The 139,581-nt window shown below is 34.2% G+C and overlaps 19 protein-coding genes across 26 annotated transcripts; 10 read left to right on the top strand and 9 right to left on the bottom strand.

Annotated features, from left to right (window-relative positions):
- Nucleotides 1–3,355: 3,355 nt before the first annotated feature.
- Nucleotides 3,356–6,088, top strand: LOC140807598 (uncharacterized). Its single transcript, XM_073164530.1, has 4 exons — nt 3,356–3,511; nt 4,395–4,548; nt 4,657–4,947; nt 5,272–6,088. Exons 2-4 carry the CDS (start codon nt 4,414–4,416, stop codon nt 5,890–5,892), a joined length of 1,047 nt encoding a protein of 348 aa, XP_073020631.1. The 5' UTR covers nt 3,356–3,511; nt 4,395–4,413; the 3' UTR covers nt 5,893–6,088.
- On the bottom strand, nt 5,919–9,222 carry LOC140807597 (serine carboxypeptidase-like 27). Its single transcript, XM_073164529.1, has 9 exons — nt 8,735–9,222; nt 8,509–8,604; nt 8,304–8,396; nt 8,122–8,207; nt 7,750–8,013; nt 7,333–7,463; nt 7,069–7,164; nt 6,788–6,893; nt 5,919–6,534 (listed from the first exon to the last, which is right to left on the bottom strand). Exons 1-9 carry the CDS (start codon nt 9,114–9,116, stop codon nt 6,346–6,348), a joined length of 1,443 nt encoding a protein of 480 aa, XP_073020630.1. The 5' UTR covers nt 9,117–9,222; the 3' UTR covers nt 5,919–6,345.
- A 5,286-nt stretch (nt 9,223–14,508) lies between these two features.
- LOC140807596 (serine carboxypeptidase-like 26) lies at nt 14,509–17,425 on the bottom strand. The gene is made up of 9 exons (XM_073164528.1): nt 16,984–17,425; nt 16,711–16,806; nt 16,530–16,622; nt 16,360–16,445; nt 16,014–16,274; nt 15,545–15,675; nt 15,254–15,349; nt 15,020–15,125; nt 14,509–14,885 (listed from the first exon to the last, which is right to left on the bottom strand). Exons 1-9 carry the CDS (start codon nt 17,363–17,365, stop codon nt 14,688–14,690), a joined length of 1,449 nt encoding a protein of 482 aa, XP_073020629.1. The 5' UTR covers nt 17,366–17,425; the 3' UTR covers nt 14,509–14,687.
- An 11,388-nt stretch (nt 17,426–28,813) lies between these two features.
- On the bottom strand, nt 28,814–37,408 carry LOC140807115 (uncharacterized). Its single transcript, XM_073163820.1, has 5 exons — nt 37,211–37,408; nt 36,802–37,079; nt 35,385–36,321; nt 33,049–34,164; nt 28,814–32,103 (listed from the first exon to the last, which is right to left on the bottom strand). The coding sequence occupies exons 3-5, from the start codon at nt 35,476–35,478 to the stop codon at nt 29,942–29,944; spliced, it is 3,372 nt and encodes a 1,123-aa protein (XP_073019921.1). The 5' UTR covers nt 35,479–36,321; nt 36,802–37,079; nt 37,211–37,408; the 3' UTR covers nt 28,814–29,941.
- Nucleotides 37,409–41,144: 3,736 nt separating this feature from the next.
- LOC140807352 (serine carboxypeptidase-like 28) lies at nt 41,145–44,088 on the top strand. The gene is made up of 9 exons (XM_073164164.1): nt 41,145–41,551; nt 41,631–41,723; nt 41,867–41,959; nt 42,244–42,329; nt 42,558–42,818; nt 43,004–43,131; nt 43,203–43,301; nt 43,389–43,494; nt 43,834–44,088. The coding sequence occupies exons 1-9, from the start codon at nt 41,401–41,403 to the stop codon at nt 43,981–43,983; spliced, it is 1,167 nt and encodes a 388-aa protein (XP_073020265.1). The 5' UTR covers nt 41,145–41,400; the 3' UTR covers nt 43,984–44,088.
- A 2,177-nt stretch (nt 44,089–46,265) lies between these two features.
- On the top strand, nt 46,266–47,846 carry LOC140807195 (tetraspanin-6-like). The gene is made up of 3 exons (XM_073163935.1): nt 46,266–46,927; nt 47,146–47,459; nt 47,668–47,846. The coding sequence occupies exons 1-3, from the start codon at nt 46,436–46,438 to the stop codon at nt 47,705–47,707; spliced, it is 846 nt and encodes a 281-aa protein (XP_073020036.1). The 5' UTR covers nt 46,266–46,435; the 3' UTR covers nt 47,708–47,846.
- A 7,040-nt stretch (nt 47,847–54,886) lies between these two features.
- LOC140808270 (chorismate synthase 2, chloroplastic) lies at nt 54,887–59,808 on the top strand. Its single transcript, XM_073165345.1, has 13 exons — nt 54,887–55,123; nt 56,083–56,233; nt 56,604–56,680; nt 56,803–56,861; nt 57,148–57,231; nt 57,384–57,476; nt 57,565–57,645; nt 57,800–57,931; nt 58,061–58,163; nt 58,311–58,405; nt 58,500–58,565; nt 59,190–59,274; nt 59,432–59,808. Exons 1-13 carry the CDS (start codon nt 54,979–54,981, stop codon nt 59,581–59,583), a joined length of 1,323 nt encoding a protein of 440 aa, XP_073021446.1. The 5' UTR covers nt 54,887–54,978; the 3' UTR covers nt 59,584–59,808.
- A 4,842-nt stretch (nt 59,809–64,650) lies between these two features.
- Nucleotides 64,651–69,229, bottom strand: LOC140808269 (patatin-like protein 6). Of its 2 annotated transcripts, none has more exons than XM_073165343.1 (3): nt 67,858–69,229; nt 65,909–66,216; nt 64,651–65,010 (listed from the first exon to the last, which is right to left on the bottom strand). In XM_073165343.1, exons 1-2 carry the CDS (start codon nt 68,995–68,997, stop codon nt 65,944–65,946), a joined length of 1,413 nt encoding a protein of 470 aa, XP_073021444.1. In that variant the 5' UTR covers nt 68,998–69,229; the 3' UTR covers nt 64,651–65,010; nt 65,909–65,943. The 2 variants fall into 2 exon arrangements, with proteins under 2 accessions (XP_073021444.1, XP_073021445.1); XM_073165344.1 differs by having other exon boundaries at nt 65,909–66,213; nt 67,858–69,226.
- Nucleotides 69,230–71,214: 1,985 nt separating this feature from the next.
- LOC140807527 (protein disulfide isomerase-like 1-3) lies at nt 71,215–75,350 on the bottom strand. Its single transcript, XM_073164418.1, has 12 exons — nt 74,737–75,350; nt 74,417–74,546; nt 74,020–74,185; nt 73,828–73,946; nt 73,654–73,734; nt 73,009–73,095; nt 72,795–72,869; nt 72,641–72,709; nt 72,485–72,565; nt 72,162–72,296; nt 71,867–71,923; nt 71,215–71,766 (listed from the first exon to the last, which is right to left on the bottom strand). The coding sequence occupies exons 1-12, from the start codon at nt 75,273–75,275 to the stop codon at nt 71,596–71,598; spliced, it is 1,710 nt and encodes a 569-aa protein (XP_073020519.1). The 5' UTR covers nt 75,276–75,350; the 3' UTR covers nt 71,215–71,595.
- Nucleotides 75,351–81,100: 5,750 nt separating this feature from the next.
- LOC140807523 (caffeoylshikimate esterase-like) lies at nt 81,101–83,266 on the bottom strand. The gene is made up of 2 exons (XM_073164406.1): nt 82,522–83,266; nt 81,101–81,700 (listed from the first exon to the last, which is right to left on the bottom strand). Exons 1-2 carry the CDS (start codon nt 83,164–83,166, stop codon nt 81,362–81,364), a joined length of 984 nt encoding a protein of 327 aa, XP_073020507.1. The 5' UTR covers nt 83,167–83,266; the 3' UTR covers nt 81,101–81,361.
- Nucleotides 83,267–87,925: 4,659 nt separating this feature from the next.
- LOC140806986 (uncharacterized) lies at nt 87,926–97,248 on the top strand. The gene is made up of 18 exons (XM_073163589.1): nt 87,926–88,383; nt 89,158–89,227; nt 89,384–89,971; nt 90,048–90,221; nt 90,317–90,430; nt 91,180–91,238; nt 91,430–91,496; nt 91,587–91,638; nt 91,738–91,830; nt 92,026–92,109; nt 92,488–92,909; nt 93,386–93,447; nt 94,204–94,273; nt 95,021–95,101; nt 95,204–95,305; nt 95,573–95,697; nt 95,915–96,035; nt 96,809–97,248. The coding sequence occupies exons 1-18, from the start codon at nt 88,310–88,312 to the stop codon at nt 96,917–96,919; spliced, it is 2,469 nt and encodes an 822-aa protein (XP_073019690.1). The 5' UTR covers nt 87,926–88,309; the 3' UTR covers nt 96,920–97,248.
- Nucleotides 97,249–99,097: 1,849 nt separating this feature from the next.
- LOC140807897 (probable serine/threonine-protein kinase PBL7) lies at nt 99,098–102,245 on the bottom strand. The gene is made up of 6 exons (XM_073164854.1): nt 102,051–102,245; nt 101,812–101,941; nt 101,519–101,694; nt 100,879–101,059; nt 100,198–100,586; nt 99,098–99,481 (listed from the first exon to the last, which is right to left on the bottom strand). The coding sequence occupies exons 1-6, from the start codon at nt 102,243–102,245 to the stop codon at nt 99,290–99,292; spliced, it is 1,263 nt and encodes a 420-aa protein (XP_073020955.1). The 3' UTR covers nt 99,098–99,289.
- LOC140808464 (DEAD-box ATP-dependent RNA helicase 21) lies at nt 100,956–107,839 on the bottom strand. Of its 2 annotated transcripts, XR_012112896.1 has the most exons (2): nt 105,500–107,839; nt 100,956–101,059 (listed from the first exon to the last, which is right to left on the bottom strand). XR_012112896.1 is itself a non-coding variant. In XM_073165620.1 (1 exon), exon 1 carries the CDS (start codon nt 107,732–107,734, stop codon nt 105,617–105,619), a length of 2,118 nt encoding a protein of 705 aa, XP_073021721.1. In that variant the 5' UTR covers nt 107,735–107,839; the 3' UTR covers nt 105,179–105,616. The 2 variants fall into 2 exon arrangements, 1 of the variants encoding a protein (XP_073021721.1); XM_073165620.1 differs by lacking the exon at nt 100,956–101,059 and having other exon boundaries at nt 105,179–107,839.
- Nucleotides 107,840–112,696: 4,857 nt separating this feature from the next.
- On the top strand, nt 112,697–116,684 carry LOC140808157 (nuclear transcription factor Y subunit B-1-like). Of its 3 annotated transcripts, XM_073165200.1 has the most exons (7): nt 112,697–112,825; nt 113,049–113,289; nt 114,924–115,053; nt 115,311–115,316; nt 115,397–115,480; nt 115,674–115,736; nt 116,520–116,684. In XM_073165200.1, the coding sequence occupies exons 2-6, from the start codon at nt 113,063–113,065 to the stop codon at nt 115,734–115,736; spliced, it is 510 nt and encodes a 169-aa protein (XP_073021301.1). In that variant the 5' UTR covers nt 112,697–112,825; nt 113,049–113,062; the 3' UTR covers nt 116,520–116,684. The 3 variants fall into 3 exon arrangements, 1 of the variants encoding a protein (XP_073021301.1); XR_012112824.1 differs by having other exon boundaries at nt 114,924–115,316; XR_012112825.1 differs by having other exon boundaries at nt 112,697–112,863; nt 114,924–115,316.
- On the top strand, nt 115,989–116,684 carry LOC140808158 (low temperature-induced protein lt101.2-like). The gene is made up of 2 exons (XM_073165203.1): nt 115,989–116,374; nt 116,520–116,684. Exons 1-2 carry the CDS (start codon nt 116,294–116,296, stop codon nt 116,601–116,603), a joined length of 165 nt encoding a protein of 54 aa, XP_073021304.1. The 5' UTR covers nt 115,989–116,293; the 3' UTR covers nt 116,604–116,684.
- A 1,081-nt stretch (nt 116,685–117,765) lies between these two features.
- LOC140808081 (pentatricopeptide repeat-containing protein At3g24000, mitochondrial-like) lies at nt 117,766–121,741 on the top strand. The gene is given in 4 exon segments (XM_073165101.1): nt 117,766–118,414; nt 118,416–120,151; nt 120,917–121,139; nt 121,426–121,741. Coding segments are annotated over 2 exon segments (1,941 nt in total). The 5' UTR covers nt 117,766–118,012; the 3' UTR covers nt 119,955–120,151; nt 120,917–121,139; nt 121,426–121,741.
- Nucleotides 121,742–122,102: 361 nt separating this feature from the next.
- LOC140807137 (uncharacterized) lies at nt 122,103–125,550 on the top strand. Of its 3 annotated transcripts, none has more exons than XM_073163848.1 (2): nt 122,103–124,613; nt 125,067–125,550. In XM_073163848.1, the coding sequence occupies exons 1-2, from the start codon at nt 122,260–122,262 to the stop codon at nt 125,071–125,073; spliced, it is 2,361 nt and encodes a 786-aa protein (XP_073019949.1). In that variant the 5' UTR covers nt 122,103–122,259; the 3' UTR covers nt 125,074–125,550. The 3 variants fall into 3 exon arrangements, 1 of the variants encoding a protein (XP_073019949.1); XR_012112632.1 differs by having other exon boundaries at nt 122,104–124,769; nt 125,151–125,550; XR_012112631.1 differs by having other exon boundaries at nt 122,104–124,769.
- Nucleotides 125,551–128,155: 2,605 nt separating this feature from the next.
- On the top strand, nt 128,156–129,647 carry LOC140806549 (LOB domain-containing protein 1-like). The gene is made up of 2 exons (XM_073163098.1): nt 128,156–128,456; nt 129,202–129,647. The coding sequence occupies exons 1-2, from the start codon at nt 128,175–128,177 to the stop codon at nt 129,541–129,543; spliced, it is 624 nt and encodes a 207-aa protein (XP_073019199.1). The 5' UTR covers nt 128,156–128,174; the 3' UTR covers nt 129,544–129,647.
- Nucleotides 129,648–132,996: 3,349 nt separating this feature from the next.
- Nucleotides 132,997–137,712, bottom strand: LOC140806548 (uncharacterized). 2 transcript variants are annotated; one of them, XM_073163097.1, is made up of 7 exons: nt 136,147–137,712; nt 135,330–135,747; nt 134,952–135,093; nt 134,630–134,745; nt 134,466–134,544; nt 134,055–134,288; nt 132,997–133,511 (listed from the first exon to the last, which is right to left on the bottom strand). In XM_073163097.1, exons 1-7 carry the CDS (start codon nt 137,288–137,290, stop codon nt 133,200–133,202), a joined length of 2,445 nt encoding a protein of 814 aa, XP_073019198.1. In that variant the 5' UTR covers nt 137,291–137,712; the 3' UTR covers nt 132,997–133,199. The 2 variants fall into 2 exon arrangements, with proteins under 2 accessions (XP_073019198.1, XP_073019197.1); XM_073163096.1 differs by having other exon boundaries at nt 132,998–133,511; nt 134,952–135,096; nt 136,147–137,711.
- Between the last annotated feature and the right edge of the window lie 1,869 nt (nt 137,713–139,581).

The raw sequence follows: 139,581 nt of genomic DNA, 5'->3' as shown, positions 1-139,581 counted from the left end.
GCGATAAATAATGCCCTTTGGCTTACCATACTTTTGTCCATCACTTATTTAGCTTTTTGAAACAATCAGTATTCTTAAAAAAAGAAAAGATATTATTCTTATCTTTGGACGTGTTAGGCAATTTTAGTGGTAACCAATCTCTTGAAACTTTTTCATCGAGTCTATATTGTACAAAAAAAATAAATAAATAAATCCAATCAATACATATAATATAAATTAAAATATCAAATAACATATAATATTTAAAATAACAAAAAAACTTTTGTGAAACAATCTCACGAATCAATTTTATAAAAAAAAATTCCTATATGCCAAAAGTATGACTTGTTATTGTAAATATGAGCAGAGTTGACCCGTCTCATAGAAAAAGATATGTAAGACCGTCTTACATAGACCTGTGTTAGAATAACTATAATATAATCACCTAAATATTATACATATTTGTCCCTCTTATAAAAACAATTTGTAACAAAAAATCATATATTATGACACCAACGATAATAATAAATATCTGGGTCATGCAATGAATAACTAATGCAAACATTATCTTCTTGGGCCCCTAAATGCTGGGCCTGAGGCAGGGCCTCCCCATATATTTGCATGAAAGCTTTGACCGATTCAAAAATATATCTATACTATTTATTAAGGCCGAGCACCTTATAAAACTGTCAAAGAGGACACCATTTTTTTTTCCAGTTTTACCCTTATAGTTATAGTAATATTATACTTTTGTTTTTTTGTTTTTTTTTTTTCAACACACACTTTTATTTTTATTTCAATCATTCAAATATCAATTTAGTCCCTCCATAATTTGTCAATTTTCACTTTAGTCTATCGATAATGATAAAAAAGATTGTACTCACGCAACGCGTGTGCAGAGTAACTAGTTAAAAATAATTATATGTTCATAGTTTTAGAGGCGAGATTTCTACATATATTTCTTCATCATCTCCGCTAATGTTTTTTTTAATTACTCGTCCATTAAAGACATGAAGAGAGTGGATGATTCTATATTTAATTTAAGTTCGTATTATTTTAATAGACTTGAAAATTTTAATTATTAGTCGACCGAAATTGATTTGATTGTTTGATTATATTTGAACAAACACGTGAGTATTATTATTTTCCGAAGAAATAGAAAGAAAAGCTTTCAAGAGTTGTTGTTATCTCTCGGATTGTCAATAAACTATAATAGTTAGATAAATTGTATTTGACAAACTATGTGTAACCAAATCGCTCTAAGATAGGGATGTAAACAAACCAAACCGTTCGCGAGCTATTCGGAGCTCGGCTCCATAAAAAGCTTGTTTGAGTTCGTTTGTTAATCATATCAAACCAAGCTCAAGCTCGATTTTGAGCTCGACAACTTAATCAAACCAAGCTCAAGCCTAAGCGTATTCGGCTCGTGAGCTCGCAAACATGTTCGTTAATAGACTCGCGAGCTCGAACTCGGCTCGTTTAGGTGGCTCGTAAGCTCGAGCTTGACTCATTTGTTGAGTTGACAAATAAAAATATTAGTACTAATAAAAGTTAAACTTTTATGTCTAGTATAAAATTAGTTCATAGCTATATTTAATTTTAACAAGCTCGAATCAAGCTCAAATCCGAGCTCAATTGTATGTTTTACGAGCTCGAAAATGAGCCGAGCTCAAGTCAGGCTTGTTAAATATGATAAATAAGCTATTAATAAACCAAGCTCGAGCCCGGCTTGATTAACATGATAAACGTGTTTTTAACGAGTCGAACTAGAGCTTTTCACAAGCTTAGTAATTTCAAGACAAGTCGAATTCTAGACTGATGATAAAAGCTCGAATAAAGCTCGAGCTTGAGCTCGAGCTCTATCAATCTTAAACGAACCAAACTCAAGCCTGATACTGTTCGACTTGGTTTGGATCGTTTACATCCCTACTCCCAGAAAAAGTTAGTAGAGGAATCGAATAAATAACTTTTGATCTAACGTTCACATACTCTATTAATTCGAACATTCTCAAACTATCCATATGAGTTGAAAAAGATACAATTAAGATCATTTAGTTAGTCACTCGAACACTCAAACCATCAAACAATTTGAGGATAATATGTTTGATGTTGAACCTATTTGGATATTCCGGATCAACATATTTTGGCTTTTATTTATTACATTTTATTGAATAAAAAAATAATTACTTTTTATATTTTAAAAAAGCTTAAAATTCATAGTCTAAAGTGCATCAAAGTTAATCTTTTAAGTTCAATTGTTTTTTTAAGATCAATTTGTTTTTGAGTAAGTCTCTTGTGAGACGGTATCACGAATCTTTATCTGTGAGAAGGGTCAATCCTACTGATATTTACAATAAAAAGTAATACTTTTTCATGGATTATCCAAATAAAGTTCCGCATCACAAAATACGACCCATGAGACCGTCACACATATTTTTCCCATTGTTTTTTCAGTCAATGCGTGATTGGTTCAAAAGTTATTAAAGAGTTGTTGTAATTAGTCACGTTGTTGACACATTCTTCATTGACTTGAGTTGGCTTCGGATTTCATTCATGTTATAATATTAATCACGTAATAAATTAACACATATATAAATTTAAAAATCTGCAACTAATAATTGTAAAATTACTATTACACCCTTGCTTTCAACGGAGATTTAATTTGAATTACCATCACACCCCTTAGTTTCAAAGCGGTCCCTAATGGCGAATCGTGCACTCTCTTCTTCTTTCTAATACAATAGTGTATCATGCTGCATTTTCCATATATATAGACACACAACTTGAAATTGTAATAATTTTTTTATTTATTAAAATTTTTCAACTTATTTTTAAAATGGAGAAATAAAATCATCCTATGCTTATTCGACTTTCTCTTATATGGGTATAATTGTTGTATACTATAATATGTTAAAAACAATAATTTCAATTAGTTCGTTTTTTACGATAAGCTCGTAGTCACTATTTTTTAGATGTACATTTGATATTTAAAAGACTGCAAATAGACTCAAACAAATTTTTTTCAGATTTGAACTTGTAGTCTTGATCGAAATTTCATGCACTAAATCGATTAAAAGCTGGTTTTGTTTGTTTTAAAAATTAAGAAGGTGTATGTATTATTATTATTATTATGACATTAATGGATAAATAAATTAATTATATACAGGCATGCTTCACCACTTTGAAGTTGACTTCCAAAATGCAGCTGCGTAAATTTGACCAAATTCATATAATTCAACAAAAAATTGGGAGAAAGTTCCCTCATTTGTTTGGATCTTGAAAATGTCAAATAATTTTTTCCCGTGAATTGTTTTCATTTATTATGCATATTTGGCGTGTGGGTTAGGGGAGCCAATCACGACGTCGTTTGACTCTTCTTTCCAAATATACCCACTTTTGTACAGTTATTCTCCACAAACCTTCGTCTAACACACTCCAATTTTTTTTTTCCTATCCCTTCTCTCTCCGGAGATCCTTCTGCTCAAGTTCTGATCATTTCTTGTATGAGATTTGAGTCTTTTGAATCCTTAAGGTATTAATGATGTCTTTATCCTTGATCCTTTTATTTTCTTGTTTGTGATTATCATGGTCTAACTTTTGATTTTTAGGCTTTTTACATATTATGTGTTTGTGGGTTTTGCTTTTTCATTGTTTTTGAGGATTTTCCATTGGATGGTTTTAAGGTAATGGATACGGGTTTTGGATAACTTGTTTGTAAGGTCTGATGATTAATTTTATCCTCGTCTGCCATTTTCTATGAGTTGGTTTGGGTTTGATTCTTTGCTTTGGTTTGACGATATAGTTGAGCTTTTTGTGGTATGATTTAAGGTATAGATACTGTAGACGTGTCTTTTTTATATGGGTGAAATAGTTTGCTGGTTATCATTTATGAAATGAAACTTAAAAATAGGATAGAATTTAAAGGGTGGGAACCATGAATTTTCCGAGAATATATACTGTATATCATGTAAAAATAGTTATGGGTTTATAAAATTCAGTAAAGAATTGGTGATTCCGTGAAATTATTGATAGACCTCATATTCTCAAATTTGTGGCCTTCTCTGTTCCATACCCTTTTGTTTCGAAAAGATGCCGCCTTTGATCTGATGTTGCATACATGCTCTTTGCCATATGGTGCTGCCTTGCTTATTTTATGTAACCACTTCAGATAAAGGATCGCACAAGCTCAATTATCTTTCTTTAACCGGCCGTTAATTTCACTTTTCTCCTTTTAGATTTAGTTAACTATAAGTATTCTGACTTCAATTATAAGTTAGTAGTTACCAGCTATTTTATTTTAATATTTTTGTCCCTGTTCTCGGCTATGCTTCTTTTGATTAATATATTTTGTAATTTTCCTAATTCTGAATCATGGTTATGAATTGTTTTCTTCTTCCCTTTTCCCTCTTCTGCAGGTAATTTTACATTCATAGAATGGATTTTGTCTTCGGAAACTTGAATGGGGGATCCTCATCTTTCAACCAGGACATCAATAAGTGTCCATTTTTGCGAAATATTAATGAGCCAACAAATCTTTCCTTCTCAATGCCTATGGCTTTCCCTATGCCGGTAAGCCATCCATCTCTTTCTTCTATTTAGATAATCCTTATAATGTTTACTCATATATGAGCAAAATTAAGCTAACAAAGCCCCATCTTCTATACCTCGCACCTTCAGTTACGAGATGGAAAAGGTCCCATATTTGAGGATGGTCCCAACTTTGAGATGGCATTCAGGCTTTTTCATGGGCAGAATGGTGTTGTTCCTCTTTCTGAGAGGTCATTCATTCGTACTGAGAAGTGTCCATCCGAATCATCTCCTGTTCATTTCAATCCATTGGGAGCAAAAGCAGCCACCATTAGCCTCTCAGCCTTTGGTCCTGGAGGACCCTTCGGATTTGATGCATTTTCCAAGAAGTGGATGAAAAAAAGCAAGAAATCAAGTTCCTCAAAAAATGAGTCCTCAAAGGTAGTCGACTTCTTGGTTTCTATTTATATTTCTTTACTTGAGTCTTTGACACTTGCAGCCCTAAAGAAGCTTTGTATTGACATTTCAAAATATTTTCTTTTTTGTAACAAACACAGGTATAAGAATAAGTGAAGGGGCTCTTCTTCTTTTAACCCCGAACAGTGGCGAAAAACTAAGATTATGTGTCAGAAATCAGAATACTAACAATAAGCTTAATGGTTACTTGTCTGTCCTGTCGATAATATATCGTTGAAAAGTTGTATACTAGGGATCTTATTATATTTATGTTTCCAAGTTATCTTTGACAGTTCTGTTTTCTTGTAGGGAATGGAATCAGAACACGAAGCCATGGGCAACGAATGGTTACAGAATGGGAACTGCCCCATTGCGAAGTCGTATCGGGCTGTGAGCCATGTCCTTCCTCTTGTAGCAAAGGTCTTTAAACCCCCGCCTGGCATGAAGTATAAGTGTCCTCCAGCTGTGGTTGCTGCCAGGAGCGCCATAGCGAAAACAGCCTTTGCCAAAAACCTTCGACCTCAACCGCTTCCCACAAAAGTACTTGTTGTTGGCATTTTGGGCATGGCGGCAAATGTACCGTTGGGAATATGGAGAGAACACACCGAAAAATTTTCACCTTCTTGGTTTGCTGCTGTTCATGCTGCTGTACCGTTCATAGGTATTCTCCGGAAATCTATTTTGATGCCTAAAGCGGCAATGGCTTTTACCATTGCTGCTTCCATTTTAGGACAGGTGATTGGTTCGAGGGCAGAAAGGCTCCGTCTGAAATCGGTTGCTACCAGAAAGCTGGCTGTTGTTGAATCTTCTAGTAGTTTGCCTACTCAATTGGCTGTTGATGGAGTTAGGGGTGGATACTGTGGTGAAATTATTGATTGGAAACAGAATTCTATTGAAGCTCCCCGGTCATCAGCTGACGTTTTCTGTTGATGGGGTCGATGTGTTGGCTCTTTTCCTTCATGGTTTTCGGTCAGAGCCTTGTGTTTATGGAATCGTTTTATTTCTTTTGTACAAATAAATGAATATAACTTCGGGATGATGTGAAAGAAAGGAGATGAGACATCTTATATTTGTATTATGACATTGAGATTCTGTCTAATTTGTGAGGAAAATATTGTTTGGTTAATTTGTTTGTCTTGTTGGGGGTAAGGAGTCATCATTTACACTGTAACTGTACGATTTGGGCTACCTTACTTCGAGTAGCTATCTTCAATAACATATATGTGTTGATTATGGAAAGCTAAAAGTTGTTACAAATTATTAACTAGGAATGTTATTTCCAGCCAGAAAGCATAATGCTTGAATCGGTTGCGTCACATAAAGTTTAAAAATATTTATTCCGTTGGATCAGCTGTAAAGATCAGCTGGAATGCAGTCCACAGATCAAGAATCCTGGAAAACAGCTCCACCAGTTGGCTCGAGTGTTGGGCCTAGCTTAGGCATAGGATTGTTCTCTAAAAATGATTTTATAAGAACAAAAGCTTCATTGGGGCGATGCAGAGGCACCTTGTGCCCAGCTCCATTTACGATCACATAGGTCAATCCCTCGTATACTTGGCACCATCCACCTACCTGTATAATTATATGTCATTACAAGACAACAAAATGATAGAAAAACAATGAAAACTTCCTTCGCTCAACTTTAGACGATAATCGACCCCACTGCAAATGGGTCGTCTGATCTCAAGAACTTGTCACAGGTTATGATAGAGATACAATGTTTACCGCTCTAATTCAGAAACAATTTTTTGTGAAAATAATGATTATTGGTAATGAACGAGTACGAACCTTTGAATGTTAAATAATGTTGTTTCTTAGTACTCACCTTTTCGCTTATGTACCAAGGATGCCAGTTGGTTATGATCGGAAGGTTCAAAGCATTGAGTGCATAGCGAATTGATGGCACAGGAGCCACAGAATCGTCATTACCACTATAAGCAAAATGCAAATGAAAACTCATCATTTTCATAAACTCCTCCAACCTTTAGTGTCGGACAAGTGTGATGTGTGAGTAACTGTTCAAATGGAATCATATGTATATGTACCATGTTTGTGTCAAGAACTCAAATGACGTGAAAAAAAGAGAAAAACAACATTTTTTCTTACGAAAAAATCCAAATCCTGAGACCCGCAGCTATTAATTCTTGATATATTGGAAGTATGGATGGAGATGAGTCGGTCCAATTGTTAAAGAGGATGTCACTGCAAAGTACATATGAAAATTAAAATGTTTTTCCATGAGGCGCTGGATCCGGCCCTGCTTATACAGACAGCCACAGAAGGATAATAGTAGATTTGTTTTCGACTGATTAGATTTGCCCTGAGCGAAGAGAACGGGAAGCGACTGGGATTAATGGTTATAAAGCTCACCTGCATGCTACCCACGGGAAAGGAATTCCAGTTGTGTTGGCATGGAATGCCTTTTGAACTTCAGGAAGATTGAAGTAAGCTGTAAAATAGCTTTCTGTGCAAGGATCGTATGCTTTGGATGGCCATGGCCGCTTAAGAAACCAAAGAATGATCAGTTCAAGGAACAAAATTCATGAAAAGATTTGAACTTGTAAACAATTAGCTAAAACCCATATAAATTATGCAATGTTTGTGTAAATTTTTTATAAAAAATTACAGGATTCACCCCTCCAAAATCCATTTTCAATCTCACTTTGGGCCATGTCTCCAAAATAGGATGTTCGAAAAAGGGCCGAGGAGCGAAATTTAGATTCTTAGACCGAATCACACTATGTGCCCACCTTTATCTTAGGACACAGACAACAAAAGAACACTTACATGGCGACCACCGGGAAGGCGCCTGTTTGATGAAGATTTTTTGTTACACAGAGGCGTGAAAATGCTCTCTTGGTCGATGTTTCCTTCCTCTTGAATCGCAAGATCAAGAGCTTTTTGACAATCAGCTGAAGGATGAACGCGGGAGGATAAAGCGCACGTGTTCTTGAGTAGTTGAAAAGTCGAATCCGAAATCAAACCAGTAATCCACCAATGTTCTAGCATGCCCTTATAATCATAGTAATCATCCATGAGAATGTTCCCCAACTAGCAAAACATAAGAATCAAACATGGAAATATAAGATGATACTTCCGAAACATTAAACGAAAGTGACCCGATATATACGGTGCAAGAACTCGTGTTTGCTTTAGTACCAAGAATCCCTTGAGATTTATGACTGGGTTTTCGATTCCCTTGTTCTTTTCATGTATGATTTGAGCTAGTTGAGGCCCATAATGTCCTAAAAGAAATGATGATGTTGCCATTATCAGATTTTTCCCCCACCTATATATGTCACGTTTAAATATTTCCAAAAAAAGAAAAAGAAACTGCTTACCGGCATAACTTTCCCCAGTTATGTAGAAATCCCTGTATTTGTACTGAGGAAACCTTTCGAACCATTTGACAAGAAAGATGTACGAATCTTCAGCTAAAATTTCGCGAACCAGTTATAAGAAATAATCGGAACCAAGTGAAATAATGAACGAAACTTGTAGTCCAAACTTGAAGTATGGCTATAAATGAGTGAAGCTGCGGCATACCTGTTCTTTGATCACCTGCGGTATACAAGTCTGATGAAGTATTCGAGTACGCAAAACCAGCCCCACTCGGTGAATCCAAGAAAAGCAAGTTTGCCACTACAATAACATTTGAAGAATGACTTCATGTGTTTGTGACTTTCTTTCTTACAATATGAGTTTGATGGTTAAATAATAAAGCAATATAGACATGATCTAAAGACATGGCAAAAAAAAAAACAAGACACACAATGACTCCACGAATAGCGATTGAGGCTAAGTGATTTCCCATCAGGATTAACATTTAAAGGCCCGATTTCTTGAACAGCACCATAGCCTATAGAAGAGCAACCTGGGCCTCCGTTTAGCCATAAAAGCAGTGGCTTCAACTCCGGCCCTCTGCGTGTAGGCACTTCAGTTAACCAGTAAAAGAGTGCTCTTCCGGCGTCTTCATTCACTGTTACATAGCCTGAATATTGATCAAAATCAACTTTTGTAGGCTGTCCAGGTAAAGATGATATCTTATCATTTTCTTGCTCTGCATTGTAATAACAGAGACAAAGATTGCCCATAAAAATATGTGAAAAAAGAAGGTAAAAGATGCATGAAAATGGGTCTAGTTTGTACCCCATTGGATCAGGAAATTAACCAACTATACCGAAAGATTTCTCACTTGGGGTATCATCCAGAAAATATTTGCTGGTACTTGTAATTGTTGGGATCGGTTAGAATAATGGACAAAAAATTGTTAGAAAAACCCAAAATATTCCACGACTTTTTTTAGCTTTCAAATAATTAGTTTAGTTATAATATATATATATATATATATATATATATATATATATAATTCTCATATATTTTATTTAATTATGACTTTTATATCTAAAATAATTTATAAATAAATTGAAAAGTTTTCTATTCTATATATTATAGTTAGTTGAGAAAAACATGAAAAAAAATTGATAAAATCAAATGTACATATATCTATATAGTATAAGGGCATCTCCAACCGAGACAGCAAAATAACATTTCTGTCCTAGGCCCTCCAACCGGGGCGCTATTTTGGAATCCAAAATAGCGCGCAGCGCCTCCTGCGTCAAATCCGCACCCTGCGTCAAAATTTGACGCATGGTGTTCTTTTTTTTTATTATTATTTTTTTAGAATTTTTTATTTACTTTTTATTATTTTTAAATTATGATTAATTTAATAAATAATATATTTCATAATATATGAATTCTTTAATATATTTTAAATGATTTAAAAGCATTTAATTAATATATTAAATAAAAAAATATTTTGTTAGTATTAATAATTGAAATTTATTTGATTAACATATTAATCTATAAATTGAAAGGTTAATGTAAATCATTACTGTAAATAACATAATCGAATACATAAATTTATTGAATAATATTTAACACTCAAACACACGATTGATAATTTATGGGATGAATATGGTCATTCAAATATTTGAAATTGTATTTTTTAATTTAATGTCATGTATTTGTACTATGTTTTTTAATTCAATGTCATGCATTATTATATTTTATCAATTTAAATAATTTATGTTTCAATTCGTATAATATTAAACAATTATATAAATTTTTAATAATTATTAAACAATTTAAATAAATATTAAACAATAATTATTAAACAATTTAAATAATCATTAAACAATTTAAATAAATATTAAACGATTCTTATAATTATATTAATAAAATTAGAAATATATATTTAATAATTAATAAGAAATAATTTAAATATATTTTAAAAAAGAATATTCTAAAAATATTCTTTTTAGAGTAAGATTTGAAGTAGATGAGTTGGAGATGAATATAATATTTAGTGCAGGAGTAAGTCTCATGTGAGACCGTCTCACGGATATCAATCTGTGAGACGGGTCAACCCTACCCATATTCACCACAAAAAGTAGTACTCTTAGCATAAAAAACAATACTATTTCATGGATTACCCAAATAAAGATCCGTCTTACAAAATTTGATCCGTGAGACCGTCTCACACAAGTTTTTGCCTTAGTTGCAGAAATTGCACTATTTTCGAAAAAAAAATTATTGTCCCTCTAATATGCTCAATATTTTATATAGTATATATTTGGTAAGTCCAATGTGAAATTATGTACTATGACCATCTGTAATTTTAGTTTAATTTTTTTATATATTTAATTTGATTGTGCATATTGGTGGTGATCATGCACGTTGAATACATTTGTTGATCGAGCATATATCAAAACAACAATTTTAAATAAAGTCCGGTCATCGAAATACCAGAAAGTTATATTTTTTTGTCATATAAATTGTAAGTTTTTTTTATTTCTTGTCATGTTCTCGATCAATTCATAGTCTTAGTCCACTAATTTATATAGTTTTTCGATTTTAGTCATTTTCATAAGATGACATCGATAAATGAAAAACATACAAACCACAAGGCCGAAAATATAATTTCCTCGTGAAAATACCTTGATTTCACGGTTTAATTTATGATCAATATGCATTACCTAACCTATTATAAATAGTTCATCGATCCACCGAACAACGCACCAATAGTTGGTATATCAAATTATATATATTACTCTTAATAATGATAATGTATTGTAATGAATTTAATATTTAAAAACAATATCATATATCCTAAAGGAGAGTTGGTGAGGAATTGGATATGTATTATTTGGTATAAAAATATTTTTTTTTCTTTTTGTTTTTTGCTTCGTCTCCACATGTATATTTTTTTCGAGAACTTTTATAAAGTCTCACTGATAATTTTTTTTATTACACAGAAAATCTTATAAGATTATCTTACTATATAATTTTACGAAACGGATGTCAGATTCGATCCGATCTATGAAAAATATTATATTTAATATCAAAACTATTATTTTTAATGGTAAATATGTTACATATCAGGTCGACCCATCTCAGAAATATATATCCGTGAGTCCGTCTCATGAAAAAACTTCTATTTTCTTTTTATAAAATAACTTTTCATGTGTGTTTCGATACATAAGATAAAATTATTTTTAAAAGCAAATTACACAATGAGTTTATCATAATTTCCTATTTTTCTTATTTTATTTCATAATTATTCAGTTTTCTGCTATCGCCTTGTACCCCATTAAGAAGAAATGAGACATCTAGATTTGAGTAGGTTGCATACTTTTGCATAAAGATGTAAACGAACCAAACTGTTTGTGAGTTATTCGAAGCTCGATTTGATAAAAGCTCGTTTGAGCTCGTTTAATGAGGCTCGTTAAGATAAACAAATCAAACTCAAGCTTTACAGTATTCGTCTCGTTAAGTAGTGAACATGTTCGTTGGTAAGTTCATGAGTAATCTTTTAGATGAAAAAATAATAGTTTTGATATTTGATTTATTGATTTTGCATATTATTTATGAAATATATAGAAAAAATTATTAAATTTATTTATTATAATAAATTTACAAATTTTAATAAGAATAATATATTTTTCTTTAAATATATAATTTACTTTTTAATTAATTTAATGAAAATTTAAATGTATAATTAATATTTATTAAACTTATTTAGGCTCGATAAAGGCTTAAATAAGCTCGTGAACCATGCATATATTCGTTAAATAAAACTCGAGTTCGGCTTGATTGTAAACGAACCAAGCTCAAACATTTAAGAGTTCGGCTCGACTCGATTACTTCCCTTGAGTTTTGGTACCATCTATAAGTAAGTGCACAAATTCCTCAATCTAACCGACCTATAAAAAACTGCATGTGTTACGCAAGAAAAGATGATTATTCAATACGAGAGATGATTAAGAATGAAAAGTTTAATTTCATGAAGTTTCTGAACATGGATGAGAATGAGGAATAGATGTTTGATCAATACATGATAGCTTCCACTCAATGAATAACGACTTTACCACCAAAATTTAGTGAAAAAAAGTGAGAAGAAAACATAAAATGCAAGTTTAGTATGCTAATAAAATCACACACATGAATTTATAGACTTGTAAGTTTGTACACAATACAATCATGCATCACTCAATAATACAACTAACTTCTCATAAAGCAAAGAGGAGGAGGAATTAGTTTTTGTAGGAAAAACATCAATTCACCTTCTTTAAATTGAAAATATTGTAAATATGAAAGCATTTAGCATGAAAGAATGAAATTATAACATTTCATACTTGAAACATGTTATATGCATAAACGACATTGTGCTAGCACGATGAGTATTCATATTAGCTAAGAGGTAAAAACTTGTGTGAGACGGTCTCACGAGTTGTATTTTGTGAGACAGATCTCTTATTTGGATCATTCATGAAAAAATATTATTTTTTATGCTAAGAGTATTACTTTTTATTGTGAATATCGGTAGGATTGACCCATCTTACATATAAAGATTCGTGATACCGTCTCACAAGAGACCTACTCTACCTAATAACAACATCAAAAGTGAGATATTTCTTCAAGTATTGGTGTATAACCCCACTTCATCGGATCGCTTTCCGCCAACCTTAACAGGACTTGAGCATCAACAGGACTTGAGCAGCAAGAACATGTTTCTGCATCAACACATACTATCCAATAATCTCAAAGCATTTTATCTAATTAGATCATCTCAGGAAACTTGTGAGACGATATCGACGAGTAAACCATGGCAATATTTACAGTAAAGTAATATTTTTTCATTGGTGACCTAAATAGAATGTATGTCTAACAAAATTGACTAATGAGACCGTTAGTTTTTGTGATTATATTTTATTTGCAATTAGTAACATGACGCAAATCTTTTATGAAACTAATTTTTTAACATTTGTAATTAAGTATTTTATAGGTTCAAATTTATTTTTATTTTCTGTTTTTTAATTTAAAATATAATTAAAATAAAACACTATGATATTTTCCTTTTTTTAAAGAATATATTACTAACTAATATGATATTTTGGTCATTTCAATGCAATTCACAAAACTAATCCACTTTTTCAAAACTATACCAAAAACCATTTACTTTTATCACATTTTATTATTTTCTTTACGTTTCACTTTTTTTTTTTTTTTTTTTTATCATTCTTAGTATACTTTTTTTTTTAATCTCATCCCACCAATTAAGCGATTGGTAAATATTAGATGATGGGGAAGAGCATGAAGAAATCATTTTATTGGAGAATAATGGTTTACGTCATACAAATTTTATTACCCTTTCAATATTTTTCTTTATATTTGGGATTTCTGATTTTTTATTCCATAAGTAATTTAGTTAAGACTAAAACTGATTTTTAGTTGCATTATATATCCATTAAGCTATTTATATTTAAAATATAGCGATTTTTTTTTTATAAATTAATAATTTCTCTAAGATAATACTTTTTGTCGGTCTCTGATTTGGTCAAATGTGCAGAATTAATAATTTTTATAAATTAATAAAATAATAATTTTTCGTGACATATTCGTATAAAACTATGATCTTATTCTTGTCAACATAATAAATTAATAAACCAATTAAATCACGTTCATAACTATGACAATTTAATAGATATTATTGTGTTGTGTATTTTTTCCATGAAATATAATTAAATTGTTTTTTTTAATATGGTGGATTTTAATTTATTTTATTAATCAACACAATTAATATTATTTACTTATTTTTATAATTATATATGTATAATGAATTTTTTTATGTTTTGATAAGGAATATGATACAACCATCGATGAAACATAATAACTTTTTATGTAATTAAATTTATGTTTGTTGAATAAAAAATATTCCATAAATAATAAAGTATTAATTTATCAAGTAATTAATATATCTTTAAATTTTAAAAATTATAGTCCCAATATTATTAGTTTATAGGGGTTTTAACGTAATTGATGTATCAATTTGACATTTTATTAATATTTATATATCAAAACGAATTATTTTCTTTTTCATGTATTACACGATCATTCAATTTGCAAAGTATTTTATTTAACTTGGTTTTGAAATTATTTTCCTCGGTAGTATCACTTGTAATAATATAAAAACACATTTTCCGGTAATAAACAAGAGGATAATGTTATCTTATCCAAATGCAGGACAAACCACAAGAATTCCAGACAGAAAAAAACACAAAGGTTGAATCGGTTGCCTGTGAGGCACCGAACAACGTTTATTGCCCACAAAGTAGAAAATATTTATTCCAGTGGATCAACATTAAAAGAGCACTCGTGACAGATCAAGAATCCTGGAAAGCACCTCCGTTAGTAGTCTCGAGTGTTAAATATGGAGTAATACCAGGAGGCATCAGTTTGTTCTCTAAGAATGATTTTATGAGAATAAGCGCTTCATTGGGGCGATGCAGAGGCACCTGGTGCCCAGCTCCATTTACTATCACATAAGTCAATCCCTCGTATACTTGGCTCCATCCACCAACCTGTATGTATTTGCAGGGTTTGATGGAGATATGTTTCATATATGCTATAGTTCCAAAGCAACTTTCGTGAAGATAATGATTATTTTGAACGAATTAACAGTAAATATGTTGTAATGTTGTGTCTTAGTACTCACCTTTTTGCTTATATACCAAGGATACCATTGGTATCGGACTGTGAGGTTCAAAGCATTGAGTGCATAGCGAGTTGATGGCACAGGAACCACGGAATCGGCATTCCCACTATAAATGATCGGAATGCATGTAAAGAATAAATGATATAATCTGTATATGCATCATGTTTAAATGTGTCGAGAACGCGAAAGATGAAAAGGGTCGTGAAAAATATATTGAATGGTATGTTTTCTTACGTAAAAATCCAAATCCTGAGACCAGCAGCTATTAGTTCTCGATATATTGGAAGTATGGTTCGAGCTTCGTCAGTCCAATTGTTATAGAGGATGTCACTACAAGGTACATATAGAAATTCAAATGTTTTTCCAATATTGAGAGGCTGGATCATCTGGCCCTGCAGCTCATACGTACAGACGACAGAGACAGCCACAGAAAGATGGTAGTAGATTTGTTTTCGATTGATTAGCTATATTTGACCCTGTGTGAAGAGAACTGGGGCGACTGGGATTGATAGTAATAAAGCTCACCTGCATGCTACCCATGGGTAAGGAATTCCAGTAGTGTTGGCATGGAAAGCCTTTTGAACTTCAGGAAGATTGAAGTAGACTTGAGAATAGCTCTCTGTGCAAGGATCGTATGCTTTGAACAGGAATGGCCGCTTATGAAACAAAAGAATGAGTGAGTTCAAAGAAAAAAAATTCATTTAAAGATTTGGGCTTGTAAAATTAGCCTAAAATCGATGTAAAATATGTTACATGTTACGTATAATACGTTTCACCCTTTCAAAATCCATTAGTTGAATATTCAATTTAACTCCCTCTTCCAAATTTCTGGACCCGCCGTTATTGACATACTGTCACACATGGGCTCTTCAGACAATGATTCCTTTAGTAAATACATTTGAGACATGCCTCCAAAATGGGGAGTTCAAAAATGGCCCGAGTGGCGAATTTTAGATTCTTAGACACACTATGTGCCTAAAATAAGAGCACTTACATGGCCACCGCCGAGAAGGCGCTTCTGTGAAGAATTCTTGCTGCACGTAGGAGAGAAAATGCTCTCTTGGTCGATGTTTCCTTTCTCTGCATTCGCAAGATCAAGAGCTTTTTGACAATCAGCTGAAGGATGAACTGGGGTGGATGAAGCGCATGTGTAATTGAGCCGTTGGTAAGTCGAATCGGAAATCAAACCATTAATCCACCAATGGTCAAACATGCCCTTGTAATCATACTGATCTTCCATGAGAATGTTCCCCAACTAGCAAATGACAAGAATCAACAAGGAAATATAAGATGATACTTCCGAAACAAGACAGTGCAAGATCTCGTGTTTAGTTTAGTACCAAGAATCCCTTGAGATTTATGACTGGGTTTTCGACTCCCTTGTTCTTCTCGTTTATGATTTGAGCTAGTTGAGGCCCATAATGTCCTGAAAGAAGAGGTTGCCAAGATCATATATATTTCCCCCCCTGATATTTCACATTTAAAATTTCCAAAAAAATATACTACTCACCGGCATAACTTTCCCCAGAAATATAGAAATCTCTGTATTTGTACTGAGGAAACCTCTCGAACCACTTGAGAAGGAAGATGTATGATTCTTCAGCTAAAAGACGCGAAACCGTCATAAGAAATAATCAGAACCAAGTGATATGTTGCACGAAATAAATGAGTGAAGCAGCAACGTAACTTACCTGTTCTTTGATCACCTGAGGTGTACAAGTCTGATGAAGTATTCGAATACGCAAAACCAGTACCACTTGGTGAATCCAAGAAAAGCAAGTTTGCCACTGCAAAATCATCAAGAGAATTTCAGTAAAGCCTGATGCAGATCAGCCGCAGAATCAGAAAATTCAAGATTCTGAAAATCTACGATTAAATACTTATAGTTTGTCGAGTTAATGTGTTTGTGACTTTCTTTCTTACTTATAGTTTGTAGAGTTTAATGGTTAAATAACAAGACATACAATGGCTCCAAGTATAGCGATTGAGGCTAAGTGATTTCCCATCAGGATTAATATTAAAAGGTCCGATTTCTTGAACAGCACCGTAGCCTATAGAAGAGCAACCAGGGCCTCCGTTTAGCCACAAAAGCAGTGGCTTCGACTCCGGCTTTCTGCGAGTAGGTGCTTCAGTTAGCCAGTAAAACAGTGCCCTTCCAGCCTCTTCGTTCACTGTTACATAGCCTGAATATTGATCAAACTCAGCATTTGCAGGCTGTCCAGGTAAAGATGTTATCTTATCATTTTCTTGCTCTGCATTATAGTAACACTGACAAAGATTTCCCACAAAAACGTGGAAACAAAGAAGGTAAAATATGCATGAGATTGGGTCCAATTTCCACCCCATTGGATCAGGAAATCTACTATACCAAAATATTTGCTTGTTTTTTTATACTTGTTAGGATCAGTCGACTTATATATATATATATATATATATATATACTAGGAACGAACACGTGCGATGCACGTGGGTGACTAATAATGAAAAATATAATCTCGAGAATTAGATAATATTTAAAATCGTTTGAATAAAATTTTGTTTATGAGTATTTATTAATCTAAATACATCAAAAAACAATACATTATGACAATAAATCATATATATTCACTTATTTATATGACATTTTTCAATCCGCTGATTATAACATAATGACAGCTCTCTTAAATCAACAAAAATATTTTTCATCCAAATATCATTCAAAATGAAAAACAATAAAAATAAAATTAATAGAATAGTGAATTTTACCAAAATCAAAACCACAATGTACTTAAATAGAGTACAGACAAATGTCAAATAAAATTATCTTAATTTACTAAATTATCATAATAATGTTAAAATAAAACCGTTAAAACTTGTTACTAAGTTAAATATCACTTGTGCTTTTGTTAACTTTTAACCCCTTGTGGATTTTATTTAACTTTCTATGTTTTTTTTAAAATACATATTATAGATAATTAATTTTATATCAGAATCAATCATTTATAAATTAATATTGGTGATTAATAATTTCAGTGAAATAAAATTTTTTAACATAATATCACTCAAATAAATATGTGTAGTAAAACACATATATAAAATAATATGTAATATTCAGTTAAAAAATATCGTATGTAAAATTGTAATATATAACAAATGATAATAAATTATCAACATAATTCATATTTATTATAATGATTATTTTAATTAAAAAAATTAACAGGATTATATCATAAATTTAGTTCAAAATTAGAAAGTAATTTTCATTCTTTTTAATTTATCATTACTTTTTATTTATATGAATAAAGTTGTTGAATAGATCAAACTAATCAAATTATTCTGTAAATAAAATATAAATTTTTTTTTGCAAAAAATCATATAGAATCTACATGAACTCAATGTTCATTTTCATTGGAAAAGTATCATAAGATAAATGACATTTACTGACATGATTTTAATAAAACTTGTAGAAAAGTGTAAGCTTGAGATATATATTGAGATATTACTTAAATATCATAATTTAATAAAATAAAGTGTAATATTAAGATATTTTGTAATATTTGTCGTTAATTCAACCAAATAATGAAATAAGGTTATTATCATTTTCAATCACAATCCTTAAATATATTTTCTCAAATAATTTACAACACGTAATTAATTTAGTTAAATTATCGTAATATTAATCGAGTTATACCTGATCACAAATCAAATGATTTCATCCGAAAGCAAACCAATATACTATCTTAACCACACTTCACCTCAACTATTTCATCATGACAAATTTTGAGTGGAGGTGATAATGACAATCATTTACCCACACATATGCTCCGTTGAGTTGCAATAATAATAATAATAATATTATTATTATTATTATTATTATACTATTTATTAGTAATCATGACTTAGTTAATGTGGTGTGATACATGAATAATATTTAAACAACATGAACAATTTTGAAATTTAAAAATGAGGTTAAAAGTTCTTGATGTAACAAAACTAAAATAAATATAAACTAATATATAATTCGGAAAATGAGAACTTAAAATGACTATCAAAATAAATCATCGGAAATTAATATAATCTCATAATTTTGTGAAAGATGATAAATTTATTAAATATATTAACCGAACTGTAGAAAAGATGAAGGAAAAGAAATGGTAACAAAACACGAACCATCGATAAATTAAATTAATTAAATCAAAGAAACTAACATAACATCAAATAATTAAGTTAAAAACTAATAGGAGGAGGAAAATAGATAATCACTAAAAGATCCAATGCATTAAACAAATTAATGTAATAAAAGTAAAATAAATATACACTATATAGTTTGGATAGGGGAGCTCAAAATAACCATAAAAATATATCCTTAGAGACCAAGATATAATCTTCAAATTTTGTGAAAAGCGACGAGAAGTAACCGAACTCTGAAAAAGAATAATTCGGGAGAGGAGAACTTAAAATTACTATCAAAATAAATCATTGGGAACTAATATAATCTCATAATTTTGTGAAAGATGATAAATTTATTATATAGATTAACCGAACTGTAAAAAAGACGAAAGGAAAAAATGGTAACAAAACACGAACTGTCGATAAATTAAACTAATTAAATCAAATAAACTAACGTAACATCAAATAATTAAGTTAAAAAACTCATAGAGGGAGGAAAATAGATAATCACTAAATAAAATGAAACACTAAAAAATCCAATGCATTAAACAAATTAATGTAATAAAAGTAAAATAAATGTACACTATATAGATTGGATAGAAGAGCTCAAAATAACCATCAAAATAAATCCAGAGACCAAGATATAATCTTTAAATTTTCTGAAAAGTGACAAGAATTAACCGAACTCTGAAAAAAAAACAAGAAGAAGCCATGTAGAATTGCAAGACGGGAAAAAAAGGAATGAATTCAATGTTTCAATGAATATTACTGCTCATATATTAATAATAAATAATTATTTATAGTTATTTAAGACAAGCAAAGAAATTACAAGTTAACCTATATAAGAATACAACTTGCTAAGCTAGATAAAGAAGGACATATAGAGAAATTCACAATTGGAAGTGGTATATTTAAATTTAATTTATTAATAATAATAAAATAAAATAATAAGTAGATAGTTATAGTTATTTAAGACAAACAAGAAATTACAACTTAACCCATATAAGAATATAACTTGCTAAGCTAGATAAATAAGGACATATAGGGAAATTCACAATTGAAAGTGGTATATTTATATGTAAGTAGATATATATATATATATATATATATTGATACCTCAAGATCTGGCCCAAACTCCCGGCCCATATCTGAGGCCCACAGGTGAAGGGCCCATCAGAAGCCCAGGTATCCTCCTATAAATATCAGGTTTGAGCGTATGATTAGGGATTCAATATATTGTTCTCAGCAGCACCCTTAGCTGCTCCCCCCATATATCCTCAGTCACTGACTTGAGCGTCGGAGGGGCTACGCCAGGACACTCTCCTGGCCCCCTCTTAACGGTCTTTTTCTTGATTTCAGGCTCAGGGTCATCATAAAGCCCACGTCTGAACTAGTGACGTTCGTTGGGATCGGATCCTAGATTTCCCGTGAGTATCATATATATATATATATATATATATATATATATATATATATATATATATATATATATATATTGCACGAAGCCAATTAAATCACTAATCAGTGCTCGATTTCATTTGGTACGTCCGATTGAAATCATGCAACTATGACCATTTGTAGCTTTGTTATTTTAGTTTTAACTTTTTTTAGATATTTAGTTTGACGCGTGGATGATCATGATCACTTAAAGGAATTTCACCATTCAATGTGTATTTGAGTGTATATTTAATAATACATGGTAAGATTGAAACTTGGACCTAACTCATCCCAAAAGCTAGCTCAAAGAGGGAGGATTGTCCAAGAGCATATATACAGCTCCCATGTATTTTATCCAACCGATGTGAGACAACTAACACACCCCTTTACGCCCAGGAATGAACATCTGGAGCGTGAAGTTTACACAAATGACCCAACTATGGACAGAACGAGTGACCCAGCTATGGACAGTCCAACACATTACACAAATGACCCAACTATGGACAGAACGAGTGACCCAGCTATGGGCAGTCCAACACATAACGGTGGAACATGAGCTCTGATACCATATTAAGATTAGAACTTGGACATAACTCAACTCCAAAAGCTAGCTCAAGGGGAAGGATTGTCCAAAACCATATATACAACTCCCAAGTATTTTATCCAACCGATGTGGGACAACTAACACACCCTCTCACGCCTAAAAATGAACATCTGGAGCGTGAAGTTTACAAATGACCCAATTATGAGTAGAATGAGTGACCCAACTATGGGCAGTCCAACACACAACGGTGGAACCTAAGCTCTGATACCATGATAAGATTGGAACTTGGACCTAACTCATCTCCAAAAGCTAGCTCAAGGATTGTCTAAGATCATATATACAACTCTCAGGTATTTTATCCAATCGATATAAGACAACTAACAATACATGTTTTGTCGATTTATTTTTCAATAGACTCGACATGTATTGATATGTTCATTTTTAGATACACTTTGAGATAATGCTATAAGAGAAACATCTTATTACCCGAACTCGAGACGAATTTCATTTTTTGACTTAGCATATATCAAACTAACAATCATCCAATACATTTACCACAATTTTCTTTATTTTTTCCCCCTCGTATCTGTCAATTTTAAAAATTAATAACTTCGATGGAAAAAAACGACTTCATTTTTTAATAATTATTTTTTTACAGAACACTAATCGCATGTGTCACGAATAATTAATTTGAGCCATCAATGATTATGATTTATGACAAATCCTATCCTAATAAATTAATACATGCGTTAATTTAAATATTTTAATTTGGGCGGAACATAATTCAGAATTAAATTTATATTCTATATGTATCAACTAACCCATTATGATAATGATAAAAGCTTATGTGAGACGGTCTCACAAGTCGTATTTTATGAGACAGATCTCTTATTGGGTCATCCATAAAAAAATATTACTTTTTATGATAAGGGTTGTACTTTTTATTGTGAATATCAGTAAGATTGACTCGTCTAACAGATAAAGATTAGTGAGACCGTCTTACGAGATACCTACTTTAATATGTACATCATCCACCAATAATTCATATATCAAATTATTATTATTATTATTATTATTATTATTATTGAATATAATATTTTAAAACGTTATAGCATAAACCAAAACGTGAACATGCATGCTTGACGTTATTAAATATATCACACAAATTGACGAATTGGATATGTATTAGGTGCAATATGTACATCACTGATATAAATTTATCACGCGTATCCATTATTAAAAATGAAAAATAAAAAACCATAAAAAAAAAATCAAAAATAAAATTTTTTGTGAGACGGTTTTATATGTCAATTTTGTGAGATACAATTTTTTAATTTGGTCACCCATTAAAAAATATGCCAAAAGTATTATTTTTTATCGTAAATATAATCATGATTAACTCGTATCACATATAAAAATTCGTAAAATAATCCCATAAAAAAATACTCAGAATCAAAAAACCACGTGTTTCTTTGTTTGGTTAAAATTGAAACAGGGGAAAACACACGGCAACGAATGAATTTGATTAAAAGGGCCAAAATGAACAAATTGTCTGCCATAATTATACGGAGAATTTATGGCATTTGGATGGAACATACCGCAATGGTACTAAATCACGAGATATAATCGACAAATTGGACGTATGAGTGATATGACCATTTGGCTGACCGTTAAAAATTTGTGTGAGACGATCTTACGGATCTTATTTTATGAGATTTATGTCTTATTTGGGTTATTCATGAAAAAATATTACTTTTTATGCTAAGAATATTATTTTTTATTGTGAATATCAGTAAGATTGATCCATCTCACAAATAAAGATTCGTGAGACCGTCTCACAAAAGATCTATTCTGTCTAACCACTATTTTCACGTGTCTATATTGTACCGACAATACAAAAATTTTGCATGACACAGAATTTATGGGTGGTCTATTTAAGAATCTACTTGGTTTATATATGTTCTGAAGATTTTATTACATTTTTGTATTTTTCCTTTAGATTTTTGATTTTATCATCTTTTTTAATTTCCAGAATTTTGCTGTTTTTTTTAAAAAATGATTAATTGCAAATATTTTTTAGGCCAAGGAAAAACAATGTTAGACATAGGATAGAGCCAGTTCATGTATGCATGTTAGAACTGTCGAAGAAATTATGCAATAAAATAAAAATTGGGGATAATTTTTTTCTTAAAAATAATTATTTCTTATGTATTTCAATGTATAGGAAAGAGCTATTTTAAACAAATATATAAAATTTGGATCTTTCTGGGGATAATCAGTGAAAATAATAATTGATAACAAACGTGTAAAAAGGACTAGGGCAATTTTGGTTTTTGCTTTCTAGAAAAATTGTTTTTGTATTTTTGTTTTTATGGACCACAACATGATTGTAAAAATCAAAGAAAAATTATGATTATAAGAATTATCTAAATCACGTGTGATAATGCACGAAAACGAATTGTATTCGGATTTCAAATTTATTCAAATATATGTTGGATGTAATAATTGTTTATGCTTAGTAGAGCGATCGAACCGTGGTGCTTGAGCTGCTGTGTGGTTTAAAAGATTTGAGTTGCACCATTACCACAAGTTATAGCTTTTGGTAAAACAGTAAACATTCGGTCCTACAATATATTTTTGTTGTTTTAGAAAACTTAAATCATGAGATTCAATTACACATTACACATCTGACATATTTATGTAGTGTTTTATGTTAGTTATGGTAATAAGAATGGTTTATCTCTTGCGTATGCATGGTTTGCAAATTCAGTCGGTAAATGGCCTTGGAAACCACTAATCAGTCGATCGTTTATTGCTACCAAAACACAGATTCATATTATGGCTCTTGGCCCATGAAAACTTTTTGACAAGAGATCGGTCTACCGTTTCGTCACAGACAAGTCTGTATGCTGTGCAATGTGGATACTAATATCTAAGCATTTGTTCTTTCACCTGCAATTTCCGGGGACCGTGAACCAAGACGTGCTTATCTTGAGGAAAAAAGTACAACGAAAATAAATATATCTAAATAATAAGAAACTACAAGTTCGATTCTAAGACAACAATTTCAGAATTTTTGAGTAATACATTTAGGTGTCATATAAATATATCCAAAGCATATAATAAATACAAAATACAATTAACTTATATAATTTATATTTATATATATATTATAAAGTGTAGTTATTACTTTTATTAAGTTGAATGTTATTTACACCCGGTAATTGTGATATTACACTCCAGCTAAACTAATTAATTTATTAGTAGCATAGTATCTTCCCTTATATGCTAAAATCTTAATTTACTTTTAAGAAAACTCGAATACAATTTTTTTTTTTTTGTCGACACTCGACAACTAAAATTTTAATAATTTAAAAAGTTTTTCATAATAATTTATCATATATATAAAATAACAAAGAAAAATTATTTTGATATTAAAATATTTATCCCAAGTTTTATTATGAATAAAAAATATTGGATGATTTTTTTTCACGAGAATAAATAAAATAATTGAGGTTTTAAAATTTTTGATTTACCAAAATTTTATTTAAGTTTGATATAAATACAAAGTAAATTAAACTTTATAAAGATGTTATCTGTTGAGTACAATAATTGTCTATGAGGAGTATATCAATCGAAACGTGATGCTTGAGCTGATGTATGATTTAAAAGATTTGAGTTGTAATGTTATCACAAATTATATCTTTTGATAAAGCGAAATGCATTTGGTCGTACAATTGATATTAAAGCTAATGTCACGAATTCTGATTCTCATTGATTATTACGACGACAATTATTGTGAGAAAGATAGTTGAGTGGGATAATTTCCCTATCAACAGAACAATGGAAATGTGATGCTTAAGATGTTGTACGATTTAAAAATTTTGAGTTTCTCCATGGAGCTATAGTTTTTAGTGAAATGACAAAAGTTCGATGTTATATTATTATTATTATTATTAGTATAATTATATATAATCAATTGATTAACAACATAAGTTTTTATAAGATAAACTAAAGATATTAGTTGAACTCTACTTTTGTTAGGTAGATAATCACTAAATATTAATGGTTTATTTTTTTATTTTGAAAATGTAATACACAAATTTATCAACTCTAAACTTGATAAATAATTTGTATTTTAAAATAACAATTTTTAAGTACTGTTTTAGTATATATTATTGTCGTTTTAAAAAGGTATTTTTATATTTAATAGGGGTAGGAGAACATCTTATCTAACTCAACTACTACCCACACAATTGAACACAACTGGACATCACCCTTGCCACTAGGCTGATGGAAACTTTGCCAAGAAAAATTTATTTTTTAATATTTGTGTCATGTATATTTTTAAAATTTAATTTATCAACAAATTTAATTATAAATTTTTATATAATTATTAAAGAATTTACTAAAATTAAAACAAATCAATTAAAGGGCAACATTAGCAATTTTTAACATAAAAGTTAAAAATGAAATGTATTTAACAAAAATGAAATTTAAATATTACTCCTCTGATGAAAATTTTTAGAACATAAAAATTCTTGTTGGTAACATGTAAAAGCATTGCATTTTTGTTTTTAAAGTCAAATATTGTTCCATGTTAACCAAACCATCTGAGTAAATGCATGATTTGATAAGATAGATCAAACATTTTTGACAAAGGAAAATTAAGATAATGAGATGAGCTGACAATACCTAAAATTTGAAAAATAAATAAAGAGAAATTTGATATTTTTCCAAAAGAATCATCCATAAAATCTAAAAGAAACTATCATTTAACTTAAACTCAAGTGATAAATACACAGGAAAACTTCAAGAAAAAGGAAAAAAAAAAAGAAAAAGAAAAGGGAACAGAAGATTTGAACAACTGTGAAGTGCTTTACATGCTTTTAAGTACTCTTTGCTCACTCAATTGAACAGGTCTTTTGTGAGACAGTCTCACGAATATTTATCTGTGACACGAACCAACCCTACCGATAGTCACAATAAAAAGTAATACTCTTAGCCTAAAAAGTAATATTTTTTCATGGATGACCAAATAAGAGATCTGTCTCACAAAATACGATCCATGAGACCGTCTCACACAAATGTTTCCCTACTCCAATTCGCTTACAACCGATACAATAATGACAAAAGTTCAGACAGAAAAACATAACTCGTGTATCTTAATATCGTTACAGCTGTTTATATACATAATAATCAAGATCTAATTAAAGAATATTAAATCATAGAGAATATTTACTGTAATCTGAATCACACAAAATCTGAAAATACATTGCTAAATTACAAAAAAACAATCTTTGATTGGGAGGAGGTTTTCCAACACTCTACCTCAAGCTGGGGAATGAATGTCGTTCATTGCAAGCTTGTATATCAGTCTCTGGAAAATGGTCACAATCAATCTTTCGGTGAGTATGTCTGCAAGTTACTCCTTCGGAATGAAAGGAATGAAAATCAGTCCACTATCCAGCTTTTCTTTTGTGAAGTGTTTGTCCACTTCAACGTGCTTTGTATGGTCATGTTGTATCGGATTATGAGCGATATTAATATCTGATTTGTTGTCACATTAAAGTTTGATCGGGCATTTCCATGGAATTTTCAGGCTTTACTAACAATTTTCAGCCACAATATGAGAGTGAACATGGACAAAAGCAAAACAACCAAAAAAAATTGAAGCAAGATTGCAAGAAACATTAAATTCTGGAAAAAAACTTCAGCAAGATGTGCATGTGACTTAGAAAATCAAGAACTTTGGCAGCTGATTTGTTAATGATATGAGCTGCTGCTAAGACATCTCCCCAAATTGTTTAGGAACATTTTTTTGAAACAAGGCTTTGGTGACTGTCAGAATGTTTTCATTCTTAGGCTCAGCCACCCCATTTTGTCGGGGTGTATTAACGCAAGATGATTAATGTATTAAGCTTTTTCTTTGGAAAAATATGGTCTTAAACTTGATTAAAATAGTCACTATCATTGTCAGACGACAATCTTTTGATTTTCCTATTTAAAAGATGTGAAAAATGGTGATGACCACATATTTGTGTTTCGAAAGGAAAATCGAAGTTACACGTGTACAATAATCAACGAAGAAAATAAATCATCGAGCCCCAGATATGTTCGGAATAGTACAAGGTCCCCAAACATGATTATGGATGAGATTAAATGGAACAGTGGTTCTTTTATTTCTTGTCGGGAGTTGGGCACGTTTTTACTTTGATAATTCACAAACATCACATGTAAAATTATCAATATCCGAATCTTCGAACAGTAAATGTAACATAATCCCGAGGGCTCTACGATTGGTGACCAAGGCGAAGGTGTGGAGCCAAATCTGGTCTTTATTGAATTTAGAGGACTCTGAAACTAATGAGAATGGAGAGGGGTTCGTAACTCTATCTCAAACACTTGAATCTTCAAGATAGAAAAGACCGTTCTTTTTTCTAGCATGTCCAATCATCCTTCCCGTGCCTTGTTCCTGGAAAGCACAATGAGAACCATCGAAAACAGCACTGCAATTAGAATCAATGGGTGATCCTTGAGGGTTATTTTCTCCAACTTGTTGATCGCTGGAAGTTGTATATGTCTTTCTTTGTCTCTTTGAATGTCCACATTTGTCTGTCCAATTTTTATTTGATCTTGGTGGCCGGCCTTGGATTTTCCAGCATTTGTCCTCCCCCTCTTACAGTGAGTGAGGGCACCACATGGAATTTTTACTGCCCGATTTCAATGAAAAATCAGGAGGTTCAAAGTTCCTCTCTTTTGTGGTTGCAAGGCCTGAATTGGTTTCTATCATAATACCCCTTCTTCCTTCTTTTACTCGAACAAATGCAATTGTTTCATTTACTGTTGGTAGATCTGATTTTCCAAGAATCTGTACTCTTACAATATTTATTCCGACCAGAAAGTCATAAATTCGATCTTTTTCAAAAAACCTTTTAAGAAATATTGAGTCATCACTGCATTTTCATTTCTATGCACTGATAATGATACATCTTTTGCCACAAACTTTGTAGAAGATTGGAATATTATGCGATTGACCAACTTATTTGTTCATCAGTTGATGAAATATTTGTCTTGATTTCATATATTTTTTCATCATCTCGGACTTTGGAGTATGTTTGCTTCGGAGTCTCCCATATGTCATCTGCCGTGGTGAGGAACATGGATGTGACTGATTTCAGGCAGTATGGAGTTCCATAACCAGGGGCATCACCATCCAGTCTTCATCCCATGCTTGAAATCGAGGACCTCCCTCATTTAGGCAGTACCAAGTAGATGATTTAGTTTACCTCTTTTCCCTTCAAGAATGAGCCAACAAATATATAGACCACTTGAGGAAGTTCCCATTCGGCCTATATGTTGAGTGAATGTTATGTAGCTCACCGGTTGACGTCATATTGCTGCCCTTATTCTATGAGATCTCTTTGGTGGCCTTAGCGTTGTATTACCAGACACTTATGACATATTTGCTGGACAACTGGTTACTTGATTGAGAGAAATAGAGAGATCAGTGACGTGACGGTGTCAGAAAAAAAATCACGATTTTGAGCTAAAACTCTACGATGATCAAAGCGGATTACATACACAATAATGAAGGTCTATTTGGGAATATTAAATTTTAGAGAATATTTACTCTAATGTAACACAATCTGGAATACATCGACTAAATAAACACACAATATTCTTTGATTGGGAGGAGATTTTCCCACAAATAACACAGGTCGTTAGGAAGTCGACATAAATTACAACACCAAAGCACAAAAATCACAGTTTCTCCCCCAAACTTTTGACAGATTATTTCTGTATTCCCATCTAATACAACAAATATATGCTCTTTTCAAATTTTACATCTAGAGTTCTTCTAACCAAAACTATATAAGAAAAAATGGATTCTGCAACTGTTCACAAAAACTATAATACAGCGCGACAAAAAACATGTGATTTTGTCGCAGAGGGAGTTCGAGCTCTGCTACGACTACCTGCCTACATCCCCTTTACTTCTCCATGTATCATCGTCTTTGGTGATGTTTCCGGCTTGCAAATTGAACCGTTCAGTTTTGGCATAGTGCATTTTGATGGCGACCACGGGGTCTGAGATGGTGGAACACTGGCCGCCAACAATAACCCCTCTTCCAATGTTCATTTCAGCAAGCCCCCTTGACTGCTGCTGCATCCCAGGGATGATATGGAAAACATTCTGTCTTTGCATCTCAGGGAATAGTGTGGCTTGTGGGTTTTTCATATTTATTGTGAAAGGCTTCTGACCTTGATTCTTAAGATAATCTGCTATTCCATTGCTGCTACATAGGTCCTCAGCTGGATAAATAGAGACACCGTTCAAAGTGCGGTCGTTGCACGTAACAATTCCATGCAAGGGTGGATGCTCGGTTTTCACAGCAGGAATAGAATAATTACTAAACGCAGCTGGATACTTCGACAATAAAAGGGTAGAGTCGGGTATAGGAGGGAGCCCTGCCTTCATCCCGTTTCCATCCCAAAAGCTGAAATTTCTTGCCTGAATATTATCGGAACCTAGATAGTTATGACGATCAAACTTCGACACAGAGGAATCAAAGCTGACATTTTGTTCATTATTAAATTTCAGACCCGACAAGGGGGAACCTGATTTGTGGTTCTGGCCATTATTGTCATCAGTTTGTTGTCCGCAAGAATTTTGTTTCTGTTGGGAGGATACTAAAATCTTACCAAACAATTTCACATCACCATTCCCGGAAGGTTTTTCAAAGCTAGATGAGCAACTGGGCTGGGGTCTAGGCTGATCACAGGTCTGGTCATGAACTGGATGTGACCTCAACATTATGATGTCCTGAACTATCACACTTTTTAAGCAAGCGCTCTGCATGATGGCCAGTATGTAAATTTCCATCTGGCAGAGAGGCATCTTGAGGCAGGACTGTTTTTTGGCAACCCACGCACCCATTTACCTCCTCATTCATCGTTGGCACAGAAACTGGGTATCCTCTGAGAATCTGAGAGGATTCAACATGATCTGACAATGAGTGACCGGAGATATGCTGCCACTGGCAATCACAATGGTCATCGTCGGCGCCAATATTACCAACAGATGGCAATGCATTATGATAGGACAGCTTTTGATATTTAATCGGAACAGAAAACAAGGTTGACGACCTCAAGGATGCCAAGTGACCATCCTGCGGGACGGAGTGGATGTGAGATGTGTCTTCAGTAGTGCTTAGAAGATCAGCTTTCTTTTGGCACCCAGAAACATTATCAACTTGCATGGAAGAATGCACATCAACAGAAGAACGAGAGGCGCTCCCAGTGTGCTGTGACTCAGACTTCATCTTAGTCACTGACCAATCTGTGCCACTCACTTCGGCGGAATCAGCTTCTTTTTCTTCAACTTTCCGATAGGGTGATTTATCTTCAGCTAACAAAAGATCCGACCCTTCATTCTCTTTCCCTCGATGCGGGTCTGAAATCTGAGTCAAAGTCATTTTCTCAGTCCTAGTTGATCCATAAGGTAGATCATTGTCATCTGCCTCTTCAACTCCTGGCAATGATTCTGCAACAGAGGATACACCCATTATTCCAATTTCTTTCACAGGCACAGTAACATCAGTCGCACCATTCTGTCCATTGAAACCTGAAAAAGGTTTATCATCCAATTGAGGATTATCCAACAGCAAACTATTCACACCAAGTTCAGCATCCATGGGATCAGGGGAATTCAACCCATTTAATTCCTCGCACCTCTTGGAATCAGGCTTCAAACTCGGTGTCCCCGATTTAACATTAGATGCATGACTTGACTTCCAGCCGGGCGACCGGAGATTCTCTTCTGTCTTGCCCCCGGATCCCTCATTGTAAATAATGGAGCCAGTCTCCACAACACTAGCATCTTCAATGTCACTACCACCTTCGTTAACGTCACCAGAAACTGCATTATGAAATCCAGGCAGAATCATATCCAAACCAAGACACTTCCGGGACTTGCTAAAGAATAGCTTGCACTGGTCCCTGGATCTTGTTCTGACACAACGTGATATCATTCCAAAATCTTTGCCATAAGATGACACAGCCTGCATAAAGATTGATTTCTCCACATCAGTCCAATCAGAAGGATCCATCTCCCCACAGCTCTCATCCGAGCACTCATCATCAACAATCTGGGTAATCTCGGGATTCAAAGACCGCTTTACTGAAAAGCCAACTCTCTGACACCTTGAATCCTGATATCCATCCCCAGGGTCAAAAGAACTCGTGACGCAAGAACTCATAGCCTCAGATGATAAAGAACCACAAATACCAGCCAAAACATCAGCAGCAACCGCTTCTCTCTCATTCCCATAAAAATCCAGACTGTTTGATCTCTGTGCTTGATCATCGTAAGACCTAGGTGCTTTATAGGCACTAGATGCACCAAAAGAAAATCTAGATGTGCCTTTCTGGTTCTCAATGCCATCGGCATTAGCTGCAATTGCTGAAGCTTCACCAAGTATATCTAGGGAAGCTGCCACTGACTCACGATTCCATCTTTTCCGTGAAGCAACCAAGTATCTAGTGGATTGGGACTTGCATTGTTTCACAGCTTCAGGCTTCTTTCTAGCTTTCTCAAAGCTATCCGATTTGTGGTTCTTGTAGTAGAACTCAACACAATCGGCTATTGTCTTATGATCCAAAAAAGATGCAATCTTCCTGAAATCTTTCCCAAAGGTGGCAAGCTTGTCAATGAAGATCTCTCTCTCTGCAGGTGTCCACGTGTTGATCATAAACCTTTCTTTTTCAACAGCACAAGGATCTTCCACCAGACCATTACTTGTGATAAACCTTGACATCCGCATCTCCTTCTTGTCCAAAATCAAAGCAGGCATCTTCAAAGCATTTCTACAGGGTTTAAACGAGGATTCAGAAAGCAACCCACTAACAAAATCAACTACATCTTCTGCAGGAACAGTTCGAGAACTACCAGCTGCAAAAATAATCAAGGAGAACATTGGAATGTTAGGAAAAAATTGCCTAAGCATAATCAATTTTGAATCCCAATGTATCTGTAATTAGAGAAAATGAGAACAGAACATCTAAAGAATTAAACCCCAAGCTAGACACCATCTCACGCTCAACTCATCAAGAGAAATGTTTGAAGTGTCCAACCAAATTCTTCAGATAACACACACACACACACACACACACACATATATATAAAACTTAATTTTGACGATTAATTAAAATCTCGCCTAAAAGCAGCATAAAAGGTATAAAGAAACACAACCAAATCCCCCTAAAGTGCTAGATTTTTGGGACAAATCCCCCTCACACCACTTTTGGTCAAAGATTCTCAACAAATTTCAGTAAAGGAATAAAAATGAAAACAGAAATCTTTTAACATTCACATAAAGTCATACTCAGACAAACCAAATCACGCAACTATGACAAATATCATTCCAAATGTGGGATTGCAAGTGGATAAAAACTCCACCCTGCAACAGCCAACAGATTGACTCCTATAGTGAAGTGAAGTGAAGTGAAGTGAATTTTCATAAAATAAATTCCTGAATAATTGGGAAGAAGCTTCTAGACAACTTTTGACCAAAAAAATTGTTTTGTGTGTGTGTGTGTGTGTGTGTGTGTGTGTGTGTGTGTGTGGGTGGGGGGGTGGGTTGTCTCTTCCTCCACCACGCACGAGAAAGAAAACTTAGTTCAAAATTTCATTAAAGAGTAAAACTGAACATAATACAAAAAATCTTTCCAAGTTATAGAACTAAAAAAAATTGAAAATTCCAGGTACTATATAGCAGCAAGAGTGTGATAAGTGGAGAAACCAGCCAGCATATGAAAGATTGAAAATTAGATCATAACATGAGGAAAAGCACCGAAGAATAGAGAAAACAAAAGGCAAAAGGTAAAAAATAATTACCAGGAGAACAAATTCGAGAGCGACCACAACGATGCTTTTTATGCCCAAGCAAATCTACCTTCTTGTGAGACTTTGCTTGAAGTTTCCATACAGAAAGTAGTCGACCTTCAATCCAAAAATGCTGAAATAGCTTATACTTAATTGTAAGAACCTTCTCCTTGAATCTAAGAAATTGCTTCCTCATAAAATATTTCTTTTTAACTGATGAAGGAATGCTTGGTCGGCAAGAGACTTCGGATCCAGTCATACACTGTTTGGAGGGCAGCAACTTATTTAAGACTTCTGAAGCTCCATTTGCATTTACTCTATTTGATGCCAATATTGAATCATAAATATCGCATATATGATCATCCATAACTCTAGCAAGATCACTGCAACTATTAATGCAAGTAGATCCACAGTACTCCTCCGCACAATCAATGTTTTCCTCTTCACAGAGACCATTACCTACATATTTCTCATTCAAGTTACTAGGATTCTTGACATCCAAATTCACAAAACCCTGAGTAGTCTGAGAAGGGTAGACATCATCCCCAGACGGTGACGCCTCAACATATTTGGAGGTAGCACTGCATGGACTATCAAATATCTCAGATTTTAACCTCACATACTCATCTTCAACTGCACCAGGTGTATTTTCAACAATCATGTCTCCGGATGAAACAAGGCGCAAAGGAGTCGGCCTTTGAGAAAAATTGGAAGCTGTACCTTGCTCCTTGCAAGGTTTCAAGTAGAATTTTCGTGGCTGCAAGCTGGATGCATCTAGGTGAGGACAGCTAACTCCAGGACAGGGTATCAATGACTTCAGTTCAGTTTCAAGTAAATCTATCTCTGTTTCGGTGATCTCAAGTGCCTTTAATGCATCAACCTTCCATAACAACAACTTGTTCATCGAGTTAGCTCCAAGATAATTGGAAACCCTGGAACTTAAATCATTTGATTGTAACAAATCACAAATCAAAGAGCTGACACTAGCATAAGATGTAAGCTCTAACTTTTCTAGGTTAAAAATCGGTCCCTCGTCTGGAGTCTGGGACACAATACAAGGCGAACAGCTTAAATTAGCTGTGTCATGATCTACATTGACAGCCCTACAGGATTCTTTCTCCTCAACACCTGTAATATTGAAGAAAAAGAGTTACGTAGCCGAAAAAGAAGATAGTCATCACCAAATGAGATAATATATATCATTGATGATATAACCACAACCAAAAAAAATCCACACTATTCCGGTATTCCCCTGTCAAAAAATAACATGCTCAAAATAAAAGAAAATACTCTGCCTTTCACCCGCAATGCAAATTCTCTTGACAAGGAGATGAAACAAAATTACTGTTCGAATAGATAACATCAAAAATCAACTTCTCTCAAGAAAAAATCAAATAACGTTGAACGCACATGTTATCACAAATTCAGTAACCACACTTGTGGCCAATAGCATCATATAATGACAAGATAGGCACCACACCCAGAGAGAGTAAATCTCATCAGAATGACAGTCTGCACCATAAACTATAAATATTAGCAATTTAATCATTCTCCAGAGTCCAGCTACAAGAAGTTAATTTTCCTAAACTTAGCCAATAGAAATTCAGGCAAAACAGCATGAATCAACAAACGAAAAACATGTATAACAAAACATGAAGCACAAAGTAATAAGAAACAACAATGTTACGAACCTAGGAATTGGGCTTAGAAAGGCAAAATTGGACAGAAGCCCATTAACAGAAATGTTTACTTCAGAGGGTTTGAGCAAGGCCATGCAGAAAGAGAAATAAATCGTGAAGGATGGGAGAACAGTTAGACATCGGATTATTTTGTTTTCTTGAGTTGGAGTACTAGCATAGGCTAGGAAAAGAGAGTGAAATATCTTTGTACAGAGGATCTCCTCTGGGAAGGAACTATATTTCCAGTTTATGATATCAATTTGCAGCTTCATTTCTTATTTATTTTGTCGAATATGGTTGATTTATTGAAAGAAATGTATGGTTCTAACAAACAACACCGAGCAATAAAATTAACAATCACAGAGCAAGAAGTAATCGACATGGCCTCCAATCACAAGAAATTGATTTTTCAGCGCAATTTTCGGAGGAAAATTAAATATGTCCAATTCATGACAAAGAACAAATGACCATTGTGTTTTACTTCTTTGAACATACATGAACCATTCTTTGTCAATTTCTAATCCCATTACACGCCTCCTATTGATGCATACCCTTTATATTGTTTTTGCAGTAACAACTATAAAACAAAAGGGTGGACAGGGAAAAAAACCAAAAAATAGCAAACTAAAGAAGAAACAGCCACGTGCATAGCAATGAAAAACACATTACCTGTAGATGAGCTACAACCAACTGAAGATGGAGTGGCAGGTAAAGCAGAATCAAGGAAACCTGCAACCCTGGGACTCTTATCAAGCAAGTTCATGTCATGACACTGGACTGTTTCTTCTATGTTACTGAGACCAATAACCAGTCCATTTTTTGCTGCACTGTTTTCAGGGCTATCAACTTTTTTCTTCTCAAACTTAGCCAGTCCCTCGCCCCAGCCAAGCCGTGGTTTCTTCCTGGAAGTAGTCTCTTCCGATGAATCTGGATGCAGCGGTCGTTACACAAGCAACAGCCTCTGTGATAGGAGATTGAACAGGCACCATTTTCTTTTCATGTACCTCGGCCACAGTCTCAACAGAATCCACGGCCATACTCTTCGAGCTACTTGAGCAACTAAGACTAGATCCTCTCGAAGATAAGCTCCCAGACCTCGACCATTTCAGAGGTTTCCAATCAACTGAATCCAAGAAGTTTCCTTTCTCCAATTTCCATGTGCTTTCCAATCCATTAGAACACAATTCATCAGAATTGCCACCTTTCTTATCCTGCCGTTCTTTCTTTACAGGGAAAGATGGCTCCAATGGCTTTAGAGAATCGGAAGGCTGAGAGAGATTTTCACTCTTTGGGCAGTTGGTAACACTATTTCTCTCATGACTAGTTTTGTTGTTCTCCACAAGCCTCTGATCATTAGTCTCAGTGTTAAGTCTACCAGGAGTTGATGCAGTAAAAGGTTCCCAAGAGGCTGCTTTCCAGTCTTTCTTCCTGAAGGACATCCTATTTTCTCTACTATTTCTTGCATACCTTCCTGCATCACTGCAAGATCTGTAAGGCCGAAAATTCTCTTCTTCTAAGTTCCTGTCGATGAATCTAGACCCAAAAGGCAGAAACGCATGACTACCCTCGTCAGGATGCGTGCTCCAACCAGCTTGCCTACCATATGCTTCAGCAGAAAACATTCAAACCCACAAAAAGGACAAAAAAATATCAATACGAGAAAAATATGAACTTTAGCCATCAGAAAGAATGAATTTTTCTGCATAAAATATTCCTCAATAGAAAAGCGTGTTCATATCCATCCAACACATTAAACACCCAAATCATTTAAAATGTTTCTAGCCATATCAGATCTACTCCAAATAATCCACCTAAACCCACCCTCAGATTCTTGATGCCCATAAAACAGTCATCTCTTTTAAAAATTACTGACAAATATAACAACGTGAAAAGCCATTTTTCATCGAAATATCATCAATCACCAAAAAATCCCCAAACCCACTTCAACTAGCTAATTAGGATTTTTTTTAAACATAACTTCAACTTAATTAAAGAGAATACAAAAGACACCTGAGAGACATCTCTCTTAAAAAATTAAATAAAAAAAAAAAGAAAACCCTACTTGGTTGCAAAATCGATAACTCACCAGGTGGTAGAGAACGAGTCCGGAAATCAGAGTTCCAACGCTGCTGCTGCTGCTGATGGTGATGGTTTTGGTGGTATGACGGCGGGTGAGCAGGCGGCGCGTTGTGATGATATTGGTCTCGCCATCTGGGAGGCCCACCGCCTCCAAACCCGCCTCCAAAACGAGTGTCCGACGCGGATCTCTCGTGCTTACGGAAATCTCTCCGATCCCACTGATAAGGCTCCGGCGGCATCAAATTCTACTCTACTTCTGCAGCTCCACTTAATCTCATCCACGAACTTACACAACAAAAGGAAAATGGCAACTGGAGTCAATTGAAGGATAAAAAAGAAACTAGAAAAATGGCAAGGCAAGTTATCGTCAATTTCAGGGTCCAAAAGCAGATTTAAAAAAGAGCTCGCGAGCTCACCCAACAACGTTAATGCACAGATTTCCCCCCCTCAAATTCTGGACTTCACAGAAGATGAAATCTTGAGGCGATAAGATTATATACTAGGATAGAAAGGGGACAGAGGGGTGTTGAAGAGAAGAGAGGAATTTCTCTTAGTGTGTGTGGTTTCTTTCATTTTTTGCGAGAGAGGAAAGAAACGAGGGTGACCGGATGAGGAGAGGAAATGGAGGCCGTGCCATTAGGGTTACAATCATGTGTGCTGCTCCAGGCTTGTACGGTTGGCGCATAGTACAGACATTATCCTTGATTCATGTAATATGATATTACCTTAACCAACAGTTTTATCTAATATATTATCAAAAAATATTAATAATATATTTTATACATAAATTGAAAAAAAACAAACAAACAATAACCTGTTTGAAAATTTAATATTCATTATGTAAATACCAAATATTTATTTAGTTTATTTTATCTTATTCTAAATTAGGATGTTCGGCCTTTTTTAACATACTGAAATTTTAACCGAAAGAAAAAAAAAAAGAAGATCATTTCAGGTTATACAATATTCACGTTGTGTTTCTAAATTAATTTGGTTTGATTTGATTTCGAATGTCTACATAATTTGGTTTCTTTCAATATTAAAAACTTCATGAACTGATATAAAAATTTTAGTTTTTTATAAAATTAAAAGAAGCCAAATCGAATCTTAGTTAAAATTTTCTTTTCTTTTCGATGATAAATTTATTTTCAATCCTTGAAATTTTAAGACTACTTAAATATTTTAAATGTCCCAATATGAATAAAAGGTGAATAAGATAAGGACGGATTGTCTTTAACGGAATGAAACAAAGAAATAAGTTTGTTGCATAAAGAACTGGAAGTTATGTCTGAAAGAATTGCGAAGGAATTATTTAAAAAAGAAAAAGGGAAAATAGTAACGAATTTGAAGACAAGGGTTTGACTTGGAGATATTATCTTTTGTTTCGTTAGATTGGGGCCCAACGTACAATGCTCCATAGCGTGGCGCAATGTACTGTGTTGCAGAGGAGCGTAAGCCTCGTACGTGTGCGTGCTCGTGTGGGTTTTCGGATCTCAGCGTTATCTATCAATGTGGGATTTAATTTATTTTGAAGTCCACGATTTATTTTTTACGCCGGTTTTCCTCGTTTTTTAACTTTTACTTTTGCTTTCATTTTTCTTACTCTTAGTGGCCGGTCCGAGCGGACCTGGTGGGTTAGGGACTTAGGGTCGAGATTTGTAACCAGTCTGGATTCTGTACTCGACGGTTCAGGTTTGAGTTCGAGTTGACTCGAGCCTTAATTTTTTTAAAATATATTATTAATTTTATATTTAAATAATTAAAAAAATTATTGTTGAAGCTTGTACGTTTATTGAATAAAAATTAAGTAAAAAAATTTAGAAAAAAAAACTCGAAACGATAGCATTGGGTTCGAATCCGGACTCAAAGCATACGAGGGGCATTGCTTGGAAAATCCAGGCAGCATGGTTTGTGTTAGAGAGGAAAATTTTGGTACATGAGTTTTTTGTGAATATTTAATTTTTTTTTGTTGGACAATGATTATTATAACACTTTGAGCGAGGTTTTGAGAGCTAAGACAAGTTTGTATCTTCTCAGATTCTTTTATGGATGTTCAAACAGTAACACAACCAGATAAGGATCTTGATAATGTTGGAATTCTTATTATAGAAATCCCATCATTTTTGGAACGTCCACGCAGGGGCGGAGCCAGAAATATGGCTCCGCCCATGCTAGAATTTTATACTCTAGAATTTTTTAATATTTTATATTGATACATCCGGGCTAATATCATATTATTCTAAAATTTTACAAAATTTAACTATAATTTTTTCAAAAAAAATTGGGTCATCCGAGCTAAAGCCCGGGTATGAGCATACATAGCTCCGCCCCTGCGTCCACGGTCCATCATTTCTCAATATACATCATATGCGAAGATCGGCAATACAACGGCTCATTGTCTTGCCATTCATGTCATTAGTTTGGAGTCTAGCTTTGAGTGGTTTAACTCTCATTTTCCTACTATTATTGTAATTGAAGACTCTATTCATCGGTAGTGATCGAATCTTTGATTGTCAAAAAAATAAATTAAAATTGCCTTTTTTTGGTATGGTTTTCATTATGTCACTAATATCATCTATTTATCGGTTTTCAAGAGCATAAACCTTTCATCCAAGAAAACGAATCAAATCGATTATATAAATATAAAAATTGTATAATAGTCATTGTTAAAAACTAATTACTATGACTTTTTAAATGGTAGAAATACTTTGTTTTGTTTTGCGTAATATTGGATATGTTGCTCACAACACGTGTAGGTGTATTCTGAATGGTGGAGATCGAGTTCTGATATTTAAAACAATGAGAAAAATTTTCTGGATTTGGGCAGAATTTTGGCACTCGAAAATTGATAGAAATTTTGAGTGATTTATGTGTGTCAATTGATGTCCTTTTATAGAGAATTGGTAATACACCTAACTACTCTATGATCCAATATCTCAAGTCACTACTCCATGATCACATGTCTCAAACCACTACTCCATGATCATTCAACCATTAAACCATGTTTTTATGTCACTAGTCATGTTTAATTAACCACTAAGCCATGTGGATTTTCAGGATCTTTACATCCGGTATAACGAACGACAGAAACGACATCGGATCTCTCTCAAAATCACTTCTCCACAAAGTGACTGCTAAGTTGACAAAGTTTCAAAAAAATGTATAATTAATTTGTATATAAATAATTGCTCACGAAATTTCATGCAATGCTGCAGATCATGAAAACTTAATCAAGCATATACAGACATTGACTTTCTTTTATGGAATCTGGCGCGCAATTTTAATGTTCCCATGTGTTTGGATTTGAAAGATTTGTTTGATATAAAAGTAATAAATAGACTGAGATTGTGTGAATAAGACGTAAGTGTTGTGTGCAGTGTTGTAATATCTTAATCTAACATGCGGTGAAATAATGTAATTTATCACACGATTAAACTTTGATTAATAAAATATGACATAATTAATCATGCACAAGTGTACATACACTTGTGCATTGCATCGGGACAAATGATTCACTAGAAAAACTTGTCAGTTTACAAAAATAGTACTAATAAATAAAGAAAAAACTATCTCCCTTAACGAAGTGAGGGGATAAAGTGCATCTAAAATACTTATCAAACCGAATAACCAAACTTATATATACATGCAAAGTTTGTGAAGCCAAAATTATGTACGATGAACAACACATTAATCAACATTGGGATTATGTGTGTATATGTGTCTTCAACACTCCACAACTACACAACAATACACCTTAGCTTGATCTCTTCAAAGTAAATCATCAACTCACGTGTTTGCTCTCTTGAGTCGTCTATATTCATCTTTTAGTCTCGACAACTATTTTTGATTATTTATAATTTTATTTTGCTCTAAAGTTTATTCTTGAATATAATTTTATAAGATATGAAAACAAGAGTTTCATTAGGGAAAAAAACTATTTTAAATAAATATATTATATCTAGAGTTTATCAAAGATTTCAATAATCTAGATAGACAAAAACTCTTAATTTAATATGTACAATATTATAAAAGGAAAATATAATAATAATTAATTCAGAATTAATATGTCTATAAGTTACAAACAATAATATAAAATAAAAATTAAAAATTAAATATATTTATTAATTTTTACAGATTATAGAATCCCAATGTTTGGTCCGCCAAAATCATCATTAATTACTACTCACGTGCATCGAATTAATGAGGTAATGGTCTTCTTCCCATTTCGATTCAAATGTTTCTCGCAACTCACATGATGTGTTTCTTAAATTACGATCCACAAAAACCGGAGACCATGTCCTACAAAATTGGTTAGGCTACGTAATTAATCTAAAATTAATCGAGTCGAGCTCGAACTTGTTAAAATCATGAGAGGCGATGCTTACGACATCATACGTGTTCCGGGCTTTATGTCCTATACTGGCTACTATTTCTACATTCTGTAGCTACTTCGATTAGTTTCCCATATCATAAACAACAAGAGAGGGATAGGATCCTCAGACTTCCCGGTCAACCCCGAAATGTCGATTTCAGACAATATTCGGGATATGTCACAGTGGATCGGACAGCGAACAGGGCTTTGTTTTACTGGTTGATCGAGTCGAGCATGGAGCCCGATTCAAAGCCTCTTGTTCTGTGGCTTAATGGTGGTCCGGGATGCTCGTCCATCGCGTATGGGGCATCGGAGGAGATCGGGCCTTTTCGAGTGAGGCGCGATGGGCGGTCACTCTACTTGAGTCAACATGCATGGAACAAAGGTGGATGTTACTATAAGATCTTTCATTGTTTGAAAAGTTGAAACAAATTCTGTAACACGACTCAATTTGGTTCATGCAGAAGCCAACTTACTATTTCTAGATTCACCGGCGGGGGTTGGATTCTCCTATGCAAACGCTTCATTTGATCAAACAATTGGCGACCATAGAACAGGTAATTTAATTATTATTTTTTACATAACCTAATCATTTATAAATAATTTAATAATATTTTAGATGCACTCAAAAACCTAAATATCAGTATTTCAAAAAAAAAAAAATCATTTTGGGTTATAACTATAATTCCAATACTTTCAGTAAAAGATGCCTATACATTCCTTACAAGATGGTTTGGAAGGTTTCCACAGTTCAAGCGTAGACCATTTTACATAGCTGGCGAAAGTTACGCAGGTACACGGGTATTATAGTCAAGTAAATCAAGACAAAAACTAGTGTGAGACGGTCTTAAGGGTCGTATTTTGTGAGACATATATCTTATTTGGGTCATCCATACTTTTTATGCTTAGAGTATTACTTTTTATTGTGAATATTGGTAGGGTTAACTCGTCTCACAAATAAAGATTCGTGAGACCGTCTCACAAGAGACCTACTCGTAAATCAAACTTTAAATTTTCAAAATCACCCCTCATTTTCCACATAATCAAACGATTGCCACTCATCCTTTCTTTTTTTAGGCCATTACATACCTCAACTTTCTAAAGTCATTGTTGACAGCAACAAGGGAGTCAAGAATCCCATCATCAACTTTCAAGGTTTCTTGGTTAGTACTAGTATATCAATCGAGTTTTTACAAATAATAGACGATTCATTTGTTCAATCAATCGTAAGTAGTCGAAAAACGAACATTCCCTCGGGGGAGATTTGATCAAAAAATAAGTATTTTTAGCTAATGATACAAAATCGCATAATCCCAAATCATATCATAGTTATTTGCTAATTTTTTTCCTAATTTATGGTCACTCTAAATATGGATGCACATGCATGTTAGCTTGGAAATCCACTTATTGATGACTTCTACGACAACATTGGGGCATTTGAATTTTGGTGGAATCATGGGTTGATAGGAGACTCAACATATGAAGCATTGAACAAGTCTTGCCCAAACGACTCGTTTCTATTTCCAAAAGACGAATGCTCTCAAGCTCTATCTGCTGCATTTTTAGAGTTTGGACTTATCAATCCTTACGCCATTAACCAAAAACCATGTCCCGAGCTTGGGACCCTTCCCAAAAACTTGAAATTCCCCCGGGTAAGATTGATAAATCATACATTATAAATACTTGTAATCATGTATATATATATATATACATAGGTGGGATCTTACCCGGCCGCATCAATCGGTTTCGAGCTGAAATCCTGGTCGGGATTTTGGTAATATTGAAAATCAGAATCCCATATTTCTTATATATTAACCAGTTTATTTATTTATCTTAGCCTTGGATATATAGAGGAAACGATCAATGCATTGTCAAGTATACAAAATTGTATATGAATCGTCCGGAGGTGCAAAAGGCTTTTCATGCCAATATTCTTGAAATCTCTCATCCTTGGGTGACTTGCAGGTATCCAGATTTATTTAGTAAATATTAATGAAGGAAATATATATGTATGTTGTTCTTCTTCATACTTGCAGTGATATTATAAGAGAGAGCTGGACAGATTCACCCAAATCCATGCTACCAATTTTGAAAGAACTAATAGCTGCTGCTGGACTCAGGATATGGGTATTTAGGTAATTGCATTCGAGTATAATCTTCTTGATTTACTTATTCGAAAACTACAATGTCTATATATTATTTCCAATTTGTAAATTTGGCAGCGGGGACAGCGACGCCGTCCTGCCGCTAACTGGAACCCGTTATTCCCTCAAAGCTCTAAACCTAAAGACAAATATCAGCTGGTATGCTTGGTACGACAAGCAAAAGGTCGGTAGTTATTTGCATTCACATCTTCGATATCGGAAAAAACTTGTGTGACATGATCTCACGGATCATATTTTGTGAGACAGATCTCTTATTTGGATCATTCATGTAAAAGTATTACTTTTTATTGTGAATATCGGTATAGTTGATCTGTCTCACAAGAGATCTACTCCTCGATATTTAATGTATTTTATTTATACTAACACACTTTAGTCAAATTATTTTAAAAATTATTTATTATATATATGATTATGCACATTTTTTAGTTCGTTCCGATTATGTTATTAGATTAGATTAAATTAAATTAAATGCATTTTTTTAATTTATTCAATAAAAATATAGGTGGGTGGATGGAGCGAAGTGTATGAAGGACTGACGTATGTGACGGTGCGAGGGGCAGGCCACGAAGTTCCATTAACAAGTCCTAAGCTCGCTTTGACTATATTTAGGAATTTCTTGACCAATCAGATCATGCCAACATTTCCAAATTAAGATCAGTTTTTAAAATTAATTCCTTACTATTGATCAATTGTGGAAACATTATAATAACTTTTCTTCTAACTAAGAATTAAGTTTAGCATGTAGGAATTCATGTTGGTGTGTGTTCTGTGTCAAATTATTTTAAAATTTGTCGTACTAAGAATCTACATACTTTAGTCGAGTTAACCATACGAACAAGCTTTGTGTGAGAAGTTCTTCCGAGAATATGTTGATAAGGGTAATTGAAAACGCTCACCTATAACACTAATTCGAACATTTCAGGAATGTATATTTTATTTGTATGTGTGTGTTGCAATACTATTTTGGAATTGAAAATATATACTATATAAGTGAATTCTTGGAGTGCACTAAATGATGAATTGTTGGAATAAGTGAATAACTACTAATTAAGATAAAAATTTGTGTGAGATGGTCACATGAGTCGTATTTTGTGAGACGGATATCTTATTTTGGTTATTCATGAGAAAATATTACTTTTTTATATTAAAAATATTACTTTTTATTGTGAATATCGGTAGGATTGACTCGTCTCATAAATAAATATTCGCGAGACCGTCTTACAAGAGACCTACTCATTAATTAAATATCTCAATTTGTCAAATACCGTGTATTTTTATAGGAGTGAGTCTCATGTGGGACCGTCTCACAGGTCTTAATCTGTGAGACGGGTCAACTCCACCCATATTCACAATAAAAAATAATATTCTTAGAGTAAAAAGTAATATTTTTTCATAGATGACCCAAATAAGAGATTCGTCTCACAACTACGATCCGTTAGACCGTCTCACACAAGTTTTTATCTTTTCATAGTATGGTTCAGTTAAAAAAAGCTATAATATAATACACTGAACGAGTGAATATTTAAAATTAAATAATATTATCTTTATAAGATAAGAGTAAAGGCAATTAATGGAGAGCACCTGATTTATTTTAAAAAAAAAGAGTGGATGTCAAATTGATGGTTCCCGAAAGAAGCAAAATTGGGTTTAGATAAGGGGCAAAATGATATTTTATTATGATAAATTACTTTTATACATTAGAGCTAGGGTTGAGAACATGCTTAGAAAAGAAGCAAAATTGGGGTCCATTTTTCTTTTTTTGGACACAAATTGCTCTCTGTTCTTTGCTTGCCTTGCTACATCAACTGAGAATTTGATACGTTTATTCAACTAGCTAGCAACAAGAATATATCGTCTCCAATCAAGTGGTACTCAAAATTCTTTTGACGATATAATTGGAGTTAGGAGTGAGTCTTGATCGATCAAATAATCAAAACTAAATAATTTTTTTTCTTCTTCTTACCCAATATTTATATAAAAAAAATTAACATGTCGGACTAATATTATGTCTTTTTGGGATGAAAAAATTAAAATGGTTAAGAAAATTATTTGACAATTTTATAGTTGAAAAATTCCCAAGAAAGTTTCCTTAGTCTCCAATTAAGGGCAATTTTGTCATTATAATCAAATTGGTGGATATCGATGATCATCAATAGTGATGTTTTAGTGTACCTTATTCATATCAAAAGCAATCCACAAAGCACAAAAAGCATAAAGTAATAAGCTTAAGTTACATTATTTCAAGAACCCATGCAGAAAAATGATAAAGCAACCAAAAAAAAAAAAAATAAATAATTAAAAACACCATTCTCACTGACACCAATGCTATAAAAAGTAAATCAAAAAAGCTTGGTAGACCATTTAGTATTTCATTTGAATCTGTTCCTTGTTTGTATTAGAAAATATATAATTATTTTACATATGAAAAATTGCATTTCCGGCTCTATGTATGTACTCATATGTAATTTTAGTCATCTATTTTATCAAATTTTAGTGTTACTCCTATAAGTTTCAAGTTTTGACACATTTAGTCATTTTTCATTATGAACGTTGATGTAGTAGAACAAATGTGTTCTCATTCTGAATGTCTTATGTCAGAAAAATAATTAAAATTGTGGGAAAAAATAACGGAGTAAAAAAAATTTGTCGACACAAAATACCACAATCGAGAAGAGTGAAAATATAGACAAAATGCAATTTCCTCTTTTACTTAATATTATAATTAAAATATATATTATATATTTTTCAATACATTTATTCACAAGATTTTTTTAATTTGGTTATTTTACGTGAATAAAAAATGTTTTATTTTTTTATTAAAAAAAACAGTGAGAATAATTTTTGTTGATTGATCGATTTAAAAAAGGAGAAGCCGTGGTATGCAAATATGATTTTATGAACTCTATATATACAAACGGTTCTAACTCGCGTATAGGTAAAATATCGAAATTCTTTAATTTGCAAAAATATCAGCTCTACCCTTCGACTGCGATAAAGCCATGATCATTAAAGATAAAGCTAGCAAAGCAAACAAATCATACAAGAACCAGAACACCCCAAAACCACCCACTAAAATCCAGACAAATTAAACAAATACACAAGCCATGTACAGATTCAGCAACACAGTGATAGGATTTCTCAACCTCTTCACCCTCTTAGCCTCGATACCGATAATCGGGGCCGGGTTATGGATGGCAAGAAGCAGCACAACTTGTGAAAACTTCCTCCAAACGCCCCTTTTGGTGGTGGGATTCATAGTCCTGATAATATCATTAGCAGGATTCATAGGTGCATGCTTCCATGTTGCGTGGGCACTTTGGGTTTATTTAGTTATCATGCTGCTGATCATAGCAACTTTGATGGGATTAACAATCTTTGGATTCGTCGTTACAAGCCCCGGAGGCGGGATTGAAGTGCCTGGAAGGATATATAAGGAGTATCATCTGGATAAGTATTCGGGATGGTTAAGGAAAAGGATTGAGGATCCCAAGTATTGGATGACTGTTAGGAGCTGTATTTTGGGGTCCAAGACTTGTGGCCAGGTTGTTTCGTGGACTCCTTATGATTATTTGACTAAAGATATGTCTCCAGTTCAGGTAATAATTATTTTTTTCTGGTTAAAGATTTCCTGATCTGCGACTGCTTGGAAGCTAAATTTATTATTCCAGCACAAATCTATATTTTTAACTTTCTCCATAAACCATGTTTATAATTTGTATTCCTGATGAACATAAACTGTTTCCAGTAAAACCAAGGAATTTTACTGATTTATAGTTTTAGCATATGAACACAATCAATAAAAATATGGATGCAGTCTGGTTGTTGCAAACCCCCGACATCATGCGACTACACAACCACAACAACAGCGCAGGACGCAGACTGCTACCGATGGAACAACGCACCGAACGTGCTGTGCTACGAGTGTGACTCATGCAAGGCCGGTGTGCTCGAAAATGTTCGTAGGGATTGGCACAAACTCGCGGTGTTGAGCATCGTGATGCTTGTTTTCCTCATCGGTATCTACTCCATCGGATGTTGTGCCTTTCAGAACGCCAAGAGGGCGGAGACCGACTACCCTTACGGCCATAATCGCATGTCCAAAGTGCGACCTAGATGGGATTTCCATTGGTAAGTCTTGCACGTGGAAACATTTTTTACAATGGTACTTTTTAAAACTTAACATGCCAGCCAATTAGTGTCCCCATTGCTACCTCCTTTTACACTTCTCCCGGAATATATATGATTAATCCCCACAAAAAATTTACTCGAAATATATCCCATCAATTCGAATTTTGTTAAAAAAAAAAAAAAAGTGACATGTGGTTGCATTTTGTAGGTGGAGATGGTTGGATGACAGAAGGAACCAACTTTATTAGCCAACTAAATTATAATCTTTTTCCTGCTTTATTTTCTAGTATGCATCTTCACCACTGTACTAGAAAAACAAAGGCCAAATATTTCTATCTGTTGTCACAATCTTTGCTAGCTTTTATATGATAGATTGATAGATATCCACCTACTTTTTTTTCTAACTGCAGTAATATTTTATTTTATTTTGAATGGAAAAATTAACCAGTTCACTAACATTCGAATTAATAATTTATAATTGTACAAAGTTTTGGATATGGCAAGGAAATCAGCACCAAGAAAATTATTGCCACACACATGGATTTCATGCATGGTGATTTCTTCAATGAACTTATTTTTATTGAAGAAATAATTTATAGAAAATATTGACTTTCATGGCATATAAATTAGTTTAACGAATTAATTAAATGATGTTCGCAATTCGTTACTTGATTAGTGTTACGTACCTAGTTACTTTAATAATTCAGGAGGTAATGAAGAAAAGTATTATCGCTATGCTATTACAATATTCTTGAAATACGAAATAAAATTATGAAAACTAGAAATGAAGTACGGATTTAGATCATATGTTGTAGTTGAAATAGAGCATATGATGTCGTGTACTTTTTGTACGAGATGATCAGTTATGGACTGATCGTGTACTTTTTGTACGAGATGATCAGTTGATCATCTGATGGACCTCACACAATGTCAGATAAATTTAAAAACTTGTCAAACGAAACGAGATAATCAGCTGATTATCTCGTGTAAAAAGAGTACAATACCTTTTCAGTCAAAACAGAGGATCCAAATCCATGAAGGACATGTGTGCTAGTATACAATGAGGATGATTTTATGACTATATGCGGTTTTCTTTCACTTGTTAGTGGTGATTCAGGCCCCTGAAAATGAAAATTAAATGATTTAATGACTATATTCAACACCACGAATCCGGAATCACTTCTTGTATTAATTTCATTCTTCAAATCATTGTACAATAATACTAATAAAAAAACTAAACACTCATGCTATCGATCTTCCCTCGTATATATCATACCAAACGCTTTGAGAAAACCCGAAAAATACTTCACATTCTTCGCACGACCAATTTTCTTCACAAGATCTTCCGGTTCATTCGGCGGACACGCGAACTTCCCAACACAATCCTCGATCCCTCTGTCCGCAGCCGCCACGAAATCGGCCAGCTTCCGATAGTCTCCAGACTGGAAAAGCTGCTGTTCTTTCCTTTTTTTATTCTTTGTTCTTTATATAAACAGATTGTGGATTAAGACTTTATCCAAAAAGTTGGATTTAAGCTAAGAATCGAGTTGTTTAATTTTCACGTGATATGATTATTAACAGATTAGAAGAAATCTGTGAGTTGAGTGTTGTGAGTCTATATGATTTGGGGTTGATTTCATCCTACATGTAGGGGTACTACCCTCATCATAGAATCAAGGGTCCAAATTATTAGCCACACATACATGATGTCCACTAATTTTTTTAAAATCAAATATGTGTGTGAATTTTGTCCATCCAAACCATATGGGGTAGTGCCCCCACATGTAGCATCGACTTAACCATTTGAATTATAACTTTATTGATATCAAATAAATAATTTGAATATAATTAATATATACACTGTATGAGGATAATAAATTATGTATGATATTTGCTGAATGATTAATCAAAATACATAGATAATATAATGATTTTATCTATAATTTTTTTGTAGTAGTACAATAGCGGATAAATATGTTGATCATGATAACAATTATTCATGAATCATTACATATATTTAAATAGTCTAACCCCCAAATTTGACCATCATTTTGTGAAAGATTATGTTTTTTGTAAGACAATTTCATATATCTTTATTCGTGAAATGAGTTAACTATATTAATATTTACAATAAAAAAAATTAATACTTTTTGTATGAAAAGTAAGACTTTTTCACGGATGACCCAAATAAAATATATGTATCACAATATTGACTTATAAAAATGTCTCAAAAAAGTTTTATTTTTGTAAAATTATATTTTAATATGTCATAATCCTTTGAATTGAGGGTTCTAACATCTTATTAAATTTGGTTTAAAAAACATTTTATATAATGTTAGTATGCTACATGCATGATATTAATTACCTTATCATAGAACATCTGACGACCAAGAGAGTTTTCCCATCACATTTTGAATAGTATATTATATTACTTACCTTGAATCTTTAATTATATTTTTACGAACTTCGTAGAAAAATTTGGCTCGATAGATATTATTTATATGAGTAAACGATTCATCCAGTGAGACATGTGTCATCTACTGAGATGCATGTCATTATAAATCGACATAGTATATGATGCGCTCAAAAAATGCGCATCCATAAAAATACCTTGAATCGATGATCACGAACCAATTCTTTAATATATCGAATCAAACCACTCCAAAAATATAACTGTGTATCAAAGAAAAATGGTGAGATGACTCCGCCCAGAGGCGAAGCCACTCCGACGCTCCAGTCAGTATAGTATTTGAGAGAAAAATATAAGACCGAGGAAAATAATTGTACATGAAAGCGTCTCTTAATTAGGGTTAAGAGCCCTTTATTTATAGATGTGGAGTCTTAGATGGTATAGAATTTTGTAATATATGGCAACTAGATTTATGCATATCAATGCAATATCTTGTAATATCTCTAAAATATAATTAATGATATGATAGGATTTTTACCATATCATCACTAGTAACCCCCCGCAAAAAAGTGATGAAGAGTGAAATGATGGAGGAACGTTAAATGAATGAATTATATTTTAGAGTATGTAAGATAATATTCTCGTTGCATGTAATAGTGTCCTTTGAGCGTTTGTTGTGGATTGTGCTTTCTGAGATGAGCCAAATTAAGCGGCCAATGTAGTAGTCTGATATTGAATAGATAGTCAAATGATTTTTCCTTTCGAGTCGCTAGAGAGTCAAAAGACCCAAGAGTGGCTATATTCCTCAATAAGAAGTCAGGTCAAGATGTCGAGACCAGCATAAATACGAAGTTCGAGATATATCGATTGCTGAAAGTCGAGCTCAAATGAAGAGCCATAAAGAATATCCTGCTAATAATCGAGCTAAAATGATGAGTTATAAATAAGATCATGTTGAAAACCGAGCTCAAATGAAGAGCTATAGACAAGATCTTCCTGAAAATCGAGCTCAAATAAAAAGCTATAAAGCTATAGATCATAGTCTGCTGAAAACCGAGCTCAAATAAAGAGCTATAGATCAAGGTCTGTTAAAACCGAGCTCAAATAAAGAGCTATAGATAAGATCTTCTTGAAAACCGAGCTCAAATAAAGAGCTATAGATAATATCCTGCTTAATACCGAGCTCAAATAAAGAGCTATAGATAATAGTCTGCTCAAAACCGAGCTTAAATAAAGAGTTATAGATAAGATCATGCTGAAAATCGAGCTCAAATAAAGAGCTATAGATAATAGTCTGCTGAAAACCGAGCTCAAATAAAGAGCTATAGATAATAGTCTGCTGAAAATCGAGCTCAAATAAAAAGCAACATATTAAGAATCAAATTCAAGTTGTCGAGTGCGAGATCTAGCTTATATGTTTTCCGAGCCGAGTTTGACTTCTTGACTGACGAACACGAGGTTAGACTTGTATATTTGCCAAGCAGAGTTGGGCTTACTGAGGTGCCGAGCAAGGTCGGGCTTACCGAGGTGCCGAGCAAAGTCGGGCTTATGTAATTGCCAAGCAGAGTTGGACTTACTGAGGTGCCGAGCAAGGTCGGGCTTACTTACTGAGGTTGCCGAGTCAAAGGTCGAGCTTACTGAGGTGCCGAGTAAAATCGAGCTTACTGAGGTTGCCGAGTAAAATCGGGCTTACTGAGGTGCCGAGCACGGGCATTCTTACTGAGGTGCCGAGCAAGGTCGGGCTTCCTGAGGTGCCGAGTCAAGCGGCTTCCGAGGTGCCGAGCAAGGTTGGGCTTCGAGGTGCCGAGCAAGGCGGGCTTACTGAGTGCCGATAAATCGGGCTTACTGAGGTTCTGAGTAAAATCGGGCTTAACTAAAGGGTAGCGACAGGTCGGGCTTCCTGAGGTGCCGAGTAAAATCGGGCTTACTGAGGTGCCGAGCAAGGTCAGGCTTACTGGGGTGCCGAGTAAAATCGGGTTACTGAGGTGTCGAGCAAAGTCGGGTTTACTGAGGTGCCGAGTAAAATCGGGCTTACTGAGGTGCCGAGCAAAGTCGGGCTTACTGAGGTGCCGAGCAAGGTCGGGCTTCTGTATTTGCCAAGCAGAGTTGGACTTACTGAGGTTGCCTCAAAGTTAAAAGTTTATTCTTTCTGTTTACGATCCATGTCTCGTATCGTATATTTCTCGAGTCATCGAGTAAGACCTGGCTATGTTGTCGTAAGGTGCAACGCTCATGTGCCCACTAGTAAAAATGACATAAGTTGAGTCCGAGCCCGGTGTGTAGCAAAATATAATACGCTTGAATTCTGCACCAAAACATAAAACCAAGACACAAGGAATCCAAAATAATAATAATTTGAATGTATATCTTGGCATCTACTTGGCATCTACAATTTATCAAAAACTATCACGATTCGAGTAATGATCAAATCCCAAATAATTCGATTTAAATGTGGGCCATGAGTTTTGATTACCTAACATAGTAAGTCTTGAATTATGATAATCTAATGTACGTAGAACTGTGAACTCTCGTTCACACTAATCATGGGAGAAAATTCAACTACATGTCTGAATGATTCCTAATTCCTAAGACTGCATGGGTAGGTCGCTGGCGGGAGTATAAACAGCGTGAAATTATATATCTCAATAGTTATTAAAAAAAAAATAGGAATGCAACTCTTATATTCATCTTACTGACCTACATAAGGCATATTTTTGACGAGCCAAACCCATAATAATTTAATTAAAAATTAATTTGAGCAAAATAAAGATTTGTTGCCCAAGAGAGCAATTGGATGATCTAGGTGTATAAGAGCAAATGTCCTTACTAATTTTTATTAGAAATAAGATTTAATTGAAAAATATCTTTCGACCAACGTGAAGTTTATCGTGAATTTTAAACAGAACTTCAAGAATTTAGATCGAAATTCCCATAGGCACTAACAAATTCTCAAATCCCCCTCATGAAATGAATCATCGTAGAACAATTTATTACTATGGACCAATAGACTAGTTATTCCTTTGTCGACCATGCAGTCACTTGAGTCAAGTTAGTTCCCAAAGAAAGACCTGCTAAAGTATGAAGGAATAAGTATTCCAGGTGAGATTTAGGATAAATAACATATAAACACAAAGCCATTGAGCCGATCCTAAACATCCCCAATCATATTGATATTCAAAAAATTATGGATATATGAAAGCAACGAAAATTATCAAATTCATACTGTTGAGGGCAACAAATATTCAAAATTAAATTAAATGATTGTCCCATGAGTACGAGTGTGAAAGTGCTAATTGATTTTGTTTTTGTTTATTAGTTGAATTTTGTATGCTTAAGCAAATCCACTCAGCATATATAACATAAGGAGAAAATAACAGTCATAGTGTTGGATTATATCACCCTATGTGCGGCGACGATGCGTTGCTCGGTATATTAGCCATTGGTGAGGAGCATGTTCACTAGACGATCACCCGGAGAGTAGTGGTCTACGATTCTTGTTGCAGTATGGACTCTTTAGCTTTTCTAAAACTCGCTTTTGTTTTTAATGTATACAACGAGTATACATAGTATGATGTAGAATTAACTACATAATTCGTGAGTGGGTGTATCCGGTATCCCTATTTATCAAATGATACATGCCTCTCATTAGAAAATATATAATGAATGCCTCAGAGATGGATTTGTAGCCTAATCTTTGATAGAGCAATCTGACGAGGAACACAATTGTCGCATCGTGGGCTTCTTCGAGGTGGTTGAATGCGGATGGTCTAATAATCTCATACTTTATTTCAGAGAAGCACAACATGAGTGAGAAGGACGATGGCTGCACGCAGTGAGAAATTTTCTCGTTTTCCCTCCAGGCGATGACGATGGCTCCAATGAAAACCCAACATGAAATTTGTGAGGCTCGTGGTGCAGAGTACTTATGGTTGAAGGCTCGAACTGTGGTTGCGGTTCTCGGCAGTGAGTGTAATATCGAAGGTGGTGAACCATTAAGGAGCTGTGATGTGGGCTTTGTGGTGGGGAGACCTATGTAGTGCACGCGGCAGAATTCTATAAAAAAAAAACGGGGCATGGAGGTGGGTGTGAGCCGCTGGTCCCGCGAAGCAAATATGCTCGGATACATGTTTTTGGAGTTTGATCTTGTTTTGAGTGGTGAAGAGCGGATTTGCTAGTGGGGAGAGAATTTGTTTGATTATGTCGGTTGGTTAAAGAAACCACAAGTGGGTCTCCTGTGGTGGCCGCTTGGTGGGGGAATTGCAGCGTATTTTGTTCCATCCATCCGATAGGGTTCGGTGATGGATTTATTTGGGTGAAATTTTTCTTTCTAATTCCAATAGTAGAAAATAGATCGTGGGTATAAATTTCGTTCCCACAGACGGCGCCATTGATGCGCTCAAAAAATGCGCATCCATAAAAATACCTTGAATCGATGATCATGAACCAATTCTTTAATATACCGAATCAAACCGCTCCAAAAATATAACTGTGTATCAAAGAAAAATGGTGAGATGACTCCGCCCAGAGGCGAAGCCACTCCGACGCTCAAGTCAGTATAGTATTTGAGAGAAAAATATAAGACTGAGGAAAATAATTGTACATGAAAGCGTCTCTTAATTAGGGTTAAGAGCCCTTTATTTATAGATGTGGAGTCTTAGATGGTATAGAATTTTGTAATATATGACAACTAGATTTATGCATATCAATGCAATATCTTGTAATATCTCTAAAATATAATTAATGATATGATAAGATTTTACCATATCATCAGTATATATATCATGTGTTGAATAAACAAGAACACTATTAGTATAAATAGCATGAAAAAAACTGAAAAATCCATAAACCCTCCTCCCCAATGTAGGTGAAAAAATCCACTTTTATATAGAAATTTGGAGTAGTTGGCGGAGCCTTTGGTGAATATCAGCCTACCAAATCCTGCACCAACCACCTCTCCCACAGCCACCACACTATTATAATTATATATATATATATATATATATATATATATATATAATTATAAATATAGAGAGAGAGAGCAAAGAATCCCCTTTTAACGTCTGAACTCAATCTCAACGTCAGCAAACCACCAGGCCCGACGTCGGAGACATGGCGGCGTCCCTTGCCAAGCACTTGCTCGGAGCTCCATCTGCTTCCGAGGCCTCCGCTCATCTCGGATCCCTCCACTCGTCGTCCATTCTTCCGTCTCAGAACCTCCAGCTTCCAGCTCGCAGATCCCTACCCAAACGCCTCGGTATCTGAATTACTCACATGCTTTCACTGATTTTCTTCTCTTTTTCTTGAATTCGCTATCCAACTTTGCTGATCGCCTCTTGTTATTCAATCGCGCATTAAAATATTTGAACTATTGTTCGAAAACTTTTGGAGCGATGAAAGTCTTAATTGGTGTAAAGGTGTAACATGAGCTCGATTAAGATTTCCTTCGAGCTTGTGAGTTAGCTAGAACTTTCCTATTTTATTTGATATGGGAAATTTTAAAATAAGTTGCTTGTGCCGACTGTTGAGGCTAATTAACGATCTTGATTCTAGATGGATTAATTAGATGTTTGGTTGGGAAATGCCTAAGCTCGACGTTTAATATCCTAGATTATAAGCTAACTGAGACAAGTTTGATGCAAGTGAAATACGTGATGTTGAATTTGCAACCCCATAAAAAATGGTAATTTAGAACAGTAAAACTTTGATGTGGTGAAGTCCATGGTCTTCCAATCAAATCCGTGGGTGATTGTTTCTACAGAAATGGTTTACTACATGTTGGTCCATTTTGATTGACAGTACTTCATTTCAATACGAGTGAATGATTTGTTTTATTGGAAATTTATGAAAATCAAAGATAGATCAATGAGTTGAGCATTTACTCATGGAAACCTTATTGTTTGTAATTGTTGCATGAAGAGAATAAGGTAGATTCAAAACAAACATTACTGTTTACTTAGAAGGTGCATTTCAGGTGTCGTGAATTTGTTAAGGTATTAAGTAAAAATTTTAGTCTATAAATTTTCATTTCATTTATGGATTTTTTTTTGATGATTTAATTGATTTCTGAATGATGTCAATCCTCATATGATGATCATTTGAAGATAGTTTAGTTCTCCTTGTGCACTCCCCCACTGCCAGGGAAAAAACACATCTATTTCATATTCATATTGTCTCTGGATACTTCTTACAACATGCTTTGAATTTTTTGTATAGAAATACAGGCGTCCGGTAGCACATTTGGAACTTACTTCCGTGTTACTACATTCGGAGAATCTCATGGTGGTGGTGTGGGGTGTGTGATTGATGGATGCCCTCCTAGAATTCCCCTCACAGTAGCGGATCTTCAAGTTGATCTGGATAGGAGGTACATTTTTAGCTACTTTGTTGCTCTTTTTGGCATGATTCCAAGTTCCAACCTACTTTTGTATAAACGTAGAAAAGGGAACTACTTCTTTTGCCTCTGCTAGTCCTGTTTGTTTGTTCATTTTCTTGATTTTACAAGTACTATGAAACCACCGGTAACCAAGACAGGTTTTAGCTCACCCACAATAAAATGTATGTAGCTGGGTGTGATAGATTACAAATACAGGGATAACAGTTCTTAATCATTAAAGAATTGGAGATAAGATATGCTAGGTGTACATTTCTTTTGCCATGTTTTGTTTCTTTTGAAATCAAAGAGTTACATTCAGATCCAATTGGCTAATCTTTATTAATGAAATCAATGTCTTTAGGAGGCCTGGTCAGAGCAGAATAACTACTCCTAGAAAAGAGACCGACACATGCAAAATAGCTTCAGGAACTGCTGATGGTTAGTTCTTCATTAGGCTCATTGAACTCTATGTTTTTCTTTCTGTGCCCTTACTGTTTTTTAGACGTGTAATACTTGTAATGTTCTGGAAATTTTAGTAACATATACTGTACTTACTGCAGGGGTAACCACTGGAGCTCCAATCAAGGTAGAAGTGCCCAATACGGATCAAAGAGGGAATGTAAGTACATGAATAGGTCTTCATTGATTGTCTAGTTTAGAACTTAATGGTACAGTTTCGACTGTTTAAACATGAAGATATTGAAATCTGCCTAGAATTGATTCTTAAAAAGACTGTCCCATATGCAGACCCGTAGAGTGGGAAACTTTTTTACATTCTTTTTCTGAAGTAACAATTATTAGTGGGTTAACTTTGGTAGTTTGCTAAAAGCTTCAAAGGATTTTTTTTCAACTGATAAAATGCATTTATATGGAGCTAGTCTCATTTTTGTTATTTCATGTTTCAGGACTACAGTGAAATGTCCCGAGCTTATAGACCATCTCATGCAGATGCAACTTATGATTTCAAATACGGCGTGAGATCAATACAGGTAACATTTCTTACAATCAAGTAATAGTAGTAACATTAGCAGCCTATTGAAGATTACTTGAAAAGTTAATCTTCACGTGCTCATTAATTATTGTTAAGTCTTAGCTCTTGCTCACACTTTTCTTTTACTTGACTGTGCCTCTGGAAATGCAGGGTGGCGGGAGATCTTCTGCCAGAGAAACAATTGGTAGAGTTGCTGCTGGAGCTCTCGCAAAGAAGATTTTAAAACTTTATGCAGGAACTGAAGTAAGTCTTGCATTCACATACTTATTTGATCATACAGCTGTGTTTTCCATTTGTTTACCATGTTTTGTCCTGATAATGCTTCCTACAGGTTCTTGCTTATGTTTCACAGGTACACAAGGTTGTACTTCCAGAAGATTTGGTTGATCATGACACTGTGACACTTGATCAGGTATTCCTCTACATATTGTATGATATTGGAGAGACTCTTGCAACGGTGTGTCTCATTTATAAATTTTGGCCATAGAGTGATTTTTTTCCTTTTAATTTCACGTGGTCAGCTTTCAGGCCATTTTGGCGCAATAATGTTTTTCAAATGTTGACAGATAGAGAGTAATATTGTAAGGTGCCCAAATCCAGATTATGCTGAGAAAATGATTGCTGCTATTGATGCTGTTAGAGTGAGAGGTGATTCCATTGGAGGTGTTGTCACCTGCATTGCTCGGAATGTTCCACGGGTAACCCCTGTATCCTACCCTGTCAAGCGACCCATTTATTTGTGTTGCATAATTTGCTGCAATACTTTCTTGTTGTAGATTTTAAAAATTCACCAAAAAGTGTCTGAACACCTGTTTGTATTTTTGCAGGGGCTTGGTTCTCCAGTCTTTGACAAACTTGAAGCAGAGCTGGCCAAAGCTGTTTTGTCGCTACCTGCGACGAAGGCCTTTGAGTTTGGCAGTGGATTTGGAGGTGCAAAATTATATGGATTTATGATTTAGAGTTTCCTTTATTTGATGACTGGCTGATAGTGATAGTTTGTTAGTGTGTGTAATAACTAACACGAAGAACAAACATTTTTATCCCAAGTTTAATCTTCTTTTGTTGAAACTCTACCAGGTACTTTCATGACTGGCAGTGAGCATAACGATGAGTTCTACATGGATGACTCTGGCCGAATGAGGACTAAAACCAACCGATCTGGTGGGATACAGGTATAGAGTGTTTTTTTCAATGGACCACATGTATAGGTTATACCTGTCATCTTTCCAAGTTTCCTGTCTTTCACGATTCTGCTATACATTTCAGGGTGGGATATCAAATGGAGAAATCATTAACATGAGAATAGCTTTCAAGCCCACAGCCACAATCTCTGTATGTCATCTCTTTCTCTTTCTCTGGTTTCCCTGCTTTGGCTCCATCTTCTTGGGCATGCCTTTGGATCTTTTTTCTGGATGTGTCTCTGTCAACTTCTTGAAAACCAAGAATTCTTGAACAGTTTATATCACGAGGTACCGAGCCTGCATTTTTTTAGGTCAAAGTGAGCCAGGCTAGCAACCCATGAGTCTAAATTTTACTCTACAGGACCATGCTATCAAGCAGCCGAGTCTACATTTATTTTTATCATATCAAATTTATGAATTGCTATGCCAACAACAGTTTCCATTTACAATGTAAGCCTGATTGAATTGCATCTAAATACATGGGAAATATTGACCTACTTCTGGTATGCTATATGATATCGTCTTGTCGATGTAATAACTGGTATTTGAAAATGAAACTGCGTGTTATAATAAATGTATGTTTTAAGCTATCTCATCATTTGACTGGAATCATGTTTTATATTAACCAAACCTTTGTTTTGCAATTCTCATCAATAATTTTTGCATGTTTCATGTGGGCCTGTGGACACTTTATTCAATGCTCTTTGTGAAGCCATAATCTCTTGAGCATATGCTTGACTTATTTTGATTGATATTCGGTGTTCTGTCTATGCAGAGGAAACAGAACACTGTGAGTAGGGACAAACACGAGATGGAACTTATAGCTCGAGGACGCCATGATCCATGTGTTGTTCCTCGAGGTTACTCACTCTTCTTCAAATTTTTGTTTTTAAATATTTTTGTTCTTATTCAAACAAGGTCTCTTGTATTTACTTCTTTTGACCGTATCTCTGTCCCAATTCGATCTCAAATTTCTCTTGATTCTGATAAATTCTCTGCTATGCTGTCCTAATGCAGCTGTTCCCATGGTGGAAGCAATGGTGGCACTGGTGCTTGTTGATCAATTAATGGCACAACATGCACAATGTATGCTGTTTCCGATTAATCCTGCGTTACAGGAACCCCTTGAATCGGCCGAAACTACGAAGGCGCAGATTCCGCTTCAATAATGACTATTGATCTGCATTGCTTAGCTCATCTCGGCACGTCAAATTCTACACTTCCCCCCTAATATCGATGAATATCTTATGGAGCTGAAAGTTTTTTTTGCTGCTTTACTTCTGGCGTGAGACATGCTTTTGAAAAAGATTTTGGACTTTTTGGGCTCTTATTGTTCAAACAGACACTTCATACACTATTTTGCTATATTATGGGTTCAAAATTTCAATACTAAACTGCCCCCAAATTGTAATAATAATAAAAAAAAGTTTAAAGCTTGGAATGGTATATATATATATATATATATATATATATTAGGAATGTACACGTGCGATGCACGTAGGTGACTAATATAATAACGAGAATTAGATAATGTTTAAAGTCGTTTGAATAACATCATGTTTATAAGTATTTATCAATCCAAATATATCGACAAACAATATATAAAAATACATCATGACAATAAATCATATATATTCACTTATTTATATGAAATTTTTCAATCCGCGACATAAGACAGCCTCTTAAATGATAAATCAACAAAAAAAAATTTTATTCAAATATCATTCAAAATAAAAAAAAACAATAAAAATAAAATTAACATAATAGTGAATTTTACCAAAATCAAACTTTAATTTACTTAAATAGAGTACACATAGACAAACGTCAAATAAAATTCTCTTAATTTACTAAATTATCATAATAATTTTAAAATAAAATCATTAAACTTGTTATTAAGGTAAATATCACTTTTGTTTTTGCTAACTTTTAACACATTGCGAAATTTATTTAATTTCTATGTTTTTTTAGAACATTTATTATAGATAATTAATTTTATATAAGAATCAATCATTTATAAATTAATATTGGTGATTAATAATTTAATAAAAATAAAATTTAACATAATACCGCTCAAATAAATATATATAATAAAAAACATATATAAATAAAATAATATGTTATACACAGTTAAAAAATTTTATTTGTAAAATTTTAATATATAACAAATGATAATAAACTATCAATATGATTCATATTTATTATAAGGATAATATTGATTAATTTTTTTAAAAAATTATATCATAAATTTATTTTGAAATTTAGAAGGGAAAAAAAAAAGAAGAATGTGTATTAATGTCCAAATATATGTAAGATGAACAATGAATCACAAAAATTGATTAAGAAATGTAAATAAATAATTTTATTTTACATAAAATTTAGAAAATAAAGAAGAATCTGAATTAATGTCCAAATCTATCAAAGATGAACAATGAATCACAAAAAAAAACCCTTAAAAAGACATATTAATTTAATTTGCTAACTTAAATGAACAAAAAAATGTAAAAAAATAATTTTTTTGGCATAAAATTTAAGAAATAAAGAGGAATGTGTATTAATGTCCAAATTCATTTAAAATGGACAATGAATTACAAAAAAAACCTCTGAAGATAACCTAATAATTAATTAGCCAACTTAAATGAACAAGGACATATAAAAAAATTCACAATTAAAGTGATATATTTATATGTTAGATGTTAGGTATATATTTGAAAGTTTTATTTTTATCTTATTAGAAAGTTTTATTATATAATGAATTTTTTTCTGAAAAGATATTTACAGAGATACACAGTTAACAGTGCCACCGTGATATTCTCTGATAAGATGATTTTTTTTTTTTTGAATTTATATCATTTTAAGTGTAAAATATTACGTAGAATTTGAATAGAAAATCAGTGAATGATTTGATATGAAAAATCAATAAAATAAATAGGGATAGAAACTGTATTTTAATTGGATATTCGTCCAATCGTCCTATAATTTGGAACCTCACTTTTAGAAAATCTGTAATACAAGCTCTGATCCTTCGACGACTTTTTGTGCAATAGCAACAAATTTTCTTTTAAAGTGTAAATCATTCAATCATTTCAACAGTAGGTATATTGTGAAACGGTATATGTGACACGAATCAACTATGTTTATATTTATATTAATATTTTTGTAATAAAAAATGATATTTTTCGTTAATGACCTAAAATAAAATATTTATTTGAAAAAACTGATTCGTGAGATCGTGTAACAAAAGTTTTTGTGTCATTTCAACGTAGGGAAGTGTTTTAAAATTAAAATTTGTTTAAGATAATTCATCTAATTTTCCCAATAAATAATACCATCGTGAAATTTGCTGATATGTTGGGCCAATTTAGAATGTGAGATTGATGTTACCTAAAATGGTTTCAATTCAATTCCATAGCCATTTCGTTTAGGTATCCCCCATCTATGAATCGACCAGTCCAGGATTTTTATATATCCAGCTTATTTTGATGTGAAATTTGGCCAAATAAAACTAGTCTTGTACCGTATAAATAAAATAATAATACAACATTTTGTCTACTGCTGTTCTTTCAATTGAATTATTGAACCTTTTGCTTTATGTCCTTTTTCTATTAGTCTTTCTCAATGATTTTGTTTTGTTGCTTAAACAAAACCATACACGTAAAGTCATGATTATCCATCATTAAAATTATGGAAAAGTTATATATATATACTCAACTTACAAATTTGAGTATACAACATTCAAATTAGAACACTAATATATGATTTTTTATTATTATTTATAATCGGAGTGTATGCTGTGAACTAAAGTTTTCTGATACAGTGACTGAATCATAATTTATGTTTGAGCCGAAAGACTAAATCTCAATTTACTCTATGAAAGGATTGTCATGTTAAAAACTTTGTTTTAAAGTGGATATATTAATTATCCTATAAAAATTATGGGCAAAAACTTGTGTGAGACGGTCTCACGGGTCAAATTTGTGAGACGGATCTCTTATTTGGGTCACCCATGAAAAAGTATTACTTTTTATGCTAAGAGTATTACTTTTTATTGTGAATATGGGTAGGGTTGACCCGTCTCACGGATTATGACCCGTGAGACGGTCTCACATGAGACTCACTCAAAATTATGATAATAATAATTGAGTGAAGCAAATATAAAGTCTAAAAGTGCTTATAATAAATAAACGTGTTCAAAAGATAAGCCCTTGTCTAAGCAAAGATAAAGCTGAAGTTTATTCCATTGTTTTCTATTAAAGTACAAACAAATTTGGAGTTTATAGATGCCCTAACTCATGGCATGACTGTTACATTGTAACAATAACATTTATGTATTCTTTTAATACTTTTTTTTGATATAAGATATAGGTTCATCCCCCATGATATCATTGATTAAAAGAAAAAGAAAAATAAAGTTGGACGTTGGAAATAGTATATAGTTTTTCAATATTAGATTTATAGGCAGTTTCACGTATCTTTTTTCATGATATAAGTTAACTCGATCTATATTTAAATTGAAAAGTAATACTTTGAGTAGTATAAAATGTAATACTTTATCATAAATTGAGTCGGGTCAAATATATGTCTCACAAAATTAGTGAGTCAGACGGTTTTACATAAATGTTTGTTTTTTTTTTTCAATTGCACATATTATTTGGAAGGTATAAAGTATAAGCCATTTGCAGCAAGAGTAGGTCTCTTGTGAGACGGTCTAACGAATCTTTATCTGTGAGACGGGTAAAAACCCTTCCGATATTCACAATAAAAAATAATACTCTTAGCATAAAAAGTAATATTTTTTCATGGATGACCCAAATAAGAGATCTGTCTCACAAAATGCGACCTGTAAGACCGTCTCACACAAATTTTTATCTAAGAACGAACGAAAAGGAGAATTAGACTAGCAAGTGGTTGGATGTGATTAATCTTGAAAATAGCAAGACAACAAAATTGATTAAATAAATCTGTCATTAATTTTAATGGAATAAACAATTGGGTAAGGTTTGTTCCAACATCATCTTCTTACTCGATTATTCGATGGGAAGCGGACATTATTAATTATCAAATCACCATTAAATGTGACGAATATTAGAAAATTGGCGATTCCCCTTTTTTTATTATGTTTTTGAGAATGATGTATATCCATCTAAATGCATAATTGTATTATTCAGATATATATTCACCACCAGCTTTTGTTTAATTCTAAACGTTGACTTTTGATTTTAAAGGAATATTTTTTTAGCAAATTCAATTAAATTATACTGTCTCACGTACCAATTTTATTATACATATATCAATCTCAAAATATTACCATTGATAAAATTATTGCAATTGTCTAATGGGTTTTTTAAAAGATCATAAATCTGAAACCAATAATACAAATTATATATGTGTGTGTGTGTGTGTATTTTAGCGTGTATTTGTGGTAATGTGTAGCATAGCTTAAGGTACGAGAGTTGAATACTTGAATTATTTAATTAAATGTCACTGTTACATTATATAAAAAAATTCTTTCATTTTTTTAATAAAAACATAAATCTCACGTGAAATATATTATAACCTCCATTTTTTTAAAAAACATATTGATATATTTATCTTTTTTTTTTAGCTAGTGGAATGTTTTATTTGTTGTCTTTCTTTGATTTATGTGAAATTTATAACGGAAGAAGTACAAAAATAAATACAAGATTAAGAGATATAATAACTAAGGATTTCTTCAAATTATCATCAAGAAATTCTAACAAGAAAAAGATTTTCCCCCCCTAAATAACGGACCAATCCTAGAATCGTCCGTCTAAAGACAAAAAGTTGTGCGAGACGATCTCAGAGTCGTATTTTGTGAGACGGATATCTTATTTGAATCCTCCATGAAAAAATATTACTTTTTTATGCTAAGAATATTAATTTTTATTGTGAACATCGATAGGGATAAAGATTCGTAAAACCGTCTCATAAGATACCTACGTCGGTCCAAAAAATTTCCAAGAAAATATGTTTGATCAGAAAATACAGTCAAAATTATATATCCCACAAATCAATAAAAAAATTTCCTATCTCAAAAACCCATCCCATCAATTTTTAATTTTTTTTTTAAAAAAAGCACTCAATAAGTCTAAAAGATTCTAAATCTGATGGCAAAAAAGTACGAACTCTGAATTGTTGGGCTGGTAGTTCGAAAATTTAGTCATTTGGGTTTTTTTGACAGTTTCCTGATTTCCTCTTCTCGATTCTCAATTCTTGAATCATCGCCAAACATATCGTCTTTTATTCACTATAATATAGTCTGATATTCAATGTACATAGATGATAATATGTAGGTATAAAACTAAAAATTGACTGCAAACAAATTACACCACCAAGATGAAAAAACTAAAAAGTACACCTCCAAGAATTTGAATGAAATGAGAAGTTTTCAAATGGGCAACTAATCTTTAAATGATACAGAAATACAAATTTGACCACTATGCCAATCAAGAATCTCACAAAGTCCACACCTTTATGCACTTTCCTCCAATCTTTGCCAATTTCTCAAAAGCGAAAGCTTTCCTAAACTTTTACCTTTTGAAATTTGTTTCCCTACAGCAATATAAATCTTCATTTACCTGCATCCAAGATACCCCCCCAACATTAATAAGAAATTGGACCAAAGTTTTCCACATAAATGACACTAATAAATAATGACCATTTGGCTGATAACTCATCGGAATAAATTTCTAAGTCATATTTTTTTTTAACAAAGATCATATTGACTCCCGCAAGGAAATCTTGTCTGCCCATTAAATTTTGCAGGTAAGAAGGTCCCTCCAGTCTGGGATTGTCTTGATGCACCGACAAGGATTTGATCATCTCCCAAAGTTGTAAAATGACTAAAATATACACATTCTCTTCCAAGAATCAGTGTCGGCCAGCAGACAAAATGGTTAATAGTTGTATCCCCACATCTTATTTGGCTATAAATTTCATCTCCCTGCTGTACTTGAAAGAGAGAAAAGTATGCCAAAAGCCAAAATGTGGTTGTAAACATTGTTGTGTAAGTAACTATCAGAACTAGACAACATTAGAGCCCACGGGTGGTGCTGAAAATACAACACCTATATCCTGAAGTGGTTAGGATTTACAAAAATCTTGATGTGTTTTATAAGGAAAATACATTTTGTTTACGCATAAACTTATGAGTGAAAACTGAAAATACATCTTTAGTTCAAAACTCCGTACGTCTTACAACGGGAGGATCCAAAAAACATAGAGATTTTTTATATATCTGTAACTTTTTGAAATTTTGAGTTCCACCTGATGCCATACTGAGAAACCTAATTCACATAATCAACTACTTAAAGTAGGAAAATGGTTCTGCCTTTACCGTTTTCGAGTGTAGGAAAGCACATGGGGGCCTCATAGATATAAGCAGGCAAAATAATGCAAGTAATAAATATAAAGTAAAGTGACAATTTAATACTAGTGATAAAGAATGATAAAATAGTCAAAGAGGGTGGGGCTTACCTTTATTTGACTCTTCTGGAAAAGGGTGAAATTGTTCAAGAAGCTTTTGGGGTAACTTGCTTGAATTCAACAGTGGGAGCTATTCCACAACTCCTCCTCTGATGTTCCAGCACTAGCTGTTCAGCAAACCATTCGATTTTCTCAAAATTGCTCCTCTCTCCTATCCTCTTACCGTTGAAGAGGACCGATTCGACGTTTTTCTGTCTCAGCATATCATCAGCCGCACTGATCAGCATTTTCAGTTTGCTAGGAGTAGGGTGCGACTCGACCTTCAACCCATGTTGAACCAAGTTGGTTCCATTAGCCTGCTACTCGTAAAATCAGACAAAGTATTAGCAAACACGATACCATAGATGGGATGTAAACTAGAAAGTATAGCTCAAAACAACCAAGATTTTGATTATGGGCAAGACAAGTTCCATTGTAAAAAAAAACAAGTAAAATAAAAAAGAATAAGGGGTGACTCATCATGCCAGGGTCCCATTCCTTAATATGTTATATCAAAAGATGCACCTAGCATAATTTTTAAGTTTTTCGTGAACTGCGAAAAACTAGCCACTAACACGAGGAGCGACTTCTCAACAACCAAGTCAACAACTTACAGTATACTCACAATTCAAGAAGACAAATAGGTTTTAATTAGCTTATCCTTCCCACAGTTGTCCGATCCCCTAACGGTTCATATGGTTTAACAGTTCAATATCTGTTTTTTGTCAAGTCCACGTTATGTCAGATCATACACATCAAAATAAAGGTTAGCAAGATCACAGTCACCAATATGCATATATTATAGCACACCTGGAAAAAAATATCGACAGATAAAACCAATAATCTTACTATGACCTGGACCATGAAAGAAAACGAGTAAATAGACCCCACACTGTGCCGGTGATCCGAACAATCAGGCGAAGTAGAAGATTAGGAAGAACCTATTGTGGTTGGAACACTCCACTGGTTGGAAAACAGTACTGAGTTAAGGTAACAAAGTCCATAAATGTTTGGAACACTCCATTTTGGTTGGCATAGAGGACACCAGGTTCAACCTATTGTGACCATGTTGGCAGATGAACTCTCTATCTATTACATATTATCGGATGTATGAATCTCATATATTACTTCTACATGTAAGAGTGAGGACTCCAAAGTATATTTATGCATCCAATGGTACATACTACAAATGTAGTGCTTCTTCTTGAATACGATATATCTACCACCCAATTCATTAATCAATTACAAGGACGGAACTAGAAAAGAAAAGTAATTAAGACGATTGAAGGAGATTCATTTGACTTGTTTGTTATCTAAAAAATAAGAGTATTCTGGCCATTCGAGCAACTTGGTCTCAACAACATATTGCCAATTGAAACGATTCTAAATGTCTTTATCAGCAGATGCTGCTGGTCACTACTCTTTGGTTCGTTTGCTTCCTTCACTCAAGTGAACGTAACAAGCACACGGAAATAAATTGCATGCTCACAGAATGTCTACCTTAGCCCATCCTCGTCCCCAACCCCCCAGCCTGCCTCATCTCACCAAAACCTCCAAACAAAATCCATTACTAAAATTTGTTATTATTCACATTTCAAAAGTAAACAGAGAGCTCGAAAGATACTATCATTTAGATATGTTCGATTAAAAGTTTTTCTACCCGTCACAAATCCAAATATACAATATGTTTTACTAACATTTGGAAGAAACAAAAATTTGATTTGAAATTCAAAATATCATTGCAACTCAAATCCCATGAAAACATTAATTTTATTTAGTTATATCAAATCAAATCAAAGTATCAATCTCGTTTTATAATTATATTATATCAAACACTCAAAATTACCAAATTTCATGGAACAAACACACCGTAAGTGTAAATGGAATGTGACGGGTGAAAAGAAATTACGTTTGGAGGTCAAGATACGTAATTTCAGCACCCAAAAGGCGAAGGGGCGTACCTGAATGCGGACGTAATTGCTGCTGCGGCTCTGACCGAAAGCTAAAGCTACGGCTTGGTCAACCAACTCAGACGAGCCGTCGGCGGAAATCCTAGCCGTCGGCCGAGCCCAATCTTTAGATTTCCATTTCTTGACTTCCTCATAGTCAAAGCTGCCCTCGAGAACCTGGAAGCCGGCGCCCAGTGAAAGTACCAAAATATCCTCAACCCCTCTCACAAAAGGGAATTCCTGTTTGTTATGAAGCACGTGGGTAATAGCCGCCGCCGTGGGGTTGTTCATTGCCAACCCTCCGTCCACGCCGAAGCAACGTGTCGACCCATCAACTGACTTCATGCAAACCGGGCCGAATGACCCGGGTTCTGCTGCTGTGGCGGCACACACCTCCCAGAGGTTAAAATCGAAGCTGTCTGATTCCAGAGCATCTGCTCGGGAGAATAGGAACGGCGCCATACTGGAAAGGTCGTAGCAAGGGATCAAAATCGGTTTCAAAGTATTTTTCAACGTTAAGCTGCGCCCGGTTTTTTCATCCTTGAAAGCTTCCTTTATCGCCTTCTCTAAACCGGAGGTGGAAAAATCGGGGCCGCCGCTTTTCCTGAAAAGTCGCTTGAGTAGATTGCCCTTGCGATTGCGTGTTTTTGCGGGGTGGCAGATTTTATCACCCTCCGCCTCCAGAAACTTCCACGTGTCATCGGCGTGGAAAATCGGGCGGCTTTGATCGTTGGTGGCAAAAAGCATCGCCGCGAAAATACCACCTACTCCGGCCCCAGCGGCAACGTCGAAATAATCGGCGATTCTGGCGTTGGGATTGCCAGACTTACTCTTCAACGCCGTTTCCAAAAACGACAGCGCTTTAGCCGATAGAACGTTCTGCATCCCACCGCCATCTATGCTGAGGATGCATATTTTCCACCTCTGGTTTTTCACTGCCTGAAGGCCGTCTTCTCCTTTAAGCACGACGTCATTTCTGAGCTGCTGCTCCGTCAGCGGCTTCGGAACCCATAGCTTCTGATCATCACAGCCAAATAAAAAATTGGTTTCCAGTATCGAGAAAATCTCGTAGCTCAATTTATCCGCGTCAATACTGGGTTCTTGCAATCCAAGCGAATAACTTTTAACATTATCAACACCAATACACGCCATTTCTGAACTATTTCTCCTCCCACCAACTAAGATATCAGTTTCCCCGTCTCCCCATCTCTAGAATCAGAACTGGGCCAATATATGTAGCCAGGGGTTGCAGACTAAAAAAGGAGAACGGGTCAAAGGATTGTTACCGCCAAACGAGGAATGAGAAAGAAGATGAAGAGCGTGATAGCGGGGGAACCAGTGCAGTATTTTGCAGAGCGTCTCTCTAATTCTGCCTTTTATATCTAATAAAATAATAAATAATTGATACCTAACAACAATAATAGATATTGTTTGTACGGGAAATTTGGCTTCAGTCCCCAGCCGCCGTTTTTTTTTGTTTTCAGTCTCTAGGTACTTTTTTAGTACCACATTTCCACATGAAGTTTACCACATTTCCACATGAAATGTACCACATTTTGTATGAAATAGTACCACAATTTTGTGGGTAGGGAGTGAATGCAAAGAAATATTATGATTAGAGATTTTTCAATAACTTTCCCTTGTTTGTATTAGTTTATAAACAAATATGAATAAAGCTTTTTATTTTTCTTTTAAATTACAATTACAATTTCAAACTTGTTTTCTCCGATAATTTATTTATGAGTAGGTCTTTTATGAGATGATCTCATAAATTTTTATCTGTGAGACAGGTCAACTATACCGATTTTCACAATAAAAAGTAATACTCTTAGCATAAAAAGTAATATTTTTTTTTATAGATGACCCAAATAACAGATCTGTCTCACAAAATACGACCCGTGAGATCGTTTCACACAAGTTTTTGTCTTTATTTATACTGAATTTTTAATTCAATGACATTCTATTCTTTTTACGGGAAATTGGTCTTCAATCCTCAGCCGTCAATTTTTTTTGTGTTCAATCTCTGTGTAATTTTTTAGTACCACATTTCCACATGCAGTGTACCACATTTCCACATGAAATGTACCACATTTTGTATGACATAGTACCACAATTTTGTGGATAAGGAGTGAACCCAAAAAAAATGTTTTGATGGAGGATTTTTAACCAACTTCTCCTCCTTTTTACTTTAAAAAGTTGATTAAAAAAATATGTCGAACAACTTTATAATTTTTTATAAAAAAATCATATATTAAATTAGGCGGTCGATTTTTTAACATCACCAAAAGGTATCATCTTTCTAAAAATTGAGGTGGTGCACAACTATTAAATGCCTAGACGATGCAGTTAAGAACACTGTTTTTTATGTACTCAACCTGTATAGATTTGTCTGATATCATGTATTGATGATCAAATGTTAAAATTTAATCACATTATGATAAGATAAACACATTATGTATATCATACAAAAATCAGACCAATTTAGCATGTATTCTCGTATGGATATCACTTATTTTTATTTATGAGATCTGTCAGTAGATTTGCCCATATTTATAATAATAAACAATATTTTTGAAATAAATAATAATAATTTTACATTGATGATTCAAATAAGAAATCCGATCCCTTAAAATTTATTTGTAAAGATATCTAATAGCTTATTCCTTAATTATCACTTTCTAGTTTCTACTTTCATTGTAATATTATGATTAACTATCAAATCTTGTTATTAATATATGAGCCTTAAATTTACATCAAATTTCGTAATAAACAAACCAATCATTTTTAAATTGTATATAGTCATTTATCGAGTTACAATGACGTATAAAAATAGTGGAGAATGATTTATGGGAAAGTTGTTGAAAAATCCTCCATCAAAACATTTCTTTGGGTTTATTCCATATCCACAAAATTATGGTATTATGTCATACAAAATGTGATACACTTCATGTGGAAATATGATACTAAAAAAATACTTAGAGACTGAACACAAAAAAATCGACGGCTAGAATCTGAAGGCCAATTTTCCTGTGATTTATTTATTTTTCAATATAAAGTTTAATTAATAATCAATGGCCTAATGTGAAACAAAGACAAGGGTTCCGTTTTCGCCGTCAAATGGTCCACATCAGGCCCACTACGCCAAAATCTTATCATAACGGTAATCTCGCAGGAGATTTTTGGTCAAACTTTGACTCTCGCATGATCAAAAGTCTCAATCGAGGCAAACTCGATTTGATCAACTAGCAGAGTTGCGAATAGCTTGCGAGTGACTAGTCGAAACAAGTTTAATTTAGATCAAGCTCGAACTTAACTCGAACTTAACTCGAGTCATGACATCTTGTAAAGTCAAAATGAGAGCTATCAAAATTCAAAACAAACAGGAAGCTTCATTCCAAACAATGTAGCCAAAACCTTGAGCAACACTCGCAAAAACATCGTTACGCTCAAAAAAGAAAAGGTACACCTTATACATAGGCATTCTAGGTAATATAATTAGCCAACATTGGACACAAATATTGAGCATCTAAATCTAAAAACTGTAGTGGCGAACTTTTGGCCAAGTTTTTGCAGCATCAATAGGGTTAATTAAATATGATAAAAATGAAAAATTATGCCGTGGCCTCATAAAATTAAATCTAGGATTGCCAGACACATTCTAGCCCCAGACTCTTTGAATCTATATAGTTTCTTTACTTTTGTAGCAGCATTTTCTGTCAGTTAAATTGAGCAGAAAGTGTTTTTACCCTCTCATAATTCATCCTTTACATCATTGCCGCTCGCCTCGCGGCCTGAGGTGGAATCTGAAGAAACAGTAGTTCTCTGTCGTGAGGCCGGTTGTTGAAGCTTGAATGGAATGGATGCGTGTTTCTTTAAGAATTTGTAATAGGCCACCACTGTGCGATCGGTATCACAAGTAATCTGCACATTATTATATTTTGATACATAATGGTATCAAAACAATGGTAGTGTATTCCAAATATAAGGAAGATTTTAGGATATAGAATAAACCACTGCTTACAGGATCGAAACTCTTGTTGCCAGCTGGGAAGAAGAGAAGAGTCGGGAAACCATCTGGCTGTAAAACACACGATGAAATTAGCATCAGACATTCTATGCAGAAATCATAGTGTATATGCGGATATGCCTAATGTCTCGAGATTTTTGAATCACTGGAAATAAAAAATTTGTCGTCCTCTGATAACTCAACATAGGGCTTACCTTCTAAATTAAGGTTTACTCGAGATCTATACTTTATACTTCCCAAAGAGGAAAAAGGACTGTTAGAAAACCATCGTCAAACAAAATGGGAGTACCTTAGCTCTGGGGTGCTCGTTTGTTGTCCCATCCATCTTAGCAATTACAAGGGAATCTATACCTCTCAAATGTTTGCCAAGCTTGTTGTATATAGGTACTAAAGATTGACAGTGTGCGCACCAAGGAGCGTATATCTATTTTGAAACAATAATCATAACCAACAAAAGAAATACAAATTTGATGGTCATCCAATGTTCGTTCAGGTGCAACACAACTCGTATGTATATCTTACTGTAAGTTGCACTTGGTGTTAAATAGAAAAAATCTAATTTCAAGATACTTTTTTTTACTATAACATCATCACAAATGAGCTGACTTGTACCTCAAGAAGAACGTCTTTGGACTCATCCAGCACAATTTCATCAAAGTTGTTGCCTACCACTATTTTGACATCCCCATCATTCTGTAAAAACAAATGACAAAAGTTTGAACGAATGTCTCAAGGATACACGTCAATGTCCAACCAATTAAAACGTACATTCTCAGGTACTGGATCTGATTTGTAGAAGGGCTGAAGATTATCTCGCAAAAAATTATCCCCAAAAGACTAAAAGATTAACAAAATCGTTTAGACCACAATAACTCACAGTTTCAGAAATTGTTCAGTTCCATGAGAACAAGTACTAAATAACCTTGATGCTGCTAATGGTCAGTTCTCCATCCAATAAAAACTTTCTGGCATCATCATTTCCTGTGTATGCAATAACCTGGAATTCAAATTCTTGTTATCAGATAAAGGTTTCATTATTTGATATATTCATGCATAAATGAAAAAAACAAAATGGTAAAATGTTAAGGGACGAGAAACAACAAAGACAGCAGAGAAGATTTTAGACAGAGATGTACCCTTGGAGAGGCTCCATTGACTCCAAAGTATTCGGAGACTTCTTTGCCAACATCTTCGTTATCCAATTCCACATAAACACATAGAAGCTGCAATAGATTCACAAAACAATTCACAATTGAAACATGCATCTGGTAACACAATTTGGTAAGAGTTAAAATGAATTTAGAGAAAATGGCATGGAACCAAATTTCAGGAACCTATATGGAAAGAAACTGAAATTTGGAAAGAAACTGAAATTTGCTTCAATATGTTTAATCAAAATATCACGCTCACTTGGCTAACCATATTGTTCAATTTTAATAGTGCACAAATTCTTCCACTGAAGAGGTTTAGAGCCGGTCTTCAAAACAAATCAGACCAAATAGAAATCAAACACAGGAACAAGATAAGAATTCTTAGAGATATATAGAGTTATTTACTGAATAGAATCATAGATGCGATCACAAAATTCCAAAATCAGATGCAAAACATGCTTCAGTTTTCACCCACAAAAATGAAAAATAAAAATACAGACGAAGTTACTGAGATAATAAGCAACAGAATGTGACATTTAAAAGTTAGACTATGATACTGTAGATTCTGATCTAGAGAAGAAATGTGCAAATAACCGTTAACTAAAGCATACTGATAAATACTGTAGTCACCTTTCCCTTGACAGCTTTTGCTGCCTCTAGAAATGTTGGATAAAATTTCTCTGAATCACTGGAAGTGGCAAAAAGTATCAACTGTGATTAAAAAAAACAAAATTGAATCAACCTACAAATAAATTAATGCAAGGAACACAAAATAAAATTCTTCTAATCTATTGGACAATATACCTGCTTCTTGATCGGATTCTCAAACACTTTCCGTGCACTCTCCCGTGTCAAATTGGTGACAAGAGGAAGCTTATTCTCAAATACAAAATCCGCTATTGCCGACTTAGTGAACTGGCCATCTGTACGGCCAAGGAATAATGAACATAATTACATATGAAGTTAAGTTCTCAATGAAAGATACAGAGAACTAACCAAAAATGCTAAATTTTTCAGCTTCTTTTTTAATTACAGCCAAAGCTGGACGTTTGATGAGAGGATCGATGTGGAAGAGCTTCGCCACATCTGAAGATGTCGTCTGGTAAAAGCTAACATCGTCTTCGAGCTTCGAGGCAGCGCCAAGTTCCTCGCTATCTGAACCCTACAGAGTTATCAGTTGATCAGTCAGGCTTGTACACGCTTCAAAAGACATTTTGCCAAGGCACATTGATAATTGCCGTGACATGTCAGACCCACATTTAACGAGTCATGGATGAACTTCATACCAACGGAGTTAACTAAAATTTAGAAATTTTACTGACTTTAACGTCAATTATCCTCTGTAAACTCGGGAAAGACAAACAAGAAGATTAGAGATAGTGGATAATCATACCACCAAACTTTCCAAGTAGCCCAAAACTAATTTCTCTTGAGCTGCCAAAATGCTTTGTGCCTCGTCAATCGTTGTAATATTTTGCAACGCCGGTCCTATCTTTTTCTTCAACCAAGAAACAATGGAATCTCTGCAATAAAAATTATTACATCAGAAAATGTCTTGCAACCTAAGCTATCGATTATTTGTAAAACCACAGTCGGGAAAGCAATTAAAATCGTCCAATTTCTGATCATTGCTAATAGAATCAAATTCTATAAACCAACAACACACACGGTTTCAAAATTACTCATCTGATACGCGAAAGGTCAAATTTTTACTTGGTGCGGTGACCAGTATAGGGTTTTTGAATCCCTTCCACGAAGAAGTATACAGTAGGAAACCCCTGCACATCGAACTTCTGCGCCAGCTCCGTCTCCTCTGTGGCATCAATCTTCGCCAGCACCACCTCCTCATCCTTAAGCTCCGCCGCCGCCTCTGCGTACTCCGGAGCCAGTGCCTGACAATGCCCGCACCACGGCGCGTAAAACTCCACCATCACAAACCTGTTCTTCTGAACGAACTCGCTGAAGTTCGATTCCTTCAAAACCACCACGTGAGTCTCGTCCACCTCCGGCGTACTGTAGGCGCCGTCATCGTCCGTGTACGTCGACAAATCATCATCTTCCTCCAAATCGTCGTAATTCTCGTAATCTCTCGGATGGCCGTAGGGATGAGCTGAATCAGATGATTCGGCATCATTTTTCTCGTCTTGCTCAAGAAAAGTCAGATCTTCATCTTTCTCAGGTTTTAACGACTGTATCGATACACTGAAGCAAATTAAGTAGAGGGAAACTGAAAGAATCACCACAGATTTCATTGCCGTTATAAGAAACTCCTAAATTTTCGAGAATTCGTCAGTTTATGAGTGTAAGAATCGATTCGACGGGGAAATAATAGGACAATTATATCTACTCAGTCGTTTACTCCCTGACACTAGATAATATATACATGTATAGCATTTAAAAATAACTACAATACACTAAATAATATATACCATTTAAAAATAACTACAATAATTTTATTAGTTTTTATAAATGGTAGAACATAGAATTCTTTATAATAATTAAATTTTAAAATATTGATTTTTTACATTTTATAAGATTCTACCACAAAAATAAGAATAATAGAAATGAAAATCTCAGACCTCAAACGTAAAAGTTTTACTATGAGATAAAAATTTCACATAATTTTTAAATATAAAATATTAAGTTTTAAAATTTGATAATAATAATAATAATAATAATAATATAATGATATAACACATGTTATACACATTAAACGAAATTAGTTTAATGATTAATTTGGTTGATTTTGGTTAAAGTAGTGTGAAATGTAATGATAATAATTTTAAAAAAAACAATTGTAAGAAAAAATAAAAAAGCAAAAGGGAGTACCTCACCTGGAGTAAGATAGAATTGGCCGAAATAATAGACAGCAAATGATTACACAACGAGGAAAACGGGAAAACGGGGAAAACGGGAGTCACGAAGAGTTTATTAAAAAAAGCGAGTGAATGTAATTTACTTTTTTATCTTTTATTTAAAATTTGTTTAAAAATTAATTTTTTATTAGTGTATTTTTATTTTATATATAATAAAATTTATAATTTAATTAAATAAAAAAACTTATTTTATTCAATTTTTCTATTTTTTCGAATCGATCCTATATCTCATTTCATTCTTTTATCTTCACAAAAAAAAAATTCTTCTCAATCTTCCATCCTCTCATTTTTTGGCTAATAATTAACCATAGTCTACAAATTATTCCTCTGCAACAAATCCAATAAGAAAACCACGTATGGATAATAAATTTATTATGAGATATGAAATTTATTGGATGTCGCCGGTGTTCACGATCCAAGGTGAAGAGCCGTGAAACCAAAGGTCATGAAGCACGACTTTCACGACCCTAGGTCGTGAAGACTTGGGTCGTAAGGTCGTGAACTGGGTCGTGAAGCACTTGTCCTTCACCACCCAAAGTTGGGTCGTGAAGCACAAGTGTTGTGCTTAACGACCCAGACCCAGGGTCGTGGGCTTCACGACCTTGGGTCGTGACTTCACGACTCACTCGGGGTCGTGACCCTTCACGATCCATTAATTTTAAATCTTTTTAATTTATAACCTTTGTTTAGTTTTAAATTTATACAACTAATAATCTTTTTGTTTGTTTTGTTTTTTTTTATTCCCGCTAAAACTTGGGAGGAATAAATTTTTGAATGTGAATTAACTTTAGGATCAAGATTTGTTGAAATCTGCAAGAAGATTGTATCATTTTAAATAAGAAAGAGATAGAATATTTGGTGCACTACACTCAATTTGGTAATTTAATTTATGTGCTAAATATTATAACAATTTCAATTAAAACCGGGTCGAGGGTTATGACTGGTCACAAAATTGGGTCAAGATTATACTCGACCCACGCGACCCAATTTTTTGGGTTGCGTGGGTCGAGATGGGCCGAGAAGCATAATTTTGGCTTCTCGACCCATAAAGCTAGCTATATATATATAGATTTTAATATATTATAATAGATAGGTCGAGAAGCATATTATTATAAATTTTGTTAGTATAATTATAAAATTTGTTAATGTTTATATACAATAAACATTAATTTCATATGCTTTGATATACATTCATTACATTAAAGTGAATATGTAATGAAATTTGTTATGAATTTTTTTAGTTCTATTATTATTAAATTTGTTCAGAATTTTAGTAGAATTATAAAATTTGTTAATGTTTATATACAATAAACATTAATTTCATATGATTCGATATATATTCATTAAAGTGAATATGTAATGAAATTTATTATGAATTTTTTAGTTCTATTATTATAAAGTTTGTTATGAATTTTAGTGGAATTATAAAATTTGTTAAGATTTTTAGTCGAGTATAAATTCAACCCACATTATTAGAATAAGAGATACATTCTTCTACTTGTTATGAATTTTTTAACTAAGAGACTTAAATTATAAAATATAAATAATGTTTACACAAATAAATTATATATATGTGTGTGTGTCTATATATATATATATATATATATATATATATATATATATATATATATATATATATATATATATATATATATCTATATGTATATATATATATATTTACATTCTAATTATATATAAATTGAATTATATATTATAAAATAATCAAAACTCAAAAATATCAAAAATTTCCTACCCACTCGACCCATCTCGACCCAAACCCTAAACCAAACCTCTAACATTATCACTCGACCCACTCGTCCCAAAATTGAAACAATTTACCACCCGTGCGACCCAAATTTAAAAATCTACTACACACATTACAATCTTGTCCACTCAAACCACACCAAAATTAAAAATTCACCACAAACAGATTACATATTAATAAAATCAAATCGATTGTCTTTAAATTCAAACAAATTACATATCATTCAATCTTATCTTCTACCAAATTCTCCTACGGATGGAAATATGTTTTGTTTTTTCCTTCAACGTCTTCTCTTGATCACATGTGACATAACCTACAAAACATAGATAATATTATTATATTATAGACAATAGTATGTATTTAAAAAAATATGCTATATTATAAATATGCTATTATATAGACGTATTATGTGGGTCGAGGCACCTCGACCCACTTGAGACAATAGCCTACTCACACTCCACTATCCAGACCTATACACATACGATCATACACGAATCACACTCCATTCACTTTCTCGACCCACACAATAAACATGTTCCTCGACTGTAAATACTCACACTACCTCCACTCACAAAAATTAAAAAAAAAAACAATCAGAACTAAACTGAAACAAATCTAGCAATACAGAGCATTCGAGCATATACTTACTTCTCTACAAATTTTCAAATTTTCAAATGATTTTTGATTATTTTGTCGTGAAGAACACAAAAATAACGGGAATAAATGAAAACTCAAATCAAGGAGGATATATCAATTAAAAAATATTTTTTAAAAAAATAAAATCTAACTAATTAATTAATTACTTAATAAATGAACTCATCTAATTAACAACAATCAACTCTCTTTTTTCTATTTAAAAAAATTCAAAATCTTTTTTATTTAATTAGATTTAAAATCAGTCAGTATATATTTTATTGTCCCATGCGGAGACTGCTAATTATTAATTTTTGGGAGCGGAAACGATTGTGCCGGGGAAACAGGGTCTGTGGCTGGAACGACACGTGGAATTGTATAATTGGTTGAGTTGAAAGTTTAACAATTAAAATACTGACACGTGTTCGCTTGACTTTTAGATGCTGGATATAAGTCGTAGGATGATTTAAGAATCTTGTAAAACAATTTGCTGAAGAAGAATCAGTAACACAAAACTTAACTAATTTTTATTATTAAAATATTATGAAATATGTTTTTTTGAAGAAATTACGCGTAAATGTTTTATACATTTCTTAAATTAAGTTTTAGATATCCATGGCAAATATACCCAAATGCGATTCGATATAATATAATTTTATTTGCCCCCAAATGCGATTCGATATAATATAATTTTAATTCAGTTATCTATCTATTTATAAAAATAAAAATATCATTTGTTCTTATATTAATAAGTGTGATTCGAGATCGGACTTGTAGTCCAATGGTCTCACCTCCTGTCGGATTAGCCGGTTCCTCGGGTTCGATCCTCCATCCCCGCATGTGTTGTAATATATATAAAAAAATGAAATAATGAGTTTGATTCATAATTACTCACAACATATAACGGAATAACAAATGATATCATTTTCTGAATTTTATGTTTACGTTATCGAAAAATTTAATTTTAATAAATAAATATTAAATGTAACTTGAGAATGAAAATATAAATGAATCGAATCGAATCGAACCGAATATTAGTAAAAATTTAATAATAAAATTTGGTTTGAATAATATATTCGAGATCGAGCTCGATCTCGATTTGAAACTTGAAAATTTTAATTTTTTTGGTTCAAGAGCGAAATGAAGTTCGAGTTCACATTAAGCTCGAAATGTTCAAACATATTCACACATATTTAGAATATTGCTCTGATATTAAGTTTTGAGAATGAAAGTTGAAAAGCTCGAAATGATCGAAATATATGTATAAAAAATTTATAATTATATCGTATTAATAAAATATTAAAGCTCGTGAGTGGCCCGCGAATTATCGAATAAATTTGAGTTCCATTCGAAAGAAATTCAACATATTTGAGTTAGTCTTGAGTTCCACAAATTAGAATATGACCTTACAACCCTAAACCTAGGCAGTAGCTCTCATAACCACTCGTTTTTAATTGAAACATTTATTAGGGTGTATTCAATCTAAATTTTTAATGACTTTTATGGAATTTTAAAATCTAGAGGTATTCAATCTAAACTTTTAATGACTCTATATATGTTTAGTGGTATTCAACATGGATTTTGGTAGAGTTTTAAAAAGTCACGTGGTATTCAAACTTGACTTTTTAAAACTCTACAAAAGTCAAGAGGTATCCAAAAAATCCATAGATTTTCAAGGATTCTTATTTTATTATTCATGTTCAAACCTTGAAGCCTTATGTACAATTACAGAAAATCTAAAATATTCTTCCACCTATACCAAAGATTTTGATGGACTTTCTTTTTGGAAAATATGCTATCTCTCTTCTATCTCAAGTCATCTCTAGGGTTCTTCTCTCTCAAAAAAAATTCTTCTATTCAAAGATATGATTGGTCAATCTTGAATTTATTATATTGCCAATATTTATGTGTAAAAATAGATGAATTGTTGTTTTTTTCTTGAATCATTATGATTATTGTATTTCATAAATTGTTCATTTTAATAAAATTTTATTATGAACTTATAAAAATATTGTTCATTAATATGTTGAATTGACATAAAGAATTGAAATTTTGATTTCAATAAATTGGATAGTTCATTTGTCGTTATTCACAAATTAAATTTATTTAACCTTTAAATAAGTAAAATTTATTTACATTTTCATAAATAAAAAAATTAAAATTTAATAGGTTATAAATGTCCAATAATTATTTAAAAGAAATTAATAAAAAAATAAATCACAATTATAAAAGTTTACAAAAGTCTACAAAAATCTTGAAAAAAAAGTCTATAAAAGTCTATGAAATATGTTTTACAATTCCATGAGATTCTATAAAAGTCAATCAAAATCCATCAACTCCACAAAAGTCCACCTTAAAAAAAAGTCATTAAAAATCATTAAAAGTTTAGATTGAATACACCCCCTTTAATGTTGAATCAAGTGATACAAAAAAAAGTTGGCATCTGCTAAATCATTTTAAATCTTGTATTTTTTTACCATATTATTTATTTGAATATTGCGTATGATATATTTAAATAAAACACTATACTGATTAAATCAAATTAATGTTCATATATAATTATTTATATCACTGAAAAATTGATCAAATATTATTTTAATAAAAAAAATGAATTATGCCCTAATTTGTAATCGTACATTTATAAACTATCTACAAATTGAAATGATAGATTTCAAATTCTTATCTTCTTTGAATTGAAATTACAGTGAGTTTCAAATTCATTGTATATAACTTAAAGCAGTTTCAATAAAAATTGTAATATCATTTGAAATTTCATTACTCAAATCCAAGTGCAGTATATGACAAAATATAAGCCTAGAGAAAATTTAAAATATTCGATCAGAGCTCGGAGAGTTTATCACTCACCTGCTCGAGTACACAGCGAATGCTAACAGATGTTCAAAGTCCTCAAAAAACCGAAGTAGAACAGAATAGATATACAGACCAACACGTGTCTTGATGGCGACGATGAGGGTGATTTATGAAACAACATAATTTATTAGTTACAAGAATTTCATACCATATACTTAGCCACACACAACCATCAGCTGTCCCATCTCCACCATCAACCGCGACTCTCCGCTCTTGTCACGAGCCAATCCACAACCTCCCCAAACACAAGCTCCACATTTTCATCTGGTTCTCCCGCTAGCTGGTGCCACATTCCAGGGTAGATCTTAAGGGTCTTATCCTTGGAGGAAGCAAGGTTGTGGAGCTCCTCTGCACATGCCGGATCACATACGATGTCTTCTCCACCATGAACAATCAGAAATGGCACATCAACTTCATGGAACTTCCCTTGCACTTCCCTGCACACCCTCATCAATTCTTGTGCTGTGGCTGCACGAGGCCTCATCAAAGGCCTCTTAGGGCTCGCAAATGCCAGTTTTCGCTTCCATTCCACCTTTTAAACAGATAATCATACGAAAACATGTCACACATGCTACTTCAACTCAGGAGGGAAGAATTTCTTTGGCTTAAGTCTGTATTTTTGCATAGGAGACTGAAGTCTGAACAGCAGTCCCTCGACTAAAATACATACATATACACTAAAAATACATATACGCTAAACGTGAGTACGTGACCTCCTGGCTCAGTCAGTTCTATGCAAAATTACATAAGAATGTTGTGCAGTCACCTTTTATTGCCTCCAATTTCCTGATTCCTCCCAATTCGTATATTTACAATAAATTCATACCATACTTTTTTTCCTTTCTCCAATAACTTGTTAGGAAATTAGGAGATATAATTCCATAAATCGCTAATATAACATGAATTCGACATTATCAATCTAATTAGTCATTTGTCCCAAGCCTTTTCTATAACTCAGACTCTGCAAATAATTACTGAGAATTGATCTTTCAGATTTATCCGAAAAACAATGTCCATGAAACTATGAAACTTCAATGCATACCAGCAGTTTGGGTTCCTGAAAATTATTTTCCATTCCAATTCTCCTTAATAAAGCTACGAGTGAGTAATTTTAAGAAATAAGATAAATTTGCCACTTTCTTAGGTCCCCGCTCTTCCATACTAACAAACCAAATAAAATTTGTCGATTAAAAAATTTCAGAGCGACCCCTACCGGTTTTTCTACAATTCTACCAAGTTTGAAGCCAAATTTGAATTCAAACATTAGCCATCATTCGTAATTAAATCTCATCAGATTTCATCGAGAAACCAAACTAAAATACAACAAATTTAACAAGAGGGGAAAAAAGTTACCTTGAAGGAAACAGCGGGTATGGAGCCCCGAGTAGGCACAACGCACCACGTCGGAACCAAAAACGCAGCAAGGGAAAGGAAATGCTCCAACGGCCATGGTGGTTTAAACTTGTCACTAATCCCACACATAGCCCCGTTTAAAACGACGCCGTCGAACTTCCTATCCGGTAAAATTCCATCACGGCGAAGCGTTATCAGCAACGCAATAGCACCGCCAAGCGACTCCGCGTACATGAACGCCGGCAAATCCGGCGCAAACCTCGCGCGGAAACTATTAAAAAACAAAATACATTCATCCACGACGAGATTCATGTCCGGTAAATGAGCAGTCAAGCCTTCGGAGAAGCCATGGCCGAAGTGATCGATGGCGCACACGGCGAATCCGTGCTTGGCGATGTGCACGGAGGTGAGCTGCAAGAACCAGCTGGATTCGCCGGTGTAGCCGTGCACCACGCACACGACGCCTTTGAGCGGAGTTTCTTGCTGAATGGGTGTCCACCACTGGGTGAAGAGTTTGAGGTTTTGCCTGCTGGTGATGTAAGCAGAACCGTGGTCAACAGAATGGCGCGTGTAGAACTCCTCCGGCGTCAGAGAGCCGAAGGGGCTCGTCTCGTTGGCTTCGGCTACAGGGTGAGTGTATTTCATTTTCAAGGCTTGCTAGAATGCGCCAGGGTGGTTTGAAGCGCGACGGATACAGTGAAGCAGGTGGAGGACGGGAATAACTAAGTTAGTTGGGAGGTGAAAAGCGTGTACATTGGAATTTATATTTCATGAATTTACAATTTTACCCCTCCAGAACAGCTGACGATATTATAGGATACGCCAAGGTATAAATTTAAAATCTTAAATTTGAATTTTTTATATATTTTAAAAATATATTTTTTTATTAAATTTGGTTTCTTGAACATTTCTCCAAAAACAAAAAAAGAACCAATTTTAAAATCTAAGACTCGGGTAAGCATGGCTCCTCCGAGCAACCAAAAATCATTTTTTTCTTCCATTATTTCGATCGTCTCATCCATTTTCTTTTGAGTCTTTCTTCCCTTAATTCGTTTCATTATACAAACATATCATCTAAGAAAAGAACAGATGCCAATTAATTTATTAAACAATCCAAAAGTAAGAAGGCATGGTCAAATCGCATGTGAATTGTTGGTTGCAACTGCAAACCTGACCCCTCAAACATCGACTCAAAATAATCGCGTGTAAAAAAATTAAATAAATGCTACCAACTAAATATTAAATATCTGACGAGTCTTTGACACAATAGTTAAACATATGCATTTCTCACTTTATTATTCCCCTGCCGTAATGTTTAATGGTAATAATATAGTTTTGGTTTGTTAATAATATTAATCTATATGTTGAAATTCATATATATCTAATAATAAGTGAATGCCATTTTGTTAATAGTTAAGATTGAAACATGGACTTAACTTAACTCCAAAAGCTAGCTCAAACAGAAGATTGTACAAACTCATATATACAACTTCAAGGTTAGTTGCATAAATAACCTTGGAGTTGTATACATGAGCTTGAACAATCTTCTCCTCTTGAACTAGTTTTTGGGTTGAGTCATATCCAAGTTCCAATCTTTTAACATCAATGAGTACATAGATATGTACTATTCACGTACCACCGTAACAAACTTATATAAAAAAGTGATTTCTGGGTCTTGTCTCTGCTACCGGTTTCAGCTGCCTTCTTCCTCGATGCAAGCTGAATTAGAACAAGAAACTGCCATTAGGCTTGAACACAAGTGGATCGGCAACCACTATTCCAGCTGAGTTTGGGCTCTAAGAAATCAAAGGCACACTACTAATATAAAAAAAGGCCAAATCATCTGAAATCCAACATTTGGAAATCAAAATCAATAAAGTTTTTGGGTGGCAAAGGTACAATGGTATTCTGTTTGTGCTGAGTCTAGGCATGGATCGGAAGTTTATATTTCATAATGATTGGACGGACTTTGTTTCCAAATTTTCAATCATAATTTGAATAAAAGACACAATTGGAAAGTGAGAAATGCAAGGGTTAGCAGTTAGCCTCACCTCCACAGCAAAAGCAACAATAACAGCAGGAAAGGATCATGAGAGTTTCTCTGCAGAGCAGAATAAGGCCCCCACTCTTTGAATTTGATTCTTGATCGTTCTCGTCATTCAGAAGCTTCTGCTGATTATCACCGCTGGTTCCGGACTGATTTTGCTGCCGCTGCTTTTCGGTATTCATTCGATGAAGATTCCACTCCAGCTTCTTCAAATACCCGCTGCCGAATGAGTCTCGTAGCCTCAGAGACGGCCATAGATGCATCTTTCTGCTCCGGATCTGTGTTGATTTTCGTGAGAAAATCGAATTAGGTAAACTTGCAGCGTGATGTTAGTATTTCTATGAATTATATATAAAAATATAACTTGCTCTTTCGATGAACAGAAGGCAGTAGCGTAATTTTAAAAACATGGATGAGAATGAGACTTGCGTTGTTTTGGAAGGATACAATATTGCTTCACGGTTCCTAAATCTTGGTTGGATAGTAGATATATAAAATTTATTTAAAACTATATATATATATATATATATATAGACACACACTAGCAACGTATAAATGCATCGCACATAGATAACTAATGATGAAAAATATAATCATGATATTTAGATAATGTTTAAAATCGAATAATATCTTGTTTATGAGTATCTATCAATCTAAATATGTATAAGACACAAAAAAATACATTATGACAATAAATCATATATATTCACTTATTTATATGACATTTTCAATCTGCATGATTATAACATAATGATAGATATCTCAAATTAACAAAGATATTTTTCATCCAAATATAAATTTCAATAAAAATAACATAATAGTGAATTTTACCAAAATCAAAACAACGATGTACTTAAATAGAGTAAACATAAACAAAAACTTGTCAAATAAAATTATCGTAATTAACTAAATTATTATAATAATGTTAAATAAAATCATGGAACATTTATTAAATTAAATATCAATTTTGAGTTTGTTAACTTTTAAGTTTTAACATCTTACGGATTTTGTTTAAATTTATTTGTTTATTACAGATATTTAATTTATATATCATAATACATTATTTGTAATTAATATATATTAATGATTAATAATTTCATGTGAAATAAAATTTTAAATAATATTACTCAAAAAAATATGTGTTGTAGAATACATATAAAAATAAAATAACATAAAAAAATTTGTGAGACGATCTTATGAGTTATTTTGTGAGACGGTTCTCTTATTTGGTTCACTATTGAAAAAATATTACTTTGTATGACAAAATTATTAATTAGAATACAGATAGAGTTGACCAATATCAAGAGTAACGATATGTGAGATTGTCTCACAAGATACATGCTAATAAAATAATATGTAATACTCAATTAAAAATATCATATGTAAAAATTTTATTATCTAACAAATATTAATAAATTATCTTTATGATTCATATTTATTATAAAATTTTTTAATTTCTCATTAATTTCTCTTTCTATTAATAAAGTTGAAATCATTCAAACTAATCAAATTATACTGCAAATAAAATATTAAAAAAATTTGCATAAGAGCATATAAAATCTACATGCTCTCCATGCCTATTTTTATTGGAAAAGTACTATGTGAAAAAAAACATTCACCGACATATTTTAACGACACTTGTAGAAAATTGTAAGTTTGAGATATATATTGAGACATTAATTAAATATAATAATAAAATAAAATAAAATATCATATTAAAGTATTTTGTAATATTTGTCATCAATTCAACCAATAATAAATAAGGTTATTCTCATTTCCAGTATCATCTTCAGTATATTTTCTCGAATAACAATTTATGATAATATTTGAAAATTTTCATCTATTGTCTAACTTAATTAATTTAAGGAGAATTTAAAAAATGAATAAATGAATAAGACAATATTAGAAGATAGGGAAATGAACAATTAAGTTAAAATTATTCAAGGGAAAAGAACTCAAATTTTTTCTATATTTTCTATATACAAAAATTCTTCATAAACGTTTTGTAAAATAGCCTGCTAAGTTTTAGCATATTCAATTTTTATATTTATTGGAGATATATAACAATTGAAATTGATAAATTTATATGTAAGTAGAAAGTTCTAAACATATTTTACTAATTAATTAATCAATATAAGAAAACAACTTGCTAAGTTAAATTAAATAAATAAAAAAGAGAAACATGAAAATTTATAATTGAAAGTAATATATTTATATGTGAGTATATTATAAGAGTAATAAAATTTTATTTTATAATATTTGGTTTCAATTAAAAGATAATATAAAAAATTCAAGAAATAAATGATGTTGATTAAAAATAAGGTTATACTTTGCTGTAAAAAAAAACAATAGATTGTACATAAAAAGTAATATATTTATGTGTCGAGCAGGAGATTTGTCACGTAAAACTGATTCATTAGGAGATATCTAATAAGTTTTTGGGTATTATATAATTAAACATAATATTTAATTATTTCATTTAAAAAATTTACACCACTGCCAATTTGTATAAAGAATAATTAATTGACAATCCAAAGCAAAATCCAAATCAAAGTAGAAATCTCATGAAAACAAAATCAAAGTGAAAATGGGAAATGTAATAATGCTTAGGCAAAAACTTGTGTGAGACGGTCTCACGGATCGTATTTGTGAGACGGATCTCTTATTTGGGTCATCCATGAAAAAGTATTACTTTTTATGCTAAGAGTATTACTTTTTATTGTGAATATGGGTAGGGTTGACCCGTCTCACATATTAAGATCCGTGAGACGGTCTCACATGATACCTACTCTAATGCTTAAACGTAAATTAATAACAGCAGCACGTATTAAACATAAAATGATTGATTTTGTTAGTTTTTTTTTTTTTTCTATTTCTGTAAACAAGAATAATAATATTGATATAGTATTTATTTTCAAAAACACAGTATTAAGTATATAAATGTAACTATTATTTTTTAGTTAAATTTAAATTTAAATTTTACGTCATTTTACCGTAGTTGAAAAAATTTCCTACTTTATTCAAATTGATAAAATATTAAGGAAAAATAAATATATTAAGGAAAAATAAATAAAACATCAAAATAATATATATGTATATATATATATTATTTAAAAATACAAATCGATGATTTTCAGAGTTGAAGTTATTGAAAAATCTCCAATCAAAAAATTTTTTTGGCTTCACTCCCTACCCATAAAATTGTGGTACTATGTCATACAAAATGTGGTACACTTCATGTGGAAATATGATATACTTCATGTGGAAATGTGATATTAAAAAAGTATCTAGGGACTGAACACAAAAAAAGATGGCGGCTGAAGACTGAACCCAAATTTTCCGATGAAAATTTCTCTGATGGCCTTTTCTGTCTGTAATTTTTTAGCCTTCAACTCGAATTCCGTGCTAAGAAACCACCCTCTCGCATGTAATTATGACGCCAAATTCGCAGTTTCCATGTGCTGATTAAGCACCCCTCAACCCCCATTTTCCCCCACTCCCCAAACCCCACCCCTCTTCACACACTACACTCACGAAGTGTCCCGGCCTACTCTGTGGCATTGACTGTATCAAGAAAACAAGAAAGCATGAAGACCCATTTCAAATTTACACACTTTGCGGTTTTTTTCGATGCAGAAATTTGAGGAATTGTGTTGAATAGATAAAAAACTGGTTGCAAACTTAAGTCCCATTGAATAAAGGAGAGATCTTTGGTAGTTGTGCTGGATTTTATTTCCGATTATGAAGGCTAAAGGGGCGGCGGCGGCGCCGGCGGTATTGAACCCGAACCCTGTTGTTTCTTTTGATTACAAGAGGTATAGAACTGGCTACGTGCTGCCTTGTTTTCATCACTCCACGTGTTCATTTTCTTGATTTTTTTGGTATCATTTTTTAGGAATTCTTGAATTGGTGTCTCTGTGATCCGTCGCTCTACATTGTAGACTCTGCTTCGTATTATTCAGACATCTTTAAATAAAATTTCATCTTTCTATTTCCTGATTATATTCGGATTTTCCAATTGTAGTGTGCTTGTTCTCTGGATCAATTACGTTTTGAAAGGAATTTAATATGAGAAAAATTTCTGGTGAAACTGTTTGTTTTTTATGGGTCTTTTACTTCAGATCATACCGACAAAGTGTAAATATTTGTCATTCAGGTTTGAGATTTGAATGTGTGTGTGTGTGTGTGTGTGTGTGTGTGTGTGTGTGTGTGTTTTATCTATATAAGAATGAATTTGCTCTATTTTTTTGAGAACACATAAGAATCTAGATGTGTTAACGCGGGTCGTTATCTTTGTGAAAATTGTGATAGTGATTCTACTATCTTCAGTTTTTCACTTGTTTTTCTGAATTTTTATGCTTGATCCAATGACAATGAGAAATAGACGTGGATATTTATTTTTTAAATAAAGGGAATTGTATGTTACTGGAAAAACAATTCAGCTAATATCTAGATCGGAGCTTTATCTAAAGTCTTGCTTTTACTTGTTTTATGTTTATAAGTAATCAAAGCCTAAAAGAAAGATTAAAGTCTCTGTCGCATAGCAGAAACAATTATTACTGAAGTTCAATTTCCTCACAATTGTACAGGGATGCTTATGGGTTTGCAGTGAGACCTCAACATTTGCAAAGATATCGGGAGTATGCTAATATTTACAAGGTTTTGCCTCCTCTGAGCAAACTTAATATTCTGAAACTTGGTGCCTTTTTAGTTAATTTGAAAAGAAAATAATTTTCGAAGTTGACATGTTTTTTTTTTTGCTCACACTAGTTAATAAAGAATTTTTATTTTTTTTTCGATTTGGCATGGTTTTAGGAAGAGGAGGAGGAGAGATCAGATAGGTGGGAGGATTTCTTGGAAATGCAAGCTGAGTCAGTTCAATTGGGTGGGAATCTCTCCGACAAAGATAATGCCATAAAGTCCAATGTTGAATCAACCAACATAAAGGATGATGATTCTGATAGCAAGAAACCTAATTCCGGTAGCTTTACCGAAGAAAACAAGAAAGTGCAGTCTACTACAGAGACAAAAATTCATTGTATCCAAATATGGACTGAGATCAGACCATCTCTCCGTGCCATCGAGGACATGATGAGCTGTCGCGTGACAGAAAAAATCAATTTGGTGAAAAAAGAACTAGCTTCCGTTGATGGAAAGCAGCTCCCTGCAATCGAAGAAGCCAGGCCTGGAAAAGGAGCATCTGAAGATGATTCTGAGGAAGAGTTTTATGATTTGGAGAGATCAGAGTCAGATCCCGTTCAAGACATCCCTTCATGTGACACTACTCATTCCCCTGCAACGGGTTCTACCGGCAATGAAACTTTTCTCAAATCTCTACCCTCTTGGAAGGAAGAACTACAATGTCTTGTTCAAGGAGGAGTCCCGATGGCGCTTAGGGGAGAGGTGTTGTAAACATTCTTGATTTTCATTTTGCTTTTTCTCTAGAACGTTTTATTCACTCTTTCGCTTCGACTTGCAGTTGTGGCAGGCCTTTGTTGGTGTTAGAAAACGTCGAATTGAGAGATACTATAGCGATTTGCTTGCTTCAGATATCAATGTAGAAAGCCAACATACGGCACCTGAGGACAAGATTCATGAGCCAAATCTAGGGCGTAGAGGTGTGCCTGAAAAATGGAAAGGGCAGATTGAGAAGGTTATTTATTCTGAACTTGTGAAGTTGCGGCACTAGTACTTCTAATGCTTAAAATTTCACTTCCACAAGTAAACCTTGTTTCACTTGACATGCAGGATTTGCCTCGAACTTTTCCTGGACATCCTGCTTTGGATGAGGATGGTAGAAATGCTTTAAGGCGCTTATTGACAGCATATGCTCGGCATAATCCCTCCGTGGGCTACTGCCAGGTATTTATATCAGAAAGATTTTTTCTCATCTTTAACATGTCAGGCTCACAGAGACATGAGTGGCTAGTTTTTAAAGCACTTATCCTGACTGTTTCACTTTTCCTTGTGACGGCCCATATATGCTCTATCCTGTTTGTCTAGTTCCCATTTTTGAAGTATACTCTTTTGTTTCTTCTGTTCTATTTTTTACTAGTGATTTATTAGAGGTGAGTTGGTTCTGGGTATGTTAATGAGGGTGGAGGTTGGGACTTGGTTTTAGGTCAAGGAAAGATGTTTATGTATTTTAGATTCACAAACCTGGCTCTGAATTTGATTAGGGGATTAATGTCTTATTGTAAGTACCACAATTGTATTTCTGAGTGTTTATTTGACTACTTGTGCTATTCTGATCAACTCCACCAGCATTTCATTATGTTTTATACTTGCAAGTTGTCATTTTGTCCATTTGCAAGCATCTCATTATACTTGGGACAAAATCCATGGGATGATTGCTTGATTTTTCTTAACAACTCATTTATTGCCATTGCCAAAGCATTGAAGAGTCTTGTCGGTGTTTTTTCTTTCGAAAAGATTTTTAGGTGGAGGCTATTCATGTTCCCTATGCCACAAGATAAACCCATGTGGGTTTTTTTAAAAAAAAACATTTTGCATATTAAATCTTTGATTCAATTTGCAATTCGAGTTGTGAATCATCTTAAGAATATCTCTTGCTTTGTGGCATTGCTGATGTTTACTTCCAACTTATGCAGGCCATGAATTTCTTCGCTGGCTTGTTATTGCTTTTGATGCCAGAGGAAAATGCATTTTGGTTTGTTTCAATTATGGTTCACTTTTTTTGCTTGGTATTTCTTCTGTTTTTTTTAAGAGGAGCTAACTATGCAAATAATCTTACCTTGAACATCAGCTTTCATTTTGCTATTTGTTGATGTTATGTTTCCATGTCTTTGTCACGGACATGTAGTAAACTATTCAGAATGTAAGAAGTTCCTTGATTTTCAGGACTTTAATGGGACTCCTAGATGACTATTTTGATGGGTATTATTCAGAAGAAATGATCGAGGCTCAGGTACTACTTTTCGGTCTTTGATTAGGAGTTCTTTCTATAGATTTAGATATGAATTTCGAAGATTTCATCTGTTGCATCGCTTTTTGGCAGGTTGACCAACTTGTTCTTGAGGAGTTGGTCCGAGAAAAATTTCCAAAATTGGGTTTGTTTCTATTTAATAATTTGTTGTTCACAGCTATCTGAATCAGATTTTAACATAATCATGTCTTTCTGGTCCTCGTTAACTTTATATCTGCTGCAGTAAACCATCTGGATTACTTGGGAGTGCAGGTGGCATGGGTGGCTGGGCCGTGGTTTCTCTCAATATTTATGAACATGCTTCCATGGGAAAGTGGTCTGGTTCTTTGTCTCAAACATGCAAAGTCGATATAAATAACCTTTTGGCAGTTTAGATGCTACCGACTCTTCATGTTATAATTGGCTGTATCACAAATATATGAACTCCCCTCCCTTTCTCCTTATTAGGTTTAGAGCAATCGATTTTTTTTAGGAAGAAGCTTTATATCTGATGAATTTTATCTTCTTTCAGTTCTTCGGGTCTGGGACGTGCTTTTATTTCAAGGAAATCGTGTAATGCTCTTTCGGACCGCACTTTCTTTAATGGAGTTATATGGTAATGGGTCATGACATTCTTTATTTAATCATTTTGATAAATTTCCAGAATATCTGCCATCTGCATGTGATATCTCTATGTATAGCAGCTGCCTTGGTCTTTTGGTATACTTTCTTTATTCATAAAATAGCTATTAATTGCAACTATTATATATATATAATTTTCTAAAATACATCCTCTTCCTAATTTATTTTATAAGTTATAGTATTTATTCAATAAATCATATGATGTGATGGATATATATAATGTGTGAAACCTAATGTGTGCTCAGTTACTAGTACGTATAAACTAACATGTTAACATTTCTGTGTCTTATGTGTATAAACCTATGCTTACCATTTTGCAGGATCAAACTTACCTTTGTTCAGTTTCGTGCAGGACCTGCATTAGTTACTACCAAGGATGCTGGAGATGCTGTTACTCTTCTTCAGTCATTAGTTGGCTCCACATTTGATAGCAGTCAACTTGTCTTGACGGCTTGCATGGGTTACCATAATGTTAACGAGACAAGATTACAGGACCTGAGAAATAAACATCGACCAGCTGTCAAGGCTGTTTTAGAAGAAAGATCGAAGGTGGTTCGAATTTGGAAGGATTCCCAGGGCCTGGCTTCAAAATTGTACAGTTTCAAACAAGATCATGGTTCAATGATGGTCGGTGCTGGTAAACCAGGACAATCAGATGTACAAATGAACAGTGGCGAGTCTCGCCTGGATGCTTCATCTGATAACGTGAATGGGTTGTATATGAGTTTGAATGGGAACGAGGAGATTGATTCTGTAAAAAATATTCAAGATCAGGTAGATATTCTTTTCAAGTCATATAATGCCATGGTCCCTATCATAACGAGTTTATACACTTTGCTTGACAAGAATTTTTAAAGTCTCCTTTACCTTGACTTATCTGTTGTTGTTCCTGCATCATCTAATAGAAATATTAGGCGTGAATCGGGTATATTCATAGATATTTTTTAGGATGGAAATTTTCATAATCCTATAAGTTGTTTTTGTTTTCAATTGTGTCAACTTGCTTACAAATCAACAAAAACACAATTTGAGAAAGGGTCTTTATACTACATGAAAACGTTAAAACTTGATCCATATTGGTCCTCTCTTTCTCTTTCACAAAAATATTTTTGACGTTAAAAAAAATTGGTTTTCTTTACGTGCAGTACTCTTTACAGATTGCTTGTTATACAGCGTTGATACTTTATTTTAAGTTAGTCACAAATGAACTTATTGAAACCTTTTCAAGTTTTTAAATCTTCTCTACTCAGGTGGTATGGCTTAAGGTTGAATTGTGCAAGCTTCTGGAAGAAAAACAATCCGCTGAACTCAGGTGAACACAAGCTTGTATTTCTATCGAGTTTCATCTACTTCTACTGAAGTCCGAATGTGCGGTACCCTTGTCCCTACATGAGTTAAAGATCAAATCTTAAAATATTTTATAAAGATTTACAATGGACTTCTAGAGGAACTTAGATTAACCAATTTCATAAAGTGAAGACGGAATAGAAAAGTAGTTGTAGTATCCCATTGTGCAATCACGTAGATGGCCTGAGCCCGAGGTGTGACATGAAGGCAGTGTCCTCTCATTGTTTTCGTTCTATTGGGTAATTATTGTATGCTATAGAGGAGATAACATCGCAAGTTATCATATAATTTAGTTATTAATCCATAACACTCCTATAATAATAAAAATCCCATTATATATCATGTTGATGCTTACAAGTTGGCATTCTAACTACCATCCATTTGTTGAATCAATCTGTCTCCATTTTATCATGTATTGATAAAGATTTGACTCTAAATCTTAAGTAGCTTGTATAGATTAATAACTGATAGAGATTTAGAAGCAGATTATATAGAAATAGTAACTGATAGAGGATAGGTTAAAATTCTGGAATGTGAACAGTTTGTTCAAACTTTGTTGAAAAGAACACTTCCTAATTAAATTCCTGAACATATTTGCTTATGGCCAGAATATCATTTTTCCTGTTGACGAGTGATATAATTGCCATGTTGGTAAAAATTTGTGCTAAATGAGTTGCATATCTTACTCTTTAATTTTTACACACTCGTATTTGTTGTACAGAGCCGAAGAACTAGAAACTGCATTGATGGAGATGGTTAAGCAGGACAATCGACGACAACTAAGTGCTAGGGTGTGTGACAATCTCTGTGAACTCATCTCCTGTGCTTGTGTATATATTTGGAAGCATAATCTAGAGGATGCATGACATTGATAACCCTCATCTTCCAAATTTACTTTAGTTGTTTTTTTTTCTTTTGATGGATATTTCTCTCATTCCTCTCGACGTGATTTTATTTCTTTGCTAACTGGTGGATACCTTAATTTCAGTCATATTCCTGAACCACCGATGACATGTGAATGCTGCATATTTGATGACATAGGGTATTTTTATGGTGAAGTTTTGGGAAAGATGCTTCTCTTTTAGAGTATTGACTGTATATTTAGGTTGATAGATGATAGTTTTTTCCCTTAATGATTTATGAATCTAACGAATGTTTTATTCTGTCGTAGAATTTGGCCTGATTTCTAATGCAAATATTTAAGTGGTGGCATCTTTATTTGTTTTCTACCTTATAGCGGTACTTTCGATTGGACTAATCTATTAAGAGGATTGTTTCACTTTTGGCACTTAGGCGAGTGATTGCCTTGGTTCCTGGAAGTAGCATGGTTAATGTGTATTAAAGATGTACAAAATATGGATATGAACTAACAATTTTCAAACTTCTTGTACTCCGTAGTCTCTGGAGTGGATAAGATCAGCAGTCTTTCAAAAATTTAACCAGGGATTTGTTTTGGATTGCGTCTTTACCTTTGAAATTTGCGTTGAATTGTCCAAGCAAATTTATGAGTATCCGATTTTGGCTTTTAACAAATTTAGGTTGAACAATTAGAGCGAGAGCTCTCTGAGCTTCAGCAGGCCTACGATGGTAAGCAGGAACAGGAAAACGCCATGCTTCTGGTAATGATATTGCTATAAAATTCAGTGTAGAAAATGTAACCGATTCTTGATCTTGTAATTGTTCATTTTGTCATGGTGGTTAAATATTTGGATTTTCTACAGATCTTAATGAGAGTAGAACAAGAACAGAAGGTGACCGAGGATGCTCGTAGATTTGCTGAGCAAGATGCTGCTGCCCAGAGATATGCCTCTCAAGTGCTTCAGGTTTTACCTCCTTTGAGATTGCTTGCATAATTGTGTGATATATTGTTCTAAGCACTTATTGTAAAAATATTGGAAACAAAACCTGATGATATTATAAGAAGATAAATCCTTATTACCTCTTATAATTTGTTTTATAATGAATTCTTCCAAATTTTCATTAATACGTTGACTTGTTTCAAAATTAATGCTTGCTTTGCCATAATCTGCTTTACTGTTTTTTTAGCATTACTGTTTTAATTTTAAAGATATTGATATGGCCATGCACAGGAAAAATATGAAGAAGCAACTGCTGCTCTTGCGGAGATGGAACAGAGAGCCGTTATGGCAGAGTCCATGCTTGAGGCAACTTTACAGTACCAGTCTGGGCAAACCAAAACGCAGCCTTCTCCACGGTATCTCACTAGTTTCCTCGATATAATTTTCCGTCAGTTTTAACCATTTGCAACTTCAAAACCGATTTTATTTTGTATCTTTGAGGTATGCATTTCTTGCATCTTTTTTCTGTCCTTCCAAAGTTTTGGTGCCCCTTTTCATTCTCCTCGCACTCTTCCTGTAAATTCCTCACTTTACAAAAGAATTCGGTTTGTCCGATGTGTGTGGTTTTTTCAGATCTACGCAACAAGATTCTTCTGTCATTCGAAGTAATCAAGATCCTTCTCCAGAAATTCAGGCAAGAAAAATAAGCTTACTATCTAGACCATTTGGGCTAGGATGGCGCGACAGGAACAAGGTAAGTCAGTGCTTCCACTTCTCTTTCGATGTTTAATACGATTTATATGTTCCATGGTTTTTTATATTGGTCGATTGTTTGGTGCTCATTACCTATCCGTGCTGCATTCGTAGTCTATTACTACCAGGTTTCATTAGTATTTCGATTATACATGTTCGTGTAACTAAGCTATGCTAGCTTTTAATATACTGAACTTTGACCTAATCACATCTACACTTTTTTTTTGGAGGTTTGAGAAAAATGATATGGCCATCCCTAGAGGATATTAAAAATCTTACAACTTGGTAAATAAACTGTATAGAAGAAAGAAATGCCTGAAAGACGAGGGTTTACGCACAGAGCCTCGAATTTTGGGGGGTGGGGAGCGGGGGGGGGGGGGGGATTTCATTTAGCACATTCCAAAAGTTTTAAATAATTACGTCAACTCTTTTTGAGTTCTTAACCCTACCCTGGCTAAAAGGAAAAAACGCACACACAAAGATTTGAATATTTAGGTCACAGGCAAATTGTAGCGTGTCATTTTAATTATTCAAGGTCACAGGCAAATTGTAGCGTGTCATTTTAATTATTCAAGTCTTTTGATGTATCTATATAAATCACACCTTTATGGGTCATTAATCTAATACAACATCGTAAGTTTCTGTTCCAAGGGTCGGAACCGTGGCAATCTCTGGAATTTTTTGTTGGGATATTCGTATACGAACTATAGAAATAGCTACCAATTCCGACACTGACCACTTCTTGTTAAAAAAAAAAAAAAACGAATACAACAGGCAAAGTCAACGAGTGTTGAGGAATCCAATGATGGAAGAACATCAAACGAGGGACAGAGTTCAAGCACGGAACATGAGAGAACAAATGATCATCCGGTCGAAGAGAAGTGAAAAAACACTTGAATGGTGATACTGCTGTCACAGGGAATACTAGTAAGAACTCTAAACCTTCGTTCTCGTGTCTCTTAAGAGACGTCATTTATCCAAGAAGGTGCTTCAGGAGCCATATGAAGATTCTGGTTCCGTTCGGTTAGCACATAAGAGGACAGATATAGATGGTTACTGTTTGTTTGTTAATTCATTGACAATAATAGGTTGGTAAAGATAGTAAGCAAAAGAGCTGTCTTGTCAAAGTTTAAGCCAAGTTGTAAAGTCTTTGCTATAGCTAAGGTACTCAAATCTGGTGGAATATGATAACAATAGTAATTGTTGAGTGAAAATTATCACATATTTTTGTTAAAAATTGCTTGGTTGGGATGGAATAGTAGTGGTGTTTCTTGAGTTTTGTGTCAGTCTCTCGTATTTCTTGGGCGAATTCTGCTTCATCACTTGAATATCATAAACTTGTAATCCTTCTTCTTCTTCTTGAGTAGCATCGACCGCATAAATTATATCTTTCATTCTTTATAGATAACAATTCAAACATATGCATAATTGTACTAACGGAATGCAAGACTAAGGATCGTTGCCTTAGAAATTCTATGAAAACCCAAGTATTTTTGGTGATGTAATTATTAATTGATCACAGACATGTATATTATTTTTCTAATTTTTTGTATGGTGTTAAATAATAAGAAATTCGGAAATATGAAATATTACATGGTATTAAAAAAAAATTCAAGCCAATAAATACATTAAATTTGAAATCCATTGCAAGATATATAGCAATTCGTAATTGAGGTTTAATATCAATGTAATTGGAAAGAAATATTGCGTACAAAATAGTTTTATCAACAAAGAAGCTAGCAAGTTTCACTGCAATTTAGATATATTATGAATATATATAAGAGAGCAGTTTATATTCAGTCATCCAATCCAAGGTCAAAATTTAAAATTTAAATATACTTGGTGGACATGTTTTTTAATTGTTGACATGGTATTATGTATGAAAAAGCATAATTATAGAATAATTATCTCAAAATTTGAAAGAAGCGTATCGAAATTTTGAAAAGATTATCAACGAATTTTAATAATATTTTCATCTCACCCTTATAAATACCACACATAGGTCATTCGAAATTTACATCATTCAAACACTCCATATTTTGGAAAAGTTGATCTCCAAGTGCTGCTGAATTTTCGAATTTTCGCACTCTGAGTTTTGTCGAGTGGCGAAGCTCTGCTGCAATCGAGATTCAAGAAGGATTCGAAAATCCTAGCCAAGAAGCAATGCCCTTCACGTTTTTAGCATCCATATATGAGGTAAGTGGGCTTGTTTTAAAATATATTGTGTATAAATTCTTTTGTTTTTGAAAGTTTCCATCGAGCACCGTTATTCTGTTTCGATCCTTTCTTGATACGATTATCATACATTCTATGTTTTGGCTTTGTGAGGATTCAACTGGATATGAATGAGACTCCCAAAACACGATAAATACGGCCCTTATATAGTGAGATTGTAACTGTTATACGGTCTCGCCCCCTTAGAGGAGTGAAAATTAGGAACTGATATCAGTAAACCATGTAAAGTAAAAGAATATCAGTGCCTAAGCCATGATATGCTTATGATATGAATTATGTTGTGCATTGTATGTTTTTATTCGAAGTTCATGTGTATTTGTTATGTATATGTTCGAACGGCCCTTATTTACTGCGTGACGACCATATCGCTCATCCCTTACTCTCCCTCCCCAGATAAGTCTGAATATTAGATAGAGGAAGAGGAAGATGACCAGTTTTGGGGCTGGTGATGGATGAATTTGATTCAGATTTATGTTCATTTTAGGTTCTATTTATTTTAAAAGATGTAAACGCTTCCACATAGTTTTTATCGTTCGTTGTAAATACAATTTTACATTTGATTATGAGTTATAAACTGGCTTTTAGTTTATATTGTACCACGAAGCTTGTTGTTTTTGATTGTGTGATGGTAAAACAACGCCGATGTCGACTAACCCCAGTCTCGAGACTTGACAAATTCCATTTATTACCATAGCACGATCAAAATCTAACAGTTACATAAAAACAATCAACAATAGCTCGATAATCCGTCAAAGCATCAATTCCGATAATATAGTTAAAGTCGAACATAAACTAATTTAATTAAATTGATTATATATCAGAACGTCATCAATGAATACAACAACAAACCTGTCTATAAATTCGATATTCATTAATACATATATTTAATACACTGTCGACTTAATTATTTTAATTTCTCTCTTTGAATTATTTCCGTTCATCGACCATGTTTCAATACCTAAACTCCAACCACAACATCATCACAGCATGCAGCTTTGTGGCTTCAATCCCAACCGGGGTTCAGTTCTGAGAAGCAACGTAATTTATGGCTGTAGCCACATCTGTCATGGAAGGTCGGGCATCGGGATCGATCTGAAGGCACATAGCAGCAGTAGCAAGAGCCTGATACAGGCCCCTAATTGGGTACCGACCTTGCAGCATGGGATCAGCCATCTGCATGAATTTTCTTCGATCTCCAAATAAAGGATGAGCCTGCAAAAGAGCAAGAGCTGTTAAAACGTCTGAGTAATATTCTGCAGGAATAACACGATTCCACGTATATTATAGACTTACTCTATCAGGCATTCTCATTATAGATCAGTCACACTCACCTGCTTAATCTGAGTACACCAGCCACCCCTCTTAATTGGGTGCTAACTCTTGCTAGTGAGATTTACTGGCCATGCTTTTTCTTTTTATTAATCCAAAAGCGTTGTGCTTAAACGACGGAATCAATATGGATCCCCACCGCTAATATTACCAAGAAAAGGAAGTAGACGAGTCTCACCACAAAAAGTACAAAAGATGAATGCAATCTTACAAAAAAGGAAGACTAATTGTTTCAATTTTTTATAAAGCACAAATGTGTGCTCGGGGAATTGTTTTCAAAAGAAATATCTCCTTGTGGTTCAATATGAAAGAACATTCATTACCAGCCAACAAGAAAAAATCTTCTAGATTTGGAATACAACTGGATTTTAATCCCGCTTGTCAAGATCAGATTAATCAACTTGCAAAGATATCAAAGAGTTTAATTTCTTCTATATTCTGTAATTCTACCACGGGTTAAGTCTGAGGGAGGACGCCAAAAATCGACATAGTCAAAGATCAGCATTCTTAAGCTAAGTCATAGCTTTCCCCTGTCTAATATGGGTAACAAAGAAGATCAATTATGTCTTACAAGAAAAAAAAGTCCAAGAATCACGTACCCATAAAACTAAATCAGTCTCTCCAACAGCTCTTGAATTGTCGATGGCCTTTCTGCCAGTGATTATCTCCAGTAGGACAACTCCGTAACTGTAAACATCTGCTTTGACCGTAAGTCGTCCTGTCATTGCATATTCTGGTGCACAATAGCCATATGTTCCTTTAATTGTAGTAAATACTCGTGTTGCGTCACCATCCGGCAATTTGGCCAATCCAAAATCAGATAGCTTGGGATGATACCCTTCACCGAGTAAAATATTTGAGCTCTTCACATTTCGGTGAATAACAGGTGGATTTGCCATATCATGCATATATGCCAAGCACTTTGCTACACCAACGGCTATTTTAATTCTCGTGTTCCAGTCAAGCGGTGCTTTCTCAGGTGGAAGGCCTGTAATGTGCAAGCATAGATTATTTTACACGGTAGAAAAAAATGTTCGGATAGAACTGTAGGTCAACTCGAGCATACTGAAAGCAACAAGTATGGTAAAATAAGAGACACGACAGAAGTTTTGTCAAAAAGTAGCCAAAGAATTTCCTAGTGAATGGTGTCATGGCCAGCACATATTTTTACATAAATAGCAACTTAGGAAAAAATGGCACAAACAAGTTTTAATGAATGCTTCATCGCTTTGTTCGAATAACAAACATGATAGATGCAGAAAGTGTCATCATCATTATACCATGTAGATGGTCATCCAAAGATCCAAATGGCATGTATTCATGAACTAAAAATCTATGGTCACCATCAGCACAATACCCTATGAGGTTCACGATGTTTGGGTGGTGAAGTAAACTCAGCATCAACACTTCATTTAGACATTCCCGGTTCCCTTGCAAACCAATTTGCTTTACAGCCACGACCTACAAGAAAAAACACGCAGGGTTCTGGTTTTAGTGATCAAACTCTATGATGCATTGATGAAAGTTGCATTTCATGAGTGTATGCGTGTGTATGAGAAAATTCAAAGGTGAATAAGAGGTGAGTGATACAACGTGAAAACACTCGAAGGCACCATGTACACAAAGAATCACATGAATTACTCCATTGCTTCAAGAAAACACATGTGACTGTTCCATAATGTTAGAATGAGAGAGAATAGTAATTTTCAACTGTCCGATAAGGATGGATAGCGAAAAAGGTTCGAAACTTTATATTTTACTGAAAGTTTGTCACAGTATACATGGACAAGGATAAAAGCCAGCCTTCTCCGAACAGAATTTCAAAGCTACCTATATATGGAATAAGATGCATTCAATTACGAAAAGGAAGCATTTCTATACAGATCTGTTCCTTAAAGCAGGTAAAAGTAACAAAAAAACCTGTTTACTGCCCTTAAGTCGACCTTTATACAACCTTCCAAATCCACCTTCACTCAAAATCAAATCTGGTCTAAAATCTTTAGTAGCAGCAGCCAATTCACGAAAAGTAAATGGGCGTGGACGGATATGAATCGATTCCTCATGATCCGTCCAAGATTTTTTTATCTTCAGCTCTGCTGCAAGGGACACGATAACCAATCAGATGGAAAAATAATCGACAGAAGATCAAGATATAGTGGTGAATGGCCATCACATCACTATTGTCCGCTTCCATTTTATAAAGAGAGATGGACCTTCAAGTCCTGAGAAGTCAAAGGGATCATCATTGAAGGAAGTAGAGCTCGATTCGGAGCAGCCTCTTCGTTCTGAAATAGATGATGCGTTGTTCGATATTGATAACGATAAAGCTCCGGGATCCGATGGCTACGGTGCTTACTTCTTCAAAAGCACTTGGCATATTATTGGTACGGATGTCTCGAATGCAGTCCTTGAATTCTTCAGAAATGGGCAATTACTTAAGCAATGGAATCACTCCATAATTTCGCTGATACCGAAGAAGGAGTCTGCTTCTACGGTGAATGATTTTAGACCCATCTCTTGTTGCACGGTCTTCTACAAGATAATTTCGAAAATTCTTGTCAGCAGACTTCGAAAAGTGGTGGGTCATTTGGTTAATGGGGCACAAGCTGGGTTCATCGAAGGTAGATCTATCATAGACAATATCCATTTGGCTCAAGAATTACTTCGAAAGTATGCTAGAAAAAGAGGTTCCCCAAGATGCATGCTGAAAATTGATCTTCAAAAAGCATATGATACAGTTGATTGGAGTTTCCTTCGTGCAGTGCTTATTGGTTTTAATTTCCCTCCAGTTTTTGTGAAGTGGATCATGGAGTGTGTCTCGACAACTTCTTATTCGATTGTGCTCAATGGACAGTTTCATGGGGATTTTGAGGGACGAAGAGGACTTCGACAAGGTGACCCTCTTTCCCCTTACTTGTTCACTTTATGCGTCGAAGTGCTTTCCCGTGAGTTAAAGCAGATGTCTAGCGATACACGTTTTGGTTTCCATCCTAAGTGTCGTAACTTAGGTATCACTCATTTAGATTATGCGGATGATTTATTACTGTTGTCTAGAGGTGATGTTCGTAGTGTTTCTATGCTAATGCATTGCTTGAATAAATTTGGGAATATGGCTGGGCTTAAAGTTAATTTGATGAAATCTAATGCATATATGGCAAGTGTGTCGGATGCAGTGAGACAGGAGATACTTGATGTTACTGGCTTTGCCCTCGGGGGACTCCCCTTCCGTTATCTGGGTGTTCCGCTTGCTTCCAAGCACCTTCGTGCTGCGGATTATAGCATGCTTGTGGCTGCAATCTCGAATAAGATCACATCTTGGCCTCGGCAGTCTCTATCATATGCTGGGAAACTTGAGCTTATCAGGTCTGTTGTTCAAGGTGTTGCGTGTTATTGGTTGTCTTCCTTGCCCCTACCCAGTTGTGTTATTGATAGTATATACTCGATGTGTCGAAGTTTTATTTGGCCAACCAAGCATCCCCCAATCGCATGGATCACTCTTTGCAAACCAATTGATGCGGGTGGATTCGGGTTGAAGAATCTCAAGGCATGGAACAAAGCTTTGCTAGCAAAAACTCTATGGAATATTCATATCAAGAAAGATAGCCTATGGATAAAGTGGGTTAATCAGGTGTATAGCAGTTCATCAGATATTTGGAGTTGGGAGTGGTGTAAAGATCATTCGCCACTCATTAAACAGATTATTACCATTCGTGATGAAATACTGGCAGCGCATGGTACTACGCAAGCTTCGGTTTTGGCAATGTGCAAGTGGTTCGGTGGTGATAAGGGCTTATCAGGTGCGTATGATTTCTTTGTTGGTAGATGGGCTAGATGGCCTTGGAAACCACTTATATCTAAGCAGTGCATTCTACCGAAACACAAGTTCATTTTGTGGCTATTTGCGCATCGGAAGCTGCTCACTCGCGACAGGTTAGGATACCTTACTGATAAAGCGTGTGTACTTTGCAATGCATCCGACGAATCGATTAATCATTTGTTCTTCGAGTGCAAGCTATCTGCCACAATCTGGAATTCTATTCGATCTTGGTTAGGTATGACTAAGTTAATGGGATCTCCTACTGCTGTCCTATCGGCGTTCAGGGAGGTTTACCGGGGAAGCTCGAAAATGAATAAGATGAGGTGTGTGGCACTTGCAGCTACAATCTATCACATTTGGTGCTTAAGGAACAGATTGGTTTTTGATAATGAGACGCCTAATAGTGAAAAAGTGATCATCCAGATTAAGATTCATGTTATGAGAAGCATCCCGAATAGCATAGACTATATGGATTTCTCGACGTAATCATTGTATTTCAGATGTGTTGCTTGTTTCTCCTTCTAGTGGTTGATGTTTAGTGATATTGTGTATTGTGATTGCGCTCTCTTCGATTTCTCCTGGGTATGCCCAGTGTACTTGTACTGAACATCTTTTTACCTTTTTAATGTATTTTCATTAAAAAAAAAAAAAAAAAAAAAATAGTGCGAGTAATTGCATGGCAGTTTCCTACTTATAATATTTGATTATCTTATCTTATTACAAATGTTCATGACATAACCAACAAACGGCCGGCCAAAAATGATCGATATCGGAGTTTCCGTTTTCTTATTTTAAAATTTAGCCTTTCCCAAGGAAATTTAGTTCATTTTCATGAGAAATATAAGCAAAATATTGCCACAAACTAAAAACCAATAAACTTTTTTTCCCCTCACTATAAAATGAACAATAAGGCTATTCACTTTTTCGCCGAGAAAATTATGATTTTGAGATGGAACTTTTACGGGATCTATATATCATCAAAAACTCGTGAGCCACCTTGTAAGTTTATTATTTATTTATAAATTGAGTATATTTTCTTTGAAATGTTATGATACTTGAAAATTGATATATTAAATAAAAATTACCGAAAAGATTCAATAAAAATATTCATGTCCTAAAAGTCCCGAATATTTCTTATTTTATCTAAAAAAAATTATTCTAATGCATTTGAATTCTTAATTTTGTTCCCAAATACCCTTTATCAGGTTGGTTAAAATCAACTAAAATTTAACAATAAAAAAATATTATTAAATGATATATTTTTCAATTAATTAGATATACAAGTAATAAAATCTTTATAATAATTTAATACAATTAAAATAAATAAGAATTTTAAAGTTAAAACAAAATGAATCAGATGATAAAATTGTGCATCAACTTGACATTTTGCTCAAACTTATTTCGTCAATATCGCAACATAATATGCATTCTGTTAAGTTGAAGCAAAATAAATCATGTGCGACACACACTCATGCTAAGTAGCTAACCGAATAATAATAAATAAAAGAACAAAAATAAATGTTGTTAATTAATTATTAAATATTTGGAATAAAATAATAAGCCCAAATTAAAACATACCTTAGAAAAGAAATTAAAAGAAAAAAACGTCTCTTCATCGGCATACGTGCAAAACGAATACCAAGACGATCGTGGTTAGCACAAATAACTCTGTTCTATGAAATTTAACATAGTACAGAGCGATGCACAATTTAAAGCAGTGTCCCATATGCATTGCGTCAAAATAATCCCAGGCCTAAAACAAATACACAAAAATCATATGACTAAAGCAACAACAACATTTTAATATCATGAATATCAGCTGGTACTATGTTTAAAGTACAAGATAATGAATCACAACGGCTTTAAAGAAAATCGTAAAATAGGAGATGATAGTGGCAACTAGCATAGAGTTAATGTACAAGATAATGAATCACAATGGCTTAAAGAAAATCACAAAATAGGAGATGATAGTGACAACTAGCATAGAGATAATGTCAAAATACATTTCCTCCATCACACGCAAAAAAAATTCGTATCACATAGGCACAATATAGCATGGAAGGAATAATAAAAATAACTGGTACCATAAATTCCACCACAGAAACTCATATTTCTATAATCAATCGTGCTTCCTTTGCAAGCCAGCAAGCTTGGATCCATGGAGAAGTAGTGTTGCTGAATGATACTTCCAAGTTACTACATCAATTGGCATAAACCATGTCATTCCGCCTGGCTGGTCTGTCAGGAATGGAACCTGGTTTAAACTTTGAGGCTTCATGTCTTGCAAGCTCCGGAGGAACAGGACTGTTGCTCTGAATTAGCATTTGCTTGAGATCGTAGAAAACTTCCGTGTCATGTAGAGTCAAGAATGTTGTAGCTATACCAGTCTTCCCAGCACGACCGGTTCTCCCAATACGGTGGGTGTAGGCTTCAATATTGCCAGGCATGTCATGGTTTATGACATGCGCCACATCAGGTATATCAATACCACGTCCTGCAACATCAGTAGCAACCAATACATTGTATCGCTTGGTCCTAAAACCTTCAAGGCTTATTTCTCTCTGTTCTTGTGACTTTCCACCATGCAATGTGGTCACTCGGTAACCTTCTTTATCCAATGTTTTTGCAACATTGTCAGCAACCTTTTTCGTGTTAACAAACACAATAGCTGTCTTATCTGCTAGTTCATCCAGCAATTTTTTCAATCTATGCATTTTATCATTCTCCTTCATCATCATAACATGTTGAGAAATGAGCTCGGTGGCTTTTCCTGCTGTGCCGATATTGACAACAACTGGATTTCTCAAGTACTTCCTTGCCAGCCGCTCTACAGCTGGTGGCATAGTAGCACTGAACATATAAGTAGTTCTATAAATCCTTTTCTCATCAAGTTCTTCATCTTCGTTCTCTGGTTTCAAGTTACTCGAAGGCATGGCATCTAATACACCGACAACTTGTGGTTCAAAACCCATATCAATCATTCGGTCCGCCTCATCAAGGACAACATAATTACACTGATTCAACACCGCATACCGCCTCTCCAAACAGTCAATAAGACGTCCAGGCGTTGCAATCACTACTTCACATCCTTGCCTGATCCTAAACCCCTGTTCTTCTATGGATTGCCCGCCTACAATAGACACAACCTTGATTCCCAAATAATGAGCAAATTTGACAGTCTCATCCTCGATCTGTTGTGCAAGCTCACGTGTAGGAGCCATGACAACAGCATAAGGCCCCTCAGCATCATTCTCCTCACTCATCGGAGGAAGTCTACTTATGTAAGTCAGCATAGGAAGAACAAATGCAGCCGTTTTACCTGAACCAGTCTCAGCAATGCCAATGACATCTCTCTGCTGCAGTCCGAGGGGAATGGCAGCCATCTGAATGGGAGATGGAGTTTTGTAACCAGCCCTTTCGACAGCCTTCAACAATTCAGGAGTCAACTTGCTTTCAACCCAGCTCCTCATAGGACGCGGAATTCTTGAACCCTTGTAAGAAATGTTGAAATCTTCTCTGAAAATTCTCCAGTCCCTCTCCGTCATCTCCTCAAGCTTCTTCTCAGACCAATGTCTATCAACCCTCATATCAAACGTATCATATGAATCAGCAGCAAGCTCCTTCTTCTTTTGAGCAGCAGCTTCCTCACGTGTCTCCTCAATCCCTTCCTTCTTGCGAATCTCATCACGAAGCTCCTTCTCGTTCATAGCAGCAAGTTTTTTCTGCTCCCTGCGGTCCATTCCAGCACGAAGTCCACGGCCAAAGAGGAGACGGGCTTCATGAGGATTCTGGTAAAGGGAATTCATGTCACGAGATGTGTCCTCAGTGTTTTCCCAGTCGAAGGAGAATCGGAACTTCTCACTTGGTTTAATAACCCGTTTCTTAGGTTTTTTCGATCCCAAGTACTGCTCCTTAATAGCAGCAAGCTCAACTTCACGCTCCCTCTCAGCCAATTTCTCCAATCGAGCACGGTCCCGCGCCTTATGTTCTTCCTCTCGTTCTTTCTCTCTGTTTCGACGCTCGTTGTACCTGTCCCTCTCCCGCTCACGCTCGCGCTCGCGCTCGCTCTCCCTATCCCTGTCCCTGTCCCTATCCCTATCCCTATCCCGTTTCCGACGCTCATAATCCCAGTCACGGTCTCGATCACCTGAAGATGGTGGTTTTGACTCATCTCCATCGTTGGATTGAAGTAGGAGCTCAGAGCGACGCTTCAATTGAGCAACTTCTTCCTCGCGGCGTTGCAGGGCAAGTTTCTGACGCTCCTCTTTGGTCAGAAAAACCGGCTTCTTCGCGACGTCTGCTTTGTCGTTGGATGCCATCGGAATTCAACAACTGAAATAGGAATTTAGGGTTCTGCAAAGGTTCGGTGATTTCAGGAGGACAAAAACAATCCGATGGGCCCAAATAAATACTAAGCCCACAAATGGCACGGCAATTCATAACTTAACCACGGCCCCTTTAATTTTCTTTTTCTTTTTGTTCTACTCCCCTGGTTCTTGCCAAAATTAAAAAAAAAAAAATTGTTATCATAATTTTTTTCACACACTGATGACTGATCCATATCTTTTAATTATAACCATTATTTTTACCTTCATTTTCCATTACTTTTTAAAATATATTTTATACTGTAATTATTGACCATACTTTTATTTATCGAAAATAAAGCCCAAATATATATTTTTTTTTACAAAAAATTCGATATAATTTACCTCTCATTAATTATTTTTTTCTTTAACATAGTGAATCGATTACTTTCAATTAATTTTTCTAATCTTGTCTCTATTTCTAGACAAAATTCCACATAATTCTTTCTTTATTAAGAACTTAAATAATTTCGTTTTTTTAAAAAATATCTAAGTTTCTATAAGGAAGGTTATGTCATTTACAACATCGTCGTATTTCAGATGTTTGACCCAAAAATTCATGTCAATTAACTCGAACAACAAGGACAATAGTATATTAGTATATCATCTTAAACACAATCTTTACAAACAAGAAATGCGTCCTTGGACTCAACCTCGATAGAAATACCAAAATACGAACATGGGAAGGGGGATTTTCAGTGTATGTGCTAAGTTGGTACTTTTTGCATCGGCTAAAAATTTAGCACGTCTTTCCAGTAATGAAACAATTAAAAATAAGAGCTTTACTAAATAGCGAGCAACTTATACAGCTCTTTGAAAACTTATCTGTCGTGAAGTTACTAGCATCATAATTCATATGGTTCGAGTTTCTTATTATTACCTGAATATATGCAGCAAAAGATCTAAATATTGTCGGGCTTCTCAAGTTCACAAAGTTTCTCCATTCGGACACCAATTTACAAAAAAGACAAGAAAATACATTTCCATTTAGAAAACCTTTGTTGTGAATCCATATCAGCTTGACAGTTAGTTACAAAATGACTAATAAGCTCAAGACTACCTACCCACAAGGCTAGTCTGGATTTGGATTTTCATCTTGGATTTAGGTCTAATATTGGTGTTCTTGTTATGAGTTGATACAGAGGAAGCCGGAAGGGGCAATCTGAGAAAAGACTACCATCAGGTAAGTATAGATAATTTGGTTTGTGTTCATATTATATATTCGAGTACATATACCTAATAGTAATAGGAAAACTAAAATCATCAATGGACAACCAAGGGTGTCGACTTCTCCAGCACGGACTAACTAATAAGCTTGTGGGGATTTCCCATCCAAGATTCTAGTTTTTGAGTTTAGCTACTCCTCTCTCCTCCTAGGCTTATGGTCTAACACCCTTAAGCATGCCATAAGAACTACCATTGCAAACCTTTGGTTCATTTAACACAAATTTACAGAGTGAGATAACAAGCGATGCCATCCTCAAGAGAAATCACAATAAGCAGCCACGTTTTCTTAAAAACCTATCAAAAAATCCCACTTCCAACCAGTTATTCCAAATTACTCGCATCCCCTGATTCATCTTTACCGTTTTGATTGTAGTTATGAAAACTTATTTGCTAGCCACAACCATAGCTAGCTTAGCAAGAATTTTTGATGAAGCAGGCTCACAAGTTCCAGTCCAGACGACGAAGCGCCTGATGCTTCTGATCCTAGGTCGAATAATACTGATGTGGCGACCCACTTCTGCTCAGCGAAACGGGCAATTTCCAGCCACACTGCCATCGAATCCTTAGGAACTTGCAGCACACGTGGTAGCACCTAAGCCTGAGATTTCCAACACTCAGAACGCCACCAATCAGCAAAGCGTCACCGGCAACTACTCCTGCCACCACCACGACCCCTGGAAGAGCTGCCACCATTACTACAGCAGCCGGTTCAACTACTGCATACCGCCCTATTCTGTCCTCCTTCATGCATGACATCCTAGGTGGCTGGCTGCAAGCTCACCCGACGGAAGCAGTCACATCCTCGCCTTGACGGCATGACGACACTAGCTATTTCATGGCTATGATCACGAGATTGATGAAACAGTTAGTTTCTTTGGAGTTCACATAACGGCTACTCCTATTTCGCATATTACGATGATCGGCGGAACCCACAAACATGAGAAGGCTAAAGAAACATATGCTACACTCATCTTGGATTTGGATACGATCCCACGATCGTCCGAACATCAGATCATATACCATCTCGTACATCACATCATATCAGATAAATTTTAAAAATTATTAGATTAAATGAGATGATCACATGATCATCTCGTATAAAAAGTGCACATCACCAAATACTGTATTTTAAACCCAGTAGATGATCCAAATCTCACTCATCTTAGTGTTTCAAATCGTGTTATATTTTATTAATACAAATTTCATTTACAAAAATTAATAAAAAATATATGTATTAAACATCGTGAATAAAAAAAAGAATAAATCAAAATCATTTATCGTGTTTGAGAAACAATTTATTATCGTTATTTTACAAAAAAATTAGATGAATCGAATATTTTATCAACAATTAATTGTATTTTGTTCATATAATTAATTGTATTTTGCTCGTACATGTTTGATGAGTTTAATTTTTAATAATTTGTGCAAACGATATTTGTTTGAGCCAAATGTAATAAGATTTAAAACACCAAATATAGCAGATAATTTCGTCTTACCACCAGCCGACTGGAAACAATCACACATTTCGCACTTTTATCTTACCCCATAGTGTTTTTTCTCGCCTCTCTATTTTCTGGGTGCTTTTGATCTGTTTTTTCATGGTTCATCTTATTTGGTTTGTGCGTTCAATGATTTTGTGAAATGCATTTATATGTTAGTTAATCTCCCTTTTTCATCATTATATAACTAGTGTATTTTCTATGATACACGTGGTGTTTTTCCCAAGTATTCAATCGTTGCTTCTCCAATATTTTATTTATTTAGTAAAGTAATAATTATATATATTAGGAAATTATATCATGATTTGCGAAACATCCAATAAAACATTTTCGAATTTAAATTTACTAATTTAAAAATTTGTCCAATAAAATAATATTTAAACTACTTAAGGAGGTTCACAAGCCTTGTGCATGTTGAAGAAACTACTTAATAAAATAAATGCAAGCATTTTAAATTTATTCAATCCAATATTGATTGATAAATTAGACAAGTGCAATTTAAGTTGAAGGGGCTAAAATCTAAATTCGAATACTATCATACCATACAATATTTAGGCAATGTTTGGTTTGGTTGATTAAGTAGGTTTGATTAATTTTTTCCAGCCCAATCAAACGTTTGGTTTATTTTTAAATAAACCCACCCAATCTTATGTGTAATGGATTAAAAGCTACTAGGATGGTTAAAGTAAACCCATGACAGCAGCCTTTATTAATAGTCCGGGTCTCTATCAAACATTGGTTTTCCTAAAATACCCTTTTCAACCTAACCAAAAGCCCACTCAAATTACAAAGATGCTTCGCCCAAACGAACAACAGCGTGAAAGCAAGGAAGGAAGGAGTGTCGGCTAGGTCTTCGCTGTCTGCGTTAAACTCTGCAGTGAAAAGGTTGGAGCTTCAACAATTTACGATCCACAGATTTTCAGCAAGCTTTCGTACATCTAGGATGAACTACTTAAGTTACTTAAGTTGCTGTGGAGTAGGGTTTTGTTGAATTTGAGATTGTGTGGAGGGAAGTGAACGAAGGAAATGGGAGGATAAGATAAAAAAGTGGGTCTGATTTTACTAATTAAAAAAAAATTGTGTAAGGGTAGTTTGGGTAGTAGAAATAACAAATAGTTGTTTGTCACACCCTTTAATAAACCAAACCAAACACAACACTTATTTCAACACACAATACGAATCCTACCACAATCATTTTATTTATCATTTACAGATTAATCATTAATTTATCATATCCTTTCAACCAAACGTTGTCTTAATGTTTTCATACTAATGAATCAGATTGAATCATGTTACTCGGGGAACTGGAATTTTAGACCCCACTGCCTAGTGGAGTTTGGTTGGACTTTCTTGCCCACTTACTGCCTAACCTGTGAAATTAAAATTTAATAGCTTTTTGTAATATTAATTAATTAAGTATGTTTTTTTTAAGACGCTCTCGTAGATCTTTAATCGTAAAGCAGATCAATATTCATCATATTTACAATAATTGGCATAAAAAGAAGGTGACTCAACCATCTCACATGAGTTTTTGTTTAATAGATTAGTGGACGAGCACACACGATCATAATTATATCTTATATATAAAATAAATTATATATATATGATGAAACTAAAAATTATTCGATAAAATTTAATTATTGAATCCTAGCATATAAAATGCAGAAACTTAAAATAATGTATCACGTGAGAGAATGTGAGGAAGGTTTGTAGATAATTTTTAATAACAAAAAAATTTGTGTGAGACGGTCTCACGGATCGTGACATATATTTTATTTGGGTTATCCATGAATAATTGAAAAATTATTACTTTTTACGCTAAGAGTATTACTTTTTATTGTGAATATCTGTAAGATTGATATGTCTCACAGATAAAGATTCGTGAGATCGTCTAACAAAAAACCTACTAAAAAATTTAACCAAGTACAAGATTTTTTCCTGCTAATAAATTGTTGTATCAAAATTGTACCATGATATCTCTTTTATTTTTTAAAATTAATGTGATATTTAGTATAACGTTAATTTGCAATAGCTAGTGAATTTTTATTTTATTTTATTTTATTTTATTTTTTTAAAAAATGATTTTTTCGAAGAAAGTTGATCCCGAAATGTGAAGTAATTTGTGCGAGTTATTTATAAAAAAATAAATTCCAATATAAAAAATAAATTATTTATAATAATTGAGTAGTAATAAAGAAGTCACCTTCCTCATCTCTCCGTCGTCCGATCGTAACTTCTCCCTATTTCCAGATTTCTTCAATCAACCAACCAATCCCCTTTCTTCTTCCCCAAGCGCGCGAAATACAAATCCAACACCTAGGTACTCAAAACCCACCCCCTACCGCCACACTGTAATATGTATGTATATACGCGTGCTAATTTCTAGTAATTATGCTTGTATGAGGTCAAATCAATCACGCATGTCTGCAAGTTTCAAGCTTTATGTTTTTTTATAGCGATGTTTCTTGTTAATCTGAGAAAAATTTTGGATTTTTTGAATTGTTTTTTGTTGTTTTTCGTTTTTGGAATTTTTACTGTGCTAGGGTTTGGATTAAGAATGGCTGAGAGTCCTGGTGGATTTGCCGGTGGAAGTGGCAGCCACGATAGCGGCGGTGGGGATCACAGTCCGCAGTCTAGCGTGAAAGAGCAGGATCGCTTCCTTCCGATTGCAAATATTGGCCGAATCATGAAGAAAGCGTTGCCTGCGAATGGAAAGATAGCGAAGGATGCGAAGGACACGGTTCAGGAATGCGTCTCCGAGTTTATCAGCTTCGTCACTAGCGAGTACGTTCACTGCAAGCTAAGGGTATCTTGTATTTTAACTGAACGTGGTATTTTTGTGTTTCTATTGTAAAATAAATTTGTCCGAGCCTCATCACTCTTGTTTCTGTCCGTGAATTGCCTGTATATTTGTCTTGATATATGTTAGGAGAATGCATCGAAATGTTGTAGCATACGTTTCTTATTTTTGTGCTATTATGTCCATTTTGGTTATTGGAAAAGAAACTTATGTCCTATTTGTGAGGAGTGTATTAGTATTTTTGTTCATTGTTGTAATGTTTATTTGTGTTCTGTGGTATGACTCATTTGAATAGAAGAATGATTGGTGGTGTGATATTTTGTACAACGGATTATCTATGCTTTCAAATTACTTAAAGTTTTGATTTTATGACAAAAAATTAGTAATAGATGAATCGGTTTTATCTTTGATTAGATAACAAGTATTTGGTTCATGTGGGGAGTGAAGCATTTTTGTGCGTGTGTTTTGATTTGGAATCAACTTTAACTGTTGCGTTGGTTTTTTCTGGAAGCTAGCATCTCACTATTAATTGCCATCCGCTCATGTTCTGTGACCTCAATCACTTCTCTTGCCTTGCCTCTTCATTGCACACAGCTCTTAAATTGTGTTGTCTGAGTTACATGATCTTTTGATGTTAGTTCCAATATAACAGACCTTCCTAGAACTGCAAATAAAGACCAAATTGTTGAGTAAAGGCTGATCGCGAGGAGTTTCCAATGCCTAATATAGATTTTATTAGCATGTTTGTAACGTTACTAAATCAAATCCTTTCATGGATCAACTAGTGTCCGACATGCGAAAATACGGTGGGGAACAACTTTCCATGTATGTTCTAAATTATCATAGTTCTTTCCTGGATTAGAAATTGAAATTTGGCTTCCCCATCTCCAAATAAAGTGCATGCATGATCCTTTTTAATTTTCCCTTACGGTCTTTGAATGAGTGAGTACATCTTGATGAGCTGGGCCCATAATATTGGTTCTAGAATGAATCAGTTAAAAGGTGAAAACGGGAGTACACTCGACTATTTAAGAGGACATGTCACATGTGAATAGATTGTCCTTTTCATCCATCCATACAGCCACAATCATGTTCAAATCACCATTCAGTTAATACTTTTCCCATGACTATTTTTTTTAAAAATGATTTTGGCTACAAATGTTTTCGGTTCAATTTTATGTTTATACTTGCTCAGTAAAGGAGGTGGGTGACAACTGACCAAGAATTGCTCAGTAAAGGAGGTGGGTGACAACTGACCAAGAAAGTAGCCTTCAGGGTAACCTCTCAGCAGGAAGAGCAATTCAAACATATCTACACAATTTTTCGTTTGGTTAAAAATACCTTAGCTCCGGAATACATCATGTATTTTCATTCTGCTCTTGGATATTTGATTGCTTACTTTTTGTGCCTAAATCTGTTTGATTTATTAATTTGATGCTGTCCTTTTTAGTTTCATCTCAAAAGTAGATTTAATTTACTTTTTTGGGTGTTAACTGAACCGTTACATGTTGTGAATACGCGTATGTGGTTCTTAATTGATTACAGTACGCGGGTTATTTTATTAACTTCATTAGTTTTATGAATATGGTTTTGACTTTACCTCGTGTTCATTGGATAGAGCTAGTGACAAGTGCCAAAAAGAGAAAAGAAAGACAATAAACGGGGATGATTTGTTGTGGGCAATGGCAACATTAGGTTTCGAGGAGTATATTGCCCCGCTGAAGGCATATTTGGCTAGGTACAGAGAGGTACTATCTTATTTTCGGTTGTTATCTAGTAACCTTTTTTTCCCATGGGAAGTTATTACCGTCCCACTCAGTCCATGGTCAGGACACGGCAAATGTAAGAAGACTGGTAGATTCTTACTTCATCATCTGTTTTTATGTATTTTTGGATTTCCTTGGCTTTTTTCACTGCAATTTAAAGTTGATTAATGAGATGATCATCTAATACGCTCACCCTTTTTGCCTTGGTACATTTGGTGGAATGACTGCTATATTTTCAGTTAGAGGTATGCAAATCAGCTTCTTCTTCAATTTTTCTCGACTTCATTTAGTCACTCTATGGTGATAGTTTGTTGACAATTGTCAGGGTGACACTAAGGGATCTGCTAGAGTTGGAGATGGATCCTCTAAGAAAGACACAATCGGAACTCAGCTGCCTTCCGAGTCACAGGTTAGCTTATAAATTCCTTTATGCTTCGAGAGCTTTGTAGTTGTCAGCATCGGCAGAGATAGGGGTGGTCAACAGGGGAAATCTCCTGTCCAGCTATCCTAAGTTTTCAAATTTCACATAACCAAATCTTTTTAAGTTTTTGTATGGATTGCTACGAAATTGAAACGTATTTCTTGTCACTGTACATTGGCAGTTTGTTCATCAAGCTCCTTTTCCACAAGGCTTCAGCTACTCAAGTTCCCAAATCAAATTTTGAGTAAGGCCTCAGCTACTCAAACGCAAACTTCTCTGTCTTTAACTATTTGATTTATGTGGTGAAATTTCAAACTTTACATCTCAAACAAAAGTACACTACGCTTCTCCGTCTTGATGTGACCTTTTGGTCTTCGTTTGGATATCTTACGTTCATTCCGAAGGGCTATTTTATTTTTTTAAGCTAAAGTCAACATTTTTTAAAAAAGTAGCCACCATGAATTGTCGAATTAAGTATACAATATTTTTGTTACAAAAACATAAAAAGTTAATTTAAATGAATCGTACCTCCCCAAATGGCCAAGTTAATGGCATACGAGCGTGCCACGTTTTATTTACGAATTAAGTGTTACTATTATTATCATTATAATTTGTGTGTGTAAAATTTGAGATCCGAGTGAAGAGGACACGACACGTTTGTTCTACGTGTTGTAATTTTAATGCTTTAAATGCTTAAGAGCCTACACCTTCTCGTTCCCTTGGCTCTTATTATTTTAGTTGAGCTCTCTTTCGATATCTGCACATATTTTCGCCCAAAAGTTGAAGTTGGTTCATTCGATTATGGGTTCTGAAACGTTTCTTGAAGTGATTTTGGCAATTCTCTTACCACCTGTTGGAGTCTTCCTTAGATACGGATGCGGAGTAATCTTCTTTTTTTATTTTTTTGTTTCAGATATTTAGTTTAAATTATTTGCTCCTAATGCTCAAGTTATTCGCTGCATTGTCTGCGTTGTAGTATCTGAAATTATGTGTAGAATTTCTAAATACTGTTGACTTTGGATTTCAGGTGGAATTTTGGATCGATTTGTTGCTGACACTGCTGGGATACATACCGGGGATTATCTACGCAATTTACGTACTTGTTGGATAGCTAATGTCGCTCTGGTGTGGGGTGTATGGAGAAGGATTTAATTTTTAAGCCGTGTTTATATTATGAAGTTTCAAAGATTGATTATGATGTCAAACTGCATAGTAAGTTTACATTATATATATATATATATATATATATATATATATATATATATATATATATATATATATATATATATATATATTTGTGTGTGTGTGTTTTAGATACTCTTACACTACGTGGTATAATGACAAATACTAATGGGATAAACGTGCATGATGATTAAGAGTAGGATTGTAATGAGTTATTGATCTGAATGGTTAGGTGTGTCGTTTTGAGTGATTTAATATCTTAATAAGCAACACTCTTTTGGAGAAAGGTTAGAAAAATGCTAAATCTATAAACAAAAATAGATTTTTTGCAAAAAAATATATAAAATTATTTACCTCTTTGTTTTGTACTGTTATAAAATTATATGATTGTAGTCATGTCTGGTTGAATCGATTATATTGAAGACATAACAATGTAATAAATTTGAGTGATTTGTGTCGCCAAGAGCAAGCAAAGTTCGAGAAATAACTAAACCAACCTTTTCTTTCGAACAAACTGATATGTTTCTTGTCTTTAGATATCATTTTACATGATATGAAAGAAAATAATCAAGATGAGTAGGTCTTTTGTTAGATGATGTCATGAATTTTTATTTATGAGATAGGTCAATTTTATCGATATTCATAATAAAAAGTAATATTTTTAGCATAAAAAATAATACTTTTCATAGATAACCTAAATAAGATATCCGTCTCATAAAAAATACGATCTGTAGATTGTTTTACACAAGTTTTTGTCTAAAATTATTATATATGTCGAAGCATGGAGCGGAGTTGTTTCAGAGGGGTTCTTAGTGATTCTTGCTCGTTGGGGCATAATATTTATGTTGATTTGTAGCACGTGTATGTCTCGCATGTGAAGAAAATTTTGGGACATTAAATCGATTATTTCCGTAACCCTAATTTCCCTAGCATTATTATCAATAATTTTATTAATATCGTTGTATTTAATTTTTTAAAAATATTATTATAATTCATTTCAAATTATTTTTATTCTTAATATAATTCTTGTAACCATTCAAAATTTTGATTGATTATTTTACCATGTGTATGAATTAATGATAGTGTTTTACAATTTTCATATGTTTTATTAACAATTTTGAAAATATAATTTAAGAAATTAAAAATTAAAACGATCATTTAACTTTTCGATGGGCCGGGATTTTAAACCCCTCCCGGCCCCTCATTTAACTTTTCAATGGGCCGTTGTTTTAAAGCCCGGTCTTAGCCATGGCGCCAGGGTTTGAAACCTCGGTCTGGCCCAACCATAATTAACTTGTAGAGAGTTCTGAACGATTGAATGTGAAAACAGCAGCATACATGAACCACTCCATTATACCATTTCTTGGAAAAATCGGCAGATCCCACTTTCCAATCTCCTCCCAAATTAAGTTCTCCACATTAGCTCTGTTTCAGCCAGATTCAGAATGTGAACAAGAGAACAAAGACCTCCACCAATTTTCTGGTGTTATCCAAGACAAAAATGAGACACTCTCCGTTCTCGACCGCATTGATCGTGATGCTTTGTTATTGGACGTCAGCTTCTATATTCAGCTCCTCAAGAAATTTACGGATTTGGGAATGCTCGGAGAAGGTAAAATGGTTCACAAGCATGTCATTGACGCAAAATATAAGAATTTCATTGTTTTGCAGAACACGATCGTTAACATGTATGCGAAATGCGGTGATATGCTGATGGCGCGAAAAGCGTTCGATGAAATGCTCGGATAGGGACTTGGTGTCTTACACCGTGTTGATCTCTGGGTATTCACAGAATCGCGAGTCAAAGGAGGCGTTGCGGTTGTTTCTGATGATGATACAGACTGGAATGAAGCCGAATCAGTTTACATTTGGAAGTGCTCTGAAGGCTGCTGGAGGCTTGCAGAGTGATGGAATTGGGAGAGGGATTCATGCGGCTTGCATGAAGTGTGGGTTGGGGGACGATGTTTATGTTGGGAGCGCGTTGGTTGATATGTACACTCGGTGTGGGAGGATGGAGGAGGCAAAAGTTGTGTTTGATGGGTTGAAGAGTAAGAATGATGTATCCTGGAATGCTTTGATTGCAGCATATGCAAGGAAAGGAGAGGGACATAATGCTGTGAAGATGTTCCTGGATATGAAACGGCAAGGTTTTGAACCAACCCATTTCACGTGCTCGAGTGTTTTTTCCGCTTGTGCAAGTACTGGAGCTTTAGAACAGGGAAAATGGGTGCATGCCGACATGGTGAAGTTGGGACAGAAGCTTGTTGCTTTTGTTGGTAATACTCTTATTGATATGTATGGTAAAGCAGGAAGCATCGAGGATGCAAAGAAGGTGTTTGATCGACTACTGAAGAAGGATGTAGTTTCTTGGAACACGATGCTTACTGCTTATGCCCAGCATGGGCTTGGGAAGGAAACGATAGATCTTTTTGAAGAAATGCGCAGGATGAGGTTTCATCCAAATGAAGTTACTTTCCTTTGCGTGCTTAATGCTTGCAGCCACTCTGGGCTTTTGGAACAAGGATTGCGTTATTTTGAATTGATGAAGATGTACAAGATCGAGCCAGATGTTACACATTATGTGGCAACTATTGATTTAATGGGTCGAGCAGGTCAACTTGATCGAGCTCTGAAGTTCATAAGAGAAATGAAGATTGAACCTACTGCAGCTGTTTGGAAAGCCTTGCTTGGAGCCAGTAGGATGCACAAGAACATGGAATTAGGGGTGTATGCCGCCGAGCATGCAATTAAACTTGATCCCAGTGATTCCGGTCCTCACATGTTGTTGGCTAACATATATGCTTCTGCAGGTAGATTGAGTGATGCCGCAAGAGTGAGAAAGATGATGAATGAAAGAGGAGTGAAGAAGGAACCTGCTTGTAGTTGGGTGGAGATTGAGAATGTTGTCCATTTGTTTGTTGTTGATGATGATACCCACCCTCAAAGAGATGATATTCGTTTAACGTGGGAGAAGATCACTAATGAAATCAAGAAAATTGGATATGTCCCGGATACTAACCATGTATTATGGTTTGTAGACCAGGAAGAGCGAGAAAAGAGGTTGCAATATCACAGTGAGAAGCTTGCTCTAGCGTTTGCTCTTCTAAACACTCCACCTGGATCCCCTGTCAGGATAAAGAAGAACATTCGAGTCTGTGGTGATTGTCATACCGCATTTAAATTTGTATCTAAAGTGGTACACAGAGAAATAATCTTGAGAGACACGAATAGGTTCCATCATTTTCATGATGGTTCCTGCTCTTGCCGAGATTACTGGTAGTGGTAGAGATGAAGCCCCTTATTTTTGGGACTGATCGATGAAGGCACAGAGTATCTCATGTTGATGATATGCTAACGTGTTTCAATAAACTTGGTGGAAAATGTTGTCTTCCATGTAAATTAGCATCTTTTGAGCCTTTTCATGCATTTCTTCTCTCGACTGCACCATGTACTCTGGAAACAAGAGCCAAGAAGAAGGTGAATGATCTATCTCAATCTGGTTTTTTTTCTTTCTCTCCTTGCCATCGGGTTTAAACAAAATGCAATGATCCGTTTTCATTGAATATATGTGTTTACTAATTGTTGAATGCTTATTAATTTTTGGCTAGTTGGTGTTTTTTAATGTTTTCAGCTGGAGCTGCTAATTATATAGGATTCATTTTCCCAGAAACTCCGATCGTATAAGAATAATGTAAAAATTTTGATGGGTTTTTTAAAAAATTTGTTTACTCCCTAAAATCATTGAAGACCAGAGTATTACACGGTTAATTACTCTGGTCTTCAATGATTTAGGGAGTAAACAAATTTTTTATCGAGTTGATATTTTGTGGGATTTTGTTTTTATTCGGGGTGAGGATTGAAGAACAATATTTTTTAGTGACCTGATGATTTATACACCTGGTGTTAGTTTTTTTCGCTGTAGATTCATCATATTCTCGCTGTAAATTTTCATGTTCTTTACTGAAGATAATGTGCTAGATTATTTCTTTTGTTATCTGCACCATGTGGTGTTGGTTTTTTTGATTCACTTAAACTTAGATCAATTTAAGTTCGATGAAACACAAATTAAGAGAAAAGTTGCTCAAAATTTATGCATAATTTTTCTTAATGCAAGTATCAAGCCTATATGAATTGAGTCATCCCGGTAAATTAAAATTTTGGGTTCCATCGTCCATATTCTTAGCGTGATACTTTATTGTTTCCCAGTAAATTGAAACCCTACTTCATCTTCTTTGATGGCAGCTGCTGAGCACATTGAAATGACTTGCTGAAGCTAGAGAGCTTTCTTGAAGTGCAACAAGGATGATCCGAACCCTGAGAAATATTATGGAGGCATTTTTTGGATTAATTTACTGAATTTGTTGATTGTTGCATTGATAAACTCAGTAAATTAATCCAAAAATTATCTCCATAAAAATAAATGACTTTGCAAAAGATGCCAAGCTACTCAATACCTGCTTCATCCGTAAGTTATTTGTTAATCCTAGTATATTCTAGGATTAATTGCAAGAATGATCCCTCTTAAAAACATTATTGCAAGAATAAGTTTGATTCATTTTTGTGCCTTAATTGAACTGGTAAAGATGAATCTCGACCTCTTTAACCAATAGTATAAAATATGGCTGTGTCATGTCTGGTTGAATCGATATCGCGAATACAAAACAAAATATGTAGATATTATTTGATGTTGAGGGCCTAGTAATGGATCAGTAATTCATGTGCACGACTAATTATAATCTACAATACTGCAGAGATGAGATGTCTTCAACAAGTGCCATGTCGAGTTCGAATTTGAGGCTGGATGCTTGTAATTATCCGACAGATGAATCTTAATTATGTCACGAGGAAGCAATGTTCGAGAAAGTGTGCCCATTGGTCGTGCCTCTGTTTTGAAATTATAACTTTTCTTGGAATGTATTTCGAATTGATTATTTCTTGCAATTTAAACCGTCGTTTCAGCGACTAAGTTCTTGGATATGTCCTGATCAAAGTATCAAGGATTTATGTTTCTTTTCGCTGTAAGTTACAATGGTTACTATTTAAGTAAGTCACAGGGGATTGATTCTTGTTAATTAGGGCGATTATAATTGAAGAAGAAACGATCTTGATGGTCCTTTTTAGGTGATCCTCCGTAAAGAGCTATAGTATTTCACTCGTGTGATTGACCATTTGTGAGTGAACTAATTCCTTTGTTAAAAATTAGAAACTTTTATTAAAAAGATATGGGAATGGGATATATACATGGATGAAAATGAAATGAAATATCAAACGTATACAAATTTGAATTTATCAAGTAAATATTTCATTAGTAGTAGATTAAATAAACACACAACTAGGATGAAAACATTTACAGACAAATTACAAATTTGAACCTTTTTTTTTTGGGGTAAAATTGCAAATTTGAAATCGAGTCTAATCAAAAGCTGGACACTGGTATTTGTATATATCAAATCTAGCTGGAGAAAAAGGATATTATGAATGCAAGGGGAAATTGCCATGGCTTCAAGCCTGCAAATCCAAAACCCCTTTCGTCATCCCCAAATCACCGATGAAACCCTAATTCTGAAATTAACAACCTAAAAACTATGCCCACCTCGACTATCATCCCAAAGCCTCCGCCTTTATCGAATCCCGCGGAGCTCGTTACAAGCATCACTGCCCTGCTCAAAAAGTTCGCCGCCAACGCCGAACCACTTCCCTCTGCTCTCCATTCATATCTCCCATACTTAACACCACCTATTATTCATTCCATCCTCTCCTCCTCTTCCCTCCACCGCCACCCTTCAGCCCTCCTCTCCTTTTTCTCATGGGCTCGTTCTCATTGTACTCTGACGCCGTTTACTCCTTTGCCCATTTCGGCTCTTGTCTCGGTTCTGTCTTCTCTGATTTCCCACCATAAATTCATTGACGCGAAGAGCATTCTTCGCGATCATATTCTTTCCGACCACCCTCACCACCACCTCCATAGTCACCTCCTCCACCCGGCTCCACCCCTCCCGCGTCCCTCAAAAGCTCTTCTGGATACGTGCATTTCCTCCTACTGTGGATCCGGGTTTCCACACCTTGCCTCGCAGATTTTCAAGAAAATGAAGCGGCATAAGCTCCGCCCGAACTTATTGACCCTCAATTCCCTGCTCAGCTCACTGGTAAAGAAATCCTCTTCTTCACGTTCTACTCATTTTTGGAAAGAATTGTTTAATGACGCATTGGAGCTTGGAATTGAACCAAATGTAATTACTTTAAATATTTTAATTAGCGGGTACTGTTTAGAGTATGAGTTTAAGAATGCCGTGGAGTTATTGAGCAGGATGGAGAAATATTTTAAGTGTAAGCCGGACCATGCGAGTTATAACACTATTTTAGATGCCTTGTGCAAGAAGGGGAGGCTGCAAGAGGTGCGGGATCTATTGTTGGATATGAAGAACAATGGGCTCAAGCCGAACAGAAATACATATAATATTTTGGTTAACGGGTATTGCAAGATGGGGTGGTTGGAAGATGTCACAAAGGTTGTTGAATTGATGACTGACGATAATTGTTTGCCTGATAATTGGACATACAATATGTTGATCAGTGGGATGTGTAACATGGGGAAGATTGATGATGCATTTAAGCTGAGAGATGACATGGTGGGGTTGAAACTGTTGCCAGATGTGGTTACTTATAATACTTTGATTAATGGGTGTTTTGAAGAAAAAAGGAGTTCCGAGGCTTTCAAATTGGTAGACGAAATGGTAGAGAAAGGAGTGACACAAAATGAGATTACTCACAACATCCTGATTAAGTGGTATTGTAAGGAAGGGAGAATGACTGATGCCAGTGAGATGGTTAAGAGGATGGAAGAAGCTGGATTTTCACCGGATTGTGTTACGTACAATACTTTGATGAGTGGATTTTGTAAAACGGGTAATTGGGCGGAGGCATTTGGAGTGATGAATCAAATGGCTGGGAAAGGTTTGAAAATGGATATTGTGACACTTAACACTGCTTTGCACAATTTATGTGGAGAAAGGAGGGTTGATGATGCATATGAGTTACTGAGTTCTGCGAATAAGAGTGGCTATATTCTTGATGAAGTGAGCTATGGTACATTGATTGTTGGATATTTCAAAGTAGAAAATGTTGAGAAAGCTATGAAAGTTTGGGGTGAAATGAAGAAGAAAGAGATAATTCCTAGCATTGTCACATATAATTCTGTGATAGGAGGGCTGTGTAAATCGGGTAAAATGGAGGTAGCAATGACCATGCTGAATGAACTATTTGAGAATGCATTGGTGCCTAATGACACCACATACAACACAATCATACATGGGTACTGCTGGGAGGGAAATATAGAGAAAGCTTTTGAATTTCATAACAAGATGGTTGAAAAATCATTTAAACCTGATGTATATACGTGTAACATTCTTCTCCGAGGTTTGTGCATGGAAGGGATGCTTGGAAAAGCCATTAATCTCTTCCACTCATGGGTTTCCAAAGGTAAGAATCTTGATGCTGTAACGTACAACACCATGATAGCAGCCTTGTGTAAAGACAGGAGACTTGAGGATGCCTTAGGCCTTGCTGCTGAAATGGAAGAAAAGAAATTAGGGCCTGATAGTTATACATACAATGCTATTGTTGGTGCTCTTTATGACGCTGGAAGAACTAAAGAAGCCGAGGAGCATTTGTCAAAAATGATAGAGAGGGATATAGTGATTAAGTATTCAAAGCATGGTAATGCTGAAAATGTTGCTACTAGAGATCCTTCTGATGAGTCAGATTCAAATTCTATAGCTTATTCAGAACAGATTGAAAAGCATTGCTCTGAAGGGAGATACAAAGATGCCATGCAAATTTACATGGAACAGATTCAAAAGGGTGTTAGTGTGCGTAAGTCTACCTATATAGCATTAATGAATGGACTCATCAAGAGGAGGAAAAGTATCCTGAGGGCTGGGTAATGGTTTTTTCCCTCTCCTTGGATCTTTCAAATGTGGATGCTTGGCCTTTTTCCCTTGATCGTTGTGAACAAGAATCTAGGCATCGATATCCGGTGCATCATTTGCCTTTTTCCGTTGATCGTTTTGAACAAGAATCTATGCATTTATAGCAGGTGCATGCTCTTAACTCTCTTCTGAAATCCTAAATAACTTTAGCTTTCGGCATTTTTTGATGTGAGGACCCTGTATCACGAGTCTTAGAAGATAGTAAACTGTATGTTTAAGTTAGATGGATTGATATTAGTTTGTACATGATATGGACCTCATTAGTTTCTAAGTGCAGTTTCTTGAATGTTGTGACATGTACCAATAATAAAAATCGACAGTGAGCAGAAGTGCATTTTTGCTTTTCAACAGCTGTAAATCTACTGACTCTAAGATTGACCTCTTAAGTCTTATGTACATGGCAGCTTCTGAGGCAATCAGCACAGTTTGAAACATAAAAAGATTTGACGGTTCCATAACTTTTTAATATTTCGTGGCTCCGAGGTTAGGTTCCGTAACTAGATATTCAAAAGTGATGCATTGCGGAACATTCACTACTTTAATGTGGAGGCGGCTTCAAGTTGAAATGTGGGAGCCTTTGGAATTGATCTGCAGTGGAGGTTAGCATGATGTTCCCTGATATTCAAAGAAATATACAAAGAAACCAAGTGCTTCAGAGAGGTTAGAACCGACCTGACATAATAAGACCAGAAATTTCCAAAGAGATATAAACCGGGTTTTGAATGATTCGACCTTTCCATAAGCATGTCACTTAAATTCATTTATGCAAGAGGGGCCGATAGTGTAACCATATATACTCAATATCTATGTATATAACTCAAATCCAAACTTGTCGCTAAATTTCGATAGGTTTACTCATTATATTTCATTTCTGCAAGTTGTACTTGATGATGTTGCTGCTTCACTGCATCCCCTTTTGTTCACCAACATCGTGATTTATATTCGAAAAGAACAACCCAAAATAAGACAAGACCATTATTCTCCCTCGTCAAGTGTTCGTCATAAACAAATCTGGACAGCACAAAATTTGAGGTTTATGTGCATTGACAACGTATAGTTAAGTTATGTTCATTGACAAAAAACTCGCAGCTGAGTTTGGTCACAATATTCAATGGTACCCTCCGCAAATGGCAATGTGTACACAAGTGAAATCAGGAAACGGCGATAAAAGTGAATTAATTAAAGACGTGTGGAAGCGGGGCCTTACATATCTACTCCAACTACATTATGTTTACTTTAAATATGGAATTCATATTTCATCTTATATTTTATTTATAACAATAATAAAACTAATACATACATGATTGAAACTATTTGCAACATAATAAATGTAACAAACTCATTCTTTCTAGATAACTTGTCGGAGATGAAATTGGAAACTTTTAGGAGAATACACACGCATTTCATATCACATATGTTTTTTTCACGTTGCTTGATATATTGTATCACAATGAAAAAATGAGGCGAATTTCCTCGTAGTCATTGAATCAAATGCCAGGGCTAGCTAGTATCGGAACAAACCAATCTAATATGAAATTATGCATGAGACCCACAAAGATAATTAATTTTTCCTTCGACTGAAACCTAACCAAGGTTGACCAATCTTCAAAGAAAGATGGAAAACTGACTTTTAAAATAAATCCACATTATATCCAAGTAAACGAAAAGTCGCTGATTTTGGAGACTTCAAACTGAAGTCGCATTCTCATCGAACACGAGCCCCAACGGTTCCTTGACTACCGTATAAACAAACGCCACGTCGTAATTGCTAGATGGCGTAACGCGCTGTCTCATTGGTTGGCTCCAGCTGAATCGTCGTTTTTCCCTGGTTTAAAAGTCGGCACCGGGAAAATAATTAGAACCCGACTGTAAACTAGGGCCACGTGTTATGCTTCTAGCATAAATTACTACAACAAACATCGTAATTATATCGCTTAATTAGTGCATTAAATTAGTACCGCAAATCATAGTGGTCTCCATTTAATTTATGTTCCAACACTTTCTTGCTTCAAATTGAAATCGGCTCACCTAGACGCCCCTCACCCCCCCACCCCCCGGTCCGATAGGAATGTGATAGGAAGTAAATCATGGTGACATCAATTCAGCCAACCAGCAGCAGCTATACTTATGCTACCCCGCGCACAGGAGATTTCCAAAAGTCACTTCTTTCATATATGTATGTAATTCGTTTGTATTTTTAGGGCAAAAAAAAATCTATATTATAAATCGATCGTACCGGAGACTCGATAAATAATTATCATTACAATAGTAGATTTTACAACAGGTTCACATGTGTTAGTCAAATAGCATGATTCAAAATCTTTTATAGCAAGGTGGGTAAATGTTGCTGTCGGAAAACAATTGAAGAACATTTTTGTGCATTAAAGTTGCTTGTCAACCTTTTCGACTATCCAATTACTTTTCATTCATTTTACTAAAGTGTCAATTTCTTTTCTTTTTTTGAAGAGTTATCTAACATTAAATTCAAACAATTTTGAAATACAATTATAAAAACAAAGGCAAACATTTAATTAATTCAACAAGTTTATAAATATAATAATCATATACGTTGATTTTATAAATAAAATATATATTTTAAAATTTTAAATGAGATGTTTTGTGGGGAGATTTAATATGAAAATTGTCTTCCAAAGCATTGTTGATGCATGTGATTTGCGTGCATGGCAAGGCCTTTAGTCTTTAATTATTGGTGAGGTTGAAATTTAAAGTCATTTAATTATGCTTTATTCCATTCTTAGTAATATAAAAAGAACTTTATCCAATGCCTTTTCACGACTGCTGTTGGATATCAAATTTGTCAATTCACATAAGTCATAACTAACCGCCCTTGACAGGACACGATTGAATATAAGTTCACTCTTCAATCGAACCCTCTGTACAATACAAAATATTAAAAATATGATAATAATAAATGATATTTGAGTACTCGTTGTTTTAGATCTGATCCTAATATATGATTTTTAGTGTTCAAACATGTATAATAAGTGTTGATATTAAAGACACGTACATTTAATCTTTTCAGATGAAAATAGATACAAAATATTGAAAATACGATATTTATATATAGCATGCGAGCATCAACAGTTTCAGATACTAATATATGATATTTGTATACACAAATATGTGTAGCAAATGTTGATATTAATAAAATTGTTCTAATTTCATACTAATGAAATTCGATGTCACAATCGTGACCTCCAAATTTTATGAATTTGAAGTTTTAAATTAATAAGTTTTTGCTTCTTTTTTTCACACTTGTTCAATAAAATAATATGTCGGATGTACATTTAAAGCATTCATGCAATTCGATGTCACAATCGATTTCAAATATATTTTTATTTGATAATCGAAAAAATATCAATTTTTCGATATTGTAGAGAAAAATAATTTTTTAAAAAAATTATGACCTCTTTGTATATTGCGTCTCCCACTATAAATACTAGACCATTTTCTTCAAATGAACTAAGCACGGGAAACGAACGAATTGCAGCATGATTACTGGATGCACTGAAAACTCCACCACCACTTCTGCCGCCGCAGCGGCGGTGCGGCGGAAGGTAGTCCCTCGTCATCCTCCCTATCTCACGCGTCAGTCAATTTCATCTCCTCCGCAGCCAGCGATCATTCTCAGCCCATGCGCTGCCTGCAAGATCCTCCGCCGCAGATGCGCGGAGAAATGCGTGCTGGCCCCGTATTTCCCCCCAACCGAACCACTCAAATTCACAATCGCACATCGAGTTTTCGGTGCTAGCAACATAATCAAGTTGTTGCAGGTATTAATTTACCCCCCGCGACAGCTAGCTTTGTACATTCGTTCATCTTTTCTACTTCATGCTTTCGAGTCTTGAATCCACCAAAAAAATTGATTTCATTTCATTTCTTTAATTTCAGGTAAATACTCGAATTCACGGAAATCTATCATTTAAAAAAGTCATTAAATTTTTGTATTGAATACATATCCTACTTAATTTGTTCGAGAAAACGAGACTATTTTTTATAAATTTCACTAAAATGGCGAGAAAAAATTGTGCCAAGGCTACCCCTTTACGATTGGATATATTGATTATTTTTAAAATAATTGAGTTACTTTTATTTTTAAAACTATACAATAAGATCTGAAAATTCTATTCTGATAATTTTTTAAATAATCGATTTATTAAATTAATTATAAGCTATGAAAATTTTAGCGTATGTTATACCAAATTATATGATATTAAAATATAGAAAATTGACAAGTCTTATTTAAATAAATAATCGTTTCTACTTATCCACATAATTTAAAAGGACTGAGCAATAAAGGGAAAAAAATGGCAGAAAACATAAGCTTGGAGAGCCGTCATAGTCAACGAACAAGTTGTTTAGTCTATATTAATTAATGGCTCCAATAATAAAATAATTAAATTTTTATATATGTATTCAATAAATCGGAAGCACTTCCCATTTAGGCTCATGAGTCTACACTTTCGAGAAAATATATTGAAATCGCAAAGAGATAAACATATTGACTCTACATTTTAGGAACTTCCAGATGACCAAAGAGCGGATGCAGTCAACAGCATGGTATACGAAGCGAACGCGAGGGTCAGGGATCCGGTGTATGGCTGCGCAGGCGCCATTTGCCAGCTTCAAAAACAGATAAGCGAGCTCCAAGCTGAACTGGCCAAGGCACAGGCACAGGTCTTGAACATGCAATGCCAGAATGCGAATTTATTCGAACTAATTTACAAAGAGATGGCAGCTACACAAGTATTACTGCACCATGATGATCAACAACAAGCAGCAGCACTGCCAAATATCTATTACGACAATTCCAGTACTAATTTTTGTTTGGACGACAGTTTCTTGGGCCTTTGGACATGATTGATTATTGGAAAAAATTGTGTCTTGCCCGAAATATCGATCAATTATAATTACATTTAGTATTCGATTTCTAATTTATTTATCCAGGTCTGTATTTTGAGTGGACTACATATATTTAGTATGCATAACATGCATCAAGTGACAAACTACAATAATGAGCATGGTTAATTCGTAGTAATACATCCTTTAAATTAAAATGCAAACTTTGAAATTTCATGCTTAAGAGTACTGATTCACTAGCTTTATAAAAATATGTCACATATTTTTTTCGTGAGACAGGTCAACCAGATCCCTGCTTAAAATAAAAATTCATACTTTTAGCACAAAAAATTATATTTTCTCATATCGCATTGGAGATCTGTCTCACACGAGTTTTTATAAAATATGTGTGTGTGTTCTCCTCTTACTCTTAAAATTTCCAAAATTGTTTCTATTATGAGGAATACTGATGCTATCGAAATCATGTTATTGATCGTGTTTAATTAACGATTATATCATCTACATGTATTGAGAAAATTTCACATTATCGTCGTAAGTTTGCATATAAAAATGAACATTTATCCTCGTATATGAGGTTCATAATAAATATATACCCTTACATAAATAATACCATAAATATAGCTAAATGTGATTGAATGCTATTAATTTTTCTCCATCCGATCGAGGTCCATATATATTGGGACCATCAAGATAGTGGGTTAATAAACACATGGTTGCATTTTTCACTTGAAAATTCGCTCAAATCCAATTATAATTTTCTTCCTAAGTTGAATTTTTTTTTTTTGGACATGCAACCTAAATGTAAATTTCACATAGAGCAAAATTTAAATATTTAATGTCTAAAAGAGAGAGGATAGATTACAATAAGAAATCCCCACATGAAATTATGATTTGTTCTTGGAAGTCCATTACAAGCTACAAAAGTATTATCGGAATCAAGTGAACATCGGATACCTTGGGTTTTTATTCGTTTGGCAATAAATCAAATTGGAAGTGACAAAAAAGCAAGAAAATCATCATATTTACGCAGTCGCAAGAATCAAGAAAATGCATTATTGACTTTTATGACGGCATATGTGTTAAATTATTCAAACCAAGTTCTAAGAGTCAAGAATGACAATTTAAGAACTAATATCCTACATTATACAAGTTTGAAAATAGCTATTTTTTTTTTATCACGAGTTCGGAAAATGTATATCAAGTTCTTTTTTTTTTAATTACATCAGGCTCGAAGTTATTAAATATCAAGTACTTAAGATCGAATTCAAACATCTCCTCTATTGTGAAAGGTTCGTAAATAGTTATTTATTTAGTATAGAAAAGGAGTAGGTTTTCTGTGAGACAATCTCACGAATCTTTTTCTGTGAGCCGGGTTAACCCTATCGATATTCACAATAAAAAGTAATATCTTTCGTGGATGACCCAATTAAGATATATGTCTCACAAAATACGACTCGTGAGACCGTCTCATATAAGTTTTTGTTATAGATAAGTAGAGGTATTGTAATTAATTAGGATGGGTTCAATGGGAACAAGAAGACTAATTGTTGGAAATCTGCAATATTTAATTATGAACTGCAAATAGTTGAAGTGAAGACAAGAAGAGTTTGGTTGGACATGCAAACTTTATAGCTTTTAATTAGTTAATGTTTTTCAAACTTAAATCACATTGTATACTATTTATTTCTTTTGTTTTTTGCTACTTTCTTCCACATTCAAGCAGTCTTTTTTTGTCGACTTTGGTCTCCTCTTCCTATTTCAAACTTAAATATTAAATTATTATTATTATTATTATTATTATTATTATTATTATTATATATATGTATATATATATATATATATATAATATGAAATTCGTAAATTGTTTTAAATGAAATTCGCAAATTGTTTTAAAATTTAAAAAAAAAGTTTTTAAAAGGCTCCAAGTTTTCTATGGTCATTCTATCGATAATCATTGTACTTATTTTGGCACCAAAAAAAGGTAAAGAAAAGAAGACGAAAAATTGAAGTGCATATGGATTCGATTGACTTTCGAAACACAACGCGGAAACATAGTAGAAAATTTTGTGGTCAAAATCCATACCTAATGTCCCAACGAGTGTCTCCTTTTCCTTTTTAAATATTTTATTTGAAACTCCAATACCTCTCTTTTCACACTGATAAGCTCCGTTTGACATTTTATTGTGAATTTTTACCCTTATAAAACATAATCAATTCGATCATCACGATTTTAAAAACCTTAGCATTTAGATGAACGGATTTGAAGTTAGAGATTTCAAATCAATAATAACAGTTTTATTGGTCTATTTGGACAAATCAACTTGACAAAATACTTACTAAATAATAAATATAGTAAGTTGTCCAAGCCCAAGAGTCCGAGCTCATGGATTTCTAACAGGTTAGACCCCTCAACTATGTTTATTAAAGGTCCGAACTGTTTACTACAAGTCCGAGCCCACTCAGGTGGCTGGGAAGCCCGAGCTCTAACGCAATTAGAGAATGTGGAGATATTATCGTCGATACATAAGAGGTCCCGATAAATTTGAGATTCCATCAAATCTCATCAAGATAAGACAAGAGTCATAGTTGTCATCAAGAGTTCTAGCCGCCATAGTTAAGGACTCTTATCATCTGATGGTTCTTATCTCATGTAGAATTTTACCCTAGCAAGAATTCTACTCTTATAAAGTAATTAACACTTGATGTATATATAAATACTAGGTATTTGTTACGGTTTTGTTCATTCACATTCTTTTGATCACTTAGCATTATTATATCTCACTCTTAAGTTTGCTTTCCGAACTGATATTTTTGTCTATGCAGAACCCAGAGCACCGACCCGATCCACTCAGCTGCAAATAATTTGAAGAGTCACTCTCCAAACTAAACTCAAAGTAAAATTTTGATATCATCATACTATCCGTACTTCTCCATGAATGCTTCAATTGCCCATGAAGCTGTTTAGAATAAGTGAATCACTATCGAAGACCCGCAAATACGGTGAACCATGATTTGGCTGCTAAAAGTTGCATACCTAAAGAAACTTGATGTTTTGAACGCATTACTTAGATTTATATTTAAAGTTGTAACTATTGATTTGGTAAATGTGATAAAATTTTGTTTATGATTAAAAAAAAAAATTAATTGGTTCTTACATTCGTGTGATTTTTAGTTATACAATTGTGTGCGTATATATATATATATACACAAAGTTACATATTTTTTGTATAGAAGGTCATATGTTTGCGACAAGATCTCTATTCCATATTCAATTATAACAAACTTATTTTCAAAGCAAGAAAAAGTTCAGCATATTTTTTGTCTGACAGGCCGATAGTCAACCTCAATCCCAATGAATCTTGCTCGCCATCTTATTGATCAAATCTGTCGCTTGGCGCCTGAATGTTTTCAACAAGTTAAACATAACCAACATAACTTTTTTTTTTTTTTTTTTTTTTATCCAAGTTAACATGATCACTCGGAAAAATGTCGATTTAGTGAACAAAACAGTAAATTTTGGATGATACACGGTGAACATGACCTATACATTCCTAGGGAAAAAATCTCAAAAAATTCCTTGCCTACAGTTTTTTAAATGCCACACTCTTTACAAAAGTACAAGAGAAGAAAGACTTGACTATTTTTGCAGGGCTGGTTCACCAATTTCTGTGTTTTTGTCCATTGCCTTTTTTTGCGAGCTCATAGCCAGCAAAATTCATGGCACCCAAAGGAGCAATCCAAAAGAATCGAGGGACGGCTCCTTTGAATAATCCAAGGGGACCTTCGTGGTGTAAAATAGAGAACGCAACCATAGATAATGTTACATGTCGACCAGGAGCAGCGGTCATTGTTCTGGTTTTTATTACATCGAATGGAGTTGTTAAAACAGCAGCGAGGCCACCAGACAAACCACCCACTGCTATCGTTTCCCACGGTTCTAGCTCCCGTTCTATAAGTTTCTGGGCAGCCTGAAACCATGAGAATTGGAGTTTCAGATACGGATAAAAATGTGTCTTAAAGTCGGTATATAATTTGAATCATGAATATATAAAGTTGCAACCAAGTAGAGGACTGGCTGCGCATTCACTCCCTAGCCTTCCTTTTAACTCACACCTTCTTTACTTGTAGTTGAACCATGAGTAAAGAAACGTGCAACTAAAAGTTTGTGGTTTACATTCGCGGTTCCATCCCGACTCAGTACTCGACTCAAACTTCAATCAATCAAGACATGGGTAAAAAAGAACATATTCATTGGCCAAGTTTCTTTCGTGATACCTTTTGTTGTTTGTCGGATGAAATGTTTGCCACTGTCCGGAAGTTGAGATAGGGTGAAATAGGCAATTGTTACTACTTAATATTGTTTGATAGACCGACCAATTTGATATTTTCATTAACTAAAGGAGTGATTCAAGGTGCTGGATCCCCAAAATACTAGAGAAGAAATACCATGACAATAACATATATGACAGAATTGTTTAAATATATAACTTGGGATCGAGATTAACTCATACCTTCTTTGATTCAGCATAAATGCCCATGCCTGCAACATAGAACGGAACCTCTCGGAAGAGTGTGGCACCAGTCCCACGAAAAAAACCCCCAAGACCATCTTGCTGCCAAGTCCCGACAATGGCTTCCCCTACGTTGCTGAATAGACCAGCCTGCAACCTTTGTTTCATCACCTCACATGGTATCCGGATTGCTGTGCCGAGAAAGGTGCTACAAAACGATGCTATCGATTGAACCTGAAACACCACACCTTAACTTTGATATTGAAACATACAAATATATCAATGACTTATGCAAGAAACCATGCTGATTCCAAAATCGGCTATTTATGCAATTAGTCAAGAGCATCTTTAAACTAGACTTCCACAAATGAAGAAATTAGTACAACCAAGCACTGGTGAATCTATGCATACCTGTAATTCTGAAAGAGTTGGTGCAACATTTACTAAAGCAAGCTTGCTTGCTTCGAAAATTCCAGTTCGCAAACCATGGCTGCACTATTAATCAAATTAATATCCAGAAAAAGGAAGTAATAACAACATTTAATATAAGAGAAACCCTGGTAACTGAATCGTACCTTGAAAATTGACCGATTATAGCTGGAACAGACCCCCTATATAATCCATGGACTCCAAGTTGAGGAAGCTTCGACAATATTTCCGGGAGGCTAAGGGTTGAAGCTTGAACCCGTGTCTGGAGAACAATTAGAAACCAGTGAGATCGCATAACGGAACAAAGGATTAAAAAGGTGCCAGAATATATTTGCTATGTACTCATCGGTCATTTTTATTCCCTTGAACCTGTTCCATACAATCAAGAACTAAAACTAATCCTTAAAAAATTGCCCACACAGACAAGCTTAAATTGTTTATTCATTTATTCCTTTCTCAATATCTTACCTTAATTGTGTCAATAGGATGCAATATTGAAGTGGATAATGCACAAGAAAGCCCACCAACCAATGCGGATTTTAGGACACTACCAGCAGGAATTTCCACAGGAGGAGGAACGGAAACCACAGTAGCAACTTCAAACCATTTACTTCTTTACATCATAAATAGCCCTGGTTAGTAGCTGCATACAAAACAAAAGGCCTCTATCTACAAAATCATGATACGAGACCACTCTTGGATACATGAAGCAATACTATCTTACTTAATATTTCATGTTTTACTAAATTTAAGCTAATAATCCATAGTTAAAATATGTCTGGTGCATTTTCTTAATAACCCTCCTACTTCGAGAGGATGATTAAGGGGGGGAAAACCATAAACTACCGTGGATCTTCTTGAAGCCGGTCTGATGGGAGCAAAAGCATAAAGTTCCTGAAATGCCCATAGGATACAAATTCTTTGGTGTTATCATTAAGAAAACGCATCATGGCAACAGCATTATCTTCATTCACAGGAAGACCTGCATTCTTCAGTGATGCCAAGATTTCACTTTTCTTTAGCATCCCTGACCTACTCAGAGAGAGACTTGTAAAGGCCCGAAGAATGGTTGGTTCTTTCTGTTCCATCAAGGACAAGAACTGTTTCCAACCAAAAGATTTCGAGAAAAACTGATTCCTAGCCCCGCGCATAAATTCAACAGCGTATCTCTTAGGCAGTTTTCTCTTTCTCATAGCAACTTCAAGATCTTCTAGAGTAACCTGACCATCACCATCTCTATCCAACTCCTGGAAAAACCTCTTTCCTGAAGAATGAGAAACATATATTGAGATTCTCAATGAGACTCATTTCATTATCTAATAGCAACTGGCAAGTATATTGAATTTTTAGATTACAAACGAGTGGTTTTAAATATAATTTACATGGCATAGAATCTGTCTCCTGATAATCCCCTGCATATTTGCAATAGAACTTTATCAACTAAAATGTAATAACCTTCAACAAAAATCTTAATACAGGACACTACTAGACAGACATACAAAAACTAATAACTGGCCGCCTAGTAGAAGGTCTTCCAAGATTAATACTCTATTTCATGGTTAAGTACTACTGAGTACTGAGAATGGAAAGTGGACATATAGCTTTGATCACATGTTCGAAACGGTGCACATGAAAGAAAAGTATGCTAAATAGATTCGTCTACCTTCGGCTTCTGTGTATCTGAAAAAATCCTGCACAGAGAAAAGTTTCTTCTTGTCAGGATGGTCTTCTTTTGCTGGTCTCCCTATCTGAGGCAGAAATTCAATTAATTCCATAAATGACACATTAGATAGGGTTGATTTCAAACGCTCAAGGTTGGATAACGGAATACTTAGAAACCCATTGGCCAAATTTCGCAATGAGGTGCCTCCTTTATCTTCCCAATTAACTGCATGACTAACTCCCTCATCCCCTACATCGATAAGAGAAGGCATTTCGATCATACCAGAGGGAACCCCCCCAACTCGGGCAAACCATAAGTTTCCCCAAAATCCATTCACATCCGCTCTTTTACCTTCTAAAATACTAATAAGAACCTTAAAGTAGTTAACCTTATCTATAGGAGTAGGAGGTAAAGTTTTGTGCTCGATATTTTTACACAAATGTTCTGAAACAGCCCCATCAAACTTCGGAAAATGACTCAACTGATCAAAAGCAACCCCAACAAAATACTCTATTGACAAATCTTTTCTTTCTTTAACCTCGGACTCCAGATGATTGATTTCCCTAGAAACATAAGGTTCCATTTCCACTCGCACCCCTGACTCACAAGAAAAGCTATCACCGCCGCTTGTCCGAATTCGAGTTCTCCCAAACTTCAATGGCATGGGGAAGCCGTGAATAAAACCGTTCATCAAGAAAGACCATGCCACCTCAATGTGAAAACAATTTCCATCCTCTTTCCCACCATTAACTCTTCCAAATCTCTGCTTCAGCCCTTTATTCGGCACATTCAAATTATGATTCTCAAAACCATTGTTATGCGCATTATTGACAGATTTTTCCCGAAAAATTCCAACAAATATCTTCATCGGAACTTTCCCTTTCACCCCTCGGTCATCACCATTTACAGCCACAAAATGATCGGTACCCGCACCACCACCCTTTCTTTTCACATTTAACTGAGCTGCGACCAGCTCTGTATTAGTACTATTAACGTCACCATTCGAGTCCCCATTCACATAAACCCCATTAAAACAAAGCTCAATTTTCTTCGCAACCTTCCGGAAATTCAATTCAAGGGGTGAAAAAACATTCTTAATCGGATTCAAGAATGACTCCAATGTATCGTTCCCCCGAACCATCATCACTAATACCCAACTTCAATCAATGCATGAAAAATCCCACAAATCGAATCAGATTCCCCAACAAAATCAGCACTTGATCCCTCACTACCACCACCATAACAACCAAGAAAATCGAAATGAACGAACACCCACCAAGGCAAAACGGCACCTTTTCAATTCCTACTCCTCCAGCAATTTAATACTTTATTTAGAGTTGTCATGTCAAGAAGTGTTGTCAGTTTTTGATCCCGTCTGCCTCAGTTGTGTGTGTCCTGTACACAAATATCTACATACACATGTAAAATGTGTACTTGTTTGGGATTTTTCCGGCTGAAATTTAAGCACGAATATATGTTTCTTGCACATGTATACACTTGCTGTACAGAAGGAGAGACAAATCGGATAATGAATGTTTAGAGTCAGCAAATAAATTAATTTCACAGAGAAGGGGATTCATGTGGCTATTAAGTTTTCGGATCAAGATTTTCTTTGATTTTACATTTTCCCAATAACGAAACTGACCCATCTGAGGGATGACCAATAATTAGCTGAGAAGATGACGAGGTTCTTTTGTCCTTTGCATTTACTTCTCTAGAATTTTTAGAGTAGGCTATTTATATAATAAAAATAATATTTTTAACGTAATTCATTATATTTTTTTTATAAATTAAGTATGTTAAAAAATTTATCTTATAAAATATTAATAAAATAGTTTTTAAAAATTTTATAACAAAGAAAAAATGGATTAAAAAATTCTTTAAATTATCTTTAAAATATGACAAAAAATTTTGTGAAACAAATCTCTTATTTGAGTTATCGATGAAAAAATATTTTTTATATTAAAAGTATTACTTTTTATTATGTATATCGATAGGGTTGATCTATCTCACAGGTAAAAGTTCGTAAGACCGTCTCAGAAACCTACTCTTAAAATATTTAAAATGTTTTTATGTGAGAAAATAGAGATTTTAAAATTAAGATTGGTGACAATATGTTTGATAAATAATATTAGATTTTTTTTATTTTAATCGACGGTCCAGCACCCTTTGGTTGTAGCAATAAGTCAATAAAATTTAATATCTATACTATTCTATACTATTATATTAAGGATGAGCACATGATAGTAATTACCTAGGAGGACACCAAGTTTTTTTTTCCAATTTTACCCTTACATGATATTAATATTACACTTTTGTTTTTTGTTATTTTTTTTTTCAAATTTCAACACACACTTTTATTTATTTTTTTATTTCAACAATTTAAATATCAATTTAGTCACTCCATAAATTATCAAATTACACTTTAGTCCATTGATAATGATAAAAAAAATTGTACACACGCATCGCATGTGCATAGTCACTAGTGTTTTATTATGTCACCCTTACCTTTAAGGGCATTCTGGGTAATTGAACTCATTGATTGAGTAGATAACATCGTAATAAGTAGTTTTAACTTGATATTGAGCCATCAAATATATTTAATTATAACTAAAATATTTTATGTTTTATTTTTAGGAAAAAAATATTTATGATTTGTATAAAATACAAATCGGAAAGACGGTCTTAAAAATAAACACGGTCTGTAAATAGGGTCGATCTTAACAATATTTGGCCATGAGTCGAACTTTTTAAAAAGACCTCTGGATCATAATGTGTGTTCATATTTTTTTTAGTTTCATAACAATTTTTCAAATTAAATCAATACGTCAAAGACAATATAAAAAATTAAATGAATAAAAATATCAAACATGTCCAAAATGATCACTAAAAAACAATCCGCCTAACAGTTTTAGAGCTAAAAATACTAATCAAGTCTGTATAATCAATTTGTTCAGTAATTTTTTTCTCAATCGATAACATAGCCAATCTATTCAATCTTTCTTGTGACTTGGTTGATCGGAGAAAAGTTTTGATGAGCTTTAACTTTGAGAAACTTCGCTCTACACTTGCTACTGTAACCGGGACAGTCAACAAGATTTTATAAGCAATATGAGCATTTGGGAAACACTCATCCATTTTTTTCAAGTAATTCACTACATCAATGGCCGATTTTGCTTCTCTTGGTAATGAGCACCTCAAGAATGTCAACTCTGAAAATAGATCATCCCCATTAATATCAGAACAACCCTTATGAATCAAAGAATTTTCAAGATTCTTGCAAGACCTCAACAATGTTTCATCGTCTGCACTTTGTAACCTCTCTAGATTGAAGATGCATAAAAAGCCCAAGTCCCGAAGTATCATCAACATCTAAAAATTGCAGTTTAAATTCTTGAGGCCTTGTCTCATATTTTGTCTTTTTCTGTCGTTCTT

This window comes from Primulina eburnea, chromosome 12, assembly GCF_022965805.1.
Source record: "Primulina eburnea isolate SZY01 chromosome 12, ASM2296580v1, whole genome shotgun sequence".
Lineage (NCBI taxonomy): Eukaryota > Viridiplantae > Streptophyta > Magnoliopsida > Lamiales > Gesneriaceae > Primulina > Primulina eburnea.
The sequence above is the reverse complement of the archived record's forward strand: the minus strand, read 5'-3'. Positions and strand labels throughout refer to the sequence as shown.

What these genes read in the sequence shown, in the direction of transcription:
- LOC140807598 (XM_073164530.1), top strand. Translation starts at nt 4,414, where the DNA reads ATGGATTTTGTCTTCGGAAACTTGAATGGGGGATCCTCATCTTTCAAC. An exon ending in CTATGGCTTTCCCTATGCCG is followed by an intron (nt 4,549 to 4,656) that starts GTAAGCCATCCA and finishes TCGCACCTTCAG; the next exon opens with TTACGAGATGGAAAAGGTCC. An exon ending in CAAAAAATGAGTCCTCAAAG is followed by an intron (nt 4,948 to 5,271) that starts GTAGTCGACTTC and finishes GTTTTCTTGTAG; the next exon opens with GGAATGGAATCAGAACACGA.
- LOC140807597 (XM_073164529.1), bottom strand. Translation starts at nt 9,116, where the DNA reads ATGGGGTACAAACTAGACCCATTTTCATGCATCTTTTACCTTCTTTTT. An exon ending in TCGCTATTCGTGGAGTCATT is followed by an intron (nt 8,605 to 8,734) that starts GTGTGTCTTGTT and finishes ATGTTATTGTAG; the next exon opens with TGGCAAACTTGCTTTTCTTG. An exon ending in CTCAGGATTTGGATTTTTTC is followed by an intron (nt 6,894 to 7,068) that starts GTAAGAAAAAAT and finishes TTTTGCTTATAG; the next exon opens with TGGTAATGACGATTCTGTGG.
- LOC140807596 (XM_073164528.1), bottom strand. Translation starts at nt 17,365, where the DNA reads ATGGGGTGGAAATTGGACCCAATCTCATGCATATTTTACCTTCTTTGT. An exon ending in TTCTGGGGAAAGTTATGCCG is followed by an intron (nt 16,446 to 16,529) that starts GTGAGTAGTATA and finishes CTCTTCTTTCAG; the next exon opens with GACATTATGGGCCTCAACTA. An exon ending in TAAATCTCAAGGGATTCTTG is followed by an intron (nt 16,275 to 16,359) that starts GTACTAAACTAA and finishes GTCATTTGCTAG; the next exon opens with TTGGGGAACATTCTCATGGA.
- LOC140807115 (XM_073163820.1), bottom strand. Translation starts at nt 35,478, where the DNA reads ATGAACTTGCTTGATAAGAGTCCCAGGGTTGCAGGTTTCCTTGATTCT. An exon ending in TGGTTGTAGCTCATCTACAG is followed by an intron (nt 34,165 to 35,384) that starts GTAATGTGTTTT and finishes TCAATATTACAG; the next exon opens with GTGTTGAGGAGAAAGAATCC. An exon ending in CTCTCGAATTTGTTCTCCTG is followed by an intron (nt 32,104 to 33,048) that starts GTAATTATTTTT and finishes TTATTTTTGCAG; the next exon opens with CTGGTAGTTCTCGAACTGTT.
- LOC140807352 (XM_073164164.1), top strand. Translation starts at nt 41,401, where the DNA reads ATGGAGCCCGATTCAAAGCCTCTTGTTCTGTGGCTTAATGGTGGTCCG. An exon ending in TCAACATGCATGGAACAAAG is followed by an intron (nt 41,552 to 41,630) that starts GTGGATGTTACT and finishes TGGTTCATGCAG; the next exon opens with AAGCCAACTTACTATTTCTA. An exon ending in TCAACTTTCAAGGTTTCTTG is followed by an intron (nt 42,330 to 42,557) that starts GTTAGTACTAGT and finishes CATGCATGTTAG; the next exon opens with CTTGGAAATCCACTTATTGA.
- LOC140807195 (XM_073163935.1), top strand. Translation starts at nt 46,436, where the DNA reads ATGTACAGATTCAGCAACACAGTGATAGGATTTCTCAACCTCTTCACC. An exon ending in AAGATATGTCTCCAGTTCAG is followed by an intron (nt 46,928 to 47,145) that starts GTAATAATTATT and finishes ATATGGATGCAG; the next exon opens with TCTGGTTGTTGCAAACCCCC. An exon ending in CCTAGATGGGATTTCCATTG is followed by an intron (nt 47,460 to 47,667) that starts GTAAGTCTTGCA and finishes TGCATTTTGTAG; the next exon opens with GTGGAGATGGTTGGATGACA.
- LOC140808270 (XM_073165345.1), top strand. Translation starts at nt 54,979, where the DNA reads ATGGCGGCGTCCCTTGCCAAGCACTTGCTCGGAGCTCCATCTGCTTCC. An exon ending in GTTTGGCAGTGGATTTGGAG is followed by an intron (nt 58,164 to 58,310) that starts GTGCAAAATTAT and finishes AAACTCTACCAG; the next exon opens with GTACTTTCATGACTGGCAGT. An exon ending in AGCCCACAGCCACAATCTCT is followed by an intron (nt 58,566 to 59,189) that starts GTATGTCATCTC and finishes CTGTCTATGCAG; the next exon opens with AGGAAACAGAACACTGTGAG.
- LOC140808269 (XM_073165343.1), bottom strand. Translation starts at nt 68,997, where the DNA reads ATGGCGTGTATTGGTGTTGATAATGTTAAAAGTTATTCGCTTGGATTG. An exon ending in GCAATTACGTCCGCATTCAG is followed by an intron (nt 66,217 to 67,857) that starts GTACGCCCCTTC and finishes TTTTACGAGTAG; the next exon opens with CAGGCTAATGGAACCAACTT.
- LOC140807527 (XM_073164418.1), bottom strand. Translation starts at nt 75,275, where the DNA reads ATGAAATCTGTGGTGATTCTTTCAGTTTCCCTCTACTTAATTTGCTTC. An exon ending in TATACTGGTCACCGCACCAA is followed by an intron (nt 74,547 to 74,736) that starts GTAAAAATTTGA and finishes TTTTTATTGCAG; the next exon opens with AGATTCCATTGTTTCTTGGT. An exon ending in TGACCATTAGCAGCATCAAG is followed by an intron (nt 72,710 to 72,794) that starts GTTATTTAGTAC and finishes TTAATCTTTTAG; the next exon opens with TCTTTTGGGGATAATTTTTT.
- LOC140807523 (XM_073164406.1), bottom strand. Translation starts at nt 83,166, where the DNA reads ATGAAATACACTCACCCTGTAGCCGAAGCCAACGAGACGAGCCCCTTC. An exon ending in TACCCGCTGTTTCCTTCAAG is followed by an intron (nt 81,701 to 82,521) that starts GTAACTTTTTTC and finishes TCTGTTTAAAAG; the next exon opens with GTGGAATGGAAGCGAAAACT.
- LOC140806986 (XM_073163589.1), top strand. Translation starts at nt 88,310, where the DNA reads ATGAAGGCTAAAGGGGCGGCGGCGGCGCCGGCGGTATTGAACCCGAAC. An exon ending in GGAAAGGGCAGATTGAGAAG is followed by an intron (nt 90,222 to 90,316) that starts GTTATTTATTCT and finishes CTTGACATGCAG; the next exon opens with GATTTGCCTCGAACTTTTCC. An exon ending in AAGAAATGATCGAGGCTCAG is followed by an intron (nt 91,497 to 91,586) that starts GTACTACTTTTC and finishes GCTTTTTGGCAG; the next exon opens with GTTGACCAACTTGTTCTTGA.
- LOC140807897 (XM_073164854.1), bottom strand. Translation starts at nt 102,245, where the DNA reads ATGGATATTGTCTATGATAGATCTACCTTCGATGAACCCAGCTTGTGC. An exon ending in TGACTTCTCAGGACTTGAAG is followed by an intron (nt 101,695 to 101,811) that starts GTCCATCTCTCT and finishes TGTCCCTTGCAG; the next exon opens with CAGAGCTGAAGATAAAAAAA. An exon ending in GACTTAAGGGCAGTAAACAG is followed by an intron (nt 101,060 to 101,518) that starts GTTTTTTTGTTA and finishes TTTTTCTTGTAG; the next exon opens with GTCGTGGCTGTAAAGCAAAT.
- LOC140808464 (XM_073165620.1), bottom strand. Translation starts at nt 107,734, where the DNA reads ATGGCATCCAACGACAAAGCAGACGTCGCGAAGAAGCCGGTTTTTCTG.
- LOC140808157 (XM_073165200.1), top strand. Translation starts at nt 113,063, where the DNA reads ATGGCTGAGAGTCCTGGTGGATTTGCCGGTGGAAGTGGCAGCCACGAT. An exon ending in ATCAGCTTCGTCACTAGCGA is followed by an intron (nt 113,290 to 114,923) that starts GTACGTTCACTG and finishes TTCATTGGATAG; the next exon opens with AGCTAGTGACAAGTGCCAAA. An exon ending in AGCTGCCTTCCGAGTCACAG is followed by an intron (nt 115,481 to 115,673) that starts GTTAGCTTATAA and finishes GTACATTGGCAG; the next exon opens with TTTGTTCATCAAGCTCCTTT.
- LOC140808158 (XM_073165203.1), top strand. Translation starts at nt 116,294, where the DNA reads ATGGGTTCTGAAACGTTTCTTGAAGTGATTTTGGCAATTCTCTTACCA. An exon ending in TCCTTAGATACGGATGCGGA is followed by an intron (nt 116,375 to 116,519) that starts GTAATCTTCTTT and finishes TTTGGATTTCAG; the next exon opens with GTGGAATTTTGGATCGATTT.
- LOC140807137 (XM_073163848.1), top strand. Translation starts at nt 122,260, where the DNA reads ATGCCCACCTCGACTATCATCCCAAAGCCTCCGCCTTTATCGAATCCC.
- LOC140806549 (XM_073163098.1), top strand. Translation starts at nt 128,175, where the DNA reads ATGATTACTGGATGCACTGAAAACTCCACCACCACTTCTGCCGCCGCA. An exon ending in ACATAATCAAGTTGTTGCAG is followed by an intron (nt 128,457 to 129,201) that starts GTATTAATTTAC and finishes TCTACATTTTAG; the next exon opens with GAACTTCCAGATGACCAAAG.
- LOC140806548 (XM_073163096.1), bottom strand. Translation starts at nt 137,290, where the DNA reads ATGATGGTTCGGGGGAACGATACATTGGAGTCATTCTTGAATCCGATT. An exon ending in ATCCTATTGACACAATTAAG is followed by an intron (nt 134,746 to 134,951) that starts GTAAGATATTGA and finishes ATTGTTCTCCAG; the next exon opens with ACACGGGTTCAAGCTTCAAC. An exon ending in CAACTCTTTCAGAATTACAG is followed by an intron (nt 134,289 to 134,465) that starts GTATGCATAGAT and finishes GTGGTGTTTCAG; the next exon opens with GTTCAATCGATAGCATCGTT.